The sequence below is a fragment of the Lepus europaeus genome, chromosome 4 (genome assembly GCF_033115175.1).
Source record: "Lepus europaeus isolate LE1 chromosome 4, mLepTim1.pri, whole genome shotgun sequence".
NCBI lineage: Eukaryota > Metazoa > Chordata > Mammalia > Lagomorpha > Leporidae > Lepus > Lepus europaeus.
In genome coordinates, this window is record NC_084830.1 from 96,646,474 (window position 1) to 96,790,652 (window position 144,179).

At 45.1% G+C, this 144,179-nt stretch overlaps 1 long non-coding RNA gene across 2 annotated transcripts; it reads right to left on the reverse strand.

Moving 5' to 3' along the window:
- Positions 1-3,344: 3,344 nt before the first annotated feature.
- Positions 3,345-88,627, reverse strand: LOC133757749 (uncharacterized). Of its 2 annotated transcripts, none has more exons than XR_009865727.1 (3): positions 88,242-88,627; positions 18,120-18,234; positions 3,345-5,279 (listed from the first exon to the last, which is right to left on the reverse strand). It is a non-coding gene; the product is annotated as an uncharacterized LOC133757749 (long non-coding RNA). The 2 variants fall into 2 exon arrangements; XR_009865728.1 differs by lacking the exon at positions 3,345-5,279 and adding an exon at positions 11,799-11,961.
- Positions 88,628-144,179: the final 55,552 nt, after the last annotated feature.

Genomic DNA, 144,179 nt, shown 5'->3' on the forward strand with positions numbered 1-144,179 from the left:
CCACTATGCCTGTGAGGAAGAACTCCCTGGGGACGGAGCTCCAGGAGATGCCGCAGCTCCTCTGTACTGCCTGGAAAGCAGTTTTGTACTCTGAACAGTCAGAAGAATGCAAATTCCCACCATAATCAGATCCATTTGGTGCAACCGCTGAGAGTCCCAAGCCCCGCCCACAACCCTGTGAGCTACATCCTCCGATGGGCCTGGGCTCAAACCAGTGGCCGACAGTCCGGCCTTAGCGCACCTGTGGACTTGACATGGCCTTGCTTAGTCTGCACAGACATGGTGAAGTGTGCAGAAGGCCGAAGTCCCCCTTGAAGCAGAACCATCCTTTCTTCTTTCTGAGCACAGGGCCCGCTTGGCAGGGCACATCTGCAGCTTCAGAGTATCTCTCAGAAAGCAGCCCTGTTGGACTGGTCTTAAGCTGCGTGTTGGAGGTCACAGCCATCCTGGAGGCTGGCTTTGGGGCAGCTGCAGAGGCTGGTCTGGCCCAGGGGGAAGAACCACAGCCCAGACCCTAGAGAGCTGTTTCTGCTCCGGCTGTACCTGCTGCACAACCCGCTTCCCGCCCCAGTGCTCTGCCCCCCTCCCTTCCGTGACCACTTTGGCTTTTGGGAAAAGCCCTCACTGGGCCCATCTGCTTGAGCCTCTGCAGAATCCCCGTGGCCCGGACCACCACTCCTCCAGAGTCTTCCAGCTCTGCTCCCGTCACACTCACAAGAGCCTTCATTACTGACCCCACAGCCTGCCATGTCAGCTGCACAGGTCTGGGGAGCTCCAGCAGTGAGATCAGGGGATCTGGGGATTCACACGTGGATGGAAGGATTCTCCAGGGGAGAGCAAGTACAATCTCTGCTCTCTGGTAGCACCCAGAAGCGCCAGGCCCAGCAGAAACAGCAAACAGTGCTGTGCACAAAATCAGTAACAGCAAAGGGCTTGCAAACGCTCCAGCTGGTCTGGACCGTGAAGTCCTGATCTGTGCCTGCAGAGGGGATCTCAGGCTGTATAAAGAACACCGATGGCTTCACTCAGACGAAAAAGTCAGAAACATAACACTGGAATTTTTAAATGACAAAATTCTCCTCTAGGCTTCTACTTCTGTTCAACTGAGAAGTCTGGGGTCAGCTATATTTGGCCCCTCATATGAGATTCCAGAGGTTCAAGAACTACTGGAATTTAAGACAAAAGGACATTTTTTAGAGCCATGCCCAGGGCTTTTAACAAGAGAAAGAGAAATGAGAGAAGGCTGAAGGAGAAGTACAGCACTTTTTTTTCCACACTTGTAACAAATATGATTTCTTTGCTGTTTGTGTTTTCAACACCTTAGCTCTGGCTTACACTACTGGAGAAAGTCCAGAACCTTCTTATCCTTTTTTTGAAAAAGGGTTTTTTCGATATGAAAATGTTGTCATGTAAACAGTGTAACAGCCAGACATTTGTCCATCTTAAAGGGAATGTATTGCTGATTCCCAGCCTGTGACACTGTGTGCAATGGACCAGTTAGAGAACAGCCCGGAACTCTCACCCAACCCAGATGCTGATAGACACAGCCAGGCTTCAGCAGCAGCCCTGCTCTGAGTGTGTCCACCAGTCTTCTGCGGGACAGCCAAGTTTTATCCCAGTGTTGAGCCTCCAGGACTTGGTCACTCAGCCACAGGCGCTTCCTTTGAAGCTTGCACTGTGTGGAGAAGAAGCGGAAGAGGGAGGAGGGAAGGCGAAGAGGGGAGAGGGCCCAGAGCCAGAAAACAGGGGTCTTCCTGCTGCCGGCACAGTGGGGATCAAATGGTATTCCAGCCTTTAGCTGGTGGTCTGCTTTTTCCCATCTAGAAACAGAGGGTTTTCCATTTTGTACTCCAAAGAAGCCAAAAGTATTGCACATTTACCGTAACAAGCCCAAGGAAAATATCATTACAAACCAAATAAAACTGAAAAGTCAAAAGAAATTTTTAAAAGTAAAATAAAGGCACTTGGTCACTAAACTTTTGCAATCAAAAAGAAAAGCACCTTTTATCGGATCTGCTCTATGCATATTTTCATTCTAACTTTATTGCCAGCAAAGCAGTTGCCTTTACCAGGAAGCTGACTGCACAAGACAGTGAAAGCTGTCGGGTATCCCAGGCCAGTGCTGATTCAGAGGAGACATGTGGGGACCTTGTTGCAGCATAGCAGGGTAAGCCACCGCCTGCAACACCGGCATCTCATACAAGCAACTGTTCAAGTCCCGGCTGCTCTGCTTCCAATCTAGCTCCCTGCTAATGCACCTGGGAAAGCAACAGAAGATGGCTCAAGTGCTTGGGCCCCTGCCATTCATATGGGAGACCCGAATGGAGTTCCAGCCTTGTGGCTTTTGCCTGGCACAGCCATACAGTTGCAGCCATCTAGGGAATAAACCAATGGATGGAAGTGTCTCTCACCACACACTAAAGTCCAGTTCATGAGACAAGCAGATATTCCACAATGGGGATGGTAAGGCTGAGCTTACATCCCCCAAAAGATCATTGAATTCACTCTTCAGCTTTAGACAGAATGAATCAAAGCTTGAGATGTGGTCATCACTCCTTCATCCTCTCCATATGTAGAGTTTTTGCACTGGAACTATCTTGACTCATCTTTTTCCATTGTCTTCTGTTTCCTTCCTTTCTCTTGCAGCCAGCCTTTGCATCCTGGTCTTACAAGCTTGGTTCCACCTGCCACACTCTGGGTGTCCAACATAAGACCATATTAGTCTACACTTCCTTTCTATAATGAAATACCTGAGGCAGGCTAACTATATAAAGAAAGGAGGCTTACTCTTGCTCACAGTTCTGGAAGTGTGAAGTCTAGGGCCCTCATTTGGTGATGCACAAGACATCAGATAACAAGAGACAGGGAGCATGTGTGTCCATATCCATGTGGTCTCTTACAAGGTCATGGGGGCTCCTTCCTAATGGTCTAATCCAACCTCGCTTCCCAACCGGCCAGACACTGGGTGTTCGCCAGGAATGTTGGGAGCACCGAAGGTGAGCCACAGGCAGACTCATCTCTTCAGTGGTTAATCAGGAAGCCCCTCTTGTATCCTATAGGGAGCCCTCATGGCCAATGGAGAGAAACAGATTGGTTTTACAGACATAAGTGAAGTTCAGTGGTAAGGTCAGGGGAAGCCCATTATCTCCCTTGAAAGGCATTGCCACTGACAGCCATTGTGTTACTTTTTCATCACCAAAACATTCACGTCAAGGACTTCTAGAAGAACTTTGAAACCCCATGCTTTCCATCTACACATAGGAACTGACTTGAAAGTGTGGTTTCCTTGTTTTCCAGTTTATTGAGATTGGGGCGGGGGGGGGGGGGGGGCGGACTTTATCCATCTCCCAGCCTCATTAGCAAATTTTCACTAGCACCGGTAGACCTGGTCACATGAAAGAATTTCTGTTACCTAACTTTGAGACCTCGATCAATCCCTCAATCTCCATGGATCTCAGATTCTTACTCAAGATAATACAGAACTTACACTGTTTATTGCTGTGGTTCATTCATGTTCAAAAATGCTGTTCTCACCAAATCTTAAACCAATCTTACATTTTAAATCTCACCATAGGGGCCAAAGCACAACAAAAGAATAGAAAAGAAGTCCCAAAGGTGGAAGGACCTGCACCCAGGAGCAGACAACTGGAGGAGAGCTGAGAATGAACACTCATTTGGGATTTAAATGGATGGGAAATAAGCCTATGGTTAGTTTGTTACAATGGCTAGTGTTAACCAGGGTGATGGTAACTAACATATAACTTGTGAGCTTGGATTTCCACATTCAAAGACTGAGAATAGAAATCAGCATGTAGGAGTGTTACTGTGAGCCCTAGTGAAATGATGCATGCAGAAGGGCCCACAAAGTGCCTGTAGGAGGGAGCCTTGCTCCTCGGTTCCTCCCTCTCTCCAGTTGCAGAGGGAGGATGGGGAGTCCTTTGTCACAGATGGACTTGAAGGACGTCAGTCATGGTCCACACAGCCCACCAATATATACTGAGGGGATGATGCCATACCCTCACAGGATGACACAAGCTGGGAACGTGGGAGTTGGGTGCATAGTTCATTCCCTTTGCACCCACGTGACCGCACTGGCTCTATCTGCTTCTCCGCCTCTTATCACTCTGGGGCTTGGCTGCTAGTCTCACCACAAGGACGAGGCTGTGCTCAGAAACCAAAGACCCCTGCCCAGAGTCATCCTACAGTGACTGTGGCTTCCTTGTGTTCCGCAGAGGTGCTTCCTGATGAGATGGGGTGTCCCCTGGGGCAGAACGCACCCTAGACATCTGGCGTCATTCCCACTAGAACAGTGACACTCTTTGCCCACAGAAAAGCCACAGCAGACCTCACGGAGCTGAGTAAGGAAAACCCATGGCATGCGCTTGCAAACGTACGGAGAACAGGATACCAGGTAGGACTGCTGAGAGGCAGGAGGAGACGGGGGTCAGCACAGGTGTCCCCACAGCCATGGCAAAGGGCAGCGTGCTTGCGATCCATGTCCCCGGGGGCCCTTCCCAAAAACCGAGTGCTGCCCTGAAGGACACTTTGAGCTTGGTTGTTGGTGTGTGTGGGAGAGAAGCCAGTCTCCCAATTCAGCTCACACTAAGCCACTCACTCAGTAACCTAGCCAGGAGAAACACCAGCCCCTCTTCATTCATGATAACAGAACAACGTAGACGGCGCACAGCCTCCTTGTCTTCTTCACCTCCATGCCCGCTAAAGTCTCTGCAACTCACACCAGGTTGTCAGTCTCCTCGCCATCTTCCCATAGCTTTTCTTACAGAGTTGACAGGGCAGGCGCACTCTGAGAAATGTACCGTTAGACAATGTCATCATTGTGGGGACATCATTGAGTGTGCTTCCACAAACCTCAGAGTGTAGCCTACCACACACCTACATCTGATGAGGGAACTTCAGAAAGCCTGTGGGAAAATAGAATTAAAGAGAATTTGGGGGCCGGCGCCGTGGCTCATCAGGCTAATCCTCCTCCTAGCGGCGCCGGCACACCGGGTTCTAATCCCAGTCAGGGTGCCGGATTCTGTCCTGGTTGCCCCTCTTCCAGGCCAGCTCTCTGCTATGGCCCGGGAGTGCAGTGGAGGATGGCCCAAGTGCTTGGGCCCTGCACCCCATGGGAGACCAGGAGAAGCACCTGGCTCCTGCCTTCGGATCAGTGCGGTGCGCCGGCAGCAGCGCGCTGGCCACGGCGGCCATTGGAGAGCGAACCAACGGCAAAGGAAGACCTTTCTCTCTGTCTCTCTCTCTCTCACTGTCCACTCCGCCTGTCAAAAAAAAAAGAGAGAGATAATTTGGGGACAGTTCTCTAAACACCTGCACCCCAAATCACAGCACTGGTTTGAATCCCGGCTGCTCAGTTTCCAATCCAAATTTCCTACTAATGCACCTGGGAAAGCACTGGATGATGGGCCAAATAGTTGGATCCCTGCTACCCATGCAGGAGAACCTGGTGAAGTTCTTGGCTTCCGGCTTCCATCTGACCCAGCCCAATTTTTGCAGTCTTTTTTTTTTTTTTTTTTTTTTTTTTTAGGGAGGGAGTGTGAACTAGCAGATGGCAGCTCTCTCTCTTTCGCTCTCTCTGTGTGTGTGTCTGTGTGTCTGTGTGTCTTCCTTTCAAAACAACCAATAAACCATTTTAAATAAATTAAACATTTATTTGGGTGAAAAATTTGAAACTCATGGATAGTTTTTTATTTTGCTTTGTTTTTAAGATTTTCTCATTCATTTGAGAGGTAGAGTTACCGACAGAGAGAGGAAGAGACACAGAAAGAGGTCTTCCATCTGCTGGTGCACTCCCCAAGTAGCCACAGTGGCCAGAGCCAGGCCGTTCCGAAGCCAGGAGCTTCTCCAGGTCTCCCACACCAGCCCAGAGGCCCAAGCACCTGGGCCACCTTCTACTGCTTTCTCAGGCCATAGCAGAGAGCTGGATCAGAAGAGGGGCAGCAAACTAGCGCCTACCTGGGATGCGGGTGCTGCAGCTGGAAGCCCCACCCACCACGCCACAGCGTCAGCCCTGCATACGTGAATTTCCATAGGCATTTTCTATGAACTCTTTGAACACCTCTCACATGCACCATTTAAAAAATATTCGTGCTAAGATAAACATCATTTAGTTCTATCTTCCACAAGTTTTTGAACTCCCCTGTCGTTCTATATGTGTCCTTCACTGACCAAAACAGCGTTACGTAGTAAAGGCCCCTCAGACCTCGGCATCACCTTTTTCTGAGAATACTTGAGAAGTTCAAGAGTTTTCACCATCCAGGAGGCAGCTCTTTGGGTCCAGTGCCTGGGCCTTGCGGGTGGTTTCACTGCACAACCAGGGGAAGGAACGTGATTCAGCAGAAACCCCAGCAGATAAACCCTGCTGAGGCTTAGGTCCCAGCCCCTCACACACAGAGAGCACGCCAGGCTCCGCCCACAGACCCGCAAGCATGGAGCAGGTGTGCCCAGAGGGGCCGCTGGTAGCACCGTTTGCTGGCCCATGCAGCGTGGTTCTTAATCCACGTGTGTGCAGGCTGCATCCTCTCTGCCCTGGCCACGTTTCCTGCCCTCAATTACTCAGTGAGCTGCTTCCCGCTGAGTGAGATCAGAGCAGGAATGCGTCCCCGCACAGGCACCAGCCTGTGAGCTCCTCAGCTGGATCAGGCGCCTCCTGGCTTCCAGCAGCTGTGTCCGCTTTCCCCACGCCCTGGGCCCTAGAATGATCCTTGCCCCAGGAACCCTGCGCCAGTGTTATCACACTCCGGTTGTCGCCATCGCAGCTTCTTCACTCTGTGTCTTTATGCTGAAGATTCTGAGACTCCGGCAAAAGTCATGGCTCTGCCCCCGAAGAGCTGAACGCATTCGTGTGGTGACTCCGGGGCCTCGGGGAAGCACTTTGCTCTAAATGCTTCCGGAGCTCAGGGCGCGGCGGAGAGGCCCCCAGTAAGAGCACCACCGCGTGGGCATTTATGAACTCCCAGGCTGGAAGATGGGGTTGCCGCGACGCCCCCCGCCCTCCGGGAGCCAGGCCATGCCTCCAGTTAACCTCTCCAGTCCCGGGGCCCTGGAGCTGGGGGATGGCCTTCCCACATGACCGGGAGAGAGGCGCAGGATCAGAAACCGTAATTCAACCTAATATCTGAGGGTTGGCAAGTGTGCCTATGGGATTTCACGAAAAGCCCTGAATCTTTTTCATTTCAGAGCAATTAAGCAGACCCCAGCGCCCTGGCTCCAGTAAGCCGCTCAGCTCTCAGTTTTATGGCCCGTTTCCTTCCCCTTGGCCAGCACCAGCTCCCATCCTTGCCCTTGAAATAAAAAACCCATACTGCGTCGGTGCCACCGAGGGGCCTCCAGCAGCAAGTGTGGGCCGCTGGGGTGCACGTGGCCCCGAGCCGCGCAGGCAGCGATGTGTGGTATAATCAGAAACATCCAACAGTAATTTAATAGTTCCCACCGAGCACAGACACAAAGTCTAGCGAGTCTTCCCTCCGCATACTTAACCCTTGGAGGAGGGGAGCAGGGCCAAGAGAAAGGGGAAATTAATCCCTTTTAGTGGCTACCCTGGGATTTTTTTTTTTTTTTTTGCCTTTTTTTTTTTTTCTGCTCTGATGTGAGAAAGATGTGAGCTCTGGAAGCCCACGGGGAGCAGGAATTTATATTAAAATGCCCTCCTCAAGCAGGGAAAGGCGGGGAGGACCCTGGTTGGGGGGTGGTGTGCTCTCCCAAGGTTAGCAGCGCTGTGGTCAAGGGGGCGCACTTGTTACAGATGATTCTGAATTCGGATTTGATACACCCGTGAGGCCACTGGTTTACTAGAATCTGAGGCCACAGATTCTATTAGCAGATGAGAGAGGCCTGGCTCCCTTTCCCCAGTCCTCTGGCTCAGGGTTGCCCCTCTGGGGTGTGGACCTGAGTGAGCAACACTGGCCATGGGGGCTGTGGGTGTCTCCCTCAGCCTGCCACGTTCTAACCTGTGAAGGCATTTGATAATGAGGCAAGTGACAAAATTGGAGGCATGAGCTTTGGAATAAATTTCTCTTCCAGCCAGAGGTTTCGATTTTAAGTTAAAAATACGTTTCCCTAAATTTCTTGACTAGGAACGCACCCTTAGCAACTTCTTCATGTCTGGTGAGACTGACCAGTGCCAGCTCTCGCCTTGCTGTGCCTTGTCTCCACAGCTGTGGACTCACCTACGCCTGCCGTCACTGATGTTCCAGTCTCTGTTGGGCAGTACAAATAAACACACACATATGTACACACACACACACACACACAAAGAGGTCATTTCTCACGCTGACTATTCATCAAACAGGGGTACTCTGAAAAGTTCATGGGAAACGGAATTACAAATAAGCTATTTAAGTGCAGAAAGTTTTGGAATCCGTGTATTTTTTTTCATAATGCACATTTTCCATGAACTTCTTAAAGACCCCGCATGTACCTATAGTACACGTGGCTTTGTGCTGCATGAAATAAGGTCCCCAAAACTTGGCTCTGCCTTCAAAGTACTAAAGGCATTTTGAAGAGACATTTTGATCTACTACATCAAGTGTGGAGCCTGGGATTTTTTTTTTTTTTTCATTTTTTGCCAGGCAGAGTTAGACAGTGAGAGAGAGAGAGACAGAGAGAGAGAGAGAGTCAGAGAGAAAGGTCTTCCTTCTGTTGGTTCACTCCTCTAATGGCCACTACGGCCGGTGCTGTGCCGATCCGAAGCCAGGAGCTGGGTACTTCCTCCTGGTCTCCAGTGCAGGTGCAGGGACCCAAGCACTTGGGCCATCCTCCTCTGCCCTCCTGGGCCACAGCAGAGAGCTAGACTGGAAGAGGAGCAACCGGGACAGAATCCAGTGCCCCAACCGGAACTAGAACCCGGGGTGCCAGCACCGCAGGCAGAGGATTAGCCAAGTGAGCCACGGCGCTGGCCTTTTTTTATTCTTAAAGGTACCCAGGTTTCTCTGACTTGAAGCCGGAATCACCAGCGGAACATGCCTTTGCATCTCTGCTGCTGGCCCTTTTGGAAGGCAGCTATGCTAACCACTATATCACCAATGTGCTGCCGGCCCTTTTGAAGCTTGCTGCTGGTGCACTGCTCCTGGGAGGGCCTGGCGTTGAGAAGGAACACAGCCTGGCTTCATCACTTTGGTAAGCAGTAGGACCTACAGAAACTGGGGGACCTCTCGATGTGCTTCATGTGTCTGCACAGAATATACTGAAATCTGCATATCTTTCCTAGGCAATTTCTGTGCATGGGGAAGGAATTCACATTTGCCAAGCATCTGGAACAGGCAGTGATGCGCTAGAGGAATTAGTGACTCTTCCACTGATGAGACTGCCGAGGACTTTCACAGCCTTGGTGGAGAATCAATCAGGGAGGGCCTCTTGGAGGCAGAGGCCTACGAAGGCCTGGTAGGGCAAGGGCTGAATCCCACATGGGAAAAAGAGCCTTGGCCACAGGGTGCAGACAGGATTGATCGGGAGACGTGCAAAGATCACAGAAAATTCACAGTGGTGTGCTTGTTTATGAATTAACAACCGGCCCAATATTTCTAGTTGACAGATACATGATTACTCATGTCAAACAACCTGCTCTCCCTTTCAACAGCTGCCTCAGTGAACAGAGGAGGGCGTGTGCATCCTCAGGTGGGATGGATGCTTCTCCAGCCAGCACTGGCTCACTTCTCCTCCCAGGTCTGGCATCCTAAATCCACAGCCTGCGGGCTCCTGGGACTGGACACGTGTACTTCCATCCCCTCGCCCCTTGGGAAAGGGAGCCAGTGAGAGGCCAGTCAGTGGCCTGCTGTGCATCTTGGCCAGGAAGGGAAACCTCAGCCCCAGATTGAAGGGTCCTGGCATATGTGTGGGGGTGATCGGAAATGTTCTCTGTTACAAATAAAACATCTGACATCTACATTTACATTACATATTAATGCATGCATGATATAAATTTGTATATTTGATCACACATCAATGCATGAGGTCTTTCTTGTTAATTTGCATATTTGATCAATTCGCACAATTTCATGAGAAACACGCGTGTCTCTGTATGGTAGCGGGAGCCAGACTGGATGGCTCTGAGAATCGAAGCTTCGCCTAGGGACCAGTGTTTTTCCTTGCATTCAAGAGCAGTGCTTGGTTGTGAAATGTGTCTTCAATGACAGCACCTAACATCTGTCCCAAAAAAGAGCCACCTCCCAGGAGAAATGCAGGAACCCGAAGCAACCACAAGAGGATGTGCTGCGCCAGGCCAGTCTGGACCCGGCACGATCCTCTCTCTCTCTCCCTCTCTCTTGCTTCTCTAACTTCAAATGTTGGTGAGAAATGTATGACTCCAAGGGAACCGTCTACCTCTGGTTCCTTTTTGGGTGTGTTGCCACCCACAGGCACAAGCCCAGTCCCGAACTCAGTCACTCTGTGATCCTGGCGGGCCTTGAGGAGAGGGCACAAAACTGGGGGCTTCTGTGTCCTTCTCTCATCCCTCACACTCCTAGCAAATCCAAGTGCAGGTTGTGTGAGATGGCCTTGGCTGAGGGGCCAGCTGTCCTTGGGCCCCACCAGGATTTGGGCCATGGCTGAGGCTCCAGTGTCTGCTTTGGGCCTAGTGTCCCAGGCACTCACCATCACCCCACCACAGTCTTCCTGATACAGGTACACTGCCACCAGGTAGCTGCCTGAGTTCCCACCCCAAAGGCTGTCTCCACCCACTGCCAGCCCACTGGTCACCCAGCCACCTCTACACCCAGGCCCTCCGTTCCTCAGCAAGGATTGTTCTACTTGGGTGGCTTAAGTCATTCAGCCTTGGCCTTATGCCTGTAGCTCCACCCAGAGCATCCAGTAATTGCCCCGAAATGCAATGTTCTCAGCATGTGTGAGAGCCTTTTTGCAATAAAATAGCCTTGCTTTATTGGTGTGTGTCATCTTTTTTCTATCTAGAATCACTTTTCACAGAGCCTTCTCACAGCAGCTAGGGAGGCCTAATGTCACAGGTCCCGAGTAGCACACGTTTCCCCAACAACTCCCATAGGCTGAGAACAGTTCCAGAAAACCCCAGGGACTCCAATCACAGCACCCACTCCCTGCCCAAAAAGCACTCGCCCTGCCCTCTCCTATCTCCCGGGCTTCCTGCTTCCTCGCTGCTTTCTAAATCAAAGCAATGTATTTATCCTGGAACTCAACCCTTTTTGAGCCAGTGTGGTAATTCTCCAGGCATTTGCATTTCCAGATTTTTATCTCCAATCATTAAATGAAAGCTTTGTGTCTTGTTGAAGGAATGTCTGGTTGGAGGGAAGGATTTTTGGGTAAATCCTCCTTACACCTAAAATCACATCAAGACTTCTGCGTGCCTGGATCTGAAAGAGCTAAGGGCGCTGAGCTGGTGCTCCTCTGCCTGGCCCCCGTGGCCCCTCACCCTGGACCCTGCCCTCAAATCTGCCACCCGGACTCTACAGTGGGTAAAAAGAAACACACGGCCAATTCACCTGCACCCTTCCTGTGGCACTGACACACAAGGCACTGACAGGACCTTGAGGCCACCGAGGCCAGAGGTGAATGGATGTGGAGAGGTGCAAAGGAAGCTAGAGCAGGGTTGGCCAGGCCCAGGAAGACCTAGCTGACACAGCCTTTCCAGATCTGGGCCGGGCTCAGTGGCAACTCTCAGCCACATATAGCACCAGGAAAGCCAGAGTGACACCAGCGCCAAATGCTAGAGACCCAATAAGATAGGAGAAAACATTTGGAAGATGACTTGCCTGTGAGAAAGCTATACGGATTATAGCTATTTAGGTTGCCTGCTGATCATTCATGCCTAATTATCTTGCAGCCCAGTAACGACGATGCACATCAGGAAATGTGTGTCAGATCAACCCTCTTTTGATTACAGCGGCAAATCCTGCAAATGGATGACCACTTGATCTTCATAATTAGTTCCTTCTGTGGCTCTATCTACTTGGGCAGCAAGGTTTTATGCATGCCCTAAAATAAATGAAATGGATAGAATATAATAAAAATAACATGGAGAGGGATACACCACCACCATACCTACCCACAAGGCTGACATGAGCAGGCCCTGTACCCAGGAGCACAGAAAACCCAGTCCACAGCTCTTTTTCCTCTGTTCCTTATCTCCAGTGCCCAGAATAGCAGCACACACTGTAGGTGCTTAATAAATGTTTTATAAGAGAATAGGAAACAAATGACTGAAAGTGAATGTATAATCAGTGGAGAATTAAATTTGACAATTCTGCTCTGACACAGGGACGCCTCAGGGAGGGTAAAAGATGGCTCCCGCACAGGTGAGAGCATCCAGCTGCCCTCCAGAGTCGGTGCCCTGGCTCCATCACTAGTTTTTGGAGCCTCTGTTTTTCTCTTCCGAAAGCAAGCATCTTACTCATCTCACAGGACTCCTGAGAGGATGAAACAGGTTTCCAAAAGCACTTGGTAAATGCTAATGCTGAAGAGACCCTAGGCCAGCCTCTTAGGCCACTTGTGTGCATTTCCATGAGAATTTCTTGCTGCAGATGCTGTGATTTCAACGTGGTACCTCCAGGTTTCACGGTGAAATCTCATCCCCTTTGCGGTGATACTAAGAGGTAGGGCCTTTGGGGACATGACTAAGTCACCGAGGCTATGCCCTCATGGATGTTTTAAATGCCTTGTGACAGCTGCTCGGGACTGGAGCAGCACTGTGGCTTTGGGGTTGGGAAATGGGCAGAGACTGGAGGAAGTTTGAGGAGCATGCTAGGAAAAAGCCCAGATTTCCACAAGGGGAGCCCTAAGGGCAGTGATGGTGAAGGTTCAGAAGAGGAGAGCTGTAGAGAAAGCTCAGTCTGAGAGATCATTTGAGTGGCTGTGAGAGAAATGTTGATGGATACATTCTTCTGATGGGGTCTTAGACAGAAGTGAGGAACACATGATGGAAAATAGGAGGCGAGGCCATCCGTCTACCAAAGTGGCAAAGAATCGGACTGAATCATGTCCATGTCCTAGAACTTGGTGGAAGGCAGAATTTAAGAGCAATTACCTAGGATGTTTAGTGGACCAAATCTCTAAGCAGAGTGTCCAGGGTGCTGCGTGGCTTCTCTTGGCTGTTTTCAGTAAATTTCAGAAGAGAGATATGAATTAAGGATGGAACTTACAATCCAAATGGGAGTCTAATTTGAAGATTTGGAAAATGTGGGAGCAGGTCATTAACCTGTACCATTTAAAAGGCCCACATCCCATATCAGAGGGCCTAGGTTCCATTTCTAGTTCTGCTCCAGAATCCACCTTCCCACCAGTGCAGACCCTGGGAGGCACCAGTAATGGCTCAAATAGTTGGGTCTCTGTCACTCAGTGAGAGACTTAGATTTTGATCCTAGCTCTTAGCTACAGTATTGACTGCTGTGGGCATTTGGGGAGTAAACCAATGGCTGAGAGCTCTATCTGTCTCTCCCTCTCTCTGTCTCTCTCCATCTGCCTCTTCTGCCTCTCAAACAGATAATAAAATAAAAAAAATTTTTAAGAAAATCATCCACCTGGCCATGTAAAGAATACAAAAGCACACTGAGAGAGAGACAACCAAGGGTGTGGCCAAGTGACTGATACAGAAGGAGATAGGTATGGACAGAAGGAAGCCAAGAGCTATTCATTAAGACCATGGGAAAATGACCCTCAGGCATTTGAAGAGATCTTCAAGGCTGCTATGTCCAGCTAGGTCCAGAGTGCCAGGTTCCTGAGGAAAGAATGGTTTTCGAGGAGGGACCCAGGATGCCCACGGGATCATGGAGCTTTCCGCCCAGGGCTGCTCCAGTCTCTGCCCCCACGTTCTGGCATGGCATTCCTCAGGATGCCCTAGGTGTCTCTCTAGAAGGGACAGGCCATAAGACATGGCACTGACTTTGCAGGCATGCAGAGTACATGAGCTGTGGGGGCATGGCTACCTCCACCTAGATTCTAAAGAAGGCCCCAGTCGGGGCTGGTGTTGTGGCACAGCAGATATATGTATATATATATGTATATATATGGATGTCACCTGCAAAACTGACATCCTATATAAGTGCTAGTTTGGGTCCTGGCTGCTACAGTTCCAATGCAGCTCCCTACTAATGTGCAGGGGAAAGCAACAGCAGATGGCCTAAGTGCTTGGGTCACTTAAGTGGGAGACCCAGTTGAAGCTCCTGGCTTCAATCTGGCCCAATCCTGGCCACTGCAACTCTCTGGGAAGTGAGCCAGTGGGTGGAAGATTCTCTCTCTCTCTCTCTCTCTGTGTGTGTGTGTGTGTGTATAACTCCATCTTTCAAATAAACAAATAAATCTCTTAATTTTTTTAAAAGACTGCCTCAGAGATCCTGAAGGAGCAGGCAGAGAAAAGCCACAGGGTCAGGGCCATCACAGAGAGTCCCCACCAGTGCAATGTCAAGTGGGGTTTTGGGAGCGGCACCACTTACAAGGCCTCAGAAGCATACAGCCACTAAAGTACTATCCCAGCGCAGAAGAGCTGCAGGAACATGACTCCAACCCAAAGACCTACCTTGTAGACCACGGTCTACACTGTAAAGTTGTGGGGGACCCAACACAGTATATCCAGAAGCCAGTATATGAAGTCAGAGAAGATTATCCTCAAGGCCGAAAATTTGATATTTGTCCTGCTGGGTACTGGACTTACTTAGGAACTTGGACTCCATTCTTCCTACCTATTTCTCCCTTTTGAAATGGGAACGTCTATCCTGTGCCTGTCCCACTACTGTCTGTTAGAGGAACATAACTTTCGTGATGTCACAGACCCACAACTAGAGGCAATTGGCCTTGGACTGGATTGTACCTTGGGTCTCACCCACATGTGACTTAGAGGAGATTTGGGACATGGAACTAAAGTTGGTGCTGGCGTGAGAGAAGGCATGGAGAAGGAATGAATGTATTTTGTGTATGAGAAGGATACAGCTGGGGCAGAATGCTATGGTTTAAACATGTGTCCCCTCACCACCACGAAATTCACACCGAACCCTAATCCAGACTGTGCTGGTCTGCAGAGGGGGGCCTTTGGGGAAGTGATTAAGTTGTGAGAGCCCTGCCCTCGTGAATCAATGATTGCCCTTATAAAAGAGGCATTTTGTGCAAAACAAGCCTTATACAAAAAGCCTCTCTTGCTCTTCCATTCTCTGCTCTTGTGGGGTCACAGTGTTCACCTGCCCATCAGTCCCTTCCACCACATGGGGACACAGCAGCCACCCTGGAAGCAGAGAGCCACTCTCCACATATAACAATGTCAAAGCTTTGATCTTGGACTTCCCAGCTTCCAGAGCTGTGAAAAGAAAATTCTATTTACAAATTCCCCATTCTAAGGCATCTTGTTATAGTAGTACACATGGTCTAAGAGACTCTAGGGTAACTACCTCAAAGTCCCTCCTTCTGTGGAATCACACTAGATAAGGGATGAAATGCACAATCAGGCCTTGTGTTTCAGAGAGAACTATCTCAGAATGTTGTTCTTCAACTCAACAAAGTCCGAATAAAAGGGAAGCCCCTTGTGCACCAGGCATGAGGGCATCTGGGGACTCGGGGCTGGGTGCAAGTTTCTTTAGGTCACAGTAAGAGTCATGCTGAATGCAGCCCTCACTGCCTATCTTCACCTGCCCACCCTCCTAACCCAGCCTAGTGTCTGCTCTTAGCATGGCACACTGAAAGGACACGCTCTGGATTCAACTGGTCCACACCCGAACCAGTGGAGCCACTGCTTTGTGAAGAAATGTTGAGCATGCTACTTCACCTCTGTGGACCTCTGTGTCTTCTTTGGCAACTCTTTGTTTTAAACACAGTCAGCCTTCAAGTTGAGTGCTGTGAACCGTATTGTGTCCCTCCCCCTCCAGAGTCATATGTTGAAGCCCTAAAGTGACCATATGTGGAAATAGGGCCATTAGGGTGTAATTAAGATTAAATGAGGTTATCTTCATCGGGTGGGCTCCTAATCTTATAGGACTGGTGGCATTCTCAGAAGTGAGAACCAGAGTTCTTATCCCCTCTCTGCCCTGTGAGGACATAGCAAGGCTATCTACAGACCACGAGTGGCCCCCACAGCAGATGGCAAATCTGTTGGCACCCTGATCTTGGCTGGATTTCTGAGTTCTGGGACTCAGAAATAAGCACCTTTTGTTGAAACCACTCAGCCATGGCATTTGTTATGGCATCTCAAGCTGACCAAGATGGTACTTCCATCTCAGCACAGGCTGTAATAGAAGTTAGCTCTTTCCCATGCACAATTTTGTGGGAGGCACTTAACTTTCCTTCAATAAATCAGGACCATGCAATGTCTCACAGTCATTGTTCTAGATGGAAAAATTCCATATACAGTTATATGAAAGAAACTAGAGAAGATGTTGGAAACACTGGTGACCACCATGTCTTGGAGAGCAAATCTCTTTTTTTGGTCAATTCCAATTGTATTTTTCTGTTGTTTTATGCTATATTAAATATAGTCAGTGCTAGAGAGAGAGATTGTGACTATACTATGTCAAGGGTCTGTTTCAATTAGAACAAAAGCTGCATCCTTTGACGATAAGGATTTCTGGGGGCTGCCATTGTGGTGCAGCAGGTTAAGCCACTGCCTGCGTCATATGGGAGCATGTTGGAGCCCTGGCTGCACTCTGATCCAGCTTCCTGCTGTTACACATCTGGAAAAAGCAATGAAAGACGACCATGTCTTTAGGCCCCCACACACATAGGAAACCCAGATGGAGTTCCGGGCTCCTCACTTCAGCCTGGTTTTACCCCTGGTTGTTGCAGCTGTTTGGTGAGTGAATCAGCAGACGGAAGACTCTCTCTCTCTCTCTCTCTCTCTCTCTCTCTCTCCCTCTTTCTCTCTTTCTCTCTGTATCTCTGCCTTTCAAATAAATAAATCTTAAAAAAAAAGTAAAAGAAAACAAGGCTTTTCTAGGCAGATGTGTAGCTAACTTCCTTCCAGTGAATGTGTTCAACATCCTGTCTTGGAAGATGCTATTGCTGAACTAGTTCATGTGTTTTTGCTTCCCCGAAGACTTGCCAGAAGCTACAGTGTGAATGACCAAAGTTCACCCTTTGCCCTAAGTTCGCCTGCTCAGTAAACCTATCTCCACTGAGTCCCTCCTCCCCTCCTCTCTGCACTGGTCTTATGGAGTAGACGTGATAGACTCATTCAACCAACCCTTCTGAAGGAAGTGGTACCTCACTCTTGGAAGTTTCCATTTCCATAAGCAACACACCATTAAGAACAACAAGGGACCCTCAAATTATAAAGAGCAATCTCCAACCCTGAAAACAGGCTACTGTAACCCAGGCTGTGGTCTGCAGCCAACATCTATCTAATCACAGACACCCAGCACCCTCTCTCTGGAGAGTAGTTCTCAGGGTTGTGAAGGGGTGACAACAAAGTGGATAAGGAGAGTGCTTAAAATGGGTGGGGTTCTGCCCCATTTCCAAAAATAAAAGAATGGTGTGGAAGAGCTGGCAGAGTCCCAGGACAATGGCAGACCTGGGGATAGCATGCAGCCTCCTTTTCCCTGCGCCAGCCTGGGCTCCATGTGGCAGACAGTTTATAAAGGAGGCACAGGAAGACAACTGCGCTTCGCCAAATGGCTTACAACACGCTTCAGATCAGCCTATGGGCAGTGGAAGTCAGCAGGTGATTTAGGAGCATGACAGAAGGACTAGGGCCACTGACCCGTCCAATCCCAGACAGTTTAACATTCGCAGGTTAACCACTGAGATCAAAAAGTCCCCTGCTAATAACGCAGTTATCTCGGAGGCAGAGAACCCAAGGCTTTGGACCCATTCATCGGGATTCTTTCTCTGCTGTGCAGGCTTCAATGGCATGGGACACCAGCTAGGACAGTTTGATTTGGGCAGGAAGGGGTGGGTCCTGGTAATGTCCAATTGCCCCAGGAGGCAAACCTGGGTGGAGGGACAGAGTAGAGCCCATAAAACCGGTATCACAGAAGCATGCAAACAGCAAGTGACAGGGGCTCTTAGAGCAGAAGGCACGAGTGCTTGGAAATGGGAAGCATTTGAAGAGAGTCCATTACAGCACACATATCCCAGGAGAGCAATTCCCCTGCTGGCCATGCAGGAGCAGAGCAGCCACTCACGGGCAAGGAAATGCACAGCTCTCTCAGTAGCTTTACCTTTCAAAGAAGCAGGTCTCTTGATCACTTTGATTTATTCACAAATGCTGCCACAAAAGATGTTTACAACAAGGATTGTCATGTTTTCAGAAGCTTTAACCAGGCCAGTGCCTTTCTGTAAATAACAAAAAGCAACATCATTTAATAGGTGGTATCAGCTACTACATCATGTGCAGGGCTTCTATTTGCTTATAAAGAAAATAAATATTTGCTTATAAAGAAAATAGTGGAATTGGTTAAACCAGTTTTTCGGGCCAGTGCAGAAAAGTAAAAATCAGTGTTTTTTTCACCTGTTCTGTTCCATTAAAGTGAAATCGTGCAGAAAGCCATGTTTCCGTATGTCTGTATGTTTTTAAAAGGTGGAGGAACGCCAACTGAACAATTATCAAAATATGATGCCCACTATGGCTATTCAATGCGTGTGGCACATGTGCTAAAGTTTCTTAAGGGGTCTCCTAAGGTCTCCCCAGTCAATGCTGTACTGAAGCTCGCTTTTTCCAGGTTTCACAACCCCTCAGACAGTGACATCACATCGGTAGCTTGAACTCAGCCGTGGTGGCAGCACTCCCCCCACAGTTACCAGTCAACTACGCGAGCCAGGGCTCCCTGTTCCCCAGAACTCTATCAGTCAAACATCCACCTGCACCCGCCGTGGCTGGAGAGCAGAAACAGGCACACTCAGGCTCTCTGCTTGTTTTCACACAAGTTAAACTGAAAACGTCTTGTATGCTTTTAAAATGGCTGAAGGAACCACCCTCAACCACCTCTCCCAAACACAGAGCAACCTTGGGAATGAGCTTTTGCTGCCGGTTTGATCTTGTTTCTTAATGAAGTTGGCCTGAACTGACAAGGCACACCATAGTGTTTATATACAGCACTCATAGTGTGATAAATTCATCATCAACCACTACTATGGTTAGGGCACAGTAATCATAAGTAACATCAAGCCACTTCATACACTTCTTGTGTTGCTAAAATTTAAAACAAGAAGCGAGATCCCCATTCCTACACCAAGGTGCAGCATGATCGACATCTTTGGAACTCAAATGATACTTAGAGCAGCAATGCTTGGCTTCACTGCAGGGGCAAAGGAATTCTCCGTATTTCAAAATCCATTTAAGCTTTCCAGATCTGAAACAAGATGACACATAGGCTCTTCTCCCTGCTTATCTCCTCTGAATACAACCCAGCAACCCTGGAAACTATAATACATGATGATAAAAGCCTAGGAAGAAGGTGGAGAACTGACTGGGGATCCCAACACTTGAGGAAAAACAAAGAAATCTCTGAGTTTTCTAAGAGATCAGAGAAGCCTGCAATTCAGACCCTCCAACGGCAAAGACAGACAAGGAGATAAATCTCTCTCCTGCTCTCTCCTCCAAAAGCCTGGGAAAGGGTCCTGATGGAAAGCCAACCAGGGTACAGGTAAGCTGGCCAACCCTCCTGCAGAGTCATTCTCAGCAGTACCAAACACTGTCCTGCCCTCTATCCAGTTGCATAAGGACAGTGAGGTGGGCCAGTGACAGAAGGTGGGCCAGGGACCAGTGCTGTGGTTAGTAGGTTAAGCCTCCACCTGTGACGCCAGGATCTCATAGGGGTGCCAAGTTGGAATCCTGGCTGCTCCACTTCTGATTTAGCTCCCTGTCAACGGCCTGGAAAAGCAGTGGAAGATAGCCCAAGTGCTTTGGCACCACGCACCTGTGGAGGCCCAGAAGAAGCTCCTGGCTGCTGGCTTCAGATGGGCCTAGCCTTGGGCATTGTGGCCATTTGGTGAGTGAACCAGGGGGCAGAAGACCTCTGTCTCTCTGTCTCTCTGTCTCTCTCTCTCTGTATCTCTGCTTCTTAAATATAAAATATTTAAAAATATATTTATATAAATAAATATTAAAGAGAAGAAGAAGGTAGAGGAGGAGGAGGAGAAGGAGAAGAAGAAAGAGGAGGAGGAAGTGAGGCAGCAACGCAAGGCAACCCAGGAAACTGCCTTTCATCCCTCCAGGCAAGATCAGCAGGGATAGAAGGGGACCCCAGAAGTGCCACAAGAATGAGTCAGACCAGAAGAGCATTGCAAAGGAACTAAACAGATATAGAACTAGAGCCAATTGAAGTAGGCCAGGACTTATAATCTGAAGCTGAACAGGGTGACTGCCTGCTAAAACAGAAAACATAAATAGATAAGTCTAGTCTTCACATGCAAAAAATAAATGTCCAAGATACAATCAAAAATCATTCTAAAGTACCTTTTTCTGAAGGGAGGAGAGAACTTCCACATAGTCAAAACTGTGGCCTTGTCTAAATAAGATCAGAGTTGGTGAACTCAAGAGGCTTCTGTTCTGTAGCCTATGCAGCTCATGACAAGAGCCTCGGGTGATTACTGACATCATAAATAAGAGTGTCAATTGTTAAATCAACAACAGGAGTCACTGTGCACATACTCCCCATATAAGATCTCTGTCCTTAATGTATTGTACTATGCGAATTAAGTAAAACTAGTACTCAAACAGTTTATACTTTGTGTATCTGTGTGGGTGCAAACTGTTAAAATCTTTACTTAGTATACACTAAGCTGATCTTCTGTATATACAGATAATTGAAAAAGAGTCTTGATGAAGAATGGGATGGGAGAGGGCATGGGAGATGGGATGGTTGTGGGTGAGAGGGAGGTTATGGGGGGAAAAGCTGCTATAATCCAGAAGTTGTACTTTGGAAATGTATGTGTATTAAATAAAAGTTGAAAAAAATCACTCTATGTAGCACCTTTTTTCCTAGTGGCTAGTGCACCAGTTAAGACACCCCTATCCCGTATCAGAGTGCCTGGAGGATAAAGCCTCAGCTCCAGTTCCTGACCCCAACTTCCTGCCACAGCAGATCTTGGGAGGCAGTGGTGATGGCTCAAATAATTAGATTCCTGTCAGTCATATGGGATACTTGGACTGAGTTCCCACTCCTAGCATTGGCCCGTATCTGGAGCCACTGTTGGAATTGGGAGACTGAACCAGCAAATAGGAGCTCACTCTCTCTCCCTCTCCTCTCTTTTTTAAATAAAATAATAAAATAAAATAATTATTCATTATGTAATCATAATGCCAATGAGAAACAAGTAACTAATTCAAATATGGAATTGAATCAGAAGATGGAATTACTGGATAAGGATTTTAAGCCAGCCATCCTAAAACTGCTTCAAGAACCACTTACAAATTGTCTTAAAGCCGATACAAAAATCAAAAATCTCAGCAGGGCAATTATTTAAGAAAAAAATTAGGATTGTAGAACTAAAAATACAACAACCTAAGTTTTGAAACTATTTGATGAACTCACTAATACAGTGGTAGTGACAAATGTTACACTCAGTGAGCCTTTAGACAAACCATTAGCGTTTATTTGATCTAAACAACACCACAGAGAAAACAGACTTTTAAAATGAGCAGAATGCAGCCGGCGCCGCAGCTCACTAGGCTAATCCTCTGCCTGCGGCACTGGTGCACCGGGTTCTAGTCCCAGTTGGGGCGCCGGTTCTGTCCCAGTTGCTCCTCTTCCAGTCCAGCTCTCTGCTGTGGCCTGGGAGGGCAATGAAGGATGGCCCAAGCGCTTGGGCCCTGCACCCCCTGGGAGACCAGGAGGAGGCACCTGGCTCCTGGCTTCGGATCAGCGCAGCAGGCCAGCCTTAGCAGCCATTTGGGGGGTGAACCAATGGAGGGAAGACTTTTCTCTCTGTCTCTCTCTCTCTCACTGTCTAACTCTGCCTGTCCAAAAAAAAAAAAAAAAAAAAAAAAAAAAAGAGCAGAATGCACAAAGGTTCAGGAACCTGGGAGATAACAACAAAAGACTGAACAGTCACATTATCAGCATCCCAAAGGAAAAGGCAAAAGACTGTGGGCCTAAAAGCACCTCAACTTTGTTAAAATACATAAACAGATAGATTCAAGAGGCTGAGAAAAATATTCATATAGTAAACCCAAAGGAATCTACACAAAAAGATACTACTTGAATTTCTGAAAATTAAGAACAAAGAGAAAAACTTGTAAAATGGGAGAAATAATGTATTGCTTGTGAAAGAACAGCAATTCCTGCCACAGTAGATTTGTTACCTAAAATCACGGAGACCAGGAAAAAGTAGCATAATAATTTTCAACTGTGAATCCTATATCTGGGTGAACAATGCTTAAGGAATGAAGGAGAAATACAGAAATGCTCAAAACTTGTAAAGACAATTTGTTACTAGCATACCCACCCTAAAAAAGGCTGACTAAATGAAGCTCCCCAAACAAAAAGAAAATGCTAACAAAAGAAGGCTAGAAATCTCAGGAAGAAAATCAACAATGGAAAGGGTGAAATAGAAGTAAACATAAGAGAGCGCTCTTTGAAGAGTTATTTTTATCATATTTCATGGTTGAAGCAAAATTTTAAACACTGATGTTGTATTCAATGTATGGGAAGGAAAAATGAAAATTATATCTCAAAGCAAGGAAGGGGATGATAGCTCAGCCTGATGGTTAAGACACTGGTTAGGATGTCCTCATTCCATATTGCAGTTCCTGGGTTTAATTCCCAGTTCTAGCTGCTAATCCCAGCTTCCTGTGAATGTGAACCTGGAAGGCAGCAGTCATGGCTCAAGTAGTTGGATTCCTACCACTCATCTGAAAGACCTGGAATGACTTCCTGGCTCCTGATTTCACCCCTCCTTCCCAGGCCATTGCCGGCCTAAGAGAGAGAGCCATCAGTTGGGAGCCCTCTCTGTCTAGCTCTTCTCAGGGGTCTCAGTGAAAGTAAAGTCCATAAAAACACCATTCAAAGTGGGAAATGGCAGCACCAGGACGCTGTGGTAAGTTCCCTATGTATAAGGTGGTACCAGACACACAGGAAAGAAAGCTATGCAGTTGTACACTAAAAAATTGTAAAGACATCAAAATGGAACTCTAAGGAATGTTCGAGTAATACACAGGAAAGCAAGGATAAAAAGAAAGAAATTATAGAAAGCAAACAAAAGAAATAACATAATGCCAAACCTAAGCCCTACAAGGCAACAGTTATTTTCAATGTAAACTGACTAAATACACCAATGTGAGTGCAAAAATCAGTACAATTGATTTAAAAGGATACAACCCAAATATATGTTGCCTACAACAAAGTTATTTAAAGCATAACAACAAAGGTACATTTGAAGTAAAATAATAGAAAAAGATATATAAAGTATGCATTAATTTTTAAGCAGGAATGGGTATATTAATTAAACATAAATTATATTTCAAAAAAAGAAACTTAACAGGATAAAAATAAGGGAATTTAATCAATCCATCAAGATTACATGATGCATCAAACACCAGAGGTAATAGAGTTGAAGGGAGAAAAAAATTCGAGCTGAGGACCTCAAAACCCTACTCTCAGCAGTTGATAGAAAGTCGACAAGTTTATGGAGGAACTGAGCAGCTACCAACCAACAGGGTCCAGTTGACATTTACAGAACACACCATCCAACAACAGTAAAACACACATTCTGTTAAAATGTCCGTGCAACTTTTATTAAAAATGTTAAGTCATAAAACAAACCTTACCAAATGAAGAAAATCAAATCATACAACGCGTTCTCTGGCCACAGTGAAATTAGACTACAAATAAATAACAAAAAGGCAAGAGAAAAATTTCCAAATACTTGAGAATTAAATACACTTTTAAATAATCCATGAGTTGAAGGAGTCCAAAGGAAATTACTTCAAATAGTTACTCCTGAATGGAAATTAAAATACCACATATGCAGTGATGAGAGGAAAATTTATAGCACCAAATGCTGTTAAAAGAAAATATCTCAAATCAAAAAACTAAGTTTCAATTTTATGAAACATGTAAAATCAAACCAAAATAAGGTAAAATCAATCAAAATATAGGAAACAATATAAGGCAGAAGGCAGTGGAGTGAAAACAGGAAAACAATAGAGTATATTAATAGTTAAAAATGGTGGTTCTTTGGTTAAAAAAAAACAGTGAAATTGACAAACTTCTAAGCAAGCTGACAAAGATATAAAAATAGACAAATCATCAGGATCAAGAATAAAACAGGGGGGCTGGTGCTGCAGCATAGCCAGTAAAGCTGTTGCCTACAGCACCAGCATCCCATCTCAGCACCGGTTTGAGTCCCGGCTGCTAGACTTCCAATCCAGCTATCTGCTATGGCCTGGGAAAGCAGTAGAGGATGGCCCAAGTCTTTGGGTCCCTGCACCTGTGTGGGAGACACAGAAGAAGCTCCTGACTCCAGGCTGCAGATTGGCATGGCTCCGGGCATTGCAGCCATCTGGAGAGTGAACCAGAGGATAGAAGACGTCTCTCTCTCTCTCTCTCTCTCTCTCTATTTCTCTCTCTCTCTCTCTCTCTCTCTGTAACTCTGCCTTTCAAATAAAATAAATAAATCTTTTTTAAAAAAAGAATAAAACAGGTTAAAGACTCCACGATATAACAAAGAAGTACTGCTACTTACAACTATGTTTATAAATTGGATAATTCAGAAGAAGAGACCAATTCCTGGAAAACTCAAGCGACCAAAACTCATCCAAGATGAGACAGTTAAGTTAAATAGTCCTATAATTGTTCAATTGAGTGTGTAATTTTTAAGTTCCCAAAAAGAAATATTCAGGCCCAAAATATTAAGAACACTTAACCATTTTACAAAAACTCTTCCAGAAAACAGAAGAGAAAGAAACACTTCCAAAATTATACTATGAACAACCCAACCCTACACCCCTAAATTTAATGACATAAATGGAATATATGAATTACTCCAGCAGTACAAACTACCACAAATCATTCAGTATGAAATAGATAATTGTGTTAGGTCTATACTTGGAGATTTGAACTTAAAATTTTAAAACTTTACAAAAAAGGCATCCCTTAAAGATGATTTCCTTAGGAAATATATCAAATGTTCAAAGAAGAATTAATACAAGTATAGAAATCTCTTCCAAGGCTGGCGCTGTGGCTTAACAGGCTAATTCTTGGCCTTGTGGCACCGGCACACCGGGTTCTAGTCCCGGTTGGGGCGCCGGATTCTATCCCGGTTGCCCCTCTTCCAGGCCAGCTCTCTGCTATGGCCCGGGAAGGCAGTGGAAGATGGCCCAAGTCCTTGGGCCCTGCACCCGCATGGGAGACCAAGAGAAGCACCTGGCTCCTGCCTTCGGATCAGCACAATGAGCCGGCCACAGCGGCCATTGGAGGGTGAACCAATGGCAAAAAGGAAGACCTTTCTGTCTTCTCTCTCTCACTATCCACTCTGCCTGTCCAAAAAAAAAAAAAAAAATCTCTTCCAGAAAGCAAGAAAAGGAATAATTCCCAGTTAACTTACAAAAATAGTGTAAAATATGATTATTATGTAACCAAAACCAAGCAAACACAGTACAAAACAAATCATTGACCAATATTCTTCATGGACATAAATGCAAAAATTTTAATTAGCAAATAAAATCAGCAAAATATACAAAAAATATACACAATGATCAAGTGGGGTTTGTATTTCAAGAATGCAAGGCTGGTTCAATACTCAAAAGGCAATCAATGCCATTCACTCTACCAACAGTCTAACAAAGAAATATTGCACGCTCACTTCAACAGAATACAGATACAGAATGACAAAATTTAGCAAAAATCCATAATTTTTTTAAAAAAGTATTACATTAGGGATACAGAGGAATTTTCTCAATCTCATAAACAGCACTGTAAAAACACTAGTTATAGCATTAAATAAGAGTGTACAGCACATTAAAGACAGAGATCCTACATAATATTTTTTTAAAAAATAATTAATTTTCTATTCCATTTCCAATTTAACACAAGGTTTGTTTTTTTTTTCATTTCCAATTATCTTTATATACAGAAGATCGATTCAGTATATAATTAGTAAAGATCTCATCAGTTTGTACCCACACAGAAACACAAAGTGTAAAAATACTGTTTCAGTACTAGTTATAGCATCACTGCACATTAGACAACACATTAAGGACAGATCCCACGTGGGATGTAAGTACACAGTGACTTCTGTTGCTGACTTAACAATTTGACACTCCTGTTCATGGCGTCAGTAATCTCCCTAGGCTCTAGTCATGAGTTGCCAGGGCTATGGAAGCCTTTAGAGTTCGCTGACTTTGATCTTATTCCGATAGGGTCACAGTCAAAGTGGAAGTTCTCTCCTCCCTTCAGAAAAAGGTACCTCCTTCTTTGATGGCCCCGTTCTTTCCACTGAGATCTCACTCACAGAGATCTTTCATTTAGGTCTTCTTCTTCTTTTTTTTTTTCTTTTCCATTGTATCTTGGCTTTCCATGCCTACAATACTCTCATGGGCTCTTCAGCCAGATCCAAATGCCTTAAGGGCTGATTCTGAGGCCAGAGTGTTGTTTAGGACGTCTGCCATTCTATGAGTCTGCTGTGTATCCCACTTCCCATGTTGGATCTTTCTCTGCCTTTTTGATTCTATCAGTTAGTATTATCAGACACTTGTCTTGTTTGTGTGATCCCTTTGACTCTTAGACCTATCAGAGCCATCAATTGTGAACTGAAATTGATCACTTGGACTAGTGAGATGGCATTGGTACATGCCACCTTGATGGGATTGTATTGGAATCCCCTGGCATATTTCTAACTCCATCATTTGGGGCAAGTCTGATTGAGCATGTCCCAAATTGTACATCTCCTCCCTCTCTTTTTCCACTCTTAAATTTAACAGGGATCACTTTTCAGTTAAAATTTAAACACCTAAGAATAATTGTGTGTTAATTACAGAGTTCAACCACTAGTACTAGAACAACAACAACAACAACAAATACTAAAAAGGATAAAGTATTACATTGTACATCTAGAGTCAGGACAAGAGCTGATCAGGTCATTGTTTCTTATAGTGTCCATTTCACTTCAACAGGTTTCCCCTTTGGTGCTCAGTTGTCGCCGATCAGGGAAAACAAATACTATGACTGGGGCCAGCACCATGACACAGTGGGTTAATCCTCCGCCTGAGGCACCAGTATCCCATATGCACGCCGGTTCTGTTCCTGGCTGCTCCTCTTCCAATCCAGGTGCCTGCTGTGGCCTAGAAAGCAGTGGAAAATGGCCCAAGTCCTTGGGCCCCTGCACACACGTGGGAGATCCAGAAGAAGCATCCGGCTCCTGGCTTCGAATCAGCGCAGCTCTGGCAGTTGCAGCCATTTGGGGAGTGTCTCTCCCTCTTACTGTCTGTAACTCTACCTCTCACATAAATAAATTTTAAAAAACCTTTTTAAAAAAAACAAAACACTATGACTAACATCATACTGGGAAAGTGAATGTTTTCTCTCTAGGATCAGGAGCAATACCAGAGTGTCTGGTCCAAGGACTCTTATTTAGCATATCCTGGATCTACTAACCTGTGCAGTAAGGCAAGACAAAGAAACAGAAGATGTACAAATCAGAAACAAAGAAGCAAAATGATCTCTCTTTGTAGAACATGATCATCTATATAGATATACCAAGGAGTTTACTCCCCCCCAAAAAACCTCATAGAACTAATATATAACTTCAATAAGATTGCAGAATACAAAATCAACACACAAAAATCAATTGTATTTCTATCAGTTACAAACAAGTGAAAACCAAAATTTAGAATGTACTACCTATCAGCTGCAATCTCTTTAAAGTGAAATATCTGACTATGAACATTAACAAAACATGTACAATGTGTATGGTAAAAATGCTGACAAAAGAAATCAAAGAAGGCATTAATACATGGATAAACAACCTATAGACATTGAACAGAAGATTCAACATAGCGAAGATATCAATTCTCCCTAAATGCATATACAGATCTAATGATATTTTTATCAAAATCTTGAATATGGTTTTCATAGATATAGACAAATGGTATAGAGACAGAGAGGTCAGAGAGGTTCAAGAAGAGTCAAATCAATTTTTATGAAGCAAAATAAAACAGGAGAAATCGCTGGGCTATATACTACAAAGTAATATAGGCCACATAATGTTAGTGGAGGGATAGATACACAGAATAGCAGAAAAGAATTAAGAACCCAAAAATAGGTTCACTCATACCTATTCAACTCATTTTGGACAAAGGAGCAAGCACAATTCAACATAAGGAGAGAAACCTTTTCAAAAATAATGCTGGAACAATTTGACACTGACGGGCCAAAAAGTGAACCTCAATCTAAACATAACACTTTATATAAAAATCAACTCAAAACACATCAATGGGTTCAATTTAAACTGTAAACACATAAGACTTCTATGGGAAATACTTGGAACCTTGTTCTAGATGAAGATCTCTTAGACCTAACCCCCATGCCCAGAAAAAATAATGATCCATTGAAGGAAAAAATGATAAAGTAGATCTCAGTAAACATTCAAACTTTTCCTCTGCAAAAGTCTCTGTTGAAAAGGAAGGGATGACAAGCTGTAAGATAGGATTAAATATTTACCAATCAAGTATCTAACACAGGACTTGTATCTAGGATATCTAAACTCTCAAACCTCAACTTAAAACAAATATCCAATTTGAAAATGGGCCAGGGACATGAAGACATTTCTGTATAAAGGACATAGAGATGGTAAACAAACACATGAAAAGATTTCCATGATCAGTACTCTTCTCCAGCGGGCGGTTCATGTTAAAACCACAAGAGATATCATTGCACAGCTGGAATGACTAAAATCAAAATAGTGTGAACATCAACTGCATCAGGATAATACAAAGAAACTGGATCATTCACCCACTGCTTGCGAGAATGTGAAGCGGTATGGCCACCCTGGGAAATACTTCAGGGGTTGTTTTTATGAAGTTGCACGTGTGATGAAACTGCACAGAACTATGAACAACCACATATGCAGTTCTATGCAATCTTGTCCGATGTGCAACTTGAACAACTGCATATATAACTTGAGATCTGAATAAGCTCCATGGATAGAATGGACATCCATTTCCTCACTGAGAGTGTACTATATTTATGCAACGTTGTAGGAGGTTGGGTGAAGGTTGCACAGGTTGTCTCTGGACTTTCACATGCAACTTTTTATAACTCTGCAATTATTTCAAAATTAAAAGTTATCTTTTAAAAAGACACAGTAAAGTAATAGGAATGATCATTTCCACACCTGGATGTGCAAAGAAAAGTAGCTGCATCTTTTTTTTTTTTTTCTGTAACTGTTTTGATTTTGCTCATGAGCACCACACTGAGGGATATCAAGAGAGGAAAATGTTAAATCTTCTAATTAAAAGTATTTGTGGCCGGTGCTGTAACTCACTAGGCTAATCCTCCGCCTGCAGCGCTGGCACACCGGGTTCTAGTCCCGGTCCGGGTGCTGGATTCTGTCCCCGTTGCTCCTCTTCCAGGCCAGCTCTCTGCTGTGGCCCGGGAAGGCAGTGGAGGATGGCCCAAGTCCTTGGGCCCTGCACCAGCATGGGAGACCAGGAGGAAGCACCTGGCTCCTGGCTTCGGATTGGTGCAGCACACCGGCCGGCCGTAGCAGCCACTTTGGGGGTGAACCAATGGAAGGAAGACCTTTCTCTCTGTCTCTCTCTATCACTGTCTAACTCTGCCTGTCAAAAAAAAAAAAAGTATTTGTATTTTTTTTAGTTTAAAAATAAACAATAGTACAACATCCAAATGTTTTTAGAGATGAATGCTGAAACATGTAGGAATTAAAGTGACACGATAGGGGGCCAAGCGTTGTGGGCACAATGGTTTAAGCTGCCACTTGGGATGCCCGCATCCCATATCAAGTGCCAACTTGAGACCCAGTTACTGTGCTTCCAATCCAGCCACCTACTAGTGTTCCTGGGAAGAAGCAGATGACGGTTCAAGTACTTGAGTTCCTGCAACACACTGGGGAGACCCAGGCAGAGCTCCTGGCTCCTGGCTTCATCCTGGCCCAGTCCCAGCTGCTAGTCATTTGGGAAGTCAACCAGCACATGGAAGATTCTCTCTCTCTCTCTCTCTCTCTCTCTCTCTAGAACTCCCTCTCTAGAACTCTCTCTTCCTAGAACTCTGCCTTTCAAATAAACAAATAGATGAATCTATAAAAAAAAATGATATGGTATCTGGGACATGCTGCAAAATGGTTTCTTTTAAAACCAGTGAAAAAAGAAGACATTATAGGTGAAACGGACATGAAAGTCCTGGTGATTCTAGAATCTGTATATATGTCTGACTATTTTTCATGTGATTTTTGAAAACACTAATTGTTTTCTTCTGAAAAGATTCATTGAACAGTGCAACCAAGGAGCTTTGCCTAGCATTCAATAGGAAGTATTAAATCTGGAATATCATGACATATTAAAAGCACACCACAAGGGAAGAATCTAACTGAATCCTATAAATGTCTTCCAAGTGGTGATTAAAGTCATCTGCTTGTGGATTAACGTCAGTATTTGACAGTAAGTAACTATGTGAACAGACACTTTCAAAGGAAATTGGCAAAATCTCATTCCAGGTCAGCAAGAAGACAGCCACTTGCAATCTATTGTGGTTACAGAGAACACTAACTTTGAACTTCAACTAAGTGAAATGTTATCTCCTCAGTAAAGAATCCCATTCTTCTCATTAGTTACCTATACTACAATCATATTTTGAATTTATCAATAAAATATTTGTAGAAATCTAGCTTCTCTCTTGTTATGTAAGCACCTACATAATATCTTCAATATTATCTCTTGGCTCACAAGGCCTAAAACATTTACCACCTAGGTTTTACAGAGAAGTTTAACAACCCGTTTTGCAAGGCATAATCCTCCTTTGTGATAGAAGAGCAGTTCTTGACCCCTCTTGACACAGATATGGTTCCTGGATCCAAAACAAAATCAACCCTTAAGAGATAAACTCTGGACCTCCGTCTCTACTCATCACTCTCCATGCAGCACAAGACAGGAGCATTCACCTGTTTCTCTCAGCACACACCACATTATTGGCCTCCTGTGCAAATAGTTCTGACTCACACGTGATGTTAGAGGTATAAACAGGACCAGGAAGAGACACACGGGTTCTCAGTGCAGGAGTGGGCAGCCTCAGCTCTTGCTCTAGTCACTTCATCCAGCCTTGCTCCAAACTCCCCGCCACGCCCTCCACCCAGTCTCACTCAGCCATCAGGACCATAACTGGTTTCCCGGTTTTCAACCTTAGACCCTCTTATGGGATGACAGTTTGTGTCCCCTCAAAATTCACATGTTGAAGCCCTAATCCCCAGCAGGGCTGGATTTGGAAGTGGGCCTCCTAAGGAAGTAATTAAGGAGAAAGGAGGTCATAAGGAGAGGGTCCTAATCTGATAGGATCAGTGTTCTTGTAAGACAAGACACCTAAGACTGCAGCCTCTCACTCTCTGCTGAGGAAAGACCATGTGAACACATGGCAAGGAGGCACTGGCAGCAAACCTCACCAGACACAGCTCTGCTTGGTCCTGGACTTCCAATCTCTAGAACAGCGATAAATAAATTTCTGCCATTCAGATTTTCTTATGTCATCCCAAGATGACTGAAACAGGTCCCTTCCATTCACCAATCTCTGCTCTGCTCTAATAAACTCCCTGAAACACTTCAATACTCAATATACGAGTCTGCAAAAAAGCTGTGGTCATTTTTCATGGCTGCATATTAGTCAGTTTTTCATAGCTAGAGCAAATATTTGAGAGGAGCTTCCCAGAAAGGAAGAAGGCTAATTTTGGCTCATTGATTTAGAGGTTCACAGTCCAAGATCAGGTGGTCCCACTGGTCTAATGAGGTTGATGCATGGAGGAACGTATGGTGAGCCAGGAAACAGAGAGACGAGCACATGACCAACTCTCTCACAAGGACTACCTTCCCAGAAAAAGCTTCCAGTTACCTAAAGACCTCCCATTGGTCCCATCTCCTAGACACCATAACTGTATCAAGCCTTCATTCCTTGGCCATTAACATTAGTCCAGAAGGCATTAACGTAAGTATTTGGGGACCAAGCCTTCAATATATGGGCCTTTGGGAAACATCCAAACTATTTTCAAACCATAATCACTTGACAGATAAAATCTAACTTCCTTAGCCTAGTATTCAAATGTCTATTCCTAGTAAAATTCTCAATCGTTCCCTTTCCGTTCCCACCCTCCAGCCAAATGGACTGATCTTCACCCCATACAGTGTCATGTGCTTCCCTCCCCACTATGCCTACTCACGTTAATTTTTTCTTCTTGTCCAAAGCTTATCCAGTCTCAAGGGCAAGCTCAAATGTAATACAGATTCCTGAAACATTCCTTGTGCCCATCTTTACAAAGTTATTCCTCTGCTCCTGAAATGTCACAGCTTGGCGTTCCTTCCCTCCTACACCTAAAGGCACGTAGTGTCTGTATCTTAGAATGCCCGCAACATTTATACTTCACCCTCCAGGAAACAGTTTTTGAAGCCCAAATCGTGTTTACCTAGTGTTTTCAGTTTTCAGTTCAGGGATAGCAAAATAAGTTGAACAACTGGTAAACATCTAACAAGAGAAGATTCCATTATTTAATTATTGCATTAAATTTTTTATCATTAGTTATCAATGATAGCTCCACTGAAATATTAGCAGCCCACATGATCAAAAAGTATTTTTTCAGAATAAACTTATTTAAGGATTTATTTATTTAATTTGAAAGGCAGAGTTATAGAGAGGCAAAGGGAGAGAGGAGAGAGAGAGAGGTCTTCTTCCATCTGCTGGTTCACTCCCCAGATGGCCAGAATGGCCAGAGCTGCACCGATCCGAAGCCAGGAGCCAGGAGCCTCTTCTGGGTCTCCCACATGGGTACAGGTGCCCAAGGACTTGGACCATCCTCTACTGCTTTCCCAGGCCATAGCGGAGAGCTGGATCAGAAGTAGAACAGTCGGGACTCAAACCAGTGCCCATATAGGGTGCCGGCACTGCAGGCGGTGATGGCCTTACTTCACCACAGTGCTGGCCCCATAATATACTTATTTTTAAGTTCCATTTTCCAATAACTTTTTTAAAATTTTATTTATTTATTTTTATTTATTTGAAAGGCAAAGTTAGACAGAGAAAGGAATAAGCAGAGAGAGTTCTTCCATTCACTGCATCACTGTGTGGGCCCAAGCACTTGAGCCATCTTCTGCAGAAAAAATATAAGACCTTCCTTCAACATTTTGCTTGAAGAGATATAGCATAAATACAACAGTGCTATTATTCAGTATCTTACTAATCTGTGGATTCTTGGCCCTGGTCCCCCTTCCAGGGACAGAAGTGACCATTGAACTTCGCATTGTTTGGGGAGTTATAATGAAAGACCATGGGCTTAAATACAGCACTCCGAGAGCTTCCAGCTTGTCCCTATGATCGATTTTTGATAAACCAACATAAGCCCTCTCCAAGAAGGCACACAGAAAATCCCTTCATGGAGGCCACCATCCACATCTAAGCAGGAACAGAGCATGGTCCCCAGTTTTTCAGGCTGTACCTGGTTCTGATGTCCTCATTCACCATCAGTACAGTGAACATTAACATGAGATGTGGAGGACTAATTCCACACCCTGACTTGCCCTTGCCTTGGACCAAGAATTAAAGTGGCTCCATTTATGCAGGGCTTGCTCACACCTGGTGCTGCATACTTAATCCCCAAGGGACTCCTAGGGGGCAATGCTATTGTATTACTAGGCAGTTAATAAAACTAACTTTTGGAACTTAGAGTAACTTGAATATAGTCATGGAGCCCGTGCAGGATGAGAACTCTTCCATCTGACGTCAAAGCACATGCTCTGAACCATTCTGAATTGTCAGTCAGACAAACAAGGCTGTTGAGGAACAGGGCTGCTCACTCAAAACAGTAAAGCCTTTTGGACAGACACAAGCGCATAAGTTCTCCAGAAGACCTCCTGGGCTTTGCCTGGTTAGATCCTTGCTACAGGATGTCAGACTGGCCCACAGTGGTATCCATCAATAAGAAGCGGGAAATTAAATTCTCAGTTCCTCTTTCCTAGAGTAAGTGTCATGTTGGTTTGAAAAAGTACATGGAGTTCCCTTTGTTCTACTAATGACTTCAAGACTAGTAAAAATGTCCAAGTCATAAGCTCAACTGTCTTGGCGTCCTCACAGCCCACCACCGAGAAGGGCTGAGTCTTCCTTACAATATCTTTTCACACTTCTACCCATCCTTTCCTGCTGCCACCAAGTCAGGCCTCCAGAACCTCACCTGACATCATCAAGACAGGAACCTCACTGAGCTACCTGAAAGGAGGCTTCTCCCTACTCCAATCTATCTCACTCCCACATGGCCTTCAAGCCAAGATCTTCTAAAAAGAGCATTCTCACCATGTTCCTACTCACAAACTTCATTACCTTTACTCTTGGGATAAAATCCTAACTTCTTTAAAAAACAAAAAAAGATTAACTTATTCAATTGAAAGAGTCACAGAGAGAGAGGGAGATTCAGACAGACACAGAGCTCTTTCATCCACTGGTTCACTCCCCCATATGGTTGCAACGGCCAGGGCTCAGCCAGGCCAAAGCCAGGTGCCAGGAGCTTCATACAGGTCTCCAAGAACTTGGCCATCTTTTGCTGCTTTTCCCTGGCCATTTGCAGAGAGCTGGATTGGAAGTAGAGCATCCAGGACCTGAACTGGCACCCATATGGGATGCTGGCATTGTCTGTGATGCCACAATGCTGGCCCTTGACTTCTTAAGTGCTCAAAGCTGTTCAAGATCTAGTCATCACTCATTATTAAAAACTTAATTTTCCAACCTTAACATACACTAATATAAGGGTTTTTTTTTTTCAATTTCATTGAAAATAGAGTTAAAGGATATGCTTATTTTGGTTCACAAGATGAAATCTTTGTACAATTTTAATTTTTTAAGTTTCATTTATTTCAAAGAGTTACAGAGAGAAAGAAAGAGACAGAGAGACACAGAGAGATCTTCTATCCATTGGTTCTCTCTCTAAATGGTCACAACAGCCAGGGCTGGACCAGGCCAAAGTTAGGAGCCAGCACATGGGTGACAGGAGTCCACACACTTGGGCCATCTTCTGTTGCTTCCCCAAGCTCATTTGCAAGGAGTTGGATGGGAAGCAGAGCAGCTGAGATGGAACCTGTGCTCATATGGGATGCCAAAGTTGGAGGCAGCAACTTGATTCAATGCACCACAATGCCAGCCTTCAGGTACAGTTTTCTTTTCTTTTCTTTTCTTTTTTTTTTTTTTTTTTTTTTTTTTTTTTTTTTTTTTTTTGACAGGCAGAGTGGACAGTGAGAGAGAGAAACAGAGAGAAAGGTCTTCCTTTGCCGTTGGTTTACCCTCCAATGGCCGCCGCGGCCGCGCACTGCGCTGATCCGAAGGCAGGAGCCAGGTGCTTCTCCTGGTCTCCCATGCAGGTGCAGGGCCCAAGGACTTGGGCCATCCTCCACTGCCTTCCCGGGCCATAGCAGAGAGCTGGCCTGGAAGAGGGGCAACAGGGACAGAATCCAACGCCCCAACTGGGACTAGAACCTGGTGTGCCGGCACCGCAAGGCAGAGGATTCGCCTATTGAGCCACGGCGCCGGCCCAGGTGCAGTTTTCAATAATACACATCTCCAATGAATTTTTTGAAGCACCTTCATTTGATAGGATCAATCCAACAAGACTGACTACCCACTTTGTCCCACCTCATATATTTCCTCCTCACAACTTTTTTTTTTTTATTTGACAGGTAGAATTTTAGACAGAGAGAGAGAGAGAGATCTTCCTTCCATTGGTTCACCCCCCAAATGGCCACTACAGCTGGAACTATGCCGATCCAAAGCCAGGAGCCAGGTGCTTCTCCTTAGTCTCCCATGTGAGTACAGGGGCCCAAGCACTTGGGCCATCCTCCACTGCCTTCCTGGGCCACAGCAGAGAGCTGGACTAGAAGAGGAGCAATTGGGACTAGAACCCAGCGCCCAAATGGGATGCGGTGCTACAGGCGGAGGATTAACCAAGTGAGCCACAGCGCTAGCCCCACAACTTTCATGTTGTTGTTTTTGTTTGTGTAGCTAGAAACAACCAAATGTAGCATTGCACCATTCCTTCTGCTTGGGAAGCAAGGTCAATCTAAATGCCCCTGGCTCAGCATCTCTCAGAAGGTACCAGCCAGGGCTGCAGTCAATTATGGGCTGAATTCTCAAGGCTGGACTTGGGGAGATCAATGGCTACTGGCTGGAAACATCACTCCCTTTGCCACACAGGCCTCCCACACAAGGCACCTGGCATCTTCCAGAGGGAAAAAGAATGAGAGTGCATCCCAAAAGGAAGCAATAGTCCCTTGATAACCCAGGATCAGGAGGGGTGTCCCATTATTTCTGCTGCATTCTCTTCATTAGAAGTGAATCATTGGCCGGCGCCGCGGCTCACTAGGCTAATCCTCCGCCTTGTGGCGCCAGCACACCGGGTTCTAGTCCCAGTCGGGGCACCGGATTCTGTCCCGGTTGCCCCTCTTCCAGGCCAGCTCTCTGCTGTGGCCAGGGAGTGCAGTGGAGGATGGTCCAAGTGCTTGGGTCCTGCACCCCATGGGAGACCAGGATAAGCCCCTGGCTCCTGCCATTGGAACAGCACGGTGCGCCGGCCGCAGCGCGCCAACCGCGGCGGCCATTGGAGGGTGAACCAACGGCAAAAGGAAGACCTTTCTCTCTGTCTCTCTCTCACTATCCACTCTGCCTGTCAAAAAAAAAAAAAAAAAAAAAAAAGAAGTGAATCATTAAACCAAGCCAAACGCAAGGGGAGGGAATTAGCAAAGAGATGAGAATGGAACAGAGATTATAGGGGCTACCCAGGGCTGCCAACTACACTTGAAAAACAAAAACTTTTTATTTTAAATAATTATATAGAATTGCAGGAAGTTTTAAAGATTGTACACAGAGGTCCCATGTACCCTTCACCCAATTATACCCAAGGGTTACATCCTACTTAATTATAGTACAAGCTCAAAACCAGAAAATTGACATTGGTAAAATGAGTGTGCTAGTTTTGTGCTATTTTATCAAATATATAGATCCTTGTAACCACCACCTCAATCAAGAATCACAGCACTCCCTTCACCACAGAGATCTCCTTTGTGTTACCCATTTACAATCACGCCTTCCCCTTCTCCCCACCAGCCCCTAATTTTCTATCTCTATAATTTTGTCATTTGATAATGTTCTATAAAAAGAATTACAGAGCATGCAAATTTTTCAATATTGGCTTTGTTCACTCAGGATAACTCCCGAGAGATAGACCCAGAATGTTGCATGTATCTTTAGTTCATTCCTTTTTATTGCTGAATTGTACATGTCACTGATCTATCACAATTTTTTTAACAATCATCTATTAGAAACACATTGGTTGTTTTCAATTTACAATAATACAAGATGCTATGAAGAGTAGTTTACAGGTTTTTACCCTGAAATATGTTTTCATGTCTCTGAGATAAACAACCATGAGTACAACTTACAGGCTACATGATAAGTATATATCTGGTGGTTTTATTTTATATGGTTTGTTTTTTGTTGTTGTTGTTGTTCTTTTTTTTTCTTTTTTTTTTTTTTTTTTAGGAAACCATCAAGCTGTTTCCCAATGTCTCTGTACCATTTTATATCCCCACCAGCAATATACAGAAAATCCAATTTCTTGGCCCTATGGCAGCATTTAATATTGATCTAAGAGGTGTGTGGTAGTATCTTACTATGGTCTTTTCTTTTTAAGATTTATTTGTTTATTTGAAAGGCAGAGTTACAGAGGCAGAGAGAGAGAGAGAGAGAGAAAGAGAGGAAGAGAGAGAGAGAGAGAGAGGAGAGAGAGAGAGAGAGAGAGAGAGAGAAAGAATGTCTTCCATCTGCTGATTCACTCCCTAGGCAACTACTGGTTCACTCCCCAGATGGCTTCAACAGCCGAAGCTGAACCAATCCAAAGCCCGAGCCAGCAGCTTCTTCCAGGTCTCCCACGCAGGTGCATAGGTCCAAGAACTTGGGCCATCTTCTGCTTTCCCGGGACATAGCAGAGAGCTGGCCTGGAAGTGGAGCAGCCAGGACTTGAACCCAAACCCATATGGGATGCCGGCACTGCAGGCAGTGGCTTTACCACTACGCCACAGTACTGGCCCCTTACTATGGTCTTAATTTACAAATCCCTAATAGCGAGTGAGGATGAATATCTTTTCATGTGCTTATTTACCACCAGTGTATGTTCTTTGATGATATGTCTTTTTCTGTTGGCAGTTTTCAAATTGGAAATTTTTTTATTCCTTTTTTTTAAACTTTTATTTAATGAATATAAATTTCCAGTGTACAGCTTATGGATTACAATGGCTTCCCCCTCCCATAACTTCCCTCCCACCCGCAACCCTCCCCTCTAACGCTCCCTCTCCCCTTCAATTCACATCAAGATCCATTTTCAATTCTCTTTATATACAGAAGATCAATTTAGTATACATTAAGTAAAGATTTCAACAGTTTGCATCCACATAGAAACACAAAGTGAAACATACTGTTTGAGTACTAGTTATAGCATTAAATCAAAATGTACAGCAATTAAGGACAGAGATCCCACATGAGGAGCAAGTGCACAGTGACTCCTGTTGTTGACCCAACAAATTGACACTCTAGTTTATGGCACCAGTAACCACCCTAGGCTCTCATCATGAGTTGCCAAGGCTATGGAAGCTTTCCAAGTTCGCTGACTGTGATCATATTTAGACAAGGTCATAAAAGACAGGGTGAGGATAGTAACCAATGATCCTAAGAGTGGCATTTACCAGGTCTGAACAATTATACAGCATTAAGTGGGGAAGAGGACCATCAGTACACACAGGTTGGGAGTAGAGCCATTGGAGGTAGAGTAGAGGTTATGAATACGAAGGAATGAGACCCAAGTGTGCTAGACAGGGTCTGGAACAAAGGACAGAGTCATTATTAGAGGAGCTAAGAAAGGTGCTGTCTAAGCTACAATTAAGTTTTCTGATTGAGAGGCAAATAGAACCTGATAGAAGGGGCTTGATAATAATCTGTTGGGCTTTAGGCCTTGTAAGTTAAGAGGCCCAGACCTATCTATCTCTTCACATGGGGTACATCCTAAGGGAGGTGTGAACCTCCTAGGGGAAGGCACTCTGTTGACTTTCATTACTTGGCTGGCCTGGGAGGAGAGCTGGCCAGGTAAAGGCAGAGGGCATCTCTAACAAGAAATTTACAGTTCTCCCTGTAGTGTTGCTGACCCTACTTGACCATCCCCTCAGCTGCAGTGGTCACTTTGGAAGCTGGACTGAGTGAAGGGCTTTTCAGCTTAGAGCCAATAAGATCTGTGGCTCTGACCTGGGCATCCTTCGACTCCAGGGCAGGTCCATTTCCAGTGATCCAACTCTTGGCAGAGCTGCCAGGGCTCTTCACAAGCTGACTTCTGCTGAAGCCCAGGCTTACCACATTGAAAGCCACTGCAGTGGACTGGCCTGTTGGGTCTCCTTGAGGGCAGATCACTGTACAGATCAGCCATTAATAGGCCTGCCACCCATTGCTTCTGATGCCGAGCTTTCTTTTCCTCCTGGTTTGTGTTAAAGCAGACCAGAGGATGCAAGTCAAGGGAGTGCCTGTTTCCCATCTCTAATCTTCGGTGGCCTGAAGTACAAGTCTATAGTCACAGGCATGTTCTGTAGTAGTTTTTCTAAGGTAGACAATGCCCATGAGGAAAATTATATTCTCACTTTAAAACTTTCTTTCCCTTTGGTCTGAAAGGAGTTTTTTTTCTACTTACTGTTTACTTCGCTGATGGCGAAGTGAATCTAGCTATGAGATTATTATTTAAGCTCTTATTTTGGCTATGCTATTACAGAAAAATGTTAGCCATCTCTTTCATAAGGTCTAAAGATTAAATTGTGTGTCCTACAGATTCCTTCATAATATAATTAGTTTCCTACCTTGAAAAGAATGGAGAAATGAAATACAAGTTGGGCTTAGAATAGAGAAATGAGGGAGCAAGTCCTAGATCGCTTGCTGACAATAGCAATATTACATGAATACTTAGCAAATAGTTTCAACCATTAGATAACAACTTAAGAAAACATTTACCAGAAGGTCCAATGCCTTCTAGAAATTTTAAGAATCATGTATTTGGAAACACCTCTTAAATATCTAACATGGTGTAGTTTGTTTAACCAGTAAACCTAAGCACAACCATATAAAATGTTCTTAGTTTCTTTCTACCAACAAGTATAAAACATATGATGCAGAGATTCTGGTCACATGAATTAAAATGTATCTTTGATTAATTTTAGCAGCTTAAATTTATAGACAATTTTATCTATAAGCCAATTAAAATAAAACTCTTAATAAAATTTTCCTATGTGGACATACAATATGTGCACACATATAACATAACATAATAGACCAATATAGCAATTTTAATAATAGCTTTTAAAATCTTTAACTCTTTTTGTAGATTGCCAATTGACTTGAATTGCTTTTTCTTTTTAGTAACCTCAGTTAACCATACGTTCTCTCAGTTGGTACTGTTAATACATTATTGGCTTCATCTGTTTACAGAGCCATCCCAAAGTACTGAATACAATAGAAGTGGCTGGAAAAAGTCCATAGGAACCTATAGGAGGACAGCTAAACACAGAACCAACAACACTTTAGTTTTATGAGCAGCAAATCATATATAACTGTGGATGACAAAAGACTTTAAGTCGCCATGTTTAAAATTATAAACTCATCAACCAACAAGAGGCACTTGCTTACTTCACAGTATTTTTGAAAACACCTGTAAGATTTTACAAGTATTTAACTCTTTAGGCCTCTGGGGCTTTCTCATTAAGATAACTATCATGTCTAGTAACACAAGATCATTAGACTTTTTAATTCTCAAACATGTGTATTAATAGCATTTTCCATTATAGAAACTTAAAATTTAGTATCACATCTTGACAGTACTTCTAATATAATCCAAATAGCCTGATTAGTTGGTGTCTCTATAAGATGAGAGACATAGGTCCTTCGATTTTTTCAGTTGGGCCCAAACTGGAAAAACCAAAGTCCAAGATATACTGGAAATTTTAGAGTCCAGATTGTTTGAAACTTTGATTTTTTGAATGCCTGTCAAGAATGCCAAGAAGGCTCAAAATCCAAAATATCTGGTTGAAATAAGATTCCTTAAAATCATGACATAATATAGACCAAATTTGATCATTGTTACAAGGTGATTATTCAAATCTTTGAAAATAAGCACATATTTAAATAACCCATAGCTCTTAATAAAAATTCAGCTGTTTTTGAACAATTAGAATTTAACAGACATCAAGAGAACATAATAGATTACTTTAACACATTGCTTTAACAGAGCATCAGAGTTTAATTCTATGTCAAAGAGAAATTGAACTTCCTGTGATCTTTTGCTGTGAGGTTTCCTTCCTTTACCTTCTTTCATATTGATGACCATGTTTCTGTGTTTCTGTGTGTAAGACATCTTTAAGCATCTTTTGCAGGGCTGGACGAGTGGCAACAAATTCTTTCCATTTCTGTTTGCTATGAAAAGTCTTTATTTCACCTTCATTCACAAATGAGAGCTTTGCAGGATATAATATTCTGGGCTGGCAGTTTTTCTCTCTTAGTACCTGGGCTATGTCTCACCATTCCCTTCTAGCTTGTAGGGTTTCTGATGAGAAGTCTGCTGTGAGTCTAATTGGAGATCCTCTAAGAGTGATCTGACATTTCTCTCTTGCACATTTTAGAATCTTTTCTTTATGTTTCACTCTGGTGAGTTTGATTACAACATGTCGTGGTGAGGATCTCTCTTGGTCATGTTTATTAGGGGTGCTATAAGCTTCATGTACTAAGATGCCTCTGTCCTTCTCCAAACCTGGGAAATTTTCTGTTAGTATCTCACTGAAAATGCCTTCTAATCCTTTCTCCCACTCGATGCCTTCAAGAACTCCCAGAACCCGAATGTTAGGTTTTTTAATAGTATCCTGTAGATTCCCGACAATATTTTTTAGATTTCTAATTTCCTCTTCTTTTCTTTGGTTTGCCTGTTTCCTTTCCTGTTCTCTGTCTTCTAAGTCCGATATTCTCTCTTCTGCTTCGCCCATTCTGTTTTTAAGGCTCTCTAATGTGTTTGTCATTTGATCTATTGAATTCTTCATTTCATTATGATTTCTCGTCACTATCACAGTTTCTTGTTCCACTAGTTGTTTCATTTCATTTTGATTCCTCCTTAATATTTCATTTTCGTGAGAGATTTTATATCTTGTCCATTAAGGATTTCTGTAGTTCAAGAATTTGTTTTTGAGAACTTCTTAATGTTCTTATCAATTTTTTGAGATCCACTTCTTGCATTTCTTCTATCTCATCATCTTTATAATCTTGAATTGAGTGTCTTTTTCATTTGGGGGTATCATAGTGTCTTTCTTGTTCTTGTTAACCTCGGTTTTTGTATTTGTTGTTTGGCATGTTGGAGATATTTGGTTTCTTCACTGTGGTGTTTTTTCTTGTTATACTATGGCTCTATATTAAGTGGACTGTCTGCTTTCGGTGGAGCCTTAGAGGCTTGAGATGAGTGTGGCCTGAGAGCTCTGTTTGGTTCCTCAGGTTTGTGGATGTGTCAAAGGTGACACTCCCAGGTTAGGCATGGTAAATCTCTCTTTCATTCTTTTTTTTTTTTTTTTTTGATTCAAAAGGGAAGTAATTCCGCACAGCTAAACGCACAGCTGAATGTAATTGGAGGTAGTTAGTAGGCAAATGATATACCCACAGGAGCCAGAGATCGGAAGCTCTTTCCCAAGGACCACACAGGGAATCTCTGCTGCCCTCAGTGGGGGCTCCAATTCTCCTGCAGTCTCCCACTGGGTTGCCAAGTTAGATGCTAATCTCCTGTTATTTCACCCCTCCCCCAAGAGTCAGGTTTTTCTGCTAGGCTCAGGGCCAATGCAGACCTGAGGTCGCCCTGCTTATGACGTATGTCCAAAATGGTGCCTGCTCTTTGTCTTGCTCGCCTTTGAGGGGTGAGCGGAGAGAGAGAAACTCGTGTCCATATCGGTCACTTTATTTTTTTCCCTCTCTCTCTTCTGGTTAGCCTGGTGAACTTTTCCCCACGGGGTTTCAAGCCTCGTTCCCTCTAGTCTCCTCTTTCTGCTTGCCCGCTGGTGTCTCGGGCTATGGAGGTTCGGCTCACCTCGCGTTCCAGCGCTGGTGTGTTGAGTCTGCCGCTGGTGTCCCGAACTTGGGCTCCCACGCTCTCCACGCAGGTCCACTGTGAATCACTAGTTCCGGAAGAGTTTCCTCTGCTGTTTCTTCCCCTACTCTTCCCTGAACCTGCAGTATCTCCACTTGTAGTAAACTGTCTCTTCCCGGACTATCAGTCAAATTGGAAATTTTTATGGTTTAGTTTTGAAAGTAGTCATATATTCTATATATGAAGTGAATCACTAAATTGTGACGTTCAAAAATCTGTCATGTGTATAGTTTTCAGACCTTTTCTCCCAGTCAGTAAATTGACTTTTCATCTTCTTAATAAATTCTTTTTCAGAGCAAGATTTTAATTTTGGTGAACCCCAATTTGTTAATAATAACTTTTTTTTCTTTTATGGCTTATGGTTTCAATGTCACATCTCAGATTTCTTCACCAAACCCAGAAACTGAAAATTTTACACTGAATTATCTAAAATTTCTCTGGTTTTAAATTTATGATCTTTTCTGAGTGATTTTTAAAATTAATTGTGCTATTTACATCAACATTCATAGCTTTTACTTATGGGCATTATTATTTTACCTATGGGCATTATAGTACTCCAGTATTGCTCATGCTTCTTCCACTGCATTGATTTGTACCTCAGCCAACAATCAGCTGGCCATGCTAATAGGTGGGCTTTTTGTCTGAGTTCTCTCTTCTGTTTATCTAAGTGTCTGCTCTTCTGCCAACACCATTTAGTATTGCATTCTAGAGCTGCATAACTGTTGCAGGCATGTGGACAAATGCCTCCTACTTTTTTTTTTAAACTTTATTAACTATTCTGGTTTCCTTGTGTTTGCATATAAATTTATTAATACTCATGTCTACACTTAATGAATTTTGTGGACAATTGATAGGAATTGCATTAAACCTGTATGTTAATTTAGGGACAACTGGCGTCATTACAATATTGAGTCTTACAATCCACAAACATAACCAGGCTTATTCATGATTTTAAATCATCTTGTTTGTACTCATTGGTATTTTGTAATTTTCATCCTATAATTCCTATATATATTTTGTTAAATTTATACATAAATATCTCATTTTCTTTTTTTTTCAGATTTATTTATTTATTTGAAACAGTTACACAGAGAGAGGAGAGGGAGAGAGAGAGGTCTTCCATCCGCTGGTTCACTACCCAATTGGTCGCAACTGCTGGAACTGTGCCAATCCAAAGCCAGGAGCCAGGAGCTTCTTCCAGGTCTCCCACGTGGGTGCAGAGGCCCAAGGACTTGGGCCATCTCCTACTGCTTTCCCAGGCCATAGCAGAGAGCTGGGTTGGAAGTAGAACAGCTGGGTCTCTAACCAGCGCCCATATGGGATGCTGGCACTTCAGGCCAGGACATTAACCCACTGTGCCACAGCACTGGCCCCTGTATTTCCTTATTGTTTTCTGGTGTCTTCAGGGTCTATACTGGTATTTTCTGCTTTATTTCTAATAACAGTAATTTGTATATTCTCTTTTTGCATCCTCCTCAGCTTTGCCAGATCAATTTTATTCATCTTTTCAGAGAAGCAGCCTTTGATTTCATAGATTTTCTCTGCTGTCTTTGTTTTCAAGTTCATTATCTTGATTATTTCTCTCTCTTTGCTTTGGGATTATATTGCTCTTATTTTCTTAGATCCTTGAGGTGACAGACTAGATTATTACTTTATTAGCTGCAGCTCACCAATTTTAATAAATTGTACTTTCATTTCATTCAGTTAAATATATTTTTCATTGCCCTTGAGACAAGGGTTACTTTGTAGTATATGTTGGTTAGTTTACAAATATTTCTAATTTTCTTGTTTTTTTTTTTTTCATTTCCAGTTTGATTCCATTGTGGTCACGTGCTCTACACGACTTAATTTCTTTTAAAATTGTTGAAGTTCGCTGTATGACTCAGTACATTATCTTTTTTGGTGAATCTTCTTTGGGTACATGAACAGAACATGTATTACACTATTCTTGGATGAAGTTTTCTACATACGTCAATTTGACGCTATTAGTTATGGTGTTGTTGAGTTCATCTATATTCTTGCCAATTTTCTGTCTAGCAATTCTATCAATTAATGATTATGGGATTTCTTTAAGATTATTTTATTCATTTGAAAGGCAGAGTAACAGGGAGGGAGGGACGGAGGGAGGGATAGAGAGAGAGATCTTCCATCTGCTAGTAATGATCTCAACCACCAGGAGGTAAGAACTCCATCCAGGTCTCTCACATGGGTGCAGGGCTCCAAGCACTTGGGCCATCTTCCACTGCTTTCCCAGGCACATTAGCAGAGAACTGGATCAGTAGCGGAGCAGCAGGGAATCCAATATGGGATGGTAGTGTTGCAGGCGGCAGCTAGCCCACTGCGTCGCAACACCAGCCCTTAGTATGGAATGTTGAGCCACTGTAATTTTACTACATCACTGCTCAGCACCATCAGTTTCTTTCTTCAAGTATTTTCAGCAATGCATCTTAAAGCGTTTAGGATTTCTGTGTCTTCTTGGCAGAGTAATTCTTTTATAGTGATGTGCCGTCCTTTTGCCCAATTACTTTCCTTTTCTCTAAAGTATATAGTACCCCATCGTTCTTCTGCCAGTGTTTGTATGGTACGTCTTTTTCCATCACATTATTTTCAATCTACAGGAAGTGAGTTTCTTACACACAGCATACAGTCGGGTCATGGTCCTTTTAAATTTGTATTTGTTTATTTGAGAGCTAGAGAAACAAATAGACATACAGAGAGGACTTCCATCTGCTGGTCCACTTCCCACATTCCCACAATAGCCCCCAGCAGGTATGAAAGCCAGGAGCCTGATCTGTTTCTCCCATATGGGTGGCAGGAACCCAATTACTTGAGCCATAACCACTGTCCATCAAGGTCCTCATTAGCAGGAAGCTGGACTCAGGAGCCAGAGGTAGGTATTAAGCCCAGTTATTCTAATGGTGGATACAGGCATCTTACCTATTAGATTAACTATTATTAACTAAATGTCCACCCTGGGTCATGATATTTTTATCCACTCTGCCAATCTATGAGGTTTTTTTTTTTTTAAGATTTGTTTATTTATTTGAAAGGCAGTTACAGAGAGGCAGAGAGAGAGAGAGAGAGAGAGAGAGGTCTTCCATCCACTGTTTCACTCCCCAGATGGCCAGAATGTTGGGAGCTACACCTATCTGAACCCAGGAGCCAGGAGCTTCTTCCAGGTTTCCCACATGGGTGCAAGGGCCCGAGGACTTGGGCCATCTTCTACTGCTTTCCCAGGCCATAGCAGAGAACTGGATCAGAATTGGAGCAGCCAGAACCTAAACCGGTGCCCATATAGGATGCTACAGGCAGTGGCTTTACCCCTACACCACAGCGTCATCCTCCAATCTACGTGTTTTTAATCATATATTTAGGCCATCTACATCTGCATTTAAAGTAATTATTGAGACAGTAAGCTTTAAGTCTGCTATTCATGATTCGTTTTGCATGTTCTCTCTGTTTTTCATTTCTGTTTAATTTTCTTGCCTTTCTATAAATTTCTTAAACATTTTCAGCTCCTCTTTTGATTTATCTCTGGTGGTTTTGGTATATTTGTTTTTATAGGTTTTTAATGGCTATTCTTGGCATTACATTATGTATACTTAATTTATTTCAGTCTATGCTTGCTGAAATTTTATCAGTTCATGTGGAATGAAGAAATGCTGTGTACCCATCCCCATTTATAATGTAATTTTTCTAAACCTTTATCTATATACATTAGAAGACACAATAGACAATGCTATAATTTTCGTTTCATCAAGCATAATACAGAAAAGTAAATGAGAAAAAAGTAATTTGATTGACCATATTTATATGTTTCCATTGTTCTTTATTTCAAAAACAGTGTTCTAAGATTTCTTCTTGTATCATTTCCCTCCCTTTTAGAGAATTTCCTATAGTAATTCTTTTAGGGACTACTGACCACAGATTTTTTTCATTTTCCTTCACATAAGAATATCTTGCCTTTATTCTTAAAGAATATAGAATTCTGAGTTCACCATTCTTATCTTTCAGCGCTCAGAAAATTTTGTGCCACCTCTTTTTGGCTTCCATTAATCTTTTTTCCCTCCATTACTCCACTTTATTTTAAATCTTGCTCTTCGAAATTTTGCTTAAGTACATATTTTTAGTCAGCATCCTCTGATACTATTCCTGTTGGGAAACAGGGATACCACCTCATCACTGCCAGGTTGGGGGGAAGTCTAAGCTCTCCCAACCTACTCAGTGGAGGGCAGAAGGAGATGTCCTCGTGACATCTGGATCGAGACAGGAATTCAGGGTCTCCACCAGGCCTCTGCTGACATCATCCTGAATGGGAGAGGGAAGGCTGTGTCATTATCACTGAGTGCTAATTCCAGGGGTATCCACAGGAAGGGGGCACCTATTACTCCTCTCCCTGCAGGTGTCTCTACGCTCAGCTTATCTAACACCACTCGAGTGAGCAGACTGGGGCACTTCCTTATGACCTGCAGACAGCAGAAGTCTGAGCTCTCCATGTAGCATGTACTGGCATGGTAGAGGTAGGAGTCACAGTTCCCCACCCAGCCACCCTGCAGTGTTCAGCTGGGATATGGCATTTGTTCTGCAAAAGGAATTTTATCTTGCTAGGCAGTCCATTTCCTGATCCTCAGCCTGGGTACAGCAGACTTTCCTGGGAACCCATTCTTGTTTTCTGTACCCTTTGATGTTTCTTGGTTGTCAGCCTCTCCCATATCCAGTCTGGGATATATGAGGAAAATGAAACCCCAAAGACGTTGTTGCTGCAAATACAGATAGGGACAACAGAGATGTAGATATATAGATCAGGTTTAGTTACTAGTGTAGCATTGGAATATATTCATAAAACAGGGCTATTTGCTGCATTTAGCCAGAGAAACATGAAGTAAACACATATAGGTAAATGTGTGTCCACTCAATCCTACCAGAAGTCCTCTCCACTCTATTGTTCTTACATGCAGCTCACTCAATCACTGGGCCCAGATGCCTTTTCCAAGAAAACCCCACTATCATCTCTCAGAGGGAAAGCGTTTCTGTTGAGGCATTTTTCATCCTGAAGCTACAAGTTATGGTGGGTAGAAAAGAGATGAGTAGGGGGCTGGTGCTGTAGTGTTGTAGGCTAAGCCTTTGCCTGTGGTGAAGGCACTATATGGGTGCTGGTGTCAAGTCCTGGCTGCTCCACTTCCGATATAGCCCTCTGCAGAAGAAGATGGCCCAAGTGCTTGGACCCCTGAAGCCACATGGGAGACCCGGAAGAAGCTCCTGACTCCTGGCTTCAGATAGGCCCAACTCGGGCCATTGCAGCCATTTGAGAAGTGAACCAGTGGATGGAAGACCTCTAGAGGAAGAGTCTAAAGCTTCATGTGGCTCAGGGTACACAGTCAATCCTTGCTTGGGTGATAAGCCAAGAGTCAGACCACCAACCACCATTACCTTTCCAGACCACAAATCTTTTACAAGTTTCAAAGAGGGTAGCCTCTCAACAGCTAAAGAAATCTCCTATAAACTTTGGGAAGGGCTTATGTGCAAGACCAACTTCTGGAATCAAAGTGCTTATAATGGAGGTCAACAGACCAATAGCAAGACAATGGAAGGGCAGAAGCAATCTCTATTCCAAGGGTAAAATGAACACCTTATAACTGACTCGGGGACAGACTGTAGGCAAAAACAAACCAGGAGGAAACAAGTTTTCCAGGATCCCATGGCCTATAGCATAGATAGATAAATAATAGACAAATATATATAAATAGATATAGGTCATAGATCAGGTTAGACAAGACTAGATTGATAGAGCAAGCAAGAGAGAGATTATAAGGAATTAATTCACACAGTTGTGGAAGCTGAATCATCTCAAAATCTGCAGCTGGCAATCTGGAGACCCAGGAAAGTCACTAGCGTAGTTCTAGTCCAGGTCCAAAAGGCTGAGGACCAGGAGAGCCAATGATGGAAGTGCCAGTCTGAAATCCAGCAGGCTCGAGATTCAGGTGAGTCCAAAGACAGGAAACAAATCATGTCCCAGCTCAAGAAATTCAGGGAGGAAGAAATTCCCTCTTCTTCTTTTTGTTCTTTTCAGATTTTTAGCTGATTGGATGAGACCCATTGGTATTAGATAAGACAATCTTCATTATTCAGTCTACCAATTTAAACATAAATCTCATCCAGAAGCACATGCAGAAATAGTCCCAGAAGAATGTTTGACAAAACATCCAGGCACCCCATGGCTCAGTCAAGTTGACATCAAAAATGAATCACAATATTTTTTGGTGTACACTAAGGAATGGAATAGCTCGATTATATGGTAACTAAGTGTTTAAGTTTTTGAAGAGCTATCAGACTGATTTGAAAAGCAACTTAATAATTTTATGTTCTCTTCTGCAAAATATTTAGGGTTCCAATTTCTTTATATCCCTACTGACAGTCTTTTTTGTTGTTTTTATTGTCATCCTAATTGATGTGAATTTGTATCTCATTGTGATTTTGACTTGCATTTCTCTGATGGCAAACAATGCTGAGTATTTTCATAAGCTGATCATTTGTGTGCCTTTTTTGTATGCTGGCTATTCAGATCCTTTGCCCATTCTTAGTTGGTTTGTCTTTTTATTCGGTATATGATTTTCAAAAATTATATGTAATTCTCTAGATTGTATTTTCACTTTTTTGATGGTTCTTTGGAAATGTCAAAATTTACATCATAAATTGAAAGTGCATTGAATCCACCTCATCTACTGAGCATCACAGTTCAGTAGCATGGCACACTATAGACTGTGGGTTCCTCCCTCCTATAACTACACAGCTGACTGGGAACTGCACTCTGTCACAGCCCAGCATCCCCAGGGAGGATCAGAACACTTTGAGGCAAATTCTAAATTCCAAGTACAGTACGTTTATTTTGACTAAGTATCACTTTCAAACCTGTGCACAGTCAAAACTCATGAGGCTGAGCCATCATAAGTCAGGGATATGTGGATTTCCACGCCATCCCAGAGCTTCTGGCCCGCCCAGTCAGTAGGTGAGGCTCAGCATTAGTAGTGATGGAAGTTCATCAAGTGGTTCTCACCTGCAGAGTTCACAACCGGGGGCAGCCCAATATGTCTTCCCCTGGTGAAGGCTGCCAAACTATACTTTCTCCAATTCCCAAGTTGTCCAACCATCTACTTGACTCTCCGACCAGACTTGCTAATTATCCAGTTTTCCCACAAAGCCAGATTGGTGAGTAAAAACTTAGTTCTGGCCAGAACCCTCCCATATAGACACCAACTGCCATACTTCCAGCTGTTAGTTCAAGGCTTCTTCCATGGGCACCACTCTGAACTCAGGGACTGTCTCACTTCTAGCCCCACAACTGGTTGTTGCTACTCACGCCCTATCAAGTCAGACCCTCCTGGATGCTAGCGTTGGCCTTCCTCCTCTGCTGCTGCTGTTTTCCCTGCAACTTTCTAGCCCCACACGCTTCTGGCTTGCTCTTCCAAAGCACAATAAAACTAGAGGCCAAACGAGGGCATACACAGCTTAACACGCACAGCAACGGTCTATCACAACAGCAGCATCACAATAATACCCAAATACACAGTGTCCATATTCGGAGATTTAGAATCACATTCTTTTTTTCCAAAGATTTATTTATTTTACTTGAAAGTCAGAGTTACACAGAGAGATAAGGAGAGAGAGAGAGAGAGAGAGAGAGAGAGAGAGAGAGAAGTCTTCTATCTGCTGGTTCTCTCTCCAGTTGGACACAACAGCTGGAGCTGTGCCAATCCGAAACCAGGAGCCAGGAGCTTCTTCTGGGTCTCTCATGCAGCTGCAGGGGCCCAAGGACTTGGACCATCTTCCGCTGCTTTCCCAGGCCATAGCAGAGAGCTGGATTGCAAGTGGAGCAGCCAGGACTCGAACTGGCACCCATATGGGATGCCGGTACTGCAGGCGGCAGCTTTACCTGCTACGCCACAGCGCCAGGCCCCTAGAATCATGTACTTATGCACAAGATTCCCCCTTCCCTTTAAGGCCTGCAGGTAAAATCTTTCTCTTTATTCTGACCTGCCCCCTCCGTCTGGGGCTCTTTACCCATGGCTGCTCTATTTGCCACTCCGTGATCCCTCTGAAGAGGAGGTGTTTCCACAAAACACATCTGTCCAGAACTTGAGATCTATAAACTCATTTAGTGCACCAGGTGAGTGCTGTCAGGCCTGCTCCCCTCTAAGTGAGCAAGCCCATGTGATTTCCTAGGCTCTGCCTCACTCTCCCCCTCCCTCCTATGTCCCTGATGAGTGAAGGAATATTGGAGATGAGCAATCAGCAACTGGGGAGAGCAGGAGGACCATCCCCAAGCCCACAACACGTACATTTCCTTCTTATTGTTCTAAGCGGACTGCCTGCTTGCCTGGATCCGACAGCTAGAGCCCGAGGACAGAGAGGAGGATTCTGTGTTGTTGTGATATAACTGCAACAACCCCACATTAGGAACCACGGTTGACTACTCAAGTCTAACTCACAGCTTCGTTGCCGAAGTGAGCCTTCCCTGCTCTTGGACAGGAGAGCACTTTTTTTTCCCATCTCCAATAGGCACTGACGCTGGAAAACGTGGCTAAGCGGGGTGTTTGGCAAGCAGGCACCTCACACTTTATCCCTTTCCCAGGCACACAGTCTTCCCACGCCGCGTTTCTGAGGCTGAATCGCCTTCCCTCCGCGGAGGCAGAATGCCGTCCCGAGCTGGCGCTGCCAGACTGCTGGCTGCCGGGCCCCTGGCTGGGTCCAGTGGCGGAGGTGTAGTCTGATGGGTTGCACTTCTGGGGATTATTTGGAGAGCGGAGTAGGAGGGAGAGACGCTCAGGCTGGCTCTGTTGTGGCACAGTTCACGTTGAAAGAAACAGGACCTGCGTTCAGAGGCAGGGGCCGCTCACAAAGTGTGCTCGCTAAACGAGGAAGCAGGCAGCGCTAGACACATCACAGGCTAGGGGCCAAGGCTATTTTTATGTTCAGAGGAGCAGATTTAAGAATCTTGGCGAAGACAGCATATGTGACACCTACCTGGCGTCTCTCACCCTCGGTCTCTCCTTCTCTAACGTCCTCTGTCTCCTCGTTTCACGATCCTCCTTCCTGTTCTGGGAGGTGGCCTCTCTGTCTGCACAGTGACAGTCTTTGTGGAACCGCTTATGTTTTTAATTACAAAGGTAAGGGATTCGAGGTTGTCCTGTGAGGGAATTGAGGACAGCAGCATTAGGGAGAATCCTACAGTTAACCCAGTTCTGCTTCTCGGTTGACGGCTGAGAAAACACCTGCGGTGGTAGATGTTTTAAAACTCAGACGCAGCCTGCACTGTGGTGCAGTGGGCTAAAGCCTCCACCTGCAGTGCCGACATCCCACTTGGGCGCCAGTTCATGTCCCAGCTGCTCCTCTTCTGATCCAGCTCTCTGCTATGGCCTAGGAAAGCAGTGGAAGACGGCTCAGTGATTGAGCCCCTGTACCCACATGGGAGACCCTGAAGAAGCTCCTGGCTCCTGGCTTTGGACCGGCTGTTGCATACATTTGGGGACTGAACCAGCGGATGGAAGTCCTTTCTCTCTATCTTTCTCTCTATATCTGTAGCTCTACCTCTCAAATAAATAAATAAATAAATAAATCTTAAAAAAAAAAAAAACAAAAACCTCAGATCGTCACCTGCCCCATCACACTGAGAACTCTGTTCCAGTTCTCCAGAACCCTCCGGCTGCTTTCCCCTCCCCCGCTCCTCAGCTGCCTTCCTGAAAGAACTGCTCACAGTTGCTTTGCTGCCTTCTCCAGTACATTTCAGTCTAGGTGCTCCCAGGGACACACCCACACTTGCCTGCGACCCAGTGGCAGGTGGCACCCCACCCCCTTGTTCAGGTATGGCTGGGGTTCTCTCCAGCCCCACCCCTGTCCCTCCTGTTGAATCTCCTGTGCTGGCTCCTCCTCCCATCCCTGACACTTAGCCACTGGAGAGCCGCAGGTCTCCATGCAAGGCCCATGGCCTCATGCCCATGATGTCTCTTCCTCTTAGCTTAGAGCTCCATTCACACCTCTCATCCAGAACACTTCCTCTGAAGCCACATGTGCAAAGAACTCCCACTACACATCTCCTCCTAGGGCTGTGCGGGTCTCATTCTGAACAAACGCAGCTCCCTCCCCTGCCAGGTCCCTACCAGTGTACCACACTGGATCCACTGTCTAGGAGCTGTCCTTGGCATTCCTCTGCCCCTTGGTACCTAATATACCACAGGTGCCACCTCTTCTCTCAACACTCACTGCTACCTCCTGCCAAGCGTCAGCCCTTTGATGTCACTGCATGTCCCAGGTGTCTCCCACAGGCACCCTTACCGACACACATGGAGTGATGTTTCCAAAATTCCAACCTAGCATGTGTCTGCCATGCCAAAACTAATAGGAATAACAAAATGAAATAAAATAATCTTCAATGGATTTTCATTGATCTGAATATAAAGGTCAAAATCTGTAGCAGGACCTACAGGGGACCTACCTGTCTCTAGATGAGAGCATTGACCTGTCCTTCCCTTTCTATTTGCATCCAGGCAGTGGGAGTAGGTCCTGTCTGATGGACAGCACACAGGAACAAGTCCCAGAGGTCTTGTTGGGAGCTATGACTCTATGCTGAAACATCTCACAGAACTTCCTCTCCAGGCCTCCTCATTCCTGGCTCCTCTCACTGGTAGAGTAGGTGACCTTGGATTATACCCACTTCCTCTCCAGATGACAGACAAGCATAGGAAAGCCCAAGTCTCTGGCACTCTCATGGCACCACTATGAAATCTATTGAAGACTCACCCAGGATACAGTCAGTAGCCCTTCTGGAAAGACACATCTGGCAAGTTCCCCTTCCACGTGAGAGCCAAACTGCTGAGTCAAGGCTCAACCAGCTGTACCTTCATTCATGGTATAAGGGAAATCATGAACACATAGTATTAAGTGATTGTTCTGTCTGTCTTCCTGTCTCTCCGCCTCCGTTCTGAGCCATGTCAAAGCCTATCACAGCTAACAGCAGCAGCATCTGGAGACTCCGATAATATCCTCCTTCAACCCTTTGGCTTTTTATTCTGCATCTTTTTTTTATGATCCTCTTGCGTGTGGCTTTTGGTACAGACAACTTCAAATCCTTACTTCACAATAAGCACTGTGTAATTACGTGATTGTATCCATTAGTAAAGAACTACTCCCTGGAAAGTAGATGTAGAGAAGAAGGGGAAAGCAGAAAAAAGACATTGCCAGCATATACTGCCCCTTCTGCATTCCCCACCCCAAGAGAGACTTCCAGGCCTGAGTGAGAGACGATGCCACAGACCCCTGAGATCATGCCCAGGCCTGCAAAGGGAGGGAGAATGGCAGAGGGTGAGCGGAGAGGAAACTTGGTTCCCAGCTAGGCTGGAGGCCCTGCACAGAGAGGGTTCACGGCTCTCCCTAGAGTCCACGGTCAATAGGAAGATGTTCCAGACTATACTGTAGTCCTACACTGCACTCAGGTGAAGAAATTGTCACTGAAACTTTTAGGATGATGAAGCCTAAAATAGAACCTTTTTTAAAACAGAAGGGAAAAAACAACATAAATCGTCAACAGCCTGGAAATACGCAATATGTCTTTTCAACAAAACCTACCAGAGACTTTTTGAAAAGCCATGCAAATTGCAAAATCAATACCCTGTTATTCAAAGTGTACCCAGGCAAGATTTGAGGGCAGCTCCTTAGATGGACATGCTTGTCCCAGGCCACAGCAGAGAGCTGGACTGGAAGGAAGACCTTTCTCTCTGTCTCTCTCTCTCACTGTCTAACTCTATCTGTCAAATAAATTTAAAAAAACTTTTAAAAGATGTTTATTTTGGAAGAAAAAAATTCTGAAATCCATACATACTGATTTGATAATATGCAATTTGCACAAACTTTTTTGAAGATCTGTCATGCATGAATTTCAGTGAGATGAAAATGCTAACTTGATAACAGTGGAATAAGGAGGGAGTTTACTGCTCTAGTCTAGAGGAAGATAGTTTAAAAGAGTGGAGAGAGTGCAATCACAGGGAGGAGTTAGGGAGAAAACAGCACAGAAAACTCCACTCAAATTAGAAGGACACTGAGGACCTACATGGAGGGTATGGACGTGCACAATTCATGACCCCAGCAGCCGAGAGCCTCAGCACCAGCTTTGGAGAGTGACGTGAGACCAGACTGCTGCAGTCCAAGCCACTAGCTATAAAACTGAGGGAAGAGCCTGGTGTGAGTCTGGCTTGGCGCCCTGTCAAGATAGAGGGGAAAAGGGGGAGCACATTTCTGTTTCCCTGACCAGCAGCACTGGTGTCGTGTAACTAGCCGAGAGATGGCAGGTGCCATTTTGGACATACATAACAGCTGCACCTGCTCGTGTCCACAAGCCCAGCAACCAGCCAAAAGGAGATGCCTGAGTCTGGCTGGAAGATTGACACGGGGCTGGAGTGCATGACCATGGGAGCCTTGTGAGCTGAGCTGGGACTGTGAAAACACTGTGGCTGCAGGGTGCAAGGTGTGGCTGGGACTTTGGGCAGTCACTGTGGGCAGCTCCACACGCTTGGGGCTCCCAAGATGCAGAATCTGTGATCACGCTGGATCTTTTGTATGGTTCTTGTGGCAGTGCAGATAAAAATTGTACCCACTGGGGCTAGCACCCAGGTATTGGTTTCCTCAGAGGAGAGGAGCATGAAAATACATCAACAGAGCAAGAGAAAACCTACCCTCTGATGAAAAACAAAAGAGGAGATTTACCACACCAAATTTTCACCTTGGACACTCCCATCACCCTGGAGCACTGAACAGAGCTCCATGACCACTCCCAACACACACCTCTGGGTATTCACTGAAAGAGCTGACACTCCACTAATACACAGAGGCATAGTTCAAAGATAAAAGGTACCATAGGGGAAAAAAGATATCACCACAAATGCCTAATAATAAACGCAGCAATTCAAGAAACAAGAATAACGAAGAAAACATGATGCCCCCAGAAGAACACATTTCAATACTAGAATGTGAACACTTTACACAAAAACCCATTCAAAATGGATTAAAGATCTAAATCTATGACTCAATAATTATTATTAGAGAACACTGAAGAAACCCTACAAAACAAAACATTGGCATAGGCAAAGAGTTCTTGGAAAAGACTCCAGAGGCATAGGAAATCAAAGCCAAAATTGACAAACAGTATTCCATCAAATTTTCATGCTTCTGCACCGCAAAAAAACACTAATCAAACTGAAGAGCTAACTGACAGACCGAGAGAAATTATTTGCAAACTGTGCAACTGATAAAAGATTAATAACCAGAATATATAAAGAAATCAAGAAATTCAACAACAACAAAACAAACAACACAGTCAAGAAATGGGCAAAGGACTTAAACAGGCATTTTTCAAAAGAGGAAATCTAAATGGCCAACAGACACATGAAAAAATGTTCAAGATCACTAGCCATCAGGGAAATGCAAATCGAAACTACAGTGAAGTTTCACCTCACCCCCATTAGAATGGCTTTCATACAGAAATCAACAAATTACGAATGCTGTCCAGGATGTGGGGAAAAAGGTACTCTAATCCATTGTTGGTGGGAATGTAAACTGATAGCAGCCACTGTGGAAGACAGTATGGAGATACCTGAGAAACCTAAATATGGACTTACCATATGACCCAGCCATTCCACTCCTGGGAATTGACCCAATGGAAATGAAATCAGCATATGAAAGAGTTATCTGTACCCTCATGTTTATTGCAGCTCAATTCACAACATCTAAGATATGGAACCAACCCAAATGCCCATCAACTGAAAACTGCATAAAGAAATTATGGAATATGTACACTGTGGACCACTACACAGTGGTAAAAAAAAAAATGAAATCGTGTTGTTTGCAACAAAACAGATGAAATTGGAAAACCAGTCCCAAAAGGACAAATACCATATGTTCTCCCTGATCTGTGATAACTAAGAGCACCTAAAAGGTAATCTACAGAAGTGAAATTAATATTTCAAGATGCAATGACTTTGAATAGCTCTTTCTTGACTGTTAAGGAACAGATTTTTTTTCATACTTTGACTTAGTATAGAAGTAATCGTATGTGTATAAAGTTAATTGAAAATAGATCTAAGTGGGCCGGCGCCATGGCTCAATAGGCTAATCCTCCACCTTGCGGCGCCGGCACACCGGGTTCTAGTCCCAGTCAGGGCACCGGATTCTATCTCGGTTGCCCCTCTTCCAGGCCAGCTCTCTGCTGTGGCCTGGGAGTGCAGTGAAGGATGGCCCAAGTCCTTGGGCCCTGCACCCTCATGGGAGACCAGGAGAAGCACCTGGTTCCTGCCTTCGGATCAGCGCGGTGCACCGGTCGCAGCGCGCTGGCCGCGGCGGCCATTAGAGGGTGAACCAACGGCAAAGGAAGACCTTTCTCTCTGTCTCTCTCTCTCTCTCTCTCACTGTCCACTCTGCTTGTCAAAAAAGAAAATAGATCTTAGTAAAAAATAAGAATGGGAATAAGAGAGGGAGGAAGAAGAGGGGTGGCAGTGTGGGTGGAAGTTTGTGTACCATGAGTAGAATCACTATATTCTTAAACTGTATTTATGAAATGCATGGAGTTTGTATTCCTTAAATAAAAAGTTTTTGGGGAAAAAAAAGAAGTACTAACTAGACTTGCTTTTTTGCACATTGAATATATGTATCAAATCATCATATTGAACTCATAAATGTGTAAATTAAAATATGAATACAAATAAATAAATAACAAATTCTTGTACCAAAATTAATTTCTCTTTCAATTCTACAAATCTATTGTTTTTATTTATTTATCTACTTTATAAGTCAGAGTAACAAAGAAGGAGAAATAGAGTTATATAGAGAGATCTCCCATCTGCTGGTTCACTCACCAGATGGCTGCAACATCCAGCACTGGGCCAGGCTGAAACCAGGAGCCAGGAGCTTCATTTGGGTCTCCCACATGGGAGGCAGGGGTTCAAAACCTTAAGCCACCTTCAGCTGCTTTTTCAAGGCCATTAGAAGGGAGCTAGATAGGAAGTAGAGCAGTCAGGACTCGCCAGCATCACAGGCAGAGGCTTAACCCACCATACCATAACACAGGCATCTCCACAAACTTCTTGAAGAACTCTCATCTAGGTATTGTTTTTATAATTATGAAACTAGAGAATCAAAACATTTTGAAATTGAAATAGATCCAAGCATTCCTCTGGTGTAACTGCTTAATTTAAGAAGCATGACTTGAGACACAGACTTTGTGGCTCAGTGCTTGGGATGTGTCCCAAGATGCTGCTTGGGTACAGGCATCCCATAGCAGAGTGTTGGTTTGAGTTCTGGCTCCTATGCTTCGGATCCTGCTTCCTGATAATGACCCTGAGAAGCAATGGATTATGGCCCAAGTACTTGGGTCCCTGCCATTCACATGGGAGATCCAGATGGAGTTTCAGCTCCTGGGTTCAGTCTGACCCAGTCCTTGCTCTTGCAGGCATTTGAAGAGTGAACCAGCAAGTGGAAGAGATCTATCTATCTATCTATCTATCTGTCTGTCTATCTATCTATCTCTCTGTGTGTGTGTGTGTGTCACTCTGCCTTTCAAATCAGTAAATAATAAATCTTCAAAGAAATTAAAAAGAAGCATACTTTGCAACTCAGAGAGATAAGAGCCACCTGCTCAGAAGCAGCTAAGTAAATCTTCAAAGGATTTTTCATCTCTAAATATCACAAATTTCCTAAAACAGAAACTTGGCCCTTCTGGAAGAATTCTTCCCCTGGGCAAGGAATCTCAGGCCACAGTGAGAGCGCGGAAGGAAGAGCTCAAGGAAGAGGCCCTCTGCAGGCCTGCAGGCATCTGGCGGCCTCATGCCGGGTCTGGAGGCTGGGGTCTCTCACTGTGCAGCTGTCTTAACAATCCGTCTCAGACGCTGGAAGCCCCTGGGCAGAAGCCTTGCACGTCTACCTCCCAGCCCTCCCACAACCACATGCCCAGGCCAGGCCCTAGCTGAGGCTGTCACCTCCACCAACAGGGACTCCTGTGGGCCCAGTGTCACAGAGCAGAGACAGAGGCCTGGCCATTGCACTGGCAGACTGGGGGCTTGTGCTAGGCTCCTCATGTCCGAGTTGGTAGATATCACACCCATGCATGGGCCTTGGCCATGGGAGACGCTTGAGAATCAAAAGCTACTCAGAAGAAGGCGCAGATGGAGCAAGCTGGAATTGTCCTCTGTGAGCCTGTGGGTGGCCCCCCATTGCCCTACCCCCAGATAGCCCACCTGGTCTTGGTGTCCTGAGCCTAGGCCTCCCACACACCGTGACACCACCGCTTCCCTGTTTGCTGGAAACTAGCCAAGATGAACCCCCCCAACAAGGTTTCCTTAAAAGAGCCAGATATTTTTCACCCAGTTAATATTAATGGGGTATAAATGTTGTTCTGAGCAGGATGTGAAAATGCCTGTGTCGGTAAAACCCTGGCATGGAAAGTCGGCTTCCATGTGATAAATGAAATGTTTTACCAAATTACCATTAGGCATCATCATTCCCTTCGCCTTTGGATAAAAGTCAAATGTTAAAAAACTTTACAGGGGCCGGCACAGTAGCTCACTAGGCTAATCCTCTGCCTGTGGCGCCAGCATCCCGGGTTCTAGTCCCGGTTGGGGCGCTGGATTCTGTCCCGGTTGCTCCTCTTCCAGTCCAGCTCTCTGCTGTGGCCTGGGAAGGCAGTGGAGGATGGCCCAAGTGCTTGGGCCCTGCACCCACATGGGAGACCAGGAGGAAGCACCTGGCTCCTGGCTTCGGATCGGCACAGTGTGTCGGCCGTGAAGGCCATTTTGGGGGTGAACCAATGGAAGGAAGGAAGACCTTTCTCTCTGTCTCTCTCTCTCTCACTGTCTAATACTCTACCAGTCAAATAAGTTAAAAAAAAAAAAAAAACACTTCACAGGGAAAAAAGAAACATGATTTTGAACCGAAATCAGGAATCCAAGAGGCTGGAGAGCTGGGGACCCCAGGACAGCTGTGTGGTCAGCCCTTGCAGACTCCTGCAGGAGTCTCTTCCTTGTATTTGTTTCATCCCCCCGGTAGTAGGGCTCCAGCTCAGCCTGCAGGGAATACTCTGTTTTCCTGCCCCCTGCCTGCTTGTCCTCCAATGCCAAGAGCATGGCCATCACAAAGCAGGGCTCCAGGGCCCAGGGCTCCAGGGCTCCAGGTCAGTGTCAGCTCTCAGGCAGCCTCTTGCAAACAGCCTGACCCCTATGCTCCAGCCCTTGCATCCGACCTTGGCACATCTTCACATGGGGCTGTCTGATCCCAGGGCTTTGGGGCCAGGACCGCTGATCCAGCCCTGTCCCCTGAGGCTAGCATCAGTTTTGACTTTGCCCAGCACACAGTCAAGGAAGGAGATAGCTCCTCACACTGGTGTCCTGTTCTTCCAATTTCGAATGTGAAGTTATCTCAGATTCTGGAATAAAGAGACTGAGGATGTTGAAACTCTCATAACGAGGGCTCAAAAATCTATCCCAGGGGCTAACACTGTGGTGCAGAAAGCTAAGCCATTGCTTCTGACGCTGACACCCTCTACCGGGGCACCAGTGTGAGTCCCGGCCGCTCCTCTTCTAATCCAGTTCCCTGCTAATGCATCTGGGAAAGCAGAGGAGGGTGGCCCAAGTCCTTGGGCCTCTGCTACTCACATAAAAGACCCAGAGAGATTTTCTGGCTCCTGCCTCCAGCCTGGCCCAGACCTGGCTGTTGCAGCCACGTGAAGAATGAACCAGTGGATAGATGATCTCTCTCTTGGTCTCTCTGCCTTTCAAATAAACAAATCTTAAAAAAAAAAACCTTCAAAGTCATTGGATTAAAAACATTGATATAAACTTGCAAAGGTTCAGACAAACCAGACCAAGTTATTGGTGACTTAAGTAAGCACAAGAATGTATGAATCCCATTTCAAATCCTTCTTAATTAAAATGTATTGAAATATATATATTACAATATAAATATATTGTAATGCACTTAAGTGCCTATATATTTACTTATACAATATTAGAGGGAGAGATTAAATTTCAAAGTTAATTAAAGGGCATAGAAGAAGCAACAGTTCCTAGGATCTGTTGCACTCAACACAGCCCCAGGACTTAGCAAGGTCCATACAAATGCACCTTGTCCTCAATCCCTAGAGAGTCATTCAGACCACAGTGGCGCCACAGAAGACAGAAAAGCAAGTGTGCTTCATGGCAAACGTTCCATTCTGTTCAAACAGAGAGCTCAAGAAAAACCATAAAGATCCTCCCTGGCCAGTCGCATGGGCTACAGTGTCACAGTTACAGGAGGTAAAGCCCCAAACCACCGTGGACCAGACACCTAGAGTATCTGGATGAGCACACGAGGGCTGCTGCCCACAGCACACAGAACCAAACAGGCATCACTCTTTCAGCCTTTCTTTCTCCCCCTGGCAAGCCACTGCTCTAGCCTCCAGCAGAGGAAACACTTCAGTCCCCATGAGGGACATCATACACCTGCCCCTGGCGTTTGGCCTTACCCAGCTCCACAGCAGAGCTGGAGCCTTCCCCCCACTTCGCCTCCGGGTGGTCCCTGCAGCCACCCTCATTCCTGTTTCCAAGACCTGCTCTCACTCGCCTCTTCCTGAGGCTCTCCCCTCTGAGAGCTCACAGAGCCAGCCACCGTTCTCTGCCTACCTCCAAGGCCGTGCCCCTCTTAGAGAAACTGACCAACTTGGGTTTGCTCAGGAGGCAGAGGCCCCCTGCGAGGCACCCCTCACCCCGCGTGCGCGTGCACGCGCGCGCTGACTTGCCCTGTGCGAAGCTGCTTCCCCTGGGTCCTGCCCTCTGTGCATCTTTCTGTCTCCCCTGTACTGCTCTTACAGTCTCCTGCTTCTCTCCTCCCGAGTTCTGCTTCAGCGCCTCTGGCTTTCTCCGTCCTCTTCCCACGCCACAGTTTCACCTGGGGGGAAATCAGCTTCGCTCCTGAAAATGCTGCCATCCGCAGCGTTCCGCTTCCATCCATCACCAGCACCCTACCCACCACACACGCATGTCCGTGTTACAGGTGCCGACCTGGTCTGGGAGGACCCTCAATATTTAACACTTGGAGTCATCGCTTCTTTCCTCCCGCTGAATCAGACCTTCTCGGCACTCACTTTCGGCGGGAGTGCTCTTCTGAAACATAATCATAGTAACCAGACTTTTATTCAAAATTTGATCCTGCATCTAAACAAAGAATTGCCACATGGCTCTAAATTCAAAATGTCCATTTTTTGTGAAAAGTGTTAAATGTGACTCAGTGTTGAACGTGTTCAAAAAGTATTTGCTCATGGGCATTGTGGCACAGTGGCTTAAGTCGCCATTTGCAACATGGGCAATCCATATCACAGTGCCAGTTAAAGTCCCAGCTGCTCTACTTCCAACCCAGCTCCCTGCTAACGGCCGAGGAAAGCAGCAGAAGGTGGCTCAAGAGCTTGGGCCCCTGCCACCCACATGGGAGAGCAGGATAGGGTTCCTGGTTCCTGGCATCAGCCTGGCCCAGCCCCTGCCACTGTAGCCATTTGAGGAGTGAACCAGATGATGGAATTTCTTTCTCTTGCGCTCTCTCTCTCTCTCTCTCTCTGCCTTTCAAGCAAATAAAGTTTGGCTTTTTTAAAACCTTAAAAATTCATTCGTTGAAAGAATAAGTGGATTGGGGCCAGCGCTGTGGCACAGCTGGTTAACGCCTTGGCCTGAAGCGCTGGCATCCCATATGGGCACCAGTTCAAGTCTCAGCTGCTCCACTTCCTGTCCAGCTCTCTGCTGTGGCCCGGGAAAGCAGTAGAAGATGGCCCAAGTCCTTGGGCCCCTGCACCCACATGGGAGACCTGGAAGATGCTCCAGGCTCCTGGCTTCGGATCAGCGCAGCTCCGGCCGTTGTGGCCAACTGGGGAGTGAACCCTCGGATGGAAGACCTCTCTCCTTCTCTCTGCCTCTCCACTCTCTGTGTAACTCTTTCAAATAAATAAATAATCTTTAGAAAGAAACAAAGGAAGGAAGGAAGGAAGGAAGGAAGGAAGGAAGGAAGGAAGGAAGGAAGGAAGGAAGGAAGATGGATGGATCCCACAGTGACCTTCTGGAAGACCAGCATCTCTTCACTTTGAGTTGCAATGTCAGAGTGGGGGTGGGGGGTACATAGGGCTGCTCCTGACCCAGCAAGAGTCACCACTGCCCACATGTCAGCTCATCTGTCATTTCCAGAGATTCTGTGCTTTGTACAGCATAGTCAACTGATTGAAACTAAATAATTATAAGAGTAAATAAATAACATGGCAGTCCTAACTAGCCACATGTCAAGTGCTCCTGGCCGGATGTGGTTAGTGGCTACCTTATGGGGCAATGCACGTTACGGAACATTTTCAGCACCATCACCATTAGATGGTGCTGATACAGAAGGTATGTTTTATGGGAGAAGAGAGCTTAAGGAAGCCATCTCAGACACCCCAGAACTCCGTCCCTGAGTGGTGACCTGTCCACATTGGTATCCTGGCTTCATTTCAGTGTGACCAGTACTGATCAAATGAAGAATGCACTCTTGTGTGGTCTAAGGGCAAATATACATATCTGGTCTTTTTTCCCAATTCCTAACACAGAGCTCCTAAAGCCCTTGGAGTTTCTGAGAATGAGGTGAGAGAAGCATCTTTTATCGCTTGTAAGAAGCCCCTTTCTGCTGTACCAGAGTTTATGCTAATGCTTAGGGAGCCCCAGATAGCCTCAGGATGGCAACTGACAGCCAGTAGAATCTGCCACATGATCAGAAGGTTGGAGCTTCTGGGCCTCACACCCCAACCTCTGGGAGAGGAGAGGAGCTGGAAATTGAGGTTGATCACCAATGGCAATGACATAATCATTCATCCCTATATAATGGAACTTCCAACAAAACATTGAGTGTGGAGTTGTGGGAGCTTCCAGGCTGTTAAATACAGCAAGGTCTTGGGAGGATAACTTACCCAGAGAGACCATGGAAGCCCCATGCACCTGAGCTCCACACCTTCCTTGTGTATCTCTTCCATTTGGGTCTTCCTGAGTTTTAGCCTCCATAATAAACTGGTAATAATAGGTAGAGTTCCCATGAGTTTTGTGAGCCATAGTAGCCAATTATTCAACCTCAAAAAGGGCCATGGGAACCCCAAATTTGTAGACAAATTAGACAAAAGTATGGGTGACCTGGTAAAAGAAAAACTGAGGGGCTGGCACTGTGGCATAGTGGGTAGAGCCCACCGCCTGCTGCATCTCATATGATCACCACTTTGAGTCCCAGCTGCTCCAAACCCAATCCAGGTCCCTGCTACTGCCCTGGGAAAGCAGTGGAAGATGGCCCAAGTCCCTGAGCCCCTGCACCCATGTGGGAGGCCCAGAAGAAGCTCTTAGCTCCTGGCTCATGGCTTTGGGACTCCGGTTCCAAGCGTCTGCTCTTGCAGCTATTTGGGGAGTGAACCAGCAGATGGAAGATCTCACTCACTGTCTCTGTAACTCTGCCTTCTAAATAAATAAATAAATCTTTTAAAAAAAGAAAAAGACCTTGACAAATTTATTGGGATAAGCGTTTGGTGCAGCAATTAAGATGCCACTTAGGACACCCAGGTCCCATATTGGAGTGCCTGGGTTCAAGTCCTGGCTCTGCTACAATTCCAGCTTCCTGCCAATGCATGCCCTGGAAGGTAACAGGTGATGGCTCAAGAAATCGAGCCCCTGCCACACCTGTGGTAGACCAAAATGGAGCTCTCAGCTCCTGGCTTCAGCCTGGCCCAACCCTAGCTGTGTGAGAGTCTGGGGAATGAAGAAGCAGATGGAACATTCTCTCTCTCTCTCTCTCTCTCTCTCTCACCCCCCTCCCTCTGCCTTTCACATTAAAACAATCCATTTTTAAAGTTTCTTACAGCTTACTTGAGCAAGAAGAAGCTTGTAGAACTGAACAGCATTCCAGAGCAAAGATGGGGTGTGCACTCCACCACATATACAGGTCCTATTTATAGCCAGAGAAACAGAAGTGATGGACAAAAACAACCTGATTGGCTGAAGGAGGCAATTGTCTTAGATAGATACGATCTGATCAGTTATAGCCCATGACTGGCTGAAGCTCAGCTACTGTGATTGACAGAGACTTACTTGTTTGGTTACAAGGGGCTACTCTTAAGTTAGGAACTCTAGGTTATCTAGGATAAATCCACCACGTACAGAAGCTGCTAGGGGCCAAATTTATCATTGGAGTATGGAGGCTGATTTAGGCCCAATTTATTTCAGTTCAACACTGGTCACTCAGTACTTAGAAAAGGTATCTGACATTAAGGCATTCTTGTGGGACCAAGTCCACAGTTGACAGGGTCTGGGCAAACCCCAGACAGTGGCACAACTGAATTAACTAGTTAGACATCCAGTTGGTGTCGAGAATTAGAGAGTTAATCTGTAGATGCAAGATACTCTCTCAGTCTTATAGTCTTCAATCTTTTTTTTTTTTTCAACAGAAAGCTTGCTGGGTGGTGTCTGGGCCACACGGTACCCGTGAGAAGGCTGCATGTGGTGGCAGGGAGGTGCTTCTATTTACACACAGTCTGCAGAGTGCAGGCCCTCAGCAGGAAAGGTCCTGTATAAGTGAAGGTGTCAGTGCAACGTGTTAACAGTTCCAAATGAACCCTTCCATTTAACTGTGTCAACCTCAGGATTAGCCAGTCTTAACTCAATAGATGGTGCAGTGGGTAGAAATAATAAGCTTTTGTTTAGAATATTTATATGTCTGAGCTGAGAATTATGAAAGATTTTTTTCCAGTTTGAGCAAGGGGGAAATTCTAAACATTTTTGCTAAAAACACATAGGTCATAGAACCTTATTCCTTATTTTCTTTAAACACACGTAGAATTAAGCCCAGAAATAATAATGGCAATACTACTAAAATACTTCCCAGTATCTTTCAAACCCACTGGGAATGTTTGCATGGATTAGCTTACTTACTCACACACATCCCTGGGCCTGCTTGTTCTGAACAACCAGTGACTAATGGGGAGGGAGAAGTTGCAAGGTGCTGACCTGGTGTGCTTTCTCTCCAGTCTGGGTACAGGAGAGAAGACTGGTGATGTGTGTGCTCCAGCACACATCACTGCTCCCGTCATTGACTCATACCCTTACTTCTGGCAGCTCATTTCCTTAGGGGGAGCCTGAAAGCACTCCCTGAGCCTTTCAGACACTGCTCCATGGAGACGACCCCAGTCCTGACACTGACAACCCAGCATGTGAGATAATCAGATACTTAGTGTATTAGTCAGGGTGCTCCAGGGAAACCAAGCCAATAGGATCGCTATCCTAACAGGGTGTGCAGGTTAGCTCTCTGTACCTATGGATACCACATTTGCAGATTCAGCCACTGCAGATCAAAATGGTGTGGAGAAAAGCATCTGTCCTAAATATGTACAGGCTTTTTGTTTCTCATCCTATTCCCTAAACAACACAGTGTAACAACTATTTACAGAGCATCTACATTGGATGAGTCTAGAGGTGACTGCAAGTTACAGGGAGATTACATAGGTGATATGTAAAGATGACACCATCTTCCAAAAGGGACTTGAACGTTTGCAGATTTGGCCACCTGAGAGGAGGCCCTGGAACTTAACCCCCTCGGATGCTGAGGGATGGACTGTGTGTGCATATGTGTGTGTAAAAAGAGAGAGAGCACGATTATAAGGAAATGGCTCATGTCACCACAGAGGTATCAAGTCCGAAATCTGCACAGCTGATGTCCCAGCCTGAATCCAAAAGCCAAAAGCTGCTACAGAACCAGGAAGTGACGGCCCCATTTGAAGGCTCCCAGGGAGCGGAACTCTGTCTTACTTTGAAGAGGTCAGCCTTTCTGTTCTATCAGGCCCTAGGCTGATTGGACAAGGCCCCTCTACATGAGGGAGGGCCATCTGCTTCACTCAATCCACCCACTCAAATGTTCGTCCCATACAAAAACAGCCCCCCAGAAACACCCAGAGTAACAGCTGACTAAATATCTGGGCAGCCCCTAGCCCAGTCATGTTGACACATATGTGCTAGGGCTGCTCAGAGGGGAGCGCCACCCAGCTTACACGCACCCCTCTCTTCTGCTGGGGAACCCAGTTTTCTCAGCCCTTCTTCCCACCACCAGCCCAGGCCACTGAGGCCCAGAAGCAGGTGCAGAGCCCCAAATCTCCACTCAGCTGAGCTGGCGACCCTACCGGCAGAAGCTAACCTACTGTCCAGACCCCTGCCCAGCTGCAGGCAGACTGTTACTCAGCTGGAGCTCGTGCTGCCCAGCACCAGGTGCCTGGAACTCACTCACAGTCAGCTCCTTTGGAAGTTCACCCACCTGCCCGTCCATCACGGAGGACCCTCTCTCTTGTCTCCACTCAGAATCTGCAAGGGGAAGGGTCTCGGAATTGTGGGTGTCAACCTCCTAGGCATGCAGATGTCACAGAGGCCTGAAGTGTAAGTACCTCGACCAGGATCACTCAAGGACCTTCTGAGACCAGGACTGCTGTGGAGCGGCACACGTGCTAACTGTGTGTGTGGCTTCCCTTCCGCTGCATTTGGACCCTGCCATGTTCGCCAGCCGGGCATTCCATTTCTTGTGCACCTTCCTGCTCTGACCCCGACTCCTACTGAAGCAGGTGGCAGGTGCTGCCCGGCATCCCCTCATGGAGTATGCATGCTGGCATGTTTTCCTTCCAGCCTGACCCAGGAACAATCATAGCACTGCCCAGGCTCCAGGGACATCAAGGATGCTTTGCACCTACTCCCAAGCCCTCCTTCTTTTTGCTGAGATCCAGCAAGCACCAACTGTGTACCAGGCATGATTCTAATCTCTCACACTCAAAGCCCTGTTCCCCTACTCAAGCCCATGAGGAAACAAACCCTAGGCAGGGAGTGAATCGCATGCCCAGGGCTGCAGAGCCAGTATGAGCAGGTGTGGGATGCAGAACAGGTTGGCCACTGTGCAAGAATCTACCATCCAGTGGTCCCCACCACCCACCCTGCACAGCGGAGCAGGCCTCAGCCACACAACACAGGCCACAGGGCATTCCACCCCCAGGTCTGGCAGCCAGCTCCACCCCAAAACCAGCGCATGGGCCCACAGTAGCCAATCTTTGCAAACTCCTCAGTGAGGCTGAGCATCTACCGTGGCCTTTCCTATCCAAAAGGGTGAGTCAAGGCCAGTCGGGGACGGTGCCTGGACATCCTGGCTCCAGGGCCCGGCTGCCTGGCTGCCTTAGCCCTCATTGCAGATTCATGCCTCCGAGCTCCTGCTCCCAGCTGGAAAGGCCCATACTGACGGACAGGGGCTGTCAGTGCCAGGCAGTGTACTAGGTGAAAATTCTGGAAACTTCACAGAAAAGCCACTTCTTGTAAAATTTCCAGTGTGTTTTTGTTAGCCTCAAAAGGAAGATCTGTGTGCTCAAAATTGGGCTAGCGCTGCCCATTCTAAAGAGAGCAAGAACTCTTGCTGTGTACTAAGGAGCAGTCACCACACGTGGCCCAGCCAAGGCCAAATCTCTACAGAACTTAACCTCAGATGCTTAGGCTGATGCCGAAGGGACACTGTAAAACAAAGGTATGAGGCACTTCAAAAAGTTTGTGGGAAATGGAATTAAAAGATAAGTGAGGGTGAGTGTTTGGCCTGGCTGTTGAGAGGCCCACATCTCATACTAGGGTGCCTGCTTCCACATTCACCTCTGGTCTGGTTCTCGATGCCAACTTGCTGCTTATGTAGATCCTTGGGGAGGCAGTCCTGGCCACTGAAGGCATTTAGGGAGTGAACCAGCAAATGTGAGCACTCTCTCTTTTCTCTTTCTTTCAAATAAATACATAAATTTTTGAAAAGTTTATTTTGGTGCAAAACGATTCTGTAACACATGCATAGTGTAATGTGTGCATAATATGCGTTTTCCATGAACTTCTCAAAGATGTCTCATATCCAAGCCAAAGTCACGGACAATGCCAAAAATCATTCCTACTGAACACTGCTGTGGCATGACTGCTAATTTTCAAGCTGCTGAGGAACACAGAGTTTGATTCCTTGATGTCCTCAGGAAGTACAGATCAGGATGGAGGGATAGGCAGTTTGAGAAGTTGCGAGGAGGAAAATTTTGCAAGGACATAACAAAGCACAAAGTACCAATCAGTGGGCCAGTGTGGGCTTGGTCTCCTCTCAGAGGATGATGAAGAGCTATGGTCCAAGAACATGAACCTGAAAAACATGATTATTTGTATCATATGTTATGTCTTTTTACTATTATTATCATTTATTTGAAAGAATGGCAGAGAAAGAATTAGAAAAAAAAAAGATCTTCCATTCACTGGCTCACTCTCCAAATGGCAAGGGCTGGACCAAGCTGAAGCCAGGAGTCCCAAATTCCATCTGGATCTCCCATGTGGGTAGCAGGGGCCCAATTACTTGTGCCGTCTTCTGCTGCTCTCCCAGGTGCATTAACAGGGAGCTGGATTGGAAACAGAGCAGCCGGGACTCGAACCAGCATCCCGCAGGCATCGCAAACATTGGTTTAACCCACCACACCACAATGCTGGCCCCGTATATTACACTGCATACCAATTTTCTCCTAGAGAGACATGAAGTAGATACAATCTACCTGAAGAGAAAGACTAGATGACACACCTTCAAATACAGGTAGCAGAGCATTTCAAATGGCAGGAATCCTACAGCAGGCCAAGCCTGCAACCTCACCCCAGCTGCACGGGCAGCCCTGCCCACAGCTGCACCTGTCTCTTCCCCCACATGCCGGGATGTGCTGAGGAACTGGCTCTGTGAAAGAAAGAAGCTCTTTGTGCCCCATTTGCTCATGCCAGTGGTGTAAATACTCCCACCATGGCCAATTTCAAGCCTCCGATAGCTTCACCACCAGATGACAGAGTTCCTAAGTATTTCACAACCTGCCTTCCTGAACCGGTTCCTGCAGGCCTGGTTTGGACTGTGTAATCCAAATACGTCCAGAAACTAACCACATTTCAGTGCTGACCCTGTGCCTCCCAGGCTTAACCACCATGATCGCTCACCTCTACCACTGCCATCACCTCCTTGCCAGGCTTATCTAAGCAGCCTTGGCTCCTCTATCAAAACAGGAGTCAGAGGTTGGCCGTGCTTTGCTCAGCCCCATCTCTCCCTGAGTGCAGCCCAAGTGTCCCACTGACTCACTACAAACCCCTCCCCACCAGGATCTGGCCCACGTCAGTGCTCTCCCTGGTCATTCACTCCGCAGCCATACGTGTCCTCAGCGACCTCCAGTCACACCAGCATGCTCCTGCTTCAGGACGTGCCACCTGAACACTGTCCCCTGCCTTCCCTGGGACGACCCCTCACAGGCGCCACACATTTGCTGCAATGTCACTCTCCCCCTGGGACTCCACACCCACACCCACACACACACACACACACCCCTTCCTCTTTCTCCTTGACACTTCTCACCTGGTCCACTGCACTACTGACTTCTCTCACCAATTCTGTGCCCCTCCCCGCCAGGGGGTCCTCTCCTCCGGGGCTGGGAGTTCTCTGATGTGTCCCAGCTGAAGAAGCCTGGATTCAATTTGAGTATCTGATATATGAGGCCCCTGTGTCACCTGCCTTTTCCTCTGCTGATCGCTCCCCCACTAAGGAACCACACAGCTCTCTGCATTCCAGCGATGTTGCCCCAGGGTGAGACCCCAAGCTCCTGTCTACCTCTCTCTCTGCCCACCTGGAAACCCTATTAACCACAGCCCAACACTGACTACAGACAAAACCTGTGAATCCTGTCATCCAGCTAATTCCTTCAAGCAGAAACAGAAAAACAAGCATCCATCCAAATATGCCCAGGGTAAAAAGAATTTACAATCACCCAGGGGCTTTGCAGGCTGGTGGGAGACAGTAACCATAGCCTTCCTTAACAAAAAGGAGAGAGAGCGAGCGAGCGAGCAAGCGAGAGGGCGCTGAGTGGACGCTGCAGGCCGCTGGCAGGCTTCTCCTCATCCTGAATTCAGAAAGGAAACCCATGATCTCAGACCCCAACCACAGAGACCGTCTGCCCCACCCTCAGCGAATGTTCTTGAACCGAACTGCACAAATAAAAACGCAGCGCCTGCCGCTTTACTGCTCCGCTCCTTTCCAGACACCCCCGGGTTTCTGCGCCTTCTCACTGTGGCTGAATGGTAATAGATGGATACCTTAGCTCGCTGTCTCCTGCACAAACGGTCATTTCCGGCATGCAGTGTCGATGGGTTTGTTCATACCCAATAGGAATGAATATTACAACTGGGACGTTGCAAGAAGAGGGAGAATTTAGTTAAGAGGTAGCTAAGAAAATAGTTAAGAAAAAGCCCCAGGTCAGACGCCAGCCACGCCACGCCCCCTTCCTGAGGCATCACCTGTGCCCCGCAACGGGCACGTTCTCAAAGGCGGGGCCCTCCCAGATGTTACTGCATGCGGTGGAGGCTTACCCCGTAGGCCGTGCACCTCCCACAATTGTGTAGCATTAGTTATGGACCCCATAGCAACCCGGCTCCACCAGAACCGCCCTCGGGGCCCTGTCCCGGTTTCCCCCATCAGGAGCCAGCGAGCAGCCCCTCCCAGGAGCCAGGGTCCCCGAGCTGATGCGGACGTGCTGTTCCTGCGCCTGTAGCTGACCTTCCCTCTCCGTTTCCTTTCCTGCAAAGTGGAAAGTGGCAGGCGGACGTAGTGGGCACGTACGGGCAGGTGGCCTGTGAGCGCCCCAGGCCTCTGTGTCCCACTCCGTGCACCCTGCCCGGCCTAACGGGCGCGACAGGCGCGGGAATGGCGCTTCCTTCGACGATCGGTTCACCTTCCTTTCAACCTGAGGATCTCGGGAAGCGACCCACGCACTAGCGGCTCGCGCTGAAGCCCCGGGCCGGCTCCGCAGCGTCGCGTGCAGAACAGGTTGAGGGCAGCGACACCTAGTGGCTCCAGGTGGCATCTAACAATAAATACACAATTTTTCACGTACAAGCTGCGGAGCAGGGAAGAAATTTAGAATGCGTGCCACGTGTAGCCTCAGTAGACTAGAAATTTCCACACAGTATTAAGAAAGGGGCTCTGATAGGCCCTGCATGCACCTTGCTTTTGTTTTTCACGCAGAGAACCTGGTTTGGTTTGGCATTTTTCTCCAGCTCCTTGCCTGCCAAAACAGCTTGGCCTCGAGCAGCAAACCTTCTGCTAAGCAGGTGGGTGTCAGCCCGGCAGCAGGTCGGAGGGGTGAGAATCAGCAGGCACGGTCAAGTCAGAGGAGCCACACAGGAAGCATGAAGCCGCTAAGAAAGCACGAAGAGGGGATGATTAGCCATCAGTCAGCAGGTCGGGAGCACTTCATTTTTCTCAGATGACAAGCATCGCGTTTTGTAATTTGTGGAACTCCTCCCTGTACTGGCCAGCATGTTCCAGTGCAGTTCCAGCTTCCAGGAATCTGGCATAGATAACATGGGAGGGTGTACCTTCAGCCTGACAAAGTCACAATATTGAAGAAAAACGCAGAAATAGAATTGGAACCGTAAGTGCAAGTCTTCATGCAGTCTGTGTTTCCAGAGAGATTTATAACTTGGGTGTGCCAGAAAGCTTAAATACATTTGCCCAGTTACCACAGGCAGAATTCTTGATTCATCACATAGTTTGTAATCCAAACATACAAAATTCAAGAAATGTAGAAAACTCACTTTTTTTACTCTACCCACTCATGAATGTGCCTCATGCATATTTGACGTGTTAAAGTCAGAGGAAAAACTGTGCAAAGAACTGTAAAATCCCTACATGCATACACAAGGAAGTAATGTCGCAGGCGTGGCTGGCACTTGCACCCACGTACTGGCCTATCCGTGCGTGATACTGACGGGGTTCCGAAGCTGAGTGCTCTCAGCCTCCGTTCTGAATATTGTTGGGGTCTCGTACAAAGAAAAAGAGTCACCGTGAACACCTGACACACATCCCCGGGCTCCCCCAATCAGCTACTGAGAACTCTTTTTTGCAATAGTTCTCAAACTCACAGGCCTGCGAGGCTGAATTACAATCCTACGGGTCACGAGCATGCCCCAGACTATCTCACATTCAAAGATTCAGAATCTATCTTAAAGGAGGAAAAAAAGGAGACAAAAATAACTCGGGGAAATCTGTCTCACTGAAGCCAGGAGCAGAGCTTTCCATTCAGAAGCCTCCCCGAGGGGATCTGAGAGAAGAGACAAAAGTCTCCATCCCATGGGTCTCGGATGGGCCCTCCCCGCTCCCAGCCAGGCACCTGATGCTGAGAAAGGCCTGGTGAGCAGGCTGTGGGGCCACGCGCTGCCAGGCAAGCCCTGTGCGCACACACACAAACCCGCAGCCCACCCCAGGAGCCACTCAGCATGGCAGGATGAAAGGCAGAGCAGCTATGCCCAGAGCAGAGAGCCTCTTGATTAGAAGGCACGGAGTGCTCTCCTGCGGAAACCATCATCACTCTGCCCAAAATAATTAAGACAGACAGGATGTGCTCGAACAGTGTGCCCAGCTCAGATCCAGGGCTGGCAGGACAAAACTAGCACAGGACATAAAGGGGTGCTTCAGGGCGGGAGTCACACAGTGACCTCAGCTGGGTGCTTCCCTCTGCCTGCCCTCCCCAGGTGAGCTGGGGATCCCTAGCCCAGTGTGCTCTCCTTCTGTGGACAGCTGCCAGCCTGGACCTGCCCTGTCCTGAGGGACCTGGCACCTTTGGTTTGCTAAGAGGTGCTTTTGTACAAGAGTGGGCAGCACCCCACGGCCCTTGGCCACTGAGCTCTGAAGGGCCTCCCAGAGCTGAGAAACATCTGCCTATGCACTTCCCCGGGATGACCCAAGGGCAGCGGCGTCTTGGAACATGGGAGGGAGCTCCAGAGGGCACCTCAAGGCAAAGGTCACAGCTCAGACCCCAGGAGATGGTACCTGCCTGAGTCCCCAGGGATATGAGGGACCCAGGGCTCTCCTATACTGAAGACAGAGCTATTCACAGAGGCTGATTCTACGCGCACGCATGCACGCACACACACACACACACGACTGTCCTGGAACATTGATTCAGAGATGACTCAGACGAAAGACTTGCTGCAGAATGAGTCACCAGCATCAATCCCGGCAGGCCCCTGGTTTTCCTGGGAGGTCTCCTTATGAGTTCTGGCCCGGTCTGGTCCTGCGTAGCCAGTGAGCTCATCGCCCTGCGCAGGGCGTGGAGCTCTCGGCAGGCTCTCACTGCAGGCACTGACAGCTCCTCTCCTCTCCAGGCCAACAGGCTCTGACTCCACCAGCTCTTCTCACTGTCTCCTCTGAGACCCTCCACCTGCCCTGCACCGATTAGACCACGTCCTCAGCTTGCGTGTCCGGGGTTCCTGGAGCCGAGGATGGACGCTGTCCAGCGTAGATGACCTTCTGCCTCCCTGTGGGGTAGCAGGTGCCAAAGATTGTCAACCCAACAGCTCCCCGGTCCAGCTGACTCTTCACTTTCCTTTTCTTGAGATTTATTTTATTTCTTTGAAAGGCAGAGAGAGGAGAGACAAAAAGAAACTCAATCCACTGATTCACTCCTCTAATGGCCACAATCACTAGGGCTGATGCAGGTCACTGAAAGGAGCCCAGAGCTCTATCCAGGTCTCCCACATGGGTAGCAGGGCCCCAAGCAGCTGAGTCATCCTCCATTTTCCCAGGCACATTAGCAAGAGCTGAATCAGAAGCAGAGCAGCTAGAACCAGTGCTCCGAGAGGGAACGCCAGCACTGTAAAGCGGTGGTTTAAGGCATTGTGCCACAATGCCGGCCCCTGCACACTTGGAAACCCCTACTGAGCAGAAAAAAGAAAAGAAAAGCTTCAATCTCAAGCACAAGATCAACTGGACATAAGCCCCTCAACCACGTGCCGTCTGGACACACTCTGGATGCTATCCCCAAAATGCCAGCATGAGGAACCTCCCAAACTGCACCCAGGTCTCCAGCCTAGGGGAGAAACAGGTAAGAGCTGCAAGCATCTTACGCACAATCCCTCATCCACAGCATGACCATGAGCACTTCCTGGGCACCAAGGACACGGCAGGAAACAAAGCCACAGCCCCCCCTCACTTGCAGATCACGTAAGATGCAATAAATGATACATGCCTAAAAATAGGCTTTCAGCTAGGCACACGCTTTGATGAAAATGGATGCAGCTAAGGTCAGGGACATCCACCCTCCCACACTAACTCCGGCCAGTGAGACCAGCATGATCTGCAGGAGTCAGCACTGGGGCAAAAACAATTAGTCAGGTGGCAAGAGTGGCATTCCCTGGGAGGAGGAACTCAGTGATTTGGGGGAACAGCAAAAGGCCAAGGCCGTGTGCCTGAAGCAGAGCAGCAACAGAGGGCCTTCGGCATGGTCCTCTCCATCTCTCCAGCAACCCTGCTGTCTATAGCTGTGCAGCAGCTCATCAGGGACCCAGAGAACACCGTGCTGGCTGCTGTCCACCCCCGAGCGCACCTGCTGGGGGGCGCAGGGGCTTCAACATCACTGGCTTACAACCCTTACGTGCAGCATGGAAGGAAAGCACTTTGTTCCAAGTTGCTGAGCTGGAACGTTACAAAACCTTCACCACTATCCAAAACACTGGGGAGTATCTTGTGCTTGACCCTCCAGTGTGAAGTCAACGCTGCTGCAGCCACCAGGATTAGCAGGCCCAAGCCGACCCGCCTTCCTGGTCCACCTGCCCAGCTCTGGGAGGCCTCCGAGAAGCCTGCTGCGTCTCAGCCCTCCTAGGAGGTTGACACCATGCTGTGGGATCCTTCTGGCCTTGACGTGTTATGTAAATTGAAGTGCATTATCATTAATCTCAGTGAAGATTTATCCTTCTGTTCGGGCGCCAGGTTGGTTTAATGATGCAGCTGCTTTGAGACAGGGAAAGAAACTGAATGCAGGGAAAACCACAGCCTCCAGGAACAAGAAAGCCGGCGTTCCCCCAGACAGGCCTGGGGCTGACTCACAGAGCCACAGAGAGCTGTTTCCCTGGCATTCCCCTTGCCAAGCCTCCACTCCACAGGGGAAAACCAAGGTGCCCCAAGTGCCGCAACCCCACACCTGAAATACAACCTGGGTAGTCAGGTGAGTGTGGAGATGACGCTGAACCACTGCCGAACTCTCCAGCTTGTCTTTAAAACTTGGCTTAGGTTGAAGTTAACATAGTAAATGTGGAATGAATAAATAAATACCCGTACAAATATATGTTTGAATTCCTTAAGTCCTACCATACATCCCAAACGTTCTGTAACCTGGCATGCCTTTCCTCTAACACCCAGTCTGTGCACACACACACAACCACACACAAGTACACATTTTCATGTGTGCACACATATTGTAGCACCTGTGTGCCTGTGCACATATGCGTGCATGTCCATGTGCGCGTGTGCACAGAAATCCCCAGCAGGTGCCACACGGGACAGCCCTGGGCAGAGCCCCACTCACCAGAGCTTTTCCATCTGCCTCATCCTCTACCAGATTAACCAGTGCCCTCCTCTCAGACCCTTCCACCTCAGGGCAATGTGATAAACTAGCCTATGATAAAAACACTCAGGATTTCACTTGCTGGGTGCCTCAACTAAATTGACAGCAAGTATCCATAGGGCCCTTGAGAGCCTGAGCCTAAATAAAGATTTCAGCAACACGAGGAAGGTGCATTTGGGGGCAGGATGTCCTGAGATGTCCCTCCCACCAGGAACACACCGCAGAGGTGGCAGCCAGCAGGGCCGGCGTGTGAGCCTGACCCAGTCTGTGCCCCATAAAACTTAATCCACTCAACTTCTGGGGTGGGGAATGTGTGAAAATCAAATGAAACGGGAGTCACTCAGGCCTTTATGTCAGCCACAGCGGCTCCAAGGGGGCGTGCGTGCTTCACGCCTCCCAAGTAATCCAGCTTTAGAGGGAAAAAAGACGACTTCCCTGCAGTGGAAAAACCTACCTGTGGCCCTAATGATTTAGTAGGTGCCAGTCTAACCTGAAATAATAAATACCATTATGATGTCACTGTCTCACTGCTCATTTTTAGAGGCTCTGGACCTTTCTTCCAAAAACACGAGCTTATGAATAGGACTCTGTGGTGCCTGGCGTGGCGATCGCGGGTCAGCGCCGTCCCGGCGGCTGGGCCATAAGGAGGGCTCCACCGGACCCTCCCCAGCACTGCCCGGCATGGCCAGTGGGCCCCAGTGCCACTGGACAGACCCACATCCCGCTTCAAAGCTCCAAACCTGAGCTCCAGACTTGCCACGGTGTGCAGACTGCCTGTCTGGTGCGGGGGTGGAAGCAATGCTCCCTCCCACGCAGACGGTGTGGCCTGCGTGAAAATCGCAATCTCACTCTCACCTCTGTTTTCTGAATGTCGCAGCACCACAAGGGTATATCAGAAGGTTCAGGAAAAACCGCCATCACAGGAGAAGCAAAACATAAAAATGGGAAATCCATGCCTAGTTCTTTTTATAAAATGCATTTTTGCATGACCATTTTGAAGATTTCCCATATGTGTAGCTTTCCATGGGAAGTCGCTGGGGACAAAATACAAAACCCAAATTTCTCATATCCAATTTCAACTTCCAAGGAACCATAATGTGGGGGGCGGTGCAGTTTACACAAAAATAAGAAGAGAGGAAAATGTCAGAAATTGTTGGGAAAAGTGGTGGAGAGAAGAAATGTTGATAGCAATACCATGAACAGGCTCATCAGTAGTACAAGACAGGAGTACTCAGCTCCAGGTGAAGATACTGGTTGGGCTTAGCCAGCTGTAAGCACATTGGAAGTCCAGACCAGCCACCACACCTCCTACCCAAGGGAAAGAATGGCTGGTACAGCACTGGAAGCCCTAAGTGTTCCAAGAATGCTCCCTTCTCCTCAAGCAGCCCAGTCAACAGTGCTCGGGCAGAAACCCCAGCGATGCTGACCCTCTGCCTTCTCTGGCAGCTGGAGCTGCCCGGACCCTCTGGGGGCTCTTAAAACCAGCAGCAGCCTTCCTGCACCTGTCAGTAATGCCTCTTGTCTTCTAGCTTTATGGAGGTATAACTGACAAATAAAATGTGTGTTTATTTAAGGTATACAATTATCCAATATATGAATACTTTGTGAAATAATGGCTATAGTCTAGCTGATTGATGTAGCCATCACTTTACATAGGTACCTTTTGTGTGATGGTCTATTAACAACATTTAAGATACACTCTGTTAGCAAATATCAAGGATACAATACAGCAGTAACTACAGTCATTATGATGAGTGTTAGATCTCCCACCCCAGAATTTGCACATTTTCTAAAGCACAGATTATGTACTTTGACCAACATCTCCCCATCACCCCCAGCCCCGACCCCTCATAACTACCATCCCACTCTCTATGAGTTCTACTTCTTTAGAGTCTACAAATATGTGAGATCAGTTAGTGTTTCCCCTTCAATATCACTAAACTAATCCAAGTTTCCACTCAGCATAATGACTTGCAGGTTCATCCATATTGCTGAAAATGGCAGAATTTCCTCCTTTCTGTGGGTGTGTTACATATCCATTCCACATCTTCTTTACCTGGCTATCCACTGACAGACACTTGGGTTGTTTCCATGTATTGGTTATTATAACCAATGCTACAACAAACATAGGATTGCAAATATCTACTCAGCATATAGATTTTATGCCCTTTCGATAAATTCCCAGAAGCGGCACTTACCTGATCATATATCGTAGTTCTATTTTTTTGTTTTTGAAGAATCCCCACGCTGTCTTCCATAACTGTACAATTTAAATTCTCACTAATAATGTACAAGGCATTTCTTTTCTCTGCATCTTCACCAACACTTGCTATCTTTCTTCTTTTTGGTAATATCCTTTCTAGTTGGTGTGACTTTGACTTTCCCTAATGATTAATACTGTTGAGCACTCTTTCATATAACCATCAGCTATTTGTGTGTCTCCTTGGAAGAAAGGGATATGCACATCTTCTGCCCATTTTCAAACTAGGTTATTTCTTTCCTTTTTTACTACTGAGATGTATGGTTGCTACTTATATATTTTGGGTATTAATTCTCTATCATATATGACCTGCAAATATTTCCCCATCCCATGGGTTGTCTTTCCCTTTTACTGATTGTTCTCTTTGCCATGCAGAAGCTTTATAGCTTGACATAATTTCACTTATTTATTTTTGCCATTGTCATCTATGATTTTGGTGACATAATTGCCAAGGCCAAAGTCAAGTAGTTTACTCTGTAGGGTTTTTTTTTTCCCCTAGGAATTTAAGAGTTTCAGGTCTTACATTTAAGCCTTTCGACCATTTTGAGTTGTTTTTGTTTATGATGTGAAAAAACAGTCCAATTTTATTCTTTTGCATGTTGGTATATGGGATTCCCAACATAATTTTCTCTTTGTATATTCTTGGTGTTTTTTCCTTCAAAAACTAGTTGATCACATCCACAAGAATTTATTTGTTGGTCTCAGTTCTGTTCCATTGGCCAATAGTTTGTTTTTATGCTAATATCATACTGATTACTTATATGGTTACCATATCTTTGTAATATAGTTTGAAATTAGGAAGTATGAGGCCTTCAGCTTTGCTCTTTTCCTCAAGAGTTCTTTGTCAATCCATGATCTTTCATGATTCCATGTACATTTTAGAATTTTTATCTACTTCTCTGAAAAATGATTTTGGAATTTTAATAGGGATTGTCTTGAATGTGTATAGTTTCGGTTGTGCAAGTATGGGCAATGTGACAAATCTAATTCTCCCAGTTCATGAACTCAGGATGCCTTTCCATTTACTTATATCCTCTTCACTTTCTTTCATTAGTGTTTTATAGTTTTCATCGCACATATATTTAACCATTAGTTAAATTTACTCCAAAATATTTTATTATTTTTCTGCTATTGTAATCAGGATTGTTTTATTAATTTTTTTGCATAGACATTGTCAGTGTATAGAAATGCTACCAATTTTGTATGTTGACTTTGTATCCTCAGGAAGGAATTTCCAATACTAGGATGAAAAGAAATGGTCAGAGTGGATATCCTTATCTTGCTCCTGATCTTAGAGGAAAATCTTTGAGAAAATAATATGGAATTCATATCACTGAATATACTTTCTGGGGGCTTGTCATATATGGCCTTTACTATGTCATGGTGACATCCTTCTGAACCTAATTTATTGAGAGTTTTAATCACAAATGGATGCTCAGTTTGGTCAAATGCTTGTTTGACATCTATTGAGATGGCCATCTGATTTTTTAACCTTTATTCTGTTAATGTGATACATCACATTTATTGATTTGTATGTGTTGAACAATCCTTGTACCCCCAAGGATAGATCTCACTTAACTATGGTATATGATCCTTTAATGTGCTGTTGGATTTGGTTTGCTTGTATTTTGCTGAGAATTTTTCTGTCTATGTTCATCAGGAATATGTTTCTATGATTTTCCTTTCTGATAGTGTTCTTATGTAGCTTTAGGTTCAAGATAATGCTGGCCACATAAGGTGAGCTTAGACGTGTTTCCTCTTCTTCAGTTTCTGGGAGATTCTGAGAAGGATTGGCATTGGTGCTAATTTAAGTGTTTCATAGAACTATCCAGCAAAGCCATCCATTTTTTTCCTGGATTTTTCTTTGTTGGGAGATTTTGACCACTGCTTCAAACCATTTACTCATTATTGGTGTTTTATTTTCTATTTCTTCAAGATTCAGTGTTGGTAAGTTACATGTTTTTAGGAATGTATCTAAATTGTTGGTACATAGCTGTTCATGATAGTTTCTTGTGACACTTGGTACTTCTGTGAGATTAATTGCAATGTCTCTTCTTTCATTGCTGATTTTATTCATTTGAGTATTCTTGCTTATTTAGCCCAGCCTAGGTTTGTCCATTTTGTTGATCTTTCCAAAATAAAATGCTTAGATTATTTCCTTACTCTTTTCAACTGTCTTTCTAGCCTCTGATTCATTTATTTCTGCTCCAACCTTTTTGAGTTCCTTCTTTCTCTTAACTTCAGTCTTAGCTTGTTCTTCTTCTGGCTCCTTGAAGTGTAAAGTTAGATTGTTTCCTGGGGAGCTTTTTTTCTTAATGTAGGCACTGATTGTTAAGAACTCCACACTTAGAACTGTATCCCATAAGTACTGAAAAGTTGTATTTCCATTACGTGGGCAGGTCTGGCTCCCACTGCACCCTCGGGCTGATCCCTGGGTGGGCAACAGGACGGGCTCAGATGGTGGTCGAGAGGAGCAGCCCTGGGAGCCATGGCAGGACAAGTCAGCAGCCTTGCCACAGGGAACATAGTGTGTCTCCACCGTTCCCTCCAGTGGGCAAACAAGTACCTCTCCCTGACCCTGGCTGAGGGGCTGGAGCTCACTCACAGGACACTCCCTGGAAGCATAAGTAGGCGTGGCTCCTCTCAGGCCCCTTAGTTTGACAGACGGTGCTGGTGGCAGGATCTATTCCAAACAAGGCTATACAAGTCCACAGGAAAATAGAGCAGTTTCTGGGGTCTGCAGCAGGGACTATGGTTGGCAGGGGGCTGCAATTCTGCCTTCTCAAAAGGGTCTTCTTCTATCACAGACTCCTCAGGGATTTGCAGTCACCTCCTCAAACCCCAAAGTTCCCACAAAGGCACTCTGGTTTCTGGATGGCTCACAAACTCGCGGATCTGGGGGTTATGAGCCTCTTGCTGATGCCCCTCCCCTCCAGCACCTCCTCCTTGACTGAGCCCTTCACTGGGTCACCCAGTGACCATGGAACCTTATTGCTCTTCTTTGTGGCTACACAACCCACTCTGCAGCTGGGCCTTGGGCAGCCTAAAGTTCCTAGCCTGAGATCCTCCCATCTTATCTGCCCCAGTTCAAGGAGGTTGCCCTTGCATAAATTAAATCATAGACAAGAGGCAGTCAACTTCTGAATTTCCCTCCTTCTCCAATTTGCATGTTCCTCCCAAAGCCCAGCAGCCTGTATCTGCAGTTGAACCAGTATGGTATGTAAAGAATTCTTTTAAAATTTAAAACATCAAGTCTTTGTTTAGGGGAATAACCCTAAACTCATAACAGTGTTTGCATGGGAAAATGAGATTTGACTTATGTCATTTCCTTACAAAACTTCTTCCAAGGACATAGCTTGCCTTAAAGATTAATTATATTTGGGGCTGGTGCAGCCGGCGGGTGCTGTGGGATAGCCGGTAAATTCACCACCTGCAGTGCCACCATCCCATATGGGCACCAGTTCAAGTCTCGGCTGTTCCTCTTTCGGTCCAGCTATCTGCTATGGCTTGGGAAAGCAGTGAAAGATGCCCCAAGTCCTTAGGCCCTTGCACTCACGTGGGAGACCTGGAAGAAGCTCCAGGCTCCTGGCTTCTGATCAGCCCATCTTAGGCAGAGCTCCGGCCATGGCGGCCATTTGGGGAATAAACTAGCCTATGGAAGACCCTCTCCCTCTCCCTCTCCCTCTCCCTCTCCCTCTCCCTCTCCCTCTCCCTCTCGCCCCTCCCCCTTCCCCTCTCTGTAACTCTGCCAAATAAACAAACCTTTAAAAAAAGATCAACTATATTTGAAAAACAACCTTTTGCTTTTTCTCACCTCTTATTCTTTTACAAGTTAAGTTCTCAAAGGTGTTTCTAAGCAAGATAGACATCATTGGAAGTAAAAAAAAAAAAATTAAAGTTAAAGATTAAATGCAAACACACAAGTAAATAGACTACTTCCCAAATCCTAAGTCACATCACTGTGCAAACCAGACTTGGAGGTGGAATAATCTGCCTCTACAACACAAGTAACTCCTAAATTTCAGGATAAAATTCAAGTGACAACAAACACCATGGAAATACTTTTCATCATAACTACCTATCATTAATACCATTGAATTTGGTCTTATTCTGTGTGGTAATTCTTAATATGCAATTTTTGAATTATTGCTATTTTTTCTTGTTTTAATAAATATGTTTGTTTTGTGCTTCCACCCAGAGGCAAAATGATTGAGAGGAGCTCTATTGTATAAACAAGCAGGAGGTTCTGAGCCTGTCAGATACAGTTGTTGAGACTTGTTCAGGGGAACCAGCCTTGCTCTAGGCAGACAGTCAACTCAGGACTTGCCCCCATGCACCTGCAACTTTGACAGATGAACATAACAAACATGAAAATGCCAACGCAAAGCGCAAAAAACCTATTTGTGCGTCCATTCATGCACTTGACTTACAAATAGCTTTAAGCATAATAAATGTCAGATAATTTCCCAGTTAATACTCACTTTTTTTTAAACATTTATTTACTTGAGAGCCACAGAGAGATCCCATCCGCTGATTCGCTCTTCAAATGCCTGCAATGGCCAGAGCATGACTGAGGCTGAAACCAAGAACCAGGAATTCAAACCAGGTCTCCCACATGAGTGGAAGGGACTCAAGTACTTAAGCCATTACCTGCTGCCTCCCAGGGTATACATTATGAGGAATCCGGAATTGTACATGGAGATGGGATTGAACCCAGGCACTCTGATATGGGAAGGTTCCAAGTGGCACCTTAAATGCTAGGCCTAAACACCCACCCACCTCAGGATTTCATTTCTTAATAAGATATATGGTGTAAAGAAAAGAAAGATTTCAAGAGTTCAAAAGACAAATAACTATTATATTCAGGACCTCTCCTCTCACAAGATCTAGTGCTATCAATTTTAGAATAATTTTTTGTTTAGAAAAGACTTCTTAGAAGGGGCCATCAAAGAAGGAGGTATCTTTCTCTGAAGGGAGGAGAGAACTTCCACTTTGCTTATGGCCCTATCTAAATAATGACAGAATCTGTGGACTCAAAAGGCTTCCATAGCCTTGGCAGCTCATGACAAGTGCCTCGGGTGATCACTGATGTCATAAATAAGAGTGTGAATTGTTAAATCAACAACAGGAGTCACTGTGCATTTGCTCCCCATGTAGGACCTCTATCCTTTACGAGTTGTACTATGAGAATTAACAGTAAAACTAGTTTTCAAACAGTACTTTATACTTCGTGTGTCTGTGTGGGTGCAAAGTGTTAAAATCTTTACTTAGTATATACTAAGTTGATCTCTGGTATATAAAGATAATTTAAAATGAATTTTGATGAAGAATGGGATGGGAGAGGGAGTGGGAGATGGGATGGTTGCAGGTGGGAGGGAGGTTATGGGGGGAAGAGCCGCTATAATCCAAAAGTTGTACTTTGGAAATTCATGTTTATTAAATAAAAGCTTTCTTTAAAAAGGAAGGAAGGAAGGAAGGAAGGAAGGAAGGAAGGAAGGAAGGAAGGAAGGAAGGAAGGAAGGAAAGAAGGAAGGAAGGGACTTCTTTCAACTTCTTTGGGTTGGTGATGCAGGTTGGTGATGCACGTTCCAGATACGGCCCCATGGTAATGTGATACCTCTTTACCTTTGATGTCCAGAAGCCCAGGTAAGTGATGCTACTGCTTCATGCCCTACACTTTCCCATGTGTTACCAGCAGTGTGTGGGCTGTGCAAGGTGTCTGGAGGGTAACAAATCTTCCCAGTCAGATGAATCAATTAATTCACAAGCTTTTACTGGAATTCCGCTCCCCGGTGAGGTTCACCGGTCCCAATAGAGCAGGGGCCAGGGAAGTCACACGTCAGAGGTTGGGAGGGCTCCTTTTACAGATACAGGGCGTGGGAGTTAAAGATTGAGGCAGGTCTGATCCTCATTGGTTGACCTTTAGGCACACGCAGGTCCTTGACAAGGACTTTTCGTTCCCGGAAGTGCAGGTAGGGACTCTCCATTCCTGGAAGTGTAGGCCTTCTCTCCTTGCGGATCCCAAAGCCACCATGCTGCAAAAGGATTGTGTCTGTGGGATGCTCCAACACGAGGAAAGCTGGTTTGTATCCAGCTAATTAGAATGGGCTCCCTCTGCTGGCTAATGAAGATGCCAGGAGCCTACAAAGATCATATAGCTGTGACTCCTTAATAAGGAATTTTTCATGAGAATGAGGCAAACACAAACTCGCCAAAAGCATCAAGACCTGTGAAGAGTCTGGACTCCTTTATCTCTTCATAAGTTAATGAGTTAGCAGGTTCTGGATGCTGGCAGAAGACATGAGACCCCAGGATCAGAGGCACAGACTTGGTTAGCTAAAACAGGGCACACAGTGAGAGCATCAGCATGCATATGCCAGTTTCCCTTGCCCCCAAGTCCCATCGTGATGGGTCCCAGATGGATAGTTAACGTAAAGTGAGTTGTGTCACATCCAAGAAATACCAAGTTTGGGGAGCCCTCCACTCTTGCAGCAAGCAGTAAGCACACCTGCTCTGACTTGGAGTGAGATCTGACCCCCATCCCTTGAGGTCCCTTATTACCAACATGACTGTTAGGGTTTAAACTCAAACTCACACAAATGTTTAAACGCCAACATCTTATGTTAAAGACTAATGATTGACTGACTAGGGTGGAGAATTCATCTCATTATGATGTCTGCAGGTGGGGTCTTTGGGAAATGATTGGATTAGGTTGCTTGGGTACAGCCCAATGACATGATGTCATTATTAAGAAAAGATGGACCTCAGAGAGAGTAGAAGAAGAGTGGGCTCCCTATGTCCCTCTGCTCCCTTGCTCACCATCTGATTGTCTCTCTACCATCCTCTAGCCTTAGCTGGTGCTTGAGCCAATGGGACTGTTCCATCTTGTAGCATGAAACTCCAAACTGTGAGCCAAAAAATTGCTTGCTTTCTCCCTAAGATGCTTCTCTCAAGTAATTTAGTTAAAGTAAGGAAAAGCTCGCTAACACAACAATCCTGGGAAATGACCCATCAGTCAGTGCCTAGCATTCTTGTAATACCTCCAAGATTATTAAAAGTTCAAGAAACCCATGAAGAAAAATCTTTCCCAATTAAGACTTGACCATTACTATTGCCAATAATTTAAACTTCTAATTTCATTAAAGTCATTGCAGGCTTTCTTCTTGACTTTTGTAAATGATTTCTATTACAGATTCTATTTATCTCTAAAACTAGGCATAAAAACTTTATGATTTTTATTAAATAGCAGTTGATTCACTTGGTCAAATTAAAACTTAGGATAAATCTGGACTAATATTGTACGAAGATTGGAAATATTTAAAAATGGCCATGCTCTGGGCTAATATTGTACAAAGACTGGAAATATTTTAAAATGGCCAGGCCCTGAGGTTCCATGTTTATACACAAATATTTTCCAGAGGTTTCTCTCAAAATAGTCAGAACTATAGAATTTTACATGGGATGAAGTATTACAGAATGGCAGAAATCCACAGATAAGCCCTTAAACTTATATCATCACAGAATTTAAACCCTTAGGGTTAGACAGACACCAATTATAATATTTTGACAGCTGGCTTTTATGTTCTTATGTTAGCATTAACCAAAAATCTTGAGCCACCTCAGTGTAGCAGCTTTAAATCAAGATGTGGTCAAGTTTCCACTATTGCTATAAACATTTCTGCTGCGCATTTATACAACACGAGGCTGTCTCAAAAGTGTTTGCACACACTTCTCATTTGTGCCTGCCTTTCACACTCAAGTTTGAGCAGGGAAGTCTGCACCATCTTCCTTTCACCATAGAGGGAACAGAGAGGCAGGGCAGTCAAGTGACAATTCCAACATGGCACAGCCCATGTGCCCTGCCCACTCCCCTTCCTGAGAGGTTGCAGAAAGCCAATCACAGAAGCCGTTACTCAGATTAAAAATAAACACCAAGGAATTTATAGGCTCTCCTGGTTGACAAGCCACGTGGCAGCCAGGTTTCCAGTGGGGGCAGATGCCGGCACCACCTGCATCCTCTGTCCTGCAATGTCTACCTCCAGCCCAGGTTGGCTTGTCCCATTATAATAGAACACCTACCAGCACCCAGATCAAAGGATGTCCTTCTCTCCACCATGGAAGAACATGTGTGAGCATCCTCCTAATGGGACCAGGGATGTCAGAGGGCTCAGCAGAAGTTCCAGCATCCACACTAGACCAGTATTTTGAAGAGCATACACCACGCAGTGTTCATTCCGTAGGAAGCTGGACGTGGCTGACTAGTTAGACTTTAATTATCTCTGAGGCCCCATAATAAATGCAGTGTTTCAAGTGAATTACCTAACTTACTTCCCACAACCCTATACAAGGACTCTGAAAAGTGCATATTATAAAAAGTGATGCATGAATTTAAATTTTTGCATACAAATAAGTGTATCTTTTACTTCCACCTTTCCATGAACATTTTAAAGCCTCCTGTTATATAAGATGAAAAAACTGAGACTTACAAAGAACTTGTCCAAAGCCACACAGCTCTTAGGTTAGAGATCTTGGACTCCAAGCAGCCAGGCTGATCTCAGAACCGTCAAACTTAATCACTACAGCAGGTTGTTTCCCATGGAAGCAGGAGTCCTGTGGCTTCCCTCCATTTGGAAGTCCTGCACACCATACACCCTTCTTGGAAGACTCACGACATATGTGAGGATAAGAATATTGAGACCTTCTGCAGTAAAGAAGCTCATTTGACCTGCTTAACCAACATTTCCCAAACTCACATTGCTACAGAGCTCCTCTTGTCTACACTGAAGAGAACACACACAGCAGTGCATCCATTCATCTGTCATTAGTGAAAGTTTCTGTCATATAACTGCAATGGAATTCATGGCAAACAAGCTCCTTTTTCTGGGAGAACCTTTGTCTGCATATTTTAGTTTTGCACTGCCAACTTCAACCAAGGTGTAGGGTCCTGCAACTCTTCTGTCTCTGCCCTTCTTACACTGGCATAGCAAATTGATTGTAGTCAACAGGAGCTCTGTGTGGGACATGGTAGGGCTAGCCTCCTTGTCTGGCATTTGGCTTGTTCCTAGTACATTTCTAAGTCAGAATGTTTGGGCTTTGGACAAAATAAGGGTTAGTAAGACAAAAATAGAGTAGCACTAACACTTGTGATCCCAACATATTAAAGAAGTATACAGGAACGCTTACCGAGTTTTCAGTAACTTAGAGAACAGTCTGTCCTTGCAGGTATTCCTGGGAAAAGAAGAGGAGGCACCACTGATAATTAGGCAGTTCTAGGCTCCCTGGCTGGTAAGGCACGCAGACTATTCCCTCTCATTCGGAACTAATTTCATTTCCGTGCTCTGTTCCTGTCACACACACCATGCTCCTGACTTGACGTCTGAGAATCTGACTCAGGCCAAGTCTGTCTTCATTTCCTCATCTTCTATGAATGTGTCTTGTCCACAATCAACCTTCAGTGAGTCGTTGCCTGTCTGGGTCACTTGCTGCCCTGGTACAATTCTCAGGCAGCTTGTTTTTCAAAGCACACAGCTGGGAAGAGGTTGTTTATGTTTGAGTGCAAAGAAGTATGAAAGAATCACTCACTCCAAAGCTATTTCTGGCTGAGGGTAGGCAACAGAGGCTCCGACCTAGGAGGCATGCCTTGGGTGAGAGTACAGAGCACAGGAAGGCGTCTTCGTCCCTTCTAAGGGCAGCTTCGCAGCCCTCTAGATGTGGTCACTTTATATTCATAGGCACTGTCTGCATTCTTCCAGTATTGCTAAATTTGCCCGTTGGCATTTCAACTGCACTCTCCAGGAGGCACATTGGAATTCTTAGTGTTTTCCATCTACTGTGTGCAGAAAGAAAGTCTTAGCCTAACTTCCCATCAGTTATGTGATCACTGACCGGGAAGTCTTCAGTCTCCCTGTGACAAGGAGAACTGTACTAAAAGATTTGGGCTCTCCATTAGACACTGTCTTGGGAAAGTGACCACTTGTTCTAGGGAAAAATCTTCTCTCTCAAGACTTGTCAGATTGCACTGCTCAATTCAGACAAGGCACCAAGAGTGCTGGGAGCACGTGTGCATGGCTACTTCTCGTCCCCCTAACTTTTTCACAGCAGAACACAAGCCATGCTCTGCAGGCCTTCTGGGACCTCAACACTCTTCCTTTGACCACTTCCAAACACCATAAACCCAGATTGCCAGGGCTGGAGTCAGCAAAGAGGAGTCTAGGTTTGAGGATCTCAACGTCTCTTCTCTTTCAAGACCAAGGTAGGTTTAGGATTCTGGGTGGATACTTCCTTCCACTCTGTTGCATCAACAAATCTGTTGGCCTCACAGCCATCCTAAAGACACATCAAGCATTTTTTTTTTTGTCTGTGCAGCCACCACCACAATCTGTGTCCATTTCTCTAAATTTCAGGCCCCTGAGGCTGTGCAATGCAAGGCAGTGGCCCACCAGCCCCGGTGACTGCCCATGGCAAGTGACTCACTTCCTATGATACAACCACCCTCTTCATCACCTATTCCTCAGGACACCTGCTCTGCTCTCTGGGTGGGGTTGGAGGGTGGGGGATGGGGTGGGGTGTCAGCTTGGCTGCAGCTGAGAGCTGTATTCTTGAATCTGTCTACAGGGCATTCCTCATGAGCAGACCACCAACATCTGGAACAATCTGGGAGCATATGTGTCGGCAGAAAACCACAGGATCCTTGGGAATCTGAATAGGTGTTGTTTTGCCTCTCACAGCAGAACCATGTTCAGAAATGTTGGGGGCTGCCTCTGCAGCTGTGGGAGAGGAAATGGTACAGTCTCAAATCTATGCCCTGCACCTAAGTGAGCCAGGCACTATCTATCCCTTGATAGCAAACCCTTTCAAATGGCTGGATGCTAACATTTACTTGATTTCTCTACTGCTATCTAGAATTTTTCCATGTGAAGGTCAACCCTACCTGAGTTACAACCCTACCTAAGAGAACAGGTTCCAGGAGAAGCAAGTCTGAGTTTGAATCCTAGTTCTGCCATGTTCAAAACACATGATTTGGAACAAAGTTGCTCAGGCCCTGTAAGCCTCAGTTCTCTCGTGTATGAAAGGGGGATGGAAGTTAATGCTACTCCATGAGGTTGCTGGATTTAAAGAATTAACACCTTATGAGGTAGACTGAAAACATGACCACAACTCTCCACCCCTCCCTATACCAAGTGAATTCTCTTCCTTGAATGTGGTCTGGTCCTGTGACTTTTTGGCCAACAGAAGGCAGGAGAAGAAGCATCATTCCAGTTCTGAGCTGGATCTCAACAGACTGTACATTCTTTTACCTTTCTTCTTGGAACCTTGTTGCCATGCTTTGAATATAAGGATGCTAGTTTTATGCATGATGAGAGGCAAGTGGCCGGGTATCTCTATAGCCCCAGCCATCAGCTGGCCAACTGTCAGACATCTGAGCAAAGCCCTCTTAGACCAGCCATCCTCAGTCAACACACCAGCTGACTTCAGATGCACAAACAAGTCCTGCCAAAATCAGCCAGGCCAGGCCCTACTCACTCAGATATTGTGAGAAATACTAAATAACCCTTAGTTTAAGTCACTACCTTAGCTCAAGCTGGTATAACAAAATACAGTGGGTGGTTTACACAACTCACATTTATTTCTCCCAGGTATGAAGGCTAGAAAATCCAAGATCAAGATTTAGTCCTTGGTGAGGGCACACTTTTTTTTTTAATTTATTTTGACAGATAGAGTTAGACAGTGAGAGAGAGAGAGACAGAGAGAAAGGTCTTCCTTCAGTTGGTTCACCCCCCAAATGGCCACTACGGCCGGAGCTACACCGATCCAAAGCCAGGAGCCAGGTGCTTCTCCTGGTCTCCCATGCGGGTGCAGGGCCCAAGCACTTGGGCCATCCTCCACTGCATTCCCAGGCCACAGCAGAGAGCTGGACTGGAAGAGGAGCAGCCGGGACTAGAACCCGGCGCCCATATAGGATGCTGGCACCGCAGGCGGAGGATTAGCCAATTGAGCCACAGCGCTGGCCCCGGGGGCACACTTTCTAGCTTGTGGATGGCTTCCTTCTCGTTGCATCCTCACATGGCAGAGAGGGGGTTGTGGCCACTTCTTTTTCTTACATAGTCACTTACCCCATCATGGAAGCTACCCCCTCATGACCTTGTCCAAACATAGTCACCTCCCAAAGGCCCCAGCTCCTGATATCATCACATTGGGGATTAAGGCTTCAACACACAAATTTGGGGGTAGACAAAAATATTCAGTCTGTAAGGGTCACTAAGTTTTATAGCAGTTTGTTGACTGACAAACATATCCTGATATTACAGCCTTCAACCAGCATACAGTAAGTGCTCAATAAATATTAACAATCAATATCTATCATGACAATTTACAGGTAGATTACTGGGAGAGGCACTGTAGCACAATGGGTTAAGGTGCCACTTGGGACACCCACATCCCATATCAGAATGCCTGGGATCAATCCTGGATACTCCACACACCTGATCCAACTCCATTCTACTGCTCCCGGGAAGCAGCTTTGATGGCCTAAGTACCTGAATTCCTGACACCCAAGTGAAAGACCCAGATGAAATTTGGGGCTCTTGGGTTCAGTCTGGCCCATTTCTGGCTGTTGCAGCCATCTGGGAAGCGAACCAGTGGATGGAAAAATCAATCTCTCTCTCTCTCTCTCTCTCTCTCTCTCTCCTTCTCTGTGAGTGTGTGTGTGTGTGTGTGTGGCTCCTCCTTTCAAATAAATAAATCTTTAAGAACTGAACTAAAATAAAGATAGATTATCATTGAACATACAAGTCTGAAATCTGTAAAAGTAGAGTGGTTTTGTCTTCCCATGACTTACAGCTATGGGAAGAAAATGACCTTACTTTTAAAATAGGCAGTTCAGCAAATGTTTTCAATGCACTGTGAGTGGTCTCAACTGCGGCAGGTGTCTTCAGCCACCTCCGTGCTTCTGGAAGAGCAGTAGTTGAACATGGACACGTGGGGCAGGTGGGAGGGGGCAAACAATAGCAAATAGTCCCATTGTTTCTCATTGTGCAAGAAGATGCAGTTGGAGGTTAACTGTAATAGCAAAACAAATCCCCCCGAGGGAGTGTATGGAATCTTTTGAATTCCCTTGAAAATGTTTACATAATAGGATGGTCTACATGGGGTCAGAAACTATGGAAATGGGGATAGGCATTTAGCATGGCAATTAAGACACCCATGTTTAGGGCCAGCCTTGTGTTGTAGCAGATAAAGCCACTGCCTGAGATGCCAGCAGCCCATACTGGCACCAGTTCATGTTCCAGCTGCTCCACTTCTGATCTACCTCCCTGCTAATGACCTGGAAAAAGCAGCGGAAGATGGCTTAAGTGCTTGCGCCCCTGCAACAGACATGAGAGACCCGGATGGAGCTCCTATCTCCTGGTTTTGGCCTGGCCCAGTGCTGGCCATTGTGGCCATCTGGGAACTGAACCAGCAGATGGAAGATCTCTCTCTCTCTCTCTCTCTCTCTGACTCTGAATTTCAAAATAAATAAAATAAATATTTTTTACAAAGAAAAAAAATGCCCAATTTCCATATCAAAGCAACTGGTTCAAATCCAGGCTTTTGCTCCTAATTTCCTGATAATGTGGAATCCTGGAGGCAGGAATGATGACTCAAGTCACTGGGTTCCTGTCACCCACATGGAAGATCTGGATTGAGCTGTGACCCACTGAGGATATTTGTGTAGTAAACCAATGGATGGGAACTCTCTCTCTCTCTCTCACCCTCTCTCTCCCCTCCTTCCCTCCATCCCTCCCTTTGACTCTGCCTCTCAAATGAAAAAAGATAGAAAAAGAAACTGCAGAGAAAGAAGCTAAATAAAAGCAGAGAAAGAGGGGGTGAAACACAAGAAAACAGCAGGGGCTTAACAATTGCTTTTCTAGATAGAAACACCAGCTCCTAAGCTCAGCCCAGATGATTGATTTGGGACAGCTTACTTTCAAGTACACATTCATAGTAAGGGCGCATAAAACCCTGCACGCTCCGGAATTCTGCAGCCAGCAGACTCCTGTGAGTCTGCCCAAGCAGAGGATGCTCGTGATGTCTCTTCTTCTCCTAGGTAGGTTCACTCCATATCTGCTGTTAGTATTCCTTGGTTCTCTAAGAATATATATGACTATGATCTCTTTTTTCAGTTTGATGTTACACACAACAGCTCAAATTAATGGCACCTGATCCATTTGGGCAGTAAATCAAGTTCACAGGGTCCCATATCATGCCCAAACAGAAAGAAAAATGCATGCCATGGTGTTCTCATGCAAATAAGCACTAAGAAATGAATGCTAGCCGGCCTCTTAACTCACGGTAAAGAGTGGACATGACTACACACTTCGGTAGTGTGGCAGAAAATGTAGATCATTAGCAGAATATCCATTCTCTTTTTCCTTTTCTTTTTTATCCACATAATTCCACTTTTGTCTGGAGCAGCCAAACATCCCATTAAAAATGCTCACCTTACCCAGACTCCTTTACAACCAGGGGTAGCCTTGTTCACAGCACACCTATTTGGTAAAACCTTGGCATATAAAATCAAATCCAACTCAAACCAACACAGAAAATGTGGCCAATTCTAGTTATGGACACACCTCAACCTACATCATCAGGGTATTGTATATTGTATAGAGAAGGCCACACAAGCAGATGCTAAAATACTGTATAACGCATTTTCCAATATGCTGCGCAAACAATGGTATACATCTAGAGGCTGAGAAGGAACTAATTCATGTATATGCTACTTATAGGTGTGTGTGTGTGTGTATATATATGTGTGTGTGTCTGTATGTATGTATATGTGTGTACATGTGTGATACATGTGTTTGCTATATATGTGTGTGTGTTGTGTATGTATTATGTGTGTGTGTGTGTGTGTATAAGGGTACTTCAAAAGGCTCCTGAAAAATTAAAAGATAAGTTTGTTTTTGGTGCAGAAAGTTTTGAAATTCATGCATATGATAAACCTTCAAAAAGTTTGTGGAAAATGCATATTATGAAAAAAGTGTGTGGATTTCAAAATTATTTACACCAAAATAAACTTTTAATTCCATTTTCCACAAACTTTTTGAAGTACCTTCATATGTACAATGTATATGCATATGGCACGTACATGACTCTTGATATTATAATATTTCTGCAAGATCAAGCCATTAGGTCCACATTAATTCACAGTCAATTCCAAGGTTCAAGTCTTATTGACAAAGTAAACCCTGAACTGAAACAAATAAATGTCTTTACCCATCTAAAGGCCAGTCCAATTTCCAGGGCCAAATTGAAATTGACTCCAGCCTTCCCTTTGCTTTGGGTACATGGAGCCTTCATATTTCACATTGCCCATAAATATTTGCTAAGCACCATCTTTGGGCCAGACATGGGGCCAGAGCCTGGAACACCAGAATAACTGCATTCAGAAAACTTAATTCCATGTCACAAATGAGTAGGACTAGCTTGGACCGGGGCATCCAGGATATTTATTTGCCAAATGTTGCGTTTTCCAATGGGTAAAGAGCAGTAGCGGACAAGGCAGTGGGATCAGTGGCTGCTTCAGAGCGGCTGTAACTGGAGGTGGAGTACTTGGTTCTGGTCAGACGGATCAATAACTTCCACAATAATCTGTGTCTCTAAAGTGACTTAAATTGGTTCTTAGACTTCCTTTTATGAATTCTGAACTCTTCAATGTGTCTAGGGTTGGGATCCAAAAATAGTTTCCATTTCGACCTCTAGTTAGAAACAACATACGAGTGGAAAAGTTGGGTTCAAAAGCACATTAATCACTAATTACAAGAGACGCCAGCACATGGCCTGGTCTTCACACCCCTCTCCATTTCACAGGAAATCTGGCAACACTTCATCATCAGTGGGCACTTGTTAGTCGCTTTCCTCTGTATACTTTACAACAGTATTTGTCACTATAGTGATCCCTGAAAACTGAGCTGCAAGCCAGCGAGGACTCCTTTCTCCTTTGAGCTGGCTAAAATTGACCACTCATTATGAAGTGCTGCGGGAAATCCACTAATGTGTCTTGTCCAGGAACAGTCACTTAAATCCGTCACTGCTTAATGATGTGAACCATGAAGTCTCTACCCCTCCCTAACAGTCTTGAGGTTCTGAGCTCCGCACCCCAGAGAGTCAGCCACAGTTTGCAGCAGCATTTAGATTGGTTTTTAAGTAATTGCCACTCAGCAAACTTACACTCGTCTGCTTGACTTTGCTTGGGAAATTCAATGCAAAGGTCCCAGAATAGCCCAGTGTAAAACACATTTGTAGAAATCAACGGTGTTGCAAGAACCAGAAAGGATTTCAACATGCTCTCTGGAGGTAGATACTACTAGATCATGATGACGGAGTTGCATACAAAGTCTCAGGCCTTCTGCTTTCTGCTTACTGTTTACATTACTCAGCAAAGACACTGAAAATTAGTGGCAGGACTTCTGCTTCGGGAAAGATGGAGTCGCTGTTCTTTTCATGATTCCTTCTCCCAAGCACAACAAAAGGACAAGATGTTGCGTATGAACCATTGAGAGGAGCAGAGAGCTCAGGACCCAAGCAGTGATGTGGTGTTGAGTGGCCTGGGCTTTCTTTTTGGCTCACAGACTCCAGACTTGGAAGAGAAGAAGCTGGCAACCTAGAAATGCCAATGGGCATGGACCAAACCAAAAAAACCTTAATAAAATGTATTCTCTCTGGGCAAAGGACAGGAATGGGGCAACGTATCAAGACAGAAAACTTCTTTAAAGATTGATTGATGATTGATTTGAAAAATACAGTGTCAAAGAAAGAGAGGGCGAGACAGATCTTGTACCCAATGGTTCACTCCCCAAATGCCCACAGTAGTCATGTCTGGTCCAGGCTGAAGCCGGGAGCTCCATCATGATCTACCACATGGATGGCAGGAGCCAAAGCACTTGGACCATCCTCTGCTGCCTTCCCAGGTACATTAGCAGGAAACTGGATCAGAAGAGGAACAACCAGGACTCAATCCAGCACTCTGATATGGGATACTGCCATCGCAAGCAGCAACTTAACTGACTGCACCACAGTGCCATTGGCAAGTCAGAAAACTTAGAGATAAAAGCCACTCAACTCCAGCCAAACATCACAAAGAAGACTTTGGCTTCCCACACACCACACCAAACAAGGTCACATCAGAAGCCTGGAGTGCCACCTTTCCAGGTTATAAGGGGTACACCAACATCCTGCCCTCTGCCCCACTAGGGTGGAGTTGGAGAAGGCCTGGTGGAGAATCAGAACCTGCCCCCAAGTCCAGCAGTAATGAGGCCACCCCCACCATGGGGTCAGTGGAAGCCACACAGGGAAGTTTCACCCCTCACATCCAGGGACATATCCTGAAGACTAGTTGATGATAGTGAGGAGACACCCCAAGGTACCAGGAAGGACTGAGCGGAAGCCTACACTTTGACCCCACCTGGCAGTAATGAGCCAGCACCCTCCCCCACTGGACAAGGGTCACAGGAAACATACTAAAACCAAAGGTTTAAGTCCTATCATATAATACTCAAATGTCCAAGTTGCAGTCTAAAATCATTCCTTGTACCAAGAGCCAGCAGGATCTCACACTGTGTGGAAAAGAAAACCAATCCATGCCAACACTGGATGACGTAGAGCAGCCAGCTTCAAAGCACTTCAGCAAGCACAGTCATCCTTGAAACAAATAAGAAAATAGCCTTAGTGAAGACACTGAAAGCCTCCAAGAGAAAAAGACTCAAATGGACATTTTAGAACTGAAAAAAATATGGCCTCAATTAAAAACTCAATGGACAGGCTTAGCAGCAGAAAGGTGGAGCCAGAGGGAAAAAAATCAGTGACCAGGGAGACAATTGGATAGAATTTACTAAATCTGAATAATATAAAAAAATGTATAAAAAATAAATAAGGGCAAAGCAGGCTAAGCCATCACTTGTGACTTCAGTATCCCACATCAGAGCACTGGTTCAAGTCCTGGCTGCTCCACTTCCAATCCAGATTCCTATAAATGTGCCTAGAAAGGCAGTAGAGGATGTCTCAAGTGCTTGGGCCTTTGCCACCCCTGTGGGAGACCAGGAGCGAATGCTTGGCTCCTGGTTTCAGCCTGGCCCAACTTTGGCTGTTGCAGCCATTAGGAGCATGAATGAGAGTTTGGCAAACACCTGTCTCTTGCTCTTTCTGTCCGTCTCTCCCTTCCACTCCTGTTGCTTTGTCTTTCAAATAAATAAATCCTAAAATGAAGGAAAAACACTTCACCTACATAGAGAAAAGAATTCACATGACAAATTTCTCATCAGAGCCCATGGAGGCCAGAGGAAGCGGCACAACGTGATTTCAGGGCTGAAAGAAAAGAACTGTCAAACTATAACTCTATATCCAGTGAAAATGTTCTTGACGAATGAAAGGGAAATCAAAAGATCCTCAGATGAAGGAAAACTAAGAGGATGTGTCACCGACAGACCCATGCTGAAAGAATGACTGGAGGAAGTTCCCTTAACAGAAGGGAAACGATAAAGGAAAGACGAGAGACACAGTGAGCCAAAATATGCATAAATATACAAATGACCTTCCTTCTCCTCTGGAGGCTTCCAAATGATTTTGCACAGTTCAAGCAAAAGTTCTAAACGTCTGATGTGATTCTGAATGTATGCAAGGGAAATGCTAAGGCAAGTGTATTATAAAAGCATATTTTTTAGAAAGGAGAACAGACAACTCATAATGTGTTCAACAAATACATTAAATGCAAATGATTTAAACATAACCCAACTGTACACTATATGTAGCAGGAACAGGGCTAGGGATGTAATCAGAGGAAAGGTTTCTACAAGTCATTCTAACCAGTAAATGACAATCTGGTAAATTGTGATAAATTATATAGCACCTACAACAAAATACTTAAAAATTTACATTTTTAAGCTACAATTTCAGACTTATTTTTGAAAACAGAATTACATTTTATAAGGTCTTTTTTATAATAACAAAATTACAGCTGATGCAGACCCCTGTCCCTCTAAGAAAGTTTTGGGTTTGTGATTTTTAGGAGCCTTTATGGGATCAGGACAGCATTCTTCTTACCGTCTTGGATGACAAAATAATCTTTTGTTTAAATTTTTATGTCATCCTCAGTGCATTTTACATTTTTATTACTTTACATTTATTATTTTTTACATTTTCTATTGGTGTGGTTGCTTCTTGTTGAACTCCATCCCTTTTTAGGCTTATTTTCGGGATATGGATGACAATCTTCAAATCTTTATGTTCACTCTTTATGCTTTATTTTTGGCCTACAAAACAGTTCAGGAATTTAAAATGCTCAGGGATCACATTTAAAAGGCATCATTCTGGTTATTCACTTGTTCACCTCTAGATGCCTCTTATTCAACCAGAGTGAATTATTCATAGCCTGCATTATGAAGTTCAAAATGATATAAAATCACACAAAACACATTTGGAGACTTTAATTCAAGCAAAGGGACTGTGATTGTACATCTTTTGGTAGAGATTTAGCCAAGAAGTTTTACTTTTAAAAAAGTTTTACTTTTAAATATTTGCTCAAAACCACTGTAGATGGGGCAAGGGTTTTGCCTAGTGGTTAAGATGCCAACTGGGACACCCACATCTCATATCAAACTACTACTGACTACAGCTCTTTGCTAATGCTGGCAGCTGGTAGGCAATGGCTCAAGTACTTGGGTCTCTGCCACCCATGTGGAAGACCTGGATTAAGTTCCTGGCCTAGCATCAACCTGCCTCAGCCCTGCCATGGTGAACATTTAGAGGGTAAACTGAAAAATGGGAGTACTCGCTCCCTTGCTAGCTCTCTCTCTGCCTCAGAAATAAATTAAAATTAAAATAGTGTAGAAAAATTAAAATGGAATTCTGAAAAAAAATGTTCAAGGAAAGGAGGAAAAACTTAGTTGTGGTATAGCAGGTTAAGCTGCCACCTGCAACTACAGCATCACATATCAGAGATCTGGTTCAAGTCCTGGCTATTCTGCTTCCAATCCAGATCCCTTTGCTGTGCCTGGGAAGGCAGCAGAGGATGGCAGAGGATGGCCCAGGTTCTTGGACCCTGGACACTCACATGGGAAACCTGGATGGAGTTCAGCCTGGATCAGTCCAAACACTGCAGCCATTTGGGGGACCAACCAGCCAGTGGAAGATCTCTTTTTCTCTCTCTAACACTTTGTCTTTCAAATAAGTAAAATAAATCTTAAAAAGAACAGAAATTGAAAAATAATAATTTAAATTTAACCCCTAACATATCAATAAATACATTAAATGAAAATGATTTAAACATAATGAAGCTATATGCAATCTACAAGAAACTTATTTCAAACATACGGATATCATCAGATTGAAAATAAAACATTAATCAAGAGAACATAACAGTGGCTGTATTAATATTTGATACAGTGGGCTTAAAAGCAAATTTTCAAAATGACCAGAAGAAATAGCAATGCTAGATGGGTTTGTGCTGAACAACAGAGCCACAAAATATGTGGGCAAAAATGATACAGCTGGGGGCCAGCGCTGTGGCGCAGCAGGTTAACACCTGGCCTGAAGCTCAGGTATCCCATATGGGCGCTGGTTCAAGTCCCGGCTACTCCACTTCCAATCCAGCTCTCTGCTATGGCCTGGGAAAGCAGTAGAGGATGGCCAAGTCCTTGGGCCTCTGCACCTATGTGGGAGACCCGGAAGAAGCTCCTGGCTCCTGGCTTTGGATCGGCGCAGCTCTGACCGTTGCGGCCATGTGGAGAGTAAACCATCCGATGGAAGACCTCTCTTTCTCTGCTTCTCCTCTTTCTGTGTAACTCTGACTCTCAAATAAATAAATAAATCTTCAAAAAAAAGATACAGCTGGCCGGCGCCGTGGCTCAACAGGCTAATCTTCCGCCTTGCGGCACCAGCACACCGGGTTCTAGTCACGGTCAGGGCGCCGGATTCTGTCCCGGTTGCCCCTCTTCCAGGCCAGCTCTCTGCTGTGGCCAGGGAGTGCAGTGGAGGATGGCCCAAGTGCTTGGGCCCTGCACCCCATGGGAGACCAGGAGAAGCACCTGGCTCCTGGCTTCGGATCAGCGCAGTGCGCCGGCCGCAGCGCGCCAGCCGCGGCGGCCATTGGAGGGTGAACCAATGGCAAAAGGAAGCCCTTTCTCTCTGTCTCTCTCTCTCACTGTCCACTCTGCCTGTCAAAAAATAAAAATAAAAAAAAAAGATACAGCTGAAAGGTGAATTAGACTAACCAAAAATTACAGTTGGAGACTTCAACATTGAACTTTCAGTTGTTCAAATAACTAGACAGAATATCAGCAAGGAAAATGGAATAAATCAACAACTTTGAAGGACAGGTTCTAATCAACATTTATAGAATATTCCTCTCAACAATAGGCATATATACTATTTTTCCCAGTGACTCAGAAAACACACACACACACACACACACAAATGTCCTGTGCCATTAAAAGGAATCTTAACAAACCTAAAAAGTTGAAATCATACATTCTCTGACCACTATGGAAACAAATCAGGAATCAATAACAAAATATCCAAGTACTCAGAAGCTAAGAAAACCTCTGAAACACCTGGAAAAAGCCATGGGTCAAAGAGGAAGTCTCAGGGGAAATACAAAAGCACATTTAACCCAATGAAAATAAAAATGCAATGTCTGCAAGTGTGTGGGACCCAGCTAAAGCAGTGCTGCATGGGAAATTCATACCACTAAGTAAATATATTAGAAAAAGTAGTGTAAGTAGTGTACCAATGCCATCGCACTAGTCCAAGTGACCAATTTCAGCTCACAATTGATAGCTCTGATAGGTCTAAGACTCAAAGAGATCACACAAACAAGACAAGTATCTGCTAATACTAACTGATAGAATCAAAAAGGGAGAGAAAGATCCAACATGGGAAGTGGGATACACAGCAGACTCATAGGATGGCAGATGTCCTAAACAACACTCTGGCCTCAGAATCAGCCCTCAGGGCATTCGGATCTGGCTGAAGAGCCCATGGGAGTATAGCAGGCATGGAAAGCCAAGATATCATGGGAAAAAAAAAAAAAAAAGACCTAAATGAATGATCTCTGTGAGTGAGATCCCAGTGGAAAGAACGGGGCCATCAAAGAAGGAGGTACCCTTCTCCGAAGGGAGGAGAGAACCTCCACTTTGACTATGACCCTATCGGAATAAGATCAAAGTCAGCGAACTCTAAAGGCTTCCATAGCCCTGGCAACTCATGACTAGAGCCTAGGGAGATTACTGACGCCATGAACAGGAGTGTCAAATTGTTAAATCAGCAACAGGAGTCACTGTGTACTTACACCCCATGTGGGATCTGTCCCTAATGTGTCGTCTAAAGCCAAGTGATGCTACGACTGGTACTGAAACGGTATTTTTATACTTTGCGTTTCTGTGTGGGCGCAGACTGATGAGGTCTTTGCTAATTATATACTGAAGTGATCTTCTGTATATAAAGAGAATTGGAAATGAAAAAAAAATAACCTGGTGTTAAAATGGAAATGGCATAGAAAATTAATTAATTTGAAAAAAAAAATTCTGTAGGATCTCTGTCTTTAATGTGCTGTACATTGCTATTTAATGCTATAATTAGTAATCCAATGGTAGTTTTTTCACTTGATGTTGCTATATGGGCAAAAAGTTGAAATCTTTACCTAATATATACTAAACTGATCTTCTGTATACAAAGAGAATTGAAAATGAATCTTTACATGAATGGAAGGGGAAAGGGAGCGGGAAAGGGGAGGGTAGCGGGCGGGAGGGAAGTTATGGGAGGGGGGAAGCCATTGTAACCCATAAGCTATACTTTGGAAATCTATATTCATTAAATAAAAGTTTAATAAAAAAAAAAAAAGTAGTTTAAATTTCAAATTACTAATTTTACCTCCCACCTCAAGAACCTGAAAAAGAAAAACAAAATTAACTGAAAGCAATCAGGTGGAAGGAAATAAGAATGGTTGAGTAGAAACTATCAGTAACATAAAGAGTTGATACTTTTTTAATAAATAAATCTTTTTATTAAATGATTCTCTTGTTGAAGATTTATTTATTTGAAAGGCAGTGTTACAGAGAGGCGGGGGGGGGGGGTGGAGAGAGAAAGAGAGAGAGAGAGAGATCTTCCATCCACTGGTTCACTCCCCAGATGGCCACAACAGTTAGAGCTGAGTCAATCCAAAGCCAGGAACTTCATCCGTGTCTCTCACCGGGTGCAGGGGCCCAAGACCATCTTCTGCTGCTTTCCCAGGCTCATTTGCAGGGAGCTGGATTGGAAGTGGAGCAGCTGGTACTCAAATTAGCACCTACATGGAATACTGGCACTGCAAGTGGTGGCTTCACCCACTACACCACAGCAATGGCCCCAAGAGTTGATACTTGTTGAAGTATCAATGAAATTGACAAACATCTAGGAAAACTGATGAAGAAAAAGAGAAAACTCAGCATCAACATCAGAAAGAAAAACGGGGATATCACTTTCACTGCAGAGCTCAAAAGGATAATAAGGGAATAAAATGAACAATTTTTACAAATTAGCTGAAATGGAGCAATTCCTTGAAGAATACAAAGTATCAAAACTCTTTATGTCCTGTGTGGGTGCAAACTGATGAAATCTTTACTTAATATATACTAAATTGATCCTCTGTATATAAGGATAATTGAAAATGAATCTTAATGTGAATGGAGTGGGAGAGGGATTGGGAGATGGGAGGGGTGTGAGTGGGAGGGAAGTTATGGGGGGAAAGCCATTGTAATCCATAAACTGTACTTTGGAAATGTATATTTACAAATAAAAGTTTAAAAAAATCTTTAAAAAAAGTATCAAAACTCATCCATTACTAAACAAATGATTTTATTAGAACTCTAACTGTTAAGAGTTGAACCCATAATTAACAAATTCCCAGAATCCTATGAAACATTTAAAGAACTAATGTCAATTCCACAGAATCATTTCAGAAGACATAAGAAGAGGGAATACTTCTCAATTCAAAACTAGACACAAGATAGCAAAAGAAAACTAGACCAGTATCTCTCATGAATATAGTGTAAAAACTTTTAACAAAATATTAGCAAATAGAATTCTGCTTGTGGCCAGCACTGTGGCATAGTAGGCCAAGACTCCACTTGCAGTGCCAGTATCCCATATGGGCACCAGTTCATGTACTGGCTGCTCCTCTTCCTATCTAGCTCTCTGCTATGGCCTGGGAAATCAGTAGAAGATGGCCCAGGGGTTGGGCCTCTGCACCCACAGGGAGACCCAGAAGAAGCTCCTAGATCCTGGCATTCTGATCAGCTCACCTCCTGCTGTTGTGGCCATTTGTGGGGTGAACCAGTAGATGGAAGACCTTTCTCTCTGTCTCTCCCTCTCACTGTCTGTAACAATATCTCTCAAATAAATAATTAAATATTTATTTTTAAAAAAGAATTCTGCTTTATGCAAAAGGAATTATACATAGTGACCAAGTGGGTTATATTTCAAAGACACAAAGTTGGTTCAGTACTTGGAAATCAGTCTTTATAACCAAACATAATTCATAGACTGAAAAAGAAATATCACACAATTGTATGAAAAAAATAAGTTAACAAAATTCAATACTCATTTATGATTTTATTAAAAACTCAGGCATTTATTATGGTAGTTAGGATGCTGCTTGAGATAACCACATTTCATATAAGAGCTCCTGGATTCAAGTCCCACCAACACACACCTGAAAAACAGCAGGTGATGGCTCAAGTTCGTAGGTCTCTGACACCCACCTGGGAGACCCAGAAGTTCCTGGCTCCTGGCTTTGGCCTGGCCCAACCTGGGCTATTGCAAGCATTTGGGAATGAACCAGCAGAAGGATAATCTCTCATTCTGCCTCTGTTCTTTCTCTATTTTCCAAATAAACCAAAATAAATAAATAATTTTTAAACTCTCATGGAAATAAGAATGGAGAGAAACTTTCTCTGCTTGATAAAGAACATCTACAAAAATTCTAAAGCTAGTATTATACTTAACAGTTAATGAATGAATGTTTTCTCCCTAAAATTGATAACAAGATAAAGATGTCTACTTAATCATTCTTATTCAAATAGTGTTGAAGATTCTAGCTAATACAATAAAGCAAGAAAGGAGAAATAAAAGGCACACAGAGAAAAAATAAAACTATTCGCAAGTAACAAGTGATCTACATAATTTCCAAAAAAATTTAAAATACAATATCATTTGCAATTCATGAAAGAGAGAGAGAGAGAGAGAAAGAGAGAGAGGAAAGGAAGGAAGGAAGAAAAAGAAAGGGAGCCAGTGCTGTGGTGTAGCTGGTAAAGGTGTGACCTGCAGTGCCAGCATCCCATTTGGACACTGGTTCGAGTCCCAACTGCTCCACTTCTGATCTAGCTCCCTGCTAATGTGCCTGGGAAAGCAGTGGAAAATGGCCCAAGTCCTTGGGGCCCTGCACCCACGTGGAATACCAGGAAGAAGTTCCAGGCTCCTGGCTTCAGACTGGCCCAGCTTGCCCATTTGGGGAGTGAACCAGTGGATGGAAGATCTCTCTCTCTCTCTCTTTCTCTCTCTCTGCGTCTTCCTCCTGTAATTCTGCCTTTCAAATAAATGAAAGAAAGAAAGAAAGAAAGAAAGAAAGAAAGAAAGAAAGAAAGAAAAGAAAGGAAGGAAGGAAGGGAGGGAGGGAGGGAGGAAAGAAGGAGGGAGGGAGGGAGGAAGGAAAGAAAGTAAGAGGGAGGGAGGGAGTGAGGGAGGAAGGGAATATGAATGAAACAAAGTTTATACAGGACTTATATACCAGAAATTATAAAAAGTTGATGAATGAAATGTAATTTAAATAAACAGAAACATGTGGTGTTGGTGAATCGGAAGATTCAAGAAGATGTCAGTTTTCACCCAGTTATGCAGATTTGATGCAATTCCTACCATAATCTTAACAAGATCTTTTGTAATTATAAACAAGATTATTCAAAAACACGTGTAAAAAAGCAATGAACTACAATTCTGAAAGAAAACAATAAGATGGAAAGAATCAGTGCCCAATATCAAGACTTACATATCACAACCATAAACAATATTATTGTTTTATTATGTTATTGGTGAAGGGATGGACACAGAGACAAGACCCATGAGACAAGATAAATACCCAGATATGGACTCACACCAATATGTCCAACAGACTTCTGACAGAGGTGTAAAAGCAATAAAAAGAGCCTATCAACTGTGGGGAAATTAGTTACATGATGGAGCCCAGGGAAGTAAGGTGGGCGGAATCCAAAGTTGTTTACCACTAAAACTGATTGGCTGCGCAACATCAGGGGAGGAAACAAAACTAGTAACAAGTGTATAGACATATGGCTAGTCCTATAGAAATCCCCCCGTAAAATGACCGTTTAAGTGATTGGTTGGTCTTTAGCCCTTCCCCAATGACTCTGCAGTTTTGTGCTATAAAAGGTTCTGTTTCGCACGAAGTAAATGAGTCCTTGCTAGACTTGGCTCCCCGCTGTGTCTGATTGTCTCCGGGATCGGGAGGCTGGGGAACGGGCGAGCGGCGCACTTACCTTTCCTCGGACCCAGTCCATCCTTGTATGGGTGGACTAAGACCCAGCAATCAACAAATGGTGCCAGAACAACTGGACATCCATAGGGGAAAATGCAAGCCAAGAGCCAAGTCTCAAACCTTACACAAAAATAATTCAAAGTGTGTCATGACCCTGAACTTAAAGAGTAAAACTACAAAACTTGAGAAAAAACATCAGAGAAAATATTCAGGATCAAGTCTTTGGTAAAATACATCAAAACACAATCAATAAAAGTGAAGACTGATAAATCAAACTTCATCAAAACTCAAAAGTTTTTCTCTGTGAATGATTCTATTGAGGGACCAGTATCATAGCATAGCAGGTACCATGTAGGCTAAACAGCATCCCATATGGGCACCAGTTCATTTCCCAGTGGCTCCACTTCCAATCAAGCGCCCTGCCACCATGAGGGAGATCAGAAAAAAGCTCTGGGTTTCTGGCTTCAGCCTGGCCCAGCCCTGGCTGTTGCAGCCATTTGGGGAGTGAACCAGCAGATGGAAGATCTCTCTCTCTCTCTCTCTCTCTCTCTCTCTGTCTCTTTCAAATAAATAAGTCTTAAACAAATAAAATAAAAATATCCTGTTAGGAGAAGGAAAGGTGAACTACAGATTTGGAGAAAATATTTGCAAGCCACATATTTGTCAAAGAGCCTATCTAGAATAAGAACTCTCAGGTTTTTTTTAAAAAAGTAATAGTGAAAAAGAAAAAGAAAAAAATCCATCAGAGAAATGACAAAAAACATGAAGAAGATATACAGATGGAAAATGAGCACATGAAAAGATGTTCAAATATCATTAACCATTAGGAAAATGTAAATTAAATAAGATATATAGCAATAAGATATCAGTATACACCTAACAGAATGGCCAGGTTAAAAAACAGTGATAAGCCGGCGCCACGGCTCACTAGGGTAATCCTCTGTCTTGCGGCGCCTGCACACCAGGTTCTAGTCCCAGTCAGGGCACCAGATTCTGTCCCGGTAGCCCCTCTTCCAGGCCAGCTCTCTGCTGTGGCCCGGGAGTGCAGTGGAGGATGGCCCAAGGCTTGGGCCCTGCACCCCATGGGAGACCAGGAGAAGTACCTGGCTCCTGCCATCGGATCAGCGTGGTGCGCCGGCCGCAACACGTTGGCCGCGGCGATCATTGAAGGATGAACCAACGGCAAAAGGAAGACCTTTCTCTCTGTCTCTCTCTCTCACACTGTCCACTCTGCCTGTAAAAAAAAAAAAAAAAAAAAAAAAAAAAAAAAAAAAAAAAAAAAAAAAAACAGTGATAAAACCAAATGGTGTCAAGGATGCTTGAGAAACAGGATCACTCATTCATCACTGCTGAATATAAAATAAGGCAGGCCCTCTGGAAAACAGTTGAACAAGAAAACTCCAAACATACAAATACCATACTACAGGGCAGTTCCCTTCCTAGACATCTTTTCTAAAGAAATGAAGAGCTATGTTCACACAAAAACCTGGACGTGAATGTTCCACTTTATTTCTAAAACCTGGAAAGAACCCTAGAAGTCCTTCATTGGGCAAATGGTTAAATGAACTGTGATACATCTGTACTACGGATTAATACTTAGCAGTAAGAAGGAACACACACAACAACCTCCATGATTCTCCAGAGAATTACTCCAAGTAGACAAGCATATTACACACCACAGGATTCCATTGATACAGCACAGGAGGTAGGTGTGGTCAATAAAAGGGAAAACGGAGGTGCCCTCGTGGTGGAAATGTTCCATACCTTGGCTGTATCAGTGGCAATATCCTAGTTATGGTGTTTATCTGTGGTTTTGCAAGATGTCACCCATAGGGGGAACTGAGTAAAGGTCTGTTTGTTTTTCACAACTGTGTATGAATCTGCATATGAATTGTTTCAAAATAAAACTTTTTTTAAGTTTTATTATTTGAAAGGCAGAATGACAGAGAGAGGAGGAGAGAGACAAAGAGAGAGATCTTTAAGTGTTGATTCACTTCCCAAATGGCCTCAATACACATGTCTGGGTCAGGTCAAAACCAGGATCCAAGAACTCCACAGATCTCCCACGTGAGTGGCAGGGGCCATCATCCACTGCTTTCCCAGGCACCTTAGCAAAGAACTGGATTGAAGCAGAGCACCAGGGACTCAAACCAGTGCTCTGATATGGGATACCAGCCTTGTAGGCAGTGGTTTAACCCACTGCACCACAATGCCAGCCCCAATAAAACGTTTTCTTTAAGTTAATAACAATTCACTGATGTCCAAATTCTAATGGGGATGAAGAAAAAACGTTGGAGCAGGCACTCTGGCATAGTGGATAAATCCAGTGTCTGTGTCACTGGCAGCCCATAAGGAGACCAGCTGGAGTCTCAGCTGCTCCACTTCCAATTCAGCTCCCTGCTAATGCACCTGGGAAAGCAGCAGAAGACAGCCCAAATGCTGGGCCCTTACACCCACGTTGGAAAACACTCTTGGTTCCTGGCTCTTGGCTTCAGCCTGGCCCAATCCTGGCCATTGCGGGCATTTGAGGAGTGAACCAGTGAGTGGAAGACTCTCTCTAAATCTCTCCCTCTCTTTGTCTCTGTAACTCTGCCTTTCAAAATAAGTAAATAAATCTTTCTTTAAAAAAAGGTGGGGTTGGCATTTTTATTGCTTCCTCTCTCCAGTCTCCTGTAGCTGGAAAATACTCATCTTTCATGGGCATTCTGCAGAGATACTGAACAAATTACTGACCTGGGCGTTAAGTACCACGGTCTTCCTCCCAGCAGTACAGTGGGCTGCTTGGTTTGGAGATAATACAAAGCTTGACTTAACAGGGAGAATGGACAAGAGCCGATCATCAGCCTGAGTTTGGAGACACCTCCCAAATTTGTGTTACCCTGGGCAAGTCACTCCCTTGGCCTCTTTGGTCTTCATTTCTCCACATGCAAAATAGACCTCAGTGTTGCCATTGCAACATAACCAAATTCAAGGAATTAACATATTATACTCCTACAAAGAAATCCTGTCTTCTTCTATGCCTTTCCCTTACTGAGTCATTAGGCAGGAAGCAAGCAGTGCTGCTTCTCCTTATGACAAAGTTTCCATAGCTAAGTGACCCTTTACACCCCTTGTAAAGCGCCACCTGCAGTGCCGACATCCCATATGGGCGCTGGTTCGAATCCTGGCTGCTCCACTTCCAATCCATCTCTCTGCTATGGTCTGGGAAAGCAGTAGAAGATGTCCCAAGTGCTTGGGCCCCTGCCTCCACGTGGGAGACCCAGAAGAAACTCCTGGCTCCTGGCTTCCCATTGGTGTAGCTCTGGCCATTGCAACCCACTGCGAAGTGAACCAGCGGATGGAAGACCTCTGTGTGTGTGTGTGTGTGTGTGTAACTCTGACTTTCAAATAAATAAATAAATCTAAGACATAAATAAATAAATAAATAAAAACAACCGGGGGGGGAGGGGGCGACATGTTAATCCTCTCAGCCTACGGCGCCAGCATCCCATATGGGCGCCATTTCTAGTCCCGGCTGCTCCTCTTCCGATCCAGCTCTCTGCTGTGGCCTGGGAAATCAGTAGAAGATGGCCCAAGTCCTTGGGCCTCTGCACCAACATGGGAGATTGGGAAGAAGCACCTGGCTCTTGGCTTCGGATCGGCGCAGCTCCAGCCGTTGTGGTCATTTGGGAAGTAGACCAAAGGATGGAATACCTTTCTCTCTCTCCCTCTCACTGTCTGTAACTCTATCTCTTAAATAAATAAATAAAATCTTTTTAAAAATTTTTTTAAAAATAAAAATAAAAGCAACCAGTGGGATGAATGTCAATATCTCCATTTCGAAATCTGGACATAAAAGTCTAATGTGGCAGTCCCACACGCATAGCACACAAAAGAGTGACTAAGCTCTGCTTACCGCACTTAAAGGAATCTGACGAAAGATTGGGCTAAAGAATCCCAAGAAGGACCCAAACTGCACTGGAGAGTCTTCCCACCCCCCAGGGTCAGCTGCCAGAGCCACTCCAGGTCCTGTAACATCCACAGCTGTCTCTATAAACTCTTCCTTGGAATCCAAGTGTTTCATGTAAAAGCCAAGATCCTCGGACAATTTTATATTTTACTTTTTTCTGTGATCCTTAGTAAACAAGGGCTCACTGTCATCCTTCAGAGTTGATTATGTCATCCTTTACAATGGAAGGCTTTCACTCTCCTGCTCACTCTCATCTGACTTTAAACAACTCAAGGGCAGGACTTTGCCAGTTAAAAGTTATTCCCTGGTAGCCAACATAAAGTACAATAAAAGGTCAAACAATTGGTCTACTATTGTACTACTGTGGTCTACTATCGTCTCCTTATTTGTAATCACACCCCTTAGATATAAAAGCTGATTCTCTTGGGGGCCGGCGCTATTGTCTAGTGAGTAAAACCATTGCCTTGCAGTGCCAGAATCCCATATGGGCACCAGTTCGAGTCTTGGCTGCTCCACTTCTGATAGAGCTCTCTTCTATGGCCTGGGAAAGCAGTAGAAGATGTCTCAAGTCTCTGGAACCCTGCATCTGCATGGGAGACCCGGAAGAAGCTCCAGGCTTCTGGCTTTGGATTGGCACAGCTCCGGTCATTGCAGCCATCTGGGGAGAGAACCAGCACACGAAAGACCTCTCTCTCTCTCTCTCTCTCTCTCTCTCTCTCTGCCTCTGCCTCTCTGTAACTTTGTCTTTCAAATAAATAAATAAATCTTTAAAAAAAAAAAAAAGCTGATTCCCGCAGTCACATTAATGAGAAATAAAGAGGCTCCAGGTGAGGATAACATTATATGCCCACTTTGGGCTCAACTGAGTAACACACCCCCTTGGGTAGATCTGGCTCATTGAAGTGCACAAGGTATCTTCCCAAGGGTAATGCATGTCTACTGTGACCAGGATTGAGGCTCCAACACAGCAACAGCAAGGCCTGTGCAAAACTCAATGACTAAGCCAATGATGGGGGAGCAAGAAGAACCAAATTGGCTCAATCACAAATGCATATACAGTCATCCTGTACATTTACAGTCTGGAAGCTGCAAAGCTTGGAGTTGAGCTTGTTTTATAGTTCTATAGGAGCCAAATATGACATCTAAGTGATCCATTCCATTAATATTATAGTGTTATGTCAATCTGGAATGCATTTTAATCAAATACCCCCTTGAAATGGTCTCCTTTGTTGTATTTTCTTGTTGGCTCATTTTATCAACATCTGCTATGTTTAGACAATATGAATTAAAATTGAGGAATGCTGTTTGTACTCAGCTACTTTTGTTGAGAGTGTAACATCCCAAGATTGGCAGTGTTTATGTAAATCAGTGTGGCTGACACAGCCATCATAAACAAATGAGGAAAATATAACAAACACATTGTTCACGCAGGAAATGTTTGTTTGGAGAGTTGGCTTTGGTCTCACCAGATTGATGAAGAGTTGCTGACACCGCAGATCTGTGCTACACTGTACACCAGGCCACCTCCACTAGCAAGCCAGGCTCCTACCTCCCAGCCTGCAACCAGCAGAAAGAGAGCTCCAGACCTTGCCCCTGGCCCGAAGCATCTGCTGAGGTGCTCTGGCTGCAGCTTGACGGCTGGATGGATTTTGACACCACATGCTGCTGCAGACAGCTGGTGCTCACCCCACAGCACTTCCTGGGAGTCCTCTGAGCCAACCGCACACTCTCACAAGGCACTGGAAATGGAAAGACCCCACAAGACCCTTCTGATCCTCCATCTTCATTCCTATGCAGAAGGGATGACAGGGAAACAATCTCATGAGTGCTCAGAAACACCTATGTTCAGTAATGTTCACAGCAGTGTTGATCTTTATGCAAAATAAGGATAGAAGCAACCTATGTATCTATCATTGAGGGGAGGAAGGCTAAAAATAAGACAGTACATCCCAACTACAGCATGCTACATAGCTGCAGAAAGGTTTCAAGCCTGAGTTACGTGCCCAATCTACAACCATTGTACATCAGCAAACAATGTGCAAGAAGGCACAAAACATCCCCCAGTGTATTCTCTGGAAAGGGCTTATATTTGCTTGTAGGGGCTTAGAATATTGTTCCAGCAGGATCTCAAGCTACTGGTAATTACCACAAGGAAAGATTAGTAGGAGACCATAGGCTGAAAATCAGAGGGAGGCTTGTTTGTTATACGCCCTGATACTATTAGATTGCTTTTATTAAGTATACATATTATATAGAACATTTCTTATAAGGAGAAGAAAGGAATAAAGTCACTAGCTTGGTCATGATAAAAAAAGACAGGCACTAACAAGTATTGGAGGATGTGGAGAAGTTGGAACTCTCAGACACTGCTGGCAATGTAAATTGGTGCAGACTCTTTGGACAACAGTCCAGCAGCTCCCCAAAAAGTCAAACACAGGACTACCACACTTAGCAATCTCCCTCCTAGATACACACCTAGAATGAATAAAAACATATATCCACAGAAATGTGTAAGTACATGTTCATATGCAGCACTGTTTAAAATAGCCCAAGAGTAGCAACAATGCAGCTACCCATCAACTAATGAATAGGTCAACAAATTATGCTATAGCCATTCACTATTCAAAAATAAAAAGGAATGAAGCACTAATATGTCAGCATGCAAGAATCTTGAAAACATTATGCTAAATAAAACAAGCCAGCCACAAAAGTCCAATACTGTAGGACTCCATTTATATAAAATGTCCAGAATAGGCCCATCCTCTAGAGGTAGAAATCACTCTAGTGTTTGCAAGGAGCTGGAAAGAGAATGGAAGCAGAGTGACTGCTTAAGAGGTGTGGCGTTTCCCTCTGGTGTGATGAAAGTGTTCTAGAATTGACTGTGATGGTATTGCACAATCCAGGGAATATATGTAAATCATGGAATTCCACATCCTATAAACAGATTAATTATGTGCTATGTGAATTTTATCTCAGTAAAGCTGACTTTTTAAATCAAGCATTAAAAACTTTGAAATGTTGAAACTTTAAGAAATTACAAAGGGAAGAAATCAAAGAGGTGCTACTCCCTCTACTCCAAGGCACAACAACCTATACCCGTCCCTACTGTACTTGTCACTGTACTTTATTGTACTGTGCTGTTCTCTACTACACAGCACTAACCCGTGTTAGGTTGCACTGTTCTGTACTGTATTATGCTACACTAAGCTACACTCGGCTGTAACTACTATACTGGAGGACATTATATGGCACCACTGCGACCTGTACTATTCTGGACCACCCTGCACTACACTGTGCCATTCTGTACTATACTGCATTATACTATGTCCTGCTGCACTGAGCTCTACGCTGTTATACTACCCTCTGCCACAACATACCTGAGCCCAGGGAAGCCCAAGATGAACCCTTAGCATGTTATATGAATTCATTTCTTCAATGAGTTCTTGCCCATGGCTTGACACTGGGCTCTGCTGGCCCTGGGATGCCCAAGAGAATCAGTTCTGAGCACTCCTGCTTGAGCTCACAATCCTGCCTGCCAGCTAGCACGCCCCCTCTCGTGACTGAGGGACTACCACAAAGCTGACTCTGCCAGGATCACCGTTTACAGCTGAACTTACAGCACAGCAAATGTCTCCCCCTCCAAAACCACCACTCATCATCCCCCCTCGGGCCTCTTGCTCCTCTGGGTGCAGGGAAGAGATGCCAGTGCAGCAGCACCTGTGCAAGCCCCCTGCAGCTCAGCACTGAGACCTTTCCTGCTCCAAACAGAGTGGGGCTGCAGGGATCCAGAGGAAAGCAGCTTTGAGTTATTGGCTCTCCCTCAATTGGGAAAATGGCCTTTGTTATCCAAACAATAAAGGACAGATTACACGACTGCCAAGAGTGGCCAACGTCTCCTCCTCACACAGTTTCCACAAGGACCAACGCAGCCCTTTGATCCCGCAGTCACTGGTTTCACTGGCTTTGCACCAATAAGTAAAAAGAGGCAATGATGTCCCCAGTAAGGCCCTGTATGTGAGTCTCCCTTAAAGGCCAACTGGCAACATGAGAACAGACAGTGCACACGAAGGACCCAGGCCCAGCCCCACACAGCTCGGCAGTCAGCACTGCCACAGCCTGTGAAGGAAGCTGGACTTCTGCCTCTGTGTTAGGACTGCCCTTTGCCCTGGTCAGCACAGCCTGCTCCCCTGCCCCATTCACCCTCATCCACATTCTTTATTAAAGCAGTATGACACTGCAGTATTAATGAGCCATAAAGTTAGGGCAGCTCCAATCTAAATGAATTTTTATTTTAATCAAGGAGTGAAAGAAGACAATGATAGCTAAGGACAGAATTGTTATCAGAGGAGCTAAGAAAGGTGCTGTCTAAGCTACAATTAAGATTTCTGATTGAGAGGCAAATAGAACCTTACAGAAGGGGCTCAATAATAACTGGTGGGCTTTAGGCCTTGTAAGTTAAGAGGCCCAGACCTATCTATCTCTTCACATTGGGTACATCCTAAGGGAGGTGTGAATCTCCTTGGGGAAGGCACCTTGTTGACTTCCATTACCTAGCTGGCCTGGGAGAGCTGGCCAGGTAAAGGCAGGTGGCATCTCTAGCAGGAAATTTACAGTTCTCCCTGTAGTGTTGCTGACCCTGCTTGGCCATTTTCTAGCTGCGGTGGTCACTTTGGAAGCTGGGCTGAGTGAAGGGCTTTTCCGCTTAGAGCCAATAAGATCTGTGCCTCTGACCTGAAGTCCTTCAACTCCAAGGTAATTCCACTTCCAGAGATGTAACTCTTGGCTGGCAGAGCTGCCAGGGCTCATCACAAGCTGACTTCTGCTGAAGCCCAGGCTTACCACGTTGAAAGCCGCTGCAGTGGACTGGCTTGTTGGGTCTCCTTGAGGGCAAGTCACTGTGCAGCGCAGCCTTTAATAGGCCTGCCACTTATCTCTACATTTCTGATGCCTAGCTTTCTTTTCCTCCTGGTTTGTGTTAAAGCAGACCAGAGGATGCAAGTCAAGGGAGTGCCCAAGTCCCATCTCTAATCTTTGTGGCCTAAACTAGAAGTCTGTAGTCACAGGCATGTTCTATAGTAGTTTTTCTGAGTTAGACAATGCCCATGAGGAAAACTATGTTTCCACTTTAAAACTTTCTTTCCTTTTATTTGATCTGAAAGGGAGGTCTTTCCTGTTTACTGTTTACCTCGCTGATGGCGAAGTAAATTTAGCTAAGAAATTATAATTTAAGCTTTCATTTTGGCTATGCTATTATTACAGAAAATGTTAGCCATAACTAAAAATCAAATGTTGCATCTTGGAGATTTCTTCATAATAGAATTAGTTTCCTACCTCGAAGAGAATAGAGAAATGAGAGAACAGGTCGGGCTTAGAATAGAGAATGGGGATGCCAGTCCCAGATCGCTTGCTGACAATAGCAGTATCAAATGAAAACTTAGAAAGCAGTTTAAACCGTTAGATAACAACTTAAGAAAACATTTACCAGAAGGTCCAATGCCTTCTAGAAATTTTAAGAATACATGTATTTGGAAACATCTCTTAAATATCTAACATGGTGTAACTTGTTTAACCAGTAAACTTAAGCACAAACATATAAAGTGTTTTTAGTTTCTTTCCACCAATAAGTTTAAAACATATGATACAGATTTAGATCACACGAATTAAAATGTAACCTTGAATAATTTTAGCTGTGTCCTTTGTATCTAGCCCACTTGAGCCTCATTGCTTTGTAATTATAGCCTCTACTCTACCACCAATGGCTCTACTCTCAACCTGTGTGTACTGATGGTCCTCTCCCCACGTAATGTTGTATGACTGTTCAGAATTTCTCTACAGACAAACCCCTCTACCTACAAAAGATGAGTGACTTTTCTCCCAGTCTTGGCTGGAATCAGCTTTAAGCCACATCCATCAAACTGTCCCCACAAGGGTCCAGAGACCCCTCCATTTCCTCTCCTCTATAAAATCCTCTCATTACCTGTTAATGCTACTCTTAGGATCATTGGTTACTATTCTCACCCTGTCTCTGATACTACAGTGTCTAAGTGTTTACAGCAGGTGATAATGGAAACAAACCAAGGCCTTCAGCAACCAGGCGGTCAACCAAGTGCTGCTACGGGAATATACTCGGCTCCCCAACCAGGAGACAACGGCCTGAGACATAGTCCCATGCCAGCGAAGAGTACCTCGTCACCCCGTGTCAGCAGGAAGTAGCTCTAAAGACAGATCATCGTCCCTCGACCCCTCCTGGACTTTTGGGACTAATATAATCCCATACAAACCCTGCTTTATAAAAACACAAAAGGGGGAAATGTTAGGAAACTGGCGCAGTTTTAGCCAGGTGGCCGCATAGCCCAGCTACCTGAGCCAGGCTCCACCCCTATCCTAATGGGATTCACTGCTCCTGCTTCCCTGCCTGCCCTCAGGCAAAGTGTTAAAAGGGCCTGTTCCTGGCCAGTCCACTGCAGTGGCTTTCAATGTGGTAAGCCTGGGCTTCAGCAGAAGTCAGCTTGTGAAGAGCCCTGGCAGCTCTGCCAAGAGTTGGATCACTGGAAATGGACCTGCCCTGGTGTCGAAGGATGCCCAGGTCAGAGCCACAGATCTTATTGGCTCTAAGCTGAAAAGCCCTTCACTCAGCCCAGCTTCCAAAGTGACCACTGCAGCTGAGGGGATGGTCAAGTAGGGTCAGCAACATTCCAGGCAGAACTGTAAATTTCTTGTTAGAGATGCCACCTGCCTTTACCTGGCCAGCTCTCCTCCCAGCCCAGCCAAGTAATGAAAGTCAACAGAGTGCCTTCCCCTAGGAGGTTCACACCTCCCTTAGGATATACCCCATGTGAAGAGATAGATAGGTCTGGGCCTCTTAACTTACAAGGCCTAAAGCCCACCAGATTATTATCAAGCCCCTTCTATCAGGTTCTATTTGCCTCTCAATCAGAAAACTTAATTGTAGCTTAGACAGCACCTTTCTTAGCTCCTCTAAGAATGACTCTGTCCTTTGTTCTAGACCCTGTCTAGCGCCCTTGGGCCTCATTCCTTTGTAATCATAACCTCTACTCTACCACCAATGGCTCTACTCCCAACCTGTGTGTACTGATGGTCCTCTTCCCCACTTAATGCTGTATAATTGTTCAAACCTGGTAAATGCCACTCTTAGGATCATTGGTTACTATCCTCACTCTGTCTTTTATGACCTTGTCTAAATATGATCAGAGTCGGCAAACTTGGAAGGCTTCCATAGCCTTGGCAACTCATGACGACAGCCTAGGGTGATTACTGGCGCCATAAACTAGAGTGTCAATTTGTTGGGTCAACAACAGGAGTCACTGTGCACTTGCTCCTCATGTGGAATCTCTGTCCTTAATGTGCTGTACATTTTGATTTAATGCTATAACTAGTACTCAAACAGTATGTTTCACTTTGTGTTTCTATGTTGGTGCAAACTGTTGAAATCTTTATACTAAATTGATCTTCTGTATATAAAGAGAATTGAAAATGAATCTTGATGCAAATGGAAGGGGAGAGGGAGCGGGAGAGGGGAGGGTTGCGGGTGGGAGGGAAGTTATGGGAGGGGGAAGCCATTGTAATCCATAAACTATACACTGGAAATTTATATTCATTAAATAAAAGTTTAAAAAAAAGAGTGCCAATTGTTAAATCAACAACAGGAGTCACCCTGCACTTACTTCCCATGTAAGATCTGTGTCCTTAATGTTTTGTACTATGTGAATTAATGGTAAAACTAGTATTCAAACAATACTTTACACTTTGTGTGTCTGTGCAGGTGCAATCTGTTGAAATCTTTCCTTAGTATATACTAAGTTGACCTTCTGTATATAAAGATAATTAAAAATGAATCTTAATGAAGAATGGGATGGGAGAAGGAGTAGGAGATGGGATGTTTGCAGGTGGGAGGGTAGTTATGGGGAGAAAAACTGCTATAATCCAAAAGTTGTATTTTCAAAATTTGTATTTATTAAATAAAATTTTTCTAAAAACAAAAAAAGGGCCTGTTCCTGAACACGTGCTTTCTTCTCTCTCGGCTTCTCTCTGCTCTCTTGGCTCCTCTCCTCCTCTCCTCTCTCTTCTCTCTCCTCTGTCTCTCTCTCTCTCTTACGGTCTCCTTCTCTTTTTCCTTCACCACCCCTTCACTCTGGTCTGTTGGGTTTTCCCCAATAAACCCTTTCCTTTAAAAAAAAAATGATAACTAAAGAATGAATGTCTAAAATGTTAATTATCTATTCTCTGCTTGGAAGGACACATAGAAGATCATTCTGAAATGCCTAAAATCTTACCAGTAAACAGTGAGCTTATCTCCCGTAGCAGAAAGCCGAAACTTCTATGAGTTGAACCTGAACTCTATGAGTTGAACCCTGGCTCTCTACTACATAAATGCAACTCTAGCACTGGGTATCAAGTGGATCTGCTTGATATCAAGTGTGAAACCCTTTGAGATGTTCCTGTGATGGTCGTGTCGGGCCACATGGAGGCTGTCATTTACACCTCCTTCTTCAATGCCTCTACCCCCCTCCCAGTTTTGCTCTTGAGAACCCAGTGCACAGCTGGGCACTGAGCGAGCGCCCCATGAGCGTTTTGTCCACAAAGGAGCAGGGGAACTAGAACCTATAGAAACCAAGTCCAAAAGTGGGAAGCTTATGTGTCAGCCAAGCAAAGGTGCCAAATGGCATCCAACATGATGTCATCCCAGTATGCAGAGGCCAAAGCACGTGGTAGTGACCAGAAACCACGGCTCTGGGCCAACATGTTCAAGATGGTGTCAAATGACATAATCCACCATGGCGTTTAGAGAGAGCCTCTCACATTCTCCTGTCTTCCCATGCTCTACCCATTTGGTGTTCACTTGTTCCCCATGTCTAAAGTCTCTGCTTCCAATCCAGAGTTCTGGATTCCAAACCAAGAAAGGACAGGCACACTAGGTTAATCCTCCTCTGCCTGCAGAGCTAGTATCCATATGGGTGCCGGTTCTAGTCCCGGTTGCTCCTCTTCCAGTCCAGCTCTCTGCTGTGGCCTGGGAAAGCAGTGGAGGATGGCCCAAGTGCTTGGGCCCCTGCACCCACATGGGAGACTAGGAAGAAGCACCTGGCTCCTGGCTTTAGATCAGCATGGCTCCAGCCGTTTCGGCCATTTGGGGAGTGAACCAACGGAAGGAAGACCTTTCTCTCTGTCTCCTCTCTCTCTCTCTCTCTCTCTCTCTCTGTAATTCTACCTGTCAAATAAATAAATAAATAAATAGGACAGCCTTCCTCCGTAGATGGCAGAAGGACAGGGTACAGGATAGGAGGGGAACTTCCTTTGGGTGCTGCAGGCAAGAACTCTTTCCCAACATAGTCCAAGTGCAGGATGGGTGCTTAGATGACAGGTGGCACAATGAGGGGACATGTGAGTGAGATCTGGATGGGGGAAGGGTTGTGTTAAAGACACTTGAGTGCCGCTAGTGGTGTTTCTGGGGGGTAACGGAAAAACAGTGCAAAGGAAAAATAACATCAGGGAAATTCCCAAGACTGTTATAACTCCGGGTTGCAAAATATCTTCCAAGGTCAATAGCAAGTAGCATCTAGTTATTGATATTCCTGCAGAGATCCAGAGCAGAAAAGCAGTCCCAGTTTCATACATGAGATCCTTATTTACACACAAAGCTATTGTGTCAGCCCCACTCTCTTCCTTCTCCTTCTGGGAAGAGAAAGAACTTTCTGCTATGACTTCAAAAGGATGTTGTAACAAACACTGCAGCCCTTCTGTGCAGCCCTGCAGGAAATCAGAGCAAGGAAGTGGCTGAGCTCGTCCTACTGAGACGTGATGAAAGAGTTAGATGACCATTTGCTATTGCCTTGTTTGACAGCAGGAAATAATTAACTCCAGAACTCACTCTTTGTTTTCTAAGAGAAATAGCACCTCTTTCCCAGAGTTTGGGCTTGTTCTCAGCAAATGGTGCCCACACAGTATTTCTTGAGAAGACTATGATGATATCACATTTCTAAAACAGAGCATCTTTCTCTCAATAAAGCATTGTTTATTTGGGCCAAGGGGCACAAAGAAAATAAAAGAAGTACTGATGAAAAAACCCACTTGTAGTAACAAAGTTCTGCACCTATAAGATGCAAACTTTTCTGTAGCAAGCCCAAAAAGAAAGACAAAAGAGTACCATGTTGCTCAATTTATGATTCTATAATGGTTCAGTAGTGTCCATGGAGCCATTTCTCCTTGAATCCAAAACTCTACTCACCTTTATCATTCACGTGTGGACACTTTCACCAATAAGCTTCATAAGCATATTAATAAATCCATTGATCAAATATTTATTAAGATTCCAACATTCAAGGCAAAGGCTATTCATTTGTCACTATTAGCAACTAATCACAATGGCTTTATCTTTGTTAACACAATGGAGCTTCAATCATCCTAAAAAATAATGACCTGGGGCCAGCATTTTGGTGTAACAGGTAAAGCCACTGCCTGCAACTCCAGCATCCCATATGGATTCCAGTTCAAGACCCAGTTGCCCCACTGCTAATCCAGCTCCCTGTTAATAGCCTTGGAAAAGCAGCAGGAGATGGACCAAGTGTTTGGGCCCTTGCTCTTATAAAGATATACATTATTACATTCCTCTCTGTTGCAGAATGATCTCTAAGCCACTTCTGAAGGAGAGAAGGAGACACATCTTACTTAGCATACAAGCTGATAATTTTTGAAAATCAATATACTGTGTATACTCTCATTGAAACATGACACATTTGAACATTCTGGAGCTTAAAATGTAGGACATGCCCCATGCATCATGGTAGTGCCATGAATAACACCTTGTAGGCTGAGCAACACTGGCAGGGTAAAGCAAAACAACATACAACACACAACATACACATTCCTATAGCCCCTGCTTATAGCTAAAGAAAATACTCAAAATTCAGTGAACTCATTAACTTGGAAATGAAGTTGGGTAGCTTTTTGTGCCTTTACCTCCTTAAGGTGGAAATGATAAAATTCACTTATAACTGCAAGTGAATGAATACATCAAACCCCTTCAGGGGAAGTAGACTTAGTATAGGAAAAGGATATTATACAGGTAGAACTTGACTGGTGGAGAGATGGGAGGATGTCTAGGGAAGGAAAGAGACAGGAAAAGGGAGAAAGCAGCTCAGGGACCCACTGCTTCTTCCACAGTTTGCCTAGGGCCAGTTCTGATGCTAAATCAGGCGCTGTCCATGATGAGGCTACAGACATAACTCTTGGTGTGATTTTGTCACCCATGCCCTTCCTCTGAGCTACCCCCTCACTGTGGCTGTTGGGATACTAAGCAATGGGTAGAGCTTTAAACTCCTGGGAATGGAATTTGCAGAATGAATCATTACCTCTTAGAAACGATGCACTGGGGCATGATAAAGCACAACAGAAAAGGGGGCCAGTGAAGCTGTATTTTACAAAGGTGTAGAAAAACTGAAACGCTTGGGAACTGTGAATGAGGGCCTACCTCAGCTATGCTCTATTTCAAGATGAGGATGTAGACACACATGTGGGCCAGAGTCCTCAGCCGAGTCCAGGCACAGCCCACACCTGTATGAGACCTCGCAATTTGCCACCAAATTATATCCTCCGTGATTCCAGAAAAAGTCCCTGGCAGGATGCCAGTACTGATGGAAGTTTCAAATATTCTTTTTCTGGATCATCCACCAAAAACCACAAGCTAGAGGTCTAAAAGAACCTGGCACAATCTGCTGGAGGAGTCCAGATGAGATTTGTCCAGGCTGTGGAGTGCAGTGTTCCCCCATTCCAGGCCACAGTAGCTGCCCCTGAGAGAGAGCATCAGCTGTTTAGGACCAAGCCAAACACCATTGCTCCTAAGGCATCCCCAGCTTTACTCATCATTGTGCCATCTTATGCAAATCAAATGCAACCAATCACGACTTCTCAAACCCAGACAAACACCACCCTGGAAGCAGCCACCTAACAATAAGGTATAAAATATGCACTCTCTGAGCCCCAGAAATTTCAGTTCTAGATATATATGTCATAAAAATACTCAAATATGGGTACAAAGGGTCAAGTACATTCTTAGTGGCAATATTTGTATTATGATCAATCAGAAAAAAAACTAAATGTTTGTCAATAGAGAAAATGGTCAAATTAACTATGGGACAATGCAGCTGATGAACAGGGAGAGGAAAATCCTTAAGAAAACACATTGGGGCCAGCGCTGTGGCATAGCAGGTAAAGCCGCCACCTATAGTGCTGGCATCCCATATGAATGCCAGTTCGAGTCTCAACAGCTCCACTTCCCATCCAGCTCTCTGCTATAGCCTGAGAAAGCAATAGAAGATGGCCCAAGTCCTTGGGCCCCTGCACCCACATGGGAGACCCGGAAGAAGCTCCTGGCTCCTGGCTTCAGATCAGTACAGCTCCAGCCATTGCGGCCTTCTGGGGAATGAACCAGCGGATGGAAGACTTCTCTCTCTCTCTCTCTCTCTCTCTCTCTCTCTCTCTCTCTGCCCCTGCCTCTCTGTAACTCTACCTTTCAAATAAATAAATAAATAAATCTTTAAAAAAAAAAGTTTGCTCCTGGAAAGAAGAAATGATTATAAAAGGAGGTTATAAAGGATCTTTTACTCTATTTTTATGCATGTATTGGAATGTATCAACATTGTAATTAAAAATAAGTTCAAAAAAATGAAGATAAAGAACTGAATGGTGCCTGTGGCACTAGAAGCCCATCTGGGTGTGGGCAGGTATCCGCTCAGGTGGGACCTGTCTTGCAGTTCAGGTGTATGCTAGGAGAAAGCCAGGCCTCAGCGCCAGTCCCTCACCCTCGTGAGCAGCCTCTCCCCAGCCTGTCTCCTGAGGCTCTTCACCTTGGCTCCTGCTACTTTCCGCAGTGCTCTGACTGCCCACAGTGAGCTTCTCTACTTGGCCTCAGCGTGATCCCATGATTCCAAGAGGAGCCTGCCCTCCAGGCCAGACACACCATGACCAAGAGGCTCCACCTCTCACTTTCACCCAGCCCAACAGACCTTCCTGAACCAACCGAACAGCACTGCTGCCACTGGCCTCAGATGCCGGAGGATAGTCAGACAACTAAAAATGGAGCTCACCAAGAATTCCTTTCCAAATCATGAAGGGATCAGTAGGACCCTCAAGAGTGACCCCAGCGGGCACGTAGGACTGCAAGGGCCAACAGGCAAAGAGCTGTATCATGCTGTCATGCAATCACCCTCTCACCATACCTGTCCCAAGCACATGTGGAATCTTCTGTAAAAAGGTAATTCAGGGGGATCAGCACTGTAGCACAGCAGGTTAAGTCTCTACCTATGAACCAGTATTTTATATCAAAGCAACAGTTCCAGTCCTGGCTGCTCAGCTTCTGATGCAGCTCCCCCGCTAATGTGCCTAGGAAAGCAGGGGAGGATGACCCAAGTGCTTGAGACTCTGCCACTCACGTGGGAGACATGGATAGAATTCCAGGCTCCTGGCTTCAGCCTGGCCCAGCCCTGGCTGTTACAGACATTTAGGAAGTAAATTAGCAGTTGGAAGAGATACTTCTCTCTCTCTCTCTCTCCTTCTCTCTCTCTCTCTCTCTTTCTCACCCCCTCTCTGTCATCCTGCCTTTCAAATAAATAAATCTTTTTTTTTTCAAAAAACACAATTCATAAACTAAGTTAAATACACTCAACCCTTTCCCTGTTGTTTGTGTATTGTTTCTTTCCATCTACATCTTGTGTTTTCCTGACTCCAAGTTTCATAGGCATTAACTTTACACGATTCCTATGTCTAATACCAACAATTATATAAATGTCCCATCCAAATCCAATAAACTAAGGTGTCATTCTCTAAGGAACACTGAAGCCCCTTAGCCTTGATCAGACCCCACCAGGTTCACCTTCCTACAACCCAACATTTCCCACTGCTGAGCACCCAGGAGGGGTCAGCAGTGCCCAGTGCTCTGCCTGGCAGCCCCTCTGACATTCTTCTCCCTGGCTATATGGACCTCACAGGGCAAGGCAATGCAGCCCCGGCAAATGAAAAGCAATAATGATCAATCTGCAGAGATCATTTCTACTCTTCTTCCATTTACCCTACACAGTGGATCTGGTGATGGGGTGTTGTAAACAGTGCCTGTGTGTGTGTATGTGTGCATGTGGTTTTTATTGTAGCCTTATGTGCAAAGTGGTTCCTGACCAGTCACTGAGGAAGCAAAGGATTAGGAACCTGAAGGCATTGGAGCCCCCACCATCACTCAGAAATCAACTGGTGACAGCCATGCACATGCAGCCCTGCAGAGCCCCTATGGTGCAGAGCCAGACCCCACAACAGCATGCAGCCCATGATGGTGTGGAGCCCCCACCACACAGAGCCCCCCCACCAAGTTTGCTGCCCAAGTCTGGCTCTCCTGCCTGAGAAGCACAGGACGGCAGGCCATGTGTGTGTGAAGCCCTCCGAAGTCTTCATGAGACAACTGGATTCCCTTTCTGGCTTCATGTGAAACACCAAACTTTTTAAAATAGAAAATGAGCTCATTTCTACAGAATGCTAAAAATTCCTTCGTACGCCCTCCCTCTCCCCCCTCCTCCCTCGCCAGTTCTGGCAGAGAAGGAGATGCCGGAATAAACTGTGTAACCATCCAATATCTACGGAAAGTGATTTTTTTCAGAATTGTATTACATTAGGTGTCATTCTGTATTTCTCATCAGGTCTCTCAATGAAGGGCCGTGCTTCTCAAAGGCAGGCACGTATGGACTTCCCTTAAAGGACCCCTTGTATAACAGGACTCAACAACAGTAACAGTAGTCTCAAAGGAAGGGATGTCTCTGGGGTGCTAAAGCGCTGTGTTGAATTTGGAGATACGGCTGGATGGGTGGTTTCCAGCCGCCCTTCAACAAGCTCCTGGGGCCTTGAGCCTCAGGGTTCCCACTTCAAAACAGGGCTTATGGGGGTTTGCACTGAGGCACAGCGGGTTTAAGCCACAGCCTGCTGTGCTGGCATCCCATATGGGCCCTGGTTCAAGTCCCGGATACTCCTCTTCCTATCCAGCTCCCCGCTAATATGCCTGAGAAAGCAGTAGAAGATGGCCCAAGTGTCTGGGCCTCTGCACCTATGTGGGAGACCCAGAAGAAGTTTCTGGTTCCTGGCTTTTGATTGGCTCAGCTCCAGGCATTGTGGCCATTTGGGGAGTGAACCAGCAGATAGAAGACCTCTCTCTCTTTCTTTGTCTCTACTGCTCTCTGTAACTCTGCCCTTCAAATAAATAAAAATAAAAATAAAAAAACTGAACTCATGATAACACATCTTTACGGGCTCCAGGAGGGCCATAAGGGCTAAGGCGTGCACACATCTGACCAGGGCCTGCACACTGAGAGAATGGATCCATGCTGAATCAACCACGGCCTCTCCCACACAGGCATGTCCTCCTGGCAATGGCCCTCCGGTCCACTCCTGTCTTCACACATGTCCCTGTGCACCTGAACTACGTGTGCACTCCTACCTGCAGGCACCAGTCCCATAGGCCCTGTGTTGAGGCAACTGCGCTATCTAAGCCTCTGTATACTCTTTTCATGATGTGAACCCTAGTCTACCTTCACACACACACATACACACACACACACACTCGCACAAACATGCAGACACATCCACACAATACTAATATCAAACTCAATATCTACACATACACATGTACACACATATTCTCTCGTATACATTCACCCATTCAGTTACACTCATATCCATAATACTAACACACTCAGTATGCACACACGCATATACATCTATGTACTCACATATACACACATACAAACATGCAGACACAAACATACTATCAAAGTACTCTCACGTTCAGATACACAATACACATTCATATATCAATATCACACTCACACACACTCAAATACAAAAATGCACTCACATACTCAGTATACACACATATATATGTACACAATACTGTCTCACATATACACATACTAGTAACACACTCACACACATCCATATATGCACACTCACACACACACCCCAGACTCACTGACCTAATAGTGGAATGTTAGGCCTTCCCACTAGCACCTCACAGCCTAAGATAACACAGAAGTTAGGAGCAGACATTAGAAACCACTATAGGGGCCGGCGCCGCGGTTCAATAAGCTAATCCTCCACCTGCAGCGCTGGCACCCTGGGTTCTAGTCCCGGTCGGGGCGCCAGATTCTGTCCCGGTTGCCCCTCTTCCAGTCCAGCTCTCTGCTGTGGCCCGGGAGTGCAGTGGAGGATGGCCCAAGTGCTTGGGCCCTGCACCCGCATGGGAGACCAGGAGAAGCACCTGGCTCCTGGCTTCGGATCAGCACAGTGCGCCCTGGCTTCGGATCAGCACAGTGCGCCGGCCGCAGCACACTGGCTGCAGCGGCTGTTACGGGGTGAACCAATGGAAAAGGAAGACCTTTCTCTCTGTCTCTCTCTCTCACTGTCCACTCTGTTAAAAAACAAAACAAAAAAACACTATAGGGTCCAGTACTGTGGCTTAGCAAGCGTCTGGTTGTGACGCCAGCATCCCATATGGGCCCCTTGTCAGAGTCCCAATTGCTCCACTTCCAATCCAGCTCCCTGCTAATGATCTGGGAAAATCAGGAGAAGGCAGTCCCAGAGCTTGAGCCTCCAGTCCACGTGGGAGACCCGGATGACACTTCAGGCTTCAGCCTGGCCCAGTGTTGACCGCTGCAGCCGTCTGAGGAGTAAACCAGCCAACAGATCTGTCTCTCTCTATCTCTCTGTCACTGTCTCTTTTTCTCTCTCTCTCTCTCTCTCTGTAACTCTTCCAAAATAAATAAACCTTTTTTAAGAAACTACTCCAGCAATTTGACAGATTTTTGATGTCTGTTGAATCCAAAATTAAACTACTGAATTTTCATTTTGCTTCTTCATTTCACTTTTAAGTAATTTATTTTCTCATAGCTTATCAAAACACAGGTTTGTGATGCACTGAAAACTGGAGGGGAAAGAAAGCCGATCTGCCATCAGAAGGGGTGAGGCCCACTAGGACGTGACCTCTCCCCTGGGAGAACCCAGTACTGAGCCAGCATGGTGTTGCAGGATTTGGGGAACAATCTCTCTGTGGCTTCTGCAAGGTCAGTCTGCTTGGGCAGCCCGGGTGACCTCCCCCGAGGACCCGGGCCTCTTGGACTGTGCAGGGGTGGGGAGGCGGGGAGCAGGGAGAAGGAAGCGGCCGGCACCCCGCCCCCATTCACGGGAGCCCCGCTGTCGGGAGTGCGGCAGTGACTAGCGGCTCTTGAATGAGCCCGGCTCAGAGCTGCAGCCAGCCTGGAGTCACGCGGGCTGAGTCTACAAAGCGTGAGAACGCTCCGGCGGGTTGGAAAAGCGGACAACACACGGAGAGGAGGAAGCTGTTGGCCTACAGCTGATAAAAGTCCAGACTCGTAAAACCTCTTGTCACACACAACTCGCGCCGCGCGCCGGCCGCACAACCCCTTTGATGTGGGCGCTCCCGCAGGGGGCGTGGCCAGCTGAGCGGCGCCCGCCCGCCTCCGCGCCAGGCTGGCGGGAAGCGCCGCGCCGTGACGCAGGCGCCCCGGCCGCTCGCGCGCTCTCCCGGACTTCGCCTCAGCGCAGGCCGGCGAAGACAGTCCTGGCGCGGGATCCGACTGACCAGCCTCTCCAAGCCTCCGCCCTACGGCGTGTGGGCGTCCCGAGTGACAGGGACCCACCAGCGTTTTTTCAGTCAGAAAAGTACATTGTCTTGGAAGACCAGGGGCCACATCTGGAGGGCCTGACTGAAAGCGTGGAGGAGGCAGTCAGAAATACTGGCCTTCTCCCCCACACACCCATCCCCCAAACTTCAGCAGTTTCCCTCAGGATGTGAGTCATTCTTGCAGCACGATAAGGACCGGCAGTGAACATCTTTTTTAAAGGAGAAATCTATTTCTTATCTTTTCAGAAACACACTTTTTATATCTTCAGCACATGCCTGAAATATGTTCGAGGCATAAAATGCAACTCAAACTTTTTTTTTTTTCCGGATTAGTCAGTAGACCATTCCCAGTGCCACAGGCGTGTGTGTTCCGTTCCTAGTTTCTGCAGAACAAGGGTCTTAAGATGAAGCTAATAAGGTTACCTGGATGCACCCATAGACCACGCACGGGTTACTGGGTGATCCTGGTGCTTTTTCTCATCTCCAGACACCTTATGGGAGACAACTGCTTGATCTATTTCAGACTTTAACTCTGGTTCTAAAACTCTGCCCAGCAACCTTTTGAAGAAGCCAGTGATTTGGTGACTCTTTCCTGATCCACTGCACTGCTGATATTGGAAGATCTCTATGTAGCATAGAGGCTGGCACACCTAACAGTGGGGTATGGCTATACCAGCACTTGGTGCTCCACGTGATGCACAGTGCATAGTTTTTGCACAGTTTTCAGGGAAAAAAGAGGTGGTGCACTGATCCCTTCCTTTTCTTCTTCCCAGACTGGCAGCCCAGGCATTGGAGTAGATGATTCCTCTGAGGGATTTCAGTGCAACACGAGTTGAAACTCATTGTCCCAGTCTGTGAGGCAGTGATCCAGTTTATGGCTTAGGTACAATCTGTGACCAGTCTGAGGAAGTGATCTAGGCTAAGGTGGTAACACAGTCTGAGGATACGGCCTAATCTAATATGAGGCAATGGTTTAGCCTAGAAGATGCAATGACATGCTCCAAGGAGGCGATCCAGTCTGAGCTGGTGAATGTCTGAAGCAGCGATCCATCTGAGGCAGTGATCAAATCGGAGGCCACAGTCTAACCTGAGGCCATGACCTGCTTGAGGCAGTGATCTAGGATGAGACAGTGAGTCATCCCGGGCAATGATCCAATCTGCAGTTATGATCCCTCTGGGGCAGTAATCCATCTGAGGCAGTGTTCTAATCTCAGGCTGGGATCCTTAGTCCTTAAGCCTCTAAAACTGCTCCTTTTCAGGACCCACCCAACCCCTTTGTGGGTGGAGCCCAACACCTTTACTATAATGTGTTCAAGGGATTTTCTTGTGTGACCAAGCTTGAGAATCTGAGTGCCCAGCTTGGGACAAGATTTTGGCCAGTGGTTTTGTAATCCAAGAACTGAAACCCACGAAGAACTACAACGTGGACCTTGATCAGCTCAGGTAAATATTCCTGCCTGAGAACAGCAAGTGGTTCTGACTCCCTGGACCACCTTGTGTAGCCTGCTCAGGGGTCTGAGCATGGCACCCAGTGCTTTAGAGCCCCGTCCTTGGAAAGCACCCGCTGCCTGTATCCACTACTCTTTGAAACATAGCCCAGGTCCCATGAAGGATGGCTTCTTTCTTCCTTGCACAAAGGCAGCATGGAATAGCGCTTGTTCTAACACACTAGGGTGCCAGAGTGGAGCCACACTGCCCCAGCTGGTCAACAACCTAATGGCCTGGGGCAGACTAAGCCTATGCGGGAAGCGCCAAGAGAGTCTCACAGGGGAAATGGCCAACTATGCAGGCTGCCCTGTTGAAGCCTACAGCAGCAGAGCCACAGCTCTCCGCCCAGGCTCCCAAGCTTGCTAAAATTTTGAACAGAGACCAAGGATTATGAAATAAAACAAAAGCACACAAGCCCTCTTTCTAGGGGAGCTGTGTTACACACTGCTTGGCCTTACTAGCGAGCCAGGCTGCAGGGGTTTTTAATTTACCGATGGCTCAAGTGGAGGAGTGTAAGTCTCCTGGGGCAGCCAGATCCCTGTCTGTTTCAAGGGGCCCTGCTGAGCAGTTTCCAGTCCAAACCCTGGCAGGACCCAGTTCCTGCTCTTGCATTTCCTGCCTGCATCTGCCAGTGGCCAGCACGGAACTCAGAGGAAGGCAAGACAGGAGGTAACATTCGGGCCCTCTGGGAATGAAGATGGCAGAAACAGGCAAAGTCTGAGGCAGCCAGGCCTGTGTTTTTCTCAAAGTATCCCTCTTTCACGTGTGTGAGTCTCCTACAACACCCACCTGACCATGTGGGGCTCCTGCACTCCTGAAAGTTGTTACGCCACAATGGAAAAAGTTATCACATCCTCTGGATGCCAGATAAAAGTCTTAAATCTGTAACATGTGGCACACTGGCTTGCTTTCCTATGTGTCACACCCCTGAAGGAACAGGCTGCTGGACCAACACTGACCTTCTCAGGATCTGCCCAGCCCAGGCCTCTGCTGGGTGTCCTCTTCTCCAGCTACCCATATTCACATCAGGGTGCACACTGCCTATGGTCAGGGCTGGCCATGGATCTGTCCAGACCTGTCTTCTCATCTGTAAGATGAAAGAATGAACTAAATAGTATCAGATTTCTAGAGGTTTTCCCAACAGCTAGTCCCTCTCATTCTCTGCACAGTGTTTTTAAGCAGCAATGCCAACAAAAGATGCCACATAGAAAAGCCTGCCTCCCACGTGTGCACTCTTCCTTTTGCCTATCATAGGGTGCCAAGAGTTGTTCCTGTGTGCAAGATCTCGGCCTTCTAAAGTGTTCCTTAAAGCAGCTGATGGACACTGACACACACAGCAGGAAGAGCTATTGACAGCTACTCAGTCACTTCCTCCTGCAGACTCACTTCCTAGAGTAGAAACACATCTCATGCCTTAGGAAGAAGTTTGTTTTCTGATGCTGCAGAAACTGGCTAGTATCTACTGTGTGCCTTCACTAACCATAGTATGTCTTGCTCTGTGGGGAGCAGTGATGAAGCCATGGTGATGGTCACACAGGACTCCTAGAACTGTGACACCTGAATATACAGATTTCAAGCACGACACTAAGCAAAACTGGTGGTGCTAGGTCCTGGTTTCTATAGGATCTGAATCTATGTAAGTTGGGGCCCTTCTTTAAGAAAATGGATGCCTAACTGTATAATGTACAAAATTAAAACTTACCAGAATGCAAAAAGAAAACACAACAAATTAAGTGAGTTTTGAGCATTTCAGATCTGAGAGTTTTGTAAACCTGTATACAGAAAGCCTTGCAGACAGCAAACTGGCTTCCTCTCATCACCTGGAACGTGCCATACCTCCCAGCATCTCCCTCCGAGACTGGGCAAGGGAGAACCTTGAAGCTTCAGATTTATTGGCTCCACGGTAAATCTGCCTCTGCTCTGGGGAGAGGCTGGAAGTCGTGCCTTCACTGCACATTTCCTTTCGGCTCCTTCTGGCATCTCAGTGACTGCTGCCCCTCCCCCAGAGCTTGCTCTGGCCTCTGAAGGCCAAATTCCCTCGTACAGTGTTTACAGACGCCAAGTGATTTTTCAATCCACAAGAAAAACAGGGAACCCGAGCATGTAAATATGAGGGTCGCCCAGCTCCATATATGGTGTCTGGTGTCAGCCTGAGACAAACACTGAACGGAAGCAGCACATGGAGCGGTTCTCACGGCCCTCATTCCTCCAGTCTGTCCATGTCCACGTGCGGCCCTTTCCCATCAGCAACTGTGAGTGTTCCCGCCTCCTCTAACTGCTGCCCCAGGCACTCCTGACTCACCGCCACTGGGCTCAATTTTTGGACCAGGGAAGTCTCCAAACTAACAAACTGCCATGGCAATATATATACACTCCTTTGTATCAATTGTTTTCCCCTCCAAAGGATGTTGCTGTGTGATACAGCTTTAAGTTTTCAACTCTGTCATATTTTCTAAACTATGACCTCTTCCATTTACTTTAGGGGATATGGCATTCCCCTTTACTGGAGGGAAAGCTAAACAATGTGGTTTGGATTTAGTGTTCCCATGCATCACCATGAAAATGTTTGTCTCAGCAATCGTTGTCGTTATTGTTACTGGGAACAGCTGCTCTGCCCTCCCTCATTTATGAAGCACAATTTGCTGCACCATTGACAAGAAAGGTGACTCTGCACTAGGAGATAAGAGACCAAAGACGGGACTGACCAGGATCTGCTGTGAGCTCCCCCCAAGGGAGCCAGGGACTGAGCATAAGAAAAGCTAGTCCTGGGGTCAGTGCTGTGGTGCAGCAGGTTAAGCTGCCACCTGCAGCTTCCCATATGGGTGCCAGTTCAAGTCCAAGCTGTTCCACTTCTGATCCAGCTCCTTGCCAATGGCCTGGGAAAGACCAGAGGATGTCCCAAGTGCTTGGGCCCCTGACCCCACATAGGAGACTCAAGTGAACCTCCTGGCTCCTGGCTTCAGCCTGGCCCAACCCTGGCAGTCATGCAGTCATGGCCATTTGGAGAGTGAAGATTCCAGTGGGGATGGAAGATCTATCTCTTAATCTCTCTCTCTCTCTCTCTCTCTCTCTCTCTCTACCTCTATAACTCTGCCTTTCTAATAAATAAATAAATCTTTAAATGCATATATATGTATAATAAATATTTTTAAAAAGCTAGTCCCAAGCAATGATCATACAGCTCAGTGTGGATGGCTTGCACCTGGGACACCACTAAGTCCTGTGCTGAGGTATCTGCAGGCTGCTATACTTTTTTTTAAAAGATTTATTTTATTTATTTGAAATACAGAGCTACAGAGAGAGGTAGAGACAGAGAGAGAGGTCTTCCATCCGCTGGTCCACTCCCCAAATGGCTGCAACGACAGGAGAGCCACGCCAACCCGAAGCCAGGAGCCAGGAGTCTCCTCCAGGTCTTCCAAACAGGTGCAGGGGCCCAAGGACTTGGGCCATCCTCCACCACTATCCCAGGCCACAGCAGAGAGCTGGATCAGAAGAGGAGCAGCTGGGACTAGAACCGGCGCCCACATGGGATGCCGGCGCTTCAGGCCAGGGCATCAACCCACTGTGCTACAGCGCTGACCCCATGCAGCCTGCTATACTTTGTCTACACAGCCTGTAATCCCAAAAGACCTAGGCTGGGGTAACTTCACCTCAACACTGGCAGAATTCAACAGACCATAGGGAATTGTCATTAGGGCCCTGGACTTGTTCCTGCACTCATCTTACTATGTAGAGTGTGTGTTCTCACAGGAGAGTGTCCTAGGCAGGAATGAATTGCTCAAGGGGTAGATGATGATGACTTTGTGGGTTTCTGATCATGGGATAGAATAACTCCACCACTTTGTGGATATTTTATTTCTTGTAGAAACAGGTTCCAGCTGCCTGGGTCCTTTGGTACTCTCCACTTTGCTCTTATCAGCCCTGGCTAGAGCCCAGGCCTTCCACAAAACACTTACAAGATAGGAAACACTCAGCACTACAAGTTCTGTGCCAGCACCTTCCACGTTAGACACCTGGCATATCTCCGGTCACCTGATGGACTACATCTGACCTGGCACATGTAGCTTTGCTCTGCTTTTCCTTTTTAATGGGAAACAACATGTATCTCCACTAACAGGAGTCTGGTTAAGTAAATTACAGTGTGCATGTACAATGGAGTTCTACCAACCATTAGAAATAATGATGCACAGCTATTTTATTGGTATGGATAAAAATCCATGATATATCACTGTATGAAAAATTAGGTAACAGACCTGCATATAAAATAGAGTCCTGTTTATATAAGATTATAAATATCTTTCTTCCTATATTTTCATATTTGTATATATACACAGGAAAACTCTAGAATAGTGTTAAAACAACCAATTAACAGAGTTATTATTCCTGAAATCTGGGTTCTTTTCCAGTTTTAATTTATTTAAACATTGATAGATATAAAAATATAAAATATATGTGAAAGTCTATAAAATTTACAATAAGCAACTATCATTTTTTAAACAAGGAATGAAGCACACAAAGACAAAGGCAGAAGGGAGGTGAGGAGAGGAGAAGCTCATGGAGGGACCTGGGGCACGAGATAGGCCAGAGTTCAGAGCCCAGCGTGGGGCCTGAGGCACAGTGGGCTTCTCAGAAGAGCATTGCAATGGGGGCCAGCACTGTGGCACAGTAGGTTAATCTTCCTCCTGCAGCACCAGCATCCCGTATGGAAGCCGGTTTGAGTCCCGGCTGCTAGACTTCCAATCCAGCTCTCTGCTATGGCCTGGGAAATCAGTAGAAGATGGACCAAGTGTTTGGGCCCCTGCACCCACATGGGAGACCAGAAAGAAGCACCAGCTCCTGGCTTCGGATTGGTACAGCTCAGTCATTTTGGCCATTTTGGGAGTGAACCAACAGAAGGAAGACTTTTCTCTCTGTCTCTCAATCTTACTGTCTGTAACTCTATCTCTCAAATAAATAAAATCTTTTAAAAATAAAAAAAAGAAGAAGAAGAGTAGTACATTGGCCAAAGAAGACAAAACTGGACAAAGCATGAGGGCTACAGTGACCTAGAGAAAGGGACCACTCCTACCAGAGGCTTCCCCTCAGGATTAGTGGTGACAAATTAAATGTCAATATTTTTTCCTTTGTCTCTCTCAACAAATAAAATAAAATGTTTCAGATTTTAAATGCTAAAGGATTCAACCAAGATCAAGGAAAAGAACTGATTCAATTAAAATAAGAAGCAACTGCTATGTGTGTTGGGTATGAACTCAGCATCCAAAGGCCTAGGTTCAAACCCTGGAATGACAATGACAATAATAATAATAATAACAACAATAATATCACTGAAACACCTGGAACCTCAGTCTTCACATTTGTAAAACAAAGATAACAATGCCATCTCATCAGTCAAACCATAAGGCCATGCAAGAGCCTCATTTAAAGATGTAATCCTCATCTATATATTCATGTTAAAAGAAGAAACCTCGTTACTTCATAGCTACTTTTTATAATTTTAGAGTCTCAAAAGTAATTCACCAGCTCAGAGATCCATGACCACCTACCTCTTTCTGTAGATCTGGGTCATATATCACATCCATTTCTTCAAATGCTAGTGCCCCATGCATTGCCTGTGCATTGTGCATGTCTTGCCATTCCTCCCTCAGGGGTGGTCTTCTATATGGCCTACCAACGTCAGCCCAAGATTCTGGCCACTAGCACTTAACACAATATCCTCCCTGGCTTGGTTATGTCCCACCTTGATACCCACTTCCCAAATGAACTTCTTCATTTAAAACAAGAATATGGGATGCATCCTGCTAGAATCCATCACACTACGTTTCTCTCTTTTTGAAAAAAAGATTTATTTATTTATTTATTTATTTATTTATTTGAAAGCAAGAGTTACCGATAAAGGGCGGGATGGGAGAGGGAGAGGGAGAGGGGAGGGCCACGGGAAGGAGGGAGGTTGGGGGGGGGAGCCACAATACAAAAGTTGCACTTTGTAAATTCACATTTATGAAATAAAAAATAAAAAAGAGTCACACAGAGAGAAGGAAAGGCAGAGAGAGAGAGAGAGAGAGAGAGAGAGAGAGAGAAAGAGAGGTCTTCCATTTGCTGGTTCACTCCCCAGATGGCCGCAATGGCTAGAGCTGCACCGATCCAAAGCCAGGAGCCAGGAGCTTCTTTTGGGTCTCCCACGCAGGTCAGGGGCCCATGGACTTGAGCCCCTGCTTTCCCACTGCTTTTTTTTTCCACTGCTTTCCCAGGCCATAGCAGAGAGCTGGATTGGAAGTGGAGCAGCTGGAACTCGAACTGGTGTCCGTATGGGATGACAGAACTGCAGGCTACAGCCTCACCCACCATGCCACAGTGCCGGCCCCTATTTCTGTCTTTTTTTAATTGACCATACTTCAGGCAATAAAGTAAGTCTCAACAATTTTGTGAAGATTTATTTATTTATGTATGTATATATTTATTTATTTAAAAGGCAGAGTAATGGGGGTGGGGAGAAACAGCAAGAGATAGACATTTTCCATCTACTGGTGCACTCCTCAAGTGGACACAACAACCAGAGTTGGGCCAGGCAGAGCTCAGGAATTCCATGAGTCTTCCACATGGATGGCAAGAGCACAAATACTTGGGCCATCATCCAATGCTTTCTAGGCACATTAGTAGGGAGATGGATCAGAAGCAGAGCAGCCAGGACTTGAATTGGCATTCTGATATGGGATACTGGTGTCATAAGCAGCGACTTAACATACTGCACCACATCATCAACCTTTGTCTTTGTTTCTACAATATATTCTCTCTTCCTTACTAATGGAAAAAAATTTTGTAGCTAGGATAACCATGACCTGGCTCACGAAATGAAGTGTAATTGTACTTGGTAGTACTTCCAAGAAGTCGTTATTTTTTTTAATAAAAAATAAGGCTCTGCTGGGAGATACATTCTGCCCTATGATCTTGCTTGCTCCTCCTGCCTGGGATACAGAGGCAGTGTTTAGATATGAGGTGAGCATCTCTGAGATCAAATAGACAAAAGCTACACATACACAAGCCAAGCAGGAAACTGGACAGAGTCAAGGAACCTATATCCACACCAGTCCCAGACTGCTGCTGTCTGAACAGGCAGAAAAAAGAGAAAAACACATAGATGCAATTGCAGCATGATTGAATTTCCACTACTTCTATCAAATGTGATTCCAATTTAGAAAATTTACCATTTTGATAATTCATTAGCCAGACCCTGAAACCTATATAACTTCTGGAAATTCAATTATGTGTTAATGTCCAAGTTAAAATTCTACAACCTGCATTCAACATTGGTCCTCCAGGATTCTGTAACTCTGTTAGGAGACCAGCAAGCTACCACATACAGTCTTTCTTTTTGTGAATGTTCCTCTTTGTTCATTTCCAGGGCCCTCCAAAAAGCCCCATCACCTGTGAAGTTTGCTCTGAGGGGCTGCTCTCCAAGACCCAGATTGTGTCCAACAGGAAAATCAACTGCCTGCCTGGCCCAGTTCTTAATGTACACCCACACTTGCTGGAAATACCACAGACTTTAGCCCACATCACCAAACTAGACTGTGAGTACAAGACCCTGGACACTCACAGTGGAGATATGTTTGAAACAGGCCACACTGAGGAGCCTTCCAAGAACTCAAGGGACACCAAGCCTGCCAATGAATGTTTTGTCTGAAAAAAAAGCCTATTCTATTCCTTGGGGTCACACTGTGTATGCACACACACCTGAGAAGGCTCACACATATTTAGCTATGTAAGTGCACATGGGTATATACTCACATATTTCTGTTAGGGAGTGATATTAAAATTACTCATGCTAGGCAATCTAAGATTGTTGAATAGGGTATAGCCACACTAACTTCAGCTGCTCTGGGATATGAAAAGAATGAAGGGAGGGCCACATTTTCAGGGGCCTGAACGACAGAAATTTTCAGCAAAGAACTGAGAAAACAGTGAGGACTCCACGGGACAGGGACACTGTTGTAGCCAGCCATGGGGCAAAGCCAGCTGCCAGCTATGAGCCACCACCATACAATGACAAGGTAGGAAGAAATTCTCATGTGCTGCCACTCACAGTTTTAGCTGAGAGGGAATTCCAACAGCCATCCACTGACTTTTACCTCAGCCTGGGGAGCTGACTGGGGTCTGAACTACTGGCAGGCTTGGAGCACAGAAGTTGACCTGCTCCTTAAACCCCTCCCCCATGCCTGCAGTGTGCCATATCCAGCAGTGAAAAATCAGGCAGTGCTCCTCTGTTCTGTTCCTACCAGCACCAGAGTCAGCATCAGAAGGAGACATCATCTTCTTAAAAAGAAATAAGAGGAGACTGCAGCAGCCAGTGTCACCGGTGACACTGCCTGAGGGAGAACCTTGCAGACCACATGGAATTTGAGTGTGACATGGAGTGCTAGCAGGAGGCAGGGTACCCATCCAAATCCATGAAGTGAGAGCACATTGCCTGGTTCCCATTCCCCCTAAAGAGGACTCCCAGTGAATACTAGGGAAGAAGCACCATCTTAAAAAGCAAGTACGAAGGGCAAAGCCAAGATGGCGGAATAATGAGGGCGTGCACTGATAGTCCGGGAAAAGATAGTTCAATAAAAGTGGAGTTACTGTAGTCCCAGGAAAAGGCTCAGGAAAAAATTGCAGAGGAAACTCTTCTGGATCTAGTGGATGTGACACGGAGGACTTTCGGGGAGAACAAGGATGCCCACGGCATGGAAGACCAGCCACAGAGTCTATGCGCCAGCGCTGGAAGGGGAGGTGAGACAAAAACCTTGGTAACCCGAGATATTGGCAGGGAAAGGCAGAAAGAGCCTAGAGAGAATGAGCCTAGAGAGAATGAAGCTTTCCACTGGGGAAAGTTCACTAGGCTGACTGGAGGAGAGAAAAAAAAATGAATAAACAAGGGGAACTGGCACGGACACTAGCCTCTCTCTCCACTCGCCTTACAAAGCCAAGCAAGACAAAGAGCAGGTGCCATTTTGGACATACGTAAAGTGGCGCCTGCCATCAGCCAAGCAGAAAAACCTGACTCTGGTGGGGAGAAATAACAGGAGGTTAGGACCTAGTGAAAGTGTGGAGCTAACTATCTGAGACTGTGAAAATCTGAGGGTGGGCGAGAGAATTCACCAAGTACACAAACTCGGTAACCTTAGCAACCAGGTGAGAGACTGTGGAGAAATTTGAGACCACACTGAGAGCTGCATAAACCCTTTGTGTGGTCCCTGGGGTAGAGCAGACGAATACCCACAGGGGCCAGATTTCATACCTCAACTACCCTCAATTCCACTCAGCTGTGTGGAATTACTTCCCTTCTGAGTCAAAAAAAAAAAAAAAAGAGAGAGAGAGCAAGAAAGAACAACCTGACCTGACATCTGGGGGTCTCCATTGAACTAAATGGTTGTGAATTTGTTGCTGTATTTTTGGAATAACTTGGATAAAAGCAGCTCAAGCTTGAAAAAAAAAAAAGAGAGAGAGAGAACAACCTGGGTGAGTCACCTTTGGCACACCCTTAACCCTGAAGAACCAAACAAAGTTCTCTGGCCACACCCATCACAGCCTCTAAGGATCCATCAAAAGCTGACAGTCCACTTAATCCAGAGTCATAGTATAACGAGAAAAAGCACCACAGAAAAGAAACCAAAGAATATCTCCAATATGCCAAACAACAAACATAGAAACTGAAGTTAACAAGAACAAGGAAGATACTATGATGCCCCCAAATGAAAAAGACACCCCAATTCAAGATCATGAAGATGATGAGATAGAAGAAATGCAAGAAGTGGATCTCAAAAAATTGATAAGAACATTAAGAAGTTCTCAAAAACAAATTCTTGAACTACAGAAATCCTTAATGGACAAGATAGAAAATCTCTCGCGTGAAAATGAAATATTAAGGAGGAATCAAAATGAAATGAAGCAACTCGTAGAACAAGAAACTGTGATAGTGAAGAGAAATCATAATGAAATGAAGAATTCAATAGATCAAATGACAAACACATTAGAGAGCCTTAAAAACAGAATGGGTGAGGTAGAAGAGAGAATATTGGACTTAGAAGACAGAGAACAGGAAAGTGTACAGTCAAACCAAAGAAAAGAAGAGGAAATTAGAAATCTAAAAAATATTGTTGGGAATCTACAGGATACCAGTAAAAAACCCAACATTCGGTTCCAGGAGTTCCTGAAGGCATGGAGAGAGAGAAAGGATTAGAAGGCCTTTTTAGTGAGATACTAGCAGAAAATGTCCTAGGTTTGGAGAAAGACAGAGACATCCTTGTACAGGAAGCTCATAGAACCCCTAATAAACATGACCAAAAGAGATCCTCACCACGACACGTCGTAATCAAACTCACCACAGTGAAACAAACATAAAGAAAAGATTCTAAAAGGTGCAAGAGAGAAACGCCAGATTACTCTCAGAGGATCTCCAATTAGACTCACAGCTGACTTCTCATCAGAAACCCTACAGGCTAGAAGGGAATTGCGAGATATAGCCCAGGTACTGAGAAAAACTGCCAGCCCAGAATATTATATCCTACAAAGCTCTCATTTGTGAATGAAGGTGAAACAAAGACTTTTCATAGCAAACAGAAATTGAAAGAATTTATCGCCACTCGTCCAGCCCTGCAAAAAATGCTTAAAGATGTGTTACACACAGAAACACAGAAACATGGTCATCAATATGAAAGAAGGTAAAGGAAGAAAACCTACTAGTAAAAGATCATAGGAAGCTCAAAGCATATACTAGAAAATATCTTTGGGAAAATGGCAGGGCAAAGTCACTACTTATCAATAGTCACATTGAACATTAATGGACTCAACTCTCCAGTTAAAAGGCACAGACTGGCTGAATGGATTAAGGAACAAAACCCATCTATTTTCTGCCTACAAGAAACACATCTTTCCAACAAAGATGCATGCAGACTGTAAGTGAAAGGCTGGAAAAAGATATACCAACACAACAGAAAGCAAAAAAAAAGCAGGTAATAGCCATATTAATATCAGACAAAATAAACTTTAACACAAAAACTGTTAAGAGAGACAAAGAGGGACACTATATAATGATTAAGGGATCAATTCAACAGGAAGATGTAACTATTATAAATGTATATGCACCTAATTACAGGGCACTAGTGTATTTAAAAGATATGTTAAGGGACTTAAAGGGAGACTTAGATTCCAATACAGTAGTTCTGGGGGACTTCAATACTCCACTCTCAGAAATAGACAGATCGACCGGACAGAAGATCAACAAGGAAACAGCAGATTTAATCGACACTATTGCCCAAATGGATCTAATAGATATCTACAGAACTTTCAATCCTACATCTAAAGACTTTACATTCTTCTCAGCAGTGCATGGAACCTTCTCTAGGACTGACCACATACTAGGCCATAAGGCAAGTCTCAGCAAATTTAAAAGAATTAGAATCATACCATGCAGCTTCTCAGACCACAGCAGAATGAAGGTGGAAATTAGCAACTCAGGAATCCCTAGAGAGTATGCAAACACATAGAGACTGAACAACATGCTCCTGAATGAACACTGGGTCATAGAAGAAATCAAAAACTTTCTGGAAGTAAATGAGGATAACAACACAACATATCAAAACTTATGTGATACAGCAAAAGCAGTGTTGAGAGGAAAGTTTATAGCAATAGGTGCCTACATCAAGAAATTGGAAAGGCACCAAATATTGGAGAAACCTTGCAAGATATTGGCACCGGCAAAGACTTCCTGGAAAAGACCCTGGAGGCACAGGCAGTCAAAGCCAAAATTAACTATTGGGATTGCATCAAATTGAGAAGTTTCTCAGGAGAAGCACCTGGCTCCTGCCATTGGATCAGCGCGATGCGCAGGTCGCAGCGCCAGCCGTGGCGGCCATTGGAGGGTGAACCAACGGCAAAAAGGAAGACCTTTCTCTCTGTCTCTCTTTCTCTCACTATCCACTCTGCCTGTCAAAAATTTAAAAAAAAAAAAAAAGAAAGTCAGGAGAGTGAAGAGGCAACCAACAGAATGGGAAAAAATACTTGCAAACTATGCTACAGATAAAGGATTAATAACCAGAATCTACAAAAAGATCATGAAACTCCACAACAAAACAAACAACCCACTTAAGAGATGGGCAAGGACCTCAATAGACATTTTTCAAAAGAGGAAACCCAAATGGCCAACAGACACATGAAAAAATGTTCAAGATCACTAGCAATCAGAGAAATGCAAATCAAAACCACAACGAGGTTTCACCTCACCCCGGTTAGAATGGCTCACATTCAGAAATCCACCAACAATAGATGCTGGAGAGGATGTGGGGAAAAAGGGACACTAACCCGCTGTTGGTGGGAATGCAAACTGGTTAAGCCACTATGGAAGTCAGTCTGGAGATTCCTCAGAAACCTGAATATAACCCTACCATTCAACCCAGCCATCCCACTCCTTGGAATTTACCCAAAGGAAATTAAATTGGCAAACAAAAAAGCAGTCTGCACCTTAATGTTTATTGCAGCTCAATTCACAATAGCTAAGACCTGGAATCAACCTAAATGCCCATCAACAGAAGACTGGATAAAGAAATTATGGGATTTGTACTCTATAGAATACTATACAGCAGTAAAAACCAATGAAATCCGGTCATTTGCAACAAAATGGAGGAATCTGGAAAACATCATGCTGAGTGAATTAAGCCAGTCCCAAAGTGACAAATATCATATGTTCTCCCTGATCGGTGACAACTAACCAAGCACCAAAAAGGAAACCTGTTAAAGTGAAATGGACACTATGAAAAACGGTGACTTGATCAGCCCTTGCCTTGACTGTTGATGAACAACTTAATATGTTATCCCTCTTAGTATTTTTTTGTCTGTTCTACTTAATACTATTGGTTTAATTCTGTAATTAATACACAGTTATTCTTAAGTGTTGAAACTTAACTGAAACGTGATCCCTGTTAAATATAAGAGTGGGAATAAGAGAGGGAAGAGATGTACAATTTGGGACATGCTCAAGCTGACTTGCCCCAAACGGTAGAGTTAGAAACATACCAGGGGATTCCAATTCAATCCCATCAAGGTGGCATGTACCAATGCCATCTCACTAGTCCATTTGATCAATTTCTGTTCACAATTGATCATAATGATAGGACTAAGAATCAAAGGGATCACATAAACAAGACTAGTGTCTGAAAATACTAACTGATAGAACAAAAAAGGGAGAGAACTATCCAACATGGGAAGCAGGATACACAGCAGACTCATAGAATGGCAGATGTCCTAAACAGCACTCTGGCCTCAGAATCAGCCCTTAAGGCATTCGGATCTGGCTCAAGAGCCCATGAGAGTATTGTAGGCATGGAAAGCCAAGACACTCTGGAAAAGAAAAAAGAAGAAGACCTAAATGAAAGATCTCTGCGAGTGAGATCCCAGTGGAAAGAACAGGTCATCAAAGAAGGAGGTACCTTTCTCTGAAGTGAGGAGAGAACTTTCACCTTGACTATGACCTTGTCTAAATATGATCAGAGTTGGTGAACTCAAAAGGCTTCCATAGCCTTGGCAACTCATGACTAGAGCCTAGGGAGATTACTGACGCCATAAACAAGAGTGTCAAACTGTTAAGTCAACAACAGGAGTCACTGTGCACTTACTCCTCATGTAGGATCTCTGTCCTTAATGTGCTGTACATTATGATTTAATGCTATAACTAGTATTCAAACAGTATATTTCACTTTGTGTTTCTATGTGGGTGCAAACTGTTGAAATCTTTACTTAATATATACTAAGCTGATCTTCTGTATGTAAAGAGAATTGAAAATGAATCTTGATGTGAATGAAAGGGGAGAGGGAGTGGGAAAAGTGAGGGTTGTGGGTCGGAGGGAAGTTATGGGGGAGGAAAGCCATTGTAATCCATAAACTGTACTTTGGAAATTTAGATACATTAAATAAAAGTTTTTTAAAAAGAAATAAATAAGTAAATCTTAAAAAAAATTAAAGAGGTTCCTGTTAATTAAATTTCTGCTAAACAACAACAACAACAACAAAAAAGCAAGTACAAGCTGCCACAGCTCCCACGCATATGACTAGGGGATTTTATGAGGGATAAATCCACAGTCCCCACTGATTTTGAGTCTGACCTGTAAGACTCACAGCCACTTAAGCCTGTGAAGCCTTCCCCTCCCCTCTGGCACCTGTATTCAAACTGCCAAGGTGGAACACTAATAGGCAGCTGGCTCTGGGAATACTCAGTCCTCTCCATAGATAGAGCAGCCTCATGAGGCTGACAATGGATCCCCTTCTGGTGACTATGGAAGCTCTGCATGCTATGACTGGGAATTCTGTGACTGGAAAATAGGGCATGGGGAGTAGCTGTATATCTGGGCAACCACTGTGTCTGGTTTCATAGGCTCAGATTTCCCTGAGTGCCTGGGGTGGATCATTGCAGATAGTTCTGTGCTCACACTGAGGATGGCACGTATTTTCTGTGTGGTTTTATGAATGCATGGGTGGGGTATGTTGCCATTGTGGGCTCACCTTGGATACTGATAGCCTTGGCAGCAAGGAGGTGAAGCAGTAATCACACCAGCCAATGTGATCATACCCTTCCCCTGCTAGAACAGAGGAGCTCTACCTTGCCCAATATGGGTGTCACCCTGGACTCTTGTATCATACCCAAATACTGATCAGAGCTTCCTGACTCCACCCAGCATATGTCTCTGAATTTCCACTGAAGGAACAGACACTCCACTAAGCCACAGAGGCATATTTCAAAGATAAACGCCATCAGAGGAGGAAACCAACAAGTAGTTCCACAGAAGCCTAACGATAAACATAGAAACACAAGAAACATAAACAAGGAGACACTATGAATCCCCCAAAGGAACACAACAACTTCAAACTTAGGATGTGAAGATGAAAAGAATGGTGAAATGCCTGAAAAGGAATTCAAAGAATGATCACATGATTACTCAAAAGCAATGAGAAACAAATTTATGAATTAAAGAAATCCATATGTGACATAGATAAAAATTTTCATGTAAGATAGAGATACTGAAAGGAAATTAAACTGAAATATTAGAAAAGAAGAATTCAGACGAGATCGGGCGCGTTCAGGGTGGTATGGCCGTAGAAAGAGGGAGCGGCAAGATGGCGGAATAGGCAGGGAGCACACTATTAGTCCGGGAGAGAGATAAGTGGAGATACTGCAGGGTCAAGGAAGAGTAGGGGATGAAACAGCAGAGGAAACTCTTCCGGAACTAGTGATTCACAGTGTACCTGCGTGGAGAGCGTGGGAGCCCAAGTTCGGGACACCAGCGGCAGACTCAACACACCAGCACTGGAACGCGAGGTGAGCCGAACCACAATAGCCCGAGACACCAGCGGGCAAGCGGAAAGAGGAGGCTAGAGGGAACGAGGCTTGAAACTTCGTGGGGAAAA